The 141,977-nt window shown below is 43.0% G+C and overlaps 7 protein-coding genes, 1 long non-coding RNA gene and 1 pseudogene across 13 annotated transcripts; 2 read left to right on the forward strand and 7 right to left on the reverse strand.

Moving 5' to 3' along the window:
- Window positions 1-1,014: 1,014 nt before the first annotated feature.
- LOC308663577 (E3 ubiquitin-protein ligase TRIM7-like) lies at window positions 1,015-19,106 on the reverse strand (the record flags this gene model as incomplete). Its single annotated transcript, XM_081320123.1, has 7 exons — window positions 1,015-3,269; window positions 4,406-4,441; window positions 6,136-6,251; window positions 7,556-7,578; window positions 9,490-9,720; window positions 11,540-11,635; window positions 18,561-19,106. 7 exons carry the CDS (start codon window positions 19,104-19,106, stop codon window positions 2,755-2,757), a joined length of 1,563 nt encoding a protein of 520 aa, XP_081176249.1. The 3' UTR covers window positions 1,015-2,754.
- Window positions 19,107-22,580: 3,474 nt separating this feature from the next.
- LOC308663563 (E3 ubiquitin-protein ligase TRIM15-like) lies at window positions 22,581-35,538 on the reverse strand. 4 transcript variants are annotated; one of them, XM_081320087.1, is made up of 9 exons: window positions 34,472-35,538; window positions 30,445-30,558; window positions 29,728-29,958; window positions 29,056-29,172; window positions 28,110-28,142; window positions 27,854-27,876; window positions 27,067-27,182; window positions 25,137-25,193; window positions 22,581-24,015 (listed from the first exon to the last, which is right to left on the reverse strand). In XM_081320087.1, the coding sequence occupies exons 1-9, from the start codon at window positions 35,387-35,389 to the stop codon at window positions 23,432-23,434; spliced, it is 2,193 nt and encodes a 730-aa protein (XP_081176213.1). In that variant the 5' UTR covers window positions 35,390-35,538; the 3' UTR covers window positions 22,581-23,431. The 4 variants fall into 4 exon arrangements, with proteins under 4 accessions (XP_081176213.1, XP_081176214.1, XP_081176215.1 ...); XM_081320088.1 differs by having other exon boundaries at window positions 30,445-30,540; window positions 34,472-35,537; XM_081320089.1 differs by lacking the exon at window positions 29,056-29,172 and having other exon boundaries at window positions 34,472-35,537.
- An 8,015-nt stretch (window positions 35,539-43,553) lies between these two features.
- Window positions 43,554-48,031, reverse strand: LOC308662952 (tripartite motif-containing protein 26-like; annotated as a pseudogene). The gene is made up of 3 exons: window positions 47,318-48,031; window positions 46,328-46,415; window positions 43,554-43,739 (listed from the first exon to the last, which is right to left on the reverse strand). The product of its transcript is annotated as a tripartite motif-containing protein 26-like (transcript).
- Window positions 48,032-48,805: 774 nt separating this feature from the next.
- LOC308663616 (zinc finger protein RFP-like) lies at window positions 48,806-67,369 on the reverse strand. The gene is made up of 7 exons (XM_081320201.1): window positions 66,869-67,369; window positions 65,762-65,857; window positions 63,329-63,559; window positions 61,794-61,816; window positions 52,798-52,913; window positions 50,479-50,511; window positions 48,806-50,136 (listed from the first exon to the last, which is right to left on the reverse strand). The coding sequence occupies exons 1-7, from the start codon at window positions 67,295-67,297 to the stop codon at window positions 49,625-49,627; spliced, it is 1,440 nt and encodes a 479-aa protein (XP_081176327.1). The 5' UTR covers window positions 67,298-67,369; the 3' UTR covers window positions 48,806-49,624.
- A 17,874-nt stretch (window positions 67,370-85,243) lies between these two features.
- Window positions 85,244-89,652, reverse strand: LOC308663619. The gene is made up of 4 exons (XR_014025455.1): window positions 89,636-89,652; window positions 86,704-86,782; window positions 85,962-86,102; window positions 85,244-85,468 (listed from the first exon to the last, which is right to left on the reverse strand). It is a non-coding gene; the product is annotated as an uncharacterized lncRNA (long non-coding RNA).
- Window positions 89,161-112,098, forward strand: LOC308663588 (zinc finger protein RFP-like). Of its 2 annotated transcripts, XR_014025449.1 has the most exons (9): window positions 89,161-90,213; window positions 92,930-93,025; window positions 94,604-94,822; window positions 95,257-95,279; window positions 95,544-95,659; window positions 96,936-97,064; window positions 99,085-101,386; window positions 110,720-110,780; window positions 111,886-112,098. XR_014025449.1 is itself a non-coding variant. In XM_081320148.1 (7 exons), the coding sequence occupies exons 1-7, from the start codon at window positions 89,956-89,958 to the stop codon at window positions 99,609-99,611; spliced, it is 1,368 nt and encodes a 455-aa protein (XP_081176274.1). In that variant the 5' UTR covers window positions 89,161-89,955; the 3' UTR covers window positions 99,612-102,039. The 2 variants fall into 2 exon arrangements, 1 of the variants encoding a protein (XP_081176274.1); XM_081320148.1 differs by lacking the exons at window positions 110,720-110,780; window positions 111,886-112,098 and having other exon boundaries at window positions 99,085-102,039.
- Window positions 102,219-106,592, reverse strand: LOC308663595 (uncharacterized protein). Its single transcript, XM_081320173.1, has 2 exons — window positions 106,435-106,592; window positions 102,219-103,621 (listed from the first exon to the last, which is right to left on the reverse strand). Exons 1-2 carry the CDS (start codon window positions 106,442-106,444, stop codon window positions 102,489-102,491), a joined length of 1,143 nt encoding a protein of 380 aa, XP_081176299.1. The 5' UTR covers window positions 106,445-106,592; the 3' UTR covers window positions 102,219-102,488.
- Window positions 112,099-114,790: 2,692 nt separating the features above from the next.
- Window positions 114,791-126,798, forward strand: TRIM41 (tripartite motif containing 41). The gene is made up of 6 exons (XM_081320107.1): window positions 114,791-116,079; window positions 116,620-116,715; window positions 118,365-118,595; window positions 121,219-121,241; window positions 122,545-122,672; window positions 123,049-126,798. Exons 1-6 carry the CDS (start codon window positions 115,201-115,203, stop codon window positions 123,567-123,569), a joined length of 1,878 nt encoding a protein of 625 aa, XP_081176233.1. The 5' UTR covers window positions 114,791-115,200; the 3' UTR covers window positions 123,570-126,798.
- Window positions 126,799-130,985: 4,187 nt separating this feature from the next.
- On the reverse strand, window positions 130,986-139,185 carry RACK1 (receptor for activated C kinase 1). Its single transcript, XM_081320178.1, has 8 exons — window positions 138,933-139,185; window positions 136,068-136,239; window positions 135,467-135,614; window positions 134,561-134,656; window positions 133,889-133,999; window positions 132,863-133,003; window positions 132,133-132,243; window positions 130,986-131,121 (listed from the first exon to the last, which is right to left on the reverse strand). Exons 1-8 carry the CDS (start codon window positions 139,039-139,041, stop codon window positions 131,056-131,058), a joined length of 954 nt encoding a protein of 317 aa, XP_081176304.1. The 5' UTR covers window positions 139,042-139,185; the 3' UTR covers window positions 130,986-131,055.
- Window positions 139,186-141,977: the final 2,792 nt, after the last annotated feature.

A 141,977-nucleotide genomic window follows, 5' to 3' on the forward strand; every position in this document is an offset into this window, starting at 1 on the left:
CCTTCCTTCTTGAAGGACTCAGAGAAACCAACATATATAGCTGAGAACCAGCTCATCTTTCCCTTACCCAGAAGCTGAAGAGCCCGGCAATTAAATCTGACTTCTGAACAAATATATACCCCTGCCACACTCCTTAACTGGGTGTGGGGCAGGTCCTGGGCTGCCAATCCAGTTCTGCTACCCCAAGCACACCCCATTGCTGTTTTCAGCCCTACACCCAGTGGTGGAATTCAGCCAGTTCGCACCAGTTTGGCAGAACCGGTAGCTAATTTTTTGTTGCCCAGGCCCAGAACAGACTTCCGGAAGCGACATCCACACAGAGAACCGGTTGTTCACCTATCTGAATCCCACCACTGCCTCTGCTGCCCAAGGCCAAGGCCTCTTCTGAATAATGTCCAAGAGCAGGAAAAGTTGGAGCTTTTCATTTCATTTCATTTCATTTCATTTATTAAATTTGTATACCGCCCTTCTCCCAAAGGACTCAGGGCGGTGAACAGGGCATATATAAATAGAAAATACAAAAATTAAAAGAGAATTAAATAATTGCCCAGATAAAACAGTAACAATATAAAAACCCATTAAAAACCCTAACATCCCCCATCAGGCCAGGCCAGCTTGTTCAAATAAATGGGTCTTCAGACCGCGCCGGAAGGAGCGAAGGTCTGGTGCCGTCCGGAGCTCAACCGGCAGTTGGTTCCATAAAGCCGGAGCGCCCACAGAGAAGGCCCTCCCCCTGGGGGCCACCAGCCGACATTCTCTGACCGGAGGCACCCTGAGGAGGCCCTCTCTGTGGGAACGCACAGGGCAATGGTGATAATTTGGAAATGATACAGGACTGAGTTTATGCCTAATCTGTGTAACAATTGTTTAAAATAACACTCCTTAATTCCATCCTCCCACCCTTTGCTAACCATGAGAACATCAAGATAGGTTTCCTAAGGCCATTTTACTCCAAAGGAAAAAAAGAAAAGAAAAGAACACAACATGGTCCAAGCATCTTGATAAGAACCAGTTTATTTACATGTGGACATGTCGAGTCAGCATGATTTCAGGGTTGTAGGAGTTTACAGGAGAGCATGTTCAATCCACACCTAGATTATCAATATTGTATTTCCCAAATGTGCTTCTTCCAAGCCACACCAAAGATCAGTCAATCCCAGGTCCCATTTCAGGAGAGCACGTCCACAGGAGAGCACGTCCACAGCATCGCATCCGATGGATGGGACATTCCAAGCTATTTGGGATGGGCAAGCAAAGCCCTCTAAATCCCCACACTTGGCAATTCTAAGACTTGTGGACTTCAACTCCCAGAATTCTGGGAGTTGAAGTCCATAAGTCTTAAAGTTGCCAAGTTTGAAGACCACTGAGCTAGACAAAGAGAATGGCTTGCTGTTCTCTGGGTGCACATATACAAGGGCTGAGGGTGGGGGGGATGTCTTCAGGGATCCAACCGCATCTTCCAGATTTATTTGCAAAAGCCTCTTTACCAGGAGCAATCAATTCTGTGCCGCAGGGAATAGCAAGTGCAGAAAATCCTCAAGGCCACACCAAAGAGAATCTTCCCTGCGTTCAAGAGCCAGTCACACATCATTCGCATTGAGATATCCCAAAGTCCCAAGAACTAAAGCTGAGAATAAATAAACTTAACAAAAGTAATTATGTTTTAATAGTAAATAGAAGAATTAGCTCTAATTTTGTCTGACTCTGTAGGATGAAATCTTTCTTCAACTGCCCCTGGGAACTGCACAGTATGTGGGCATCTCATATTTTGATACCCCGAGCGTTCTCCTTCCTCCACAAAGATACCCCGAGAGCAGATATTTTACCCTCTCCTGAAGTCTCTTGACCAGCTGTCTTTCCTACACCACGGTTTAAGAACCATGTTTATGTGAGGTTCTTGATGCTCCCAGAGCTTGGCTGTTTTCTTGATTGTTTACAAGCAGTTTACAAGCAGTAAATGATACCCCAATCGAGGAGCTACCAAATGAGACAAACAATCAAAAAGAAAAGAACAGCCTAATCAAGAAGCTACCAAAAACACTCCCATCAACAGTTGTATATAAACAGAGTAAACCCCACTCCCTTCTAGCACTGATGATGTTACATAGTTGGATAATGAAACGTCTACAAGAAAACATCCATGCTCAGAGAGCACTAAGGACCCCACAGTTCAACCCCGAGCTACAAATATTCTCTTCTGTTAGTATCAGTGTTTGTATTAACGTTGAATCAGAGACCGTGCTGGAGAGAACGTACTGGGCAAGGGAAAGTCTTCCATCCACCACTTCCGTTACAAATCATCACCTTTTAAACTCTTTTGGAAAGACATAGTAGCTGGGGGGGGGGAAGACAGTCCTTCTGTATGCAATTTTGGCACACTCAACCCTCTGTCTGTCATACTTACTCCCTACAGCTATTTCCAAAGGAAGAAAAAAATAATTACGCCTCTTCTCAATATTCAAGGCAGGCGAGATGCAATCCTACCTAATTGTGTGACAGGATTGGGTTAGAAGCAGAAGCTCAAACATCAAGCCTACTAACAGGGCTGCATGCCTGGATAAATTGGTGGCATCTACTGCAGCTTTCCCAAGATTTAGTTTTCAGCCCCACTGCCAGCTTGTCCCATCGGAAAGTGGCCAGGTTTTTTTCTCACCTATTTTTCCCACAAACCCTTGTGTCTCCCTTGGAGGTCAGCCTCATATCAAAACAAGTAGCATGGCTTCTTCCTGCTTCTATCAAGGCATCCTTTCAATCTCAGCAGCAAAGTTTGATGTAGGTTATAGTGGAGCACACTGAGAAGAGTGGGAACATCTTCTCTGTGAAGGCGATGTTAAAGGTGAAGAGGTGTTGCATGGTGTCAGCGTTGTAGAAGGACACTTCTTCTCCTTCGTAGTCTAAGTAGACTCTAACTTTAATCAGCTTCTCGTTCAGGAAAAGCGGGGTGCGTTGAGGGGTGGTGACTGCCCAATATTGCCCCCCATTTTGCTGCAGGGCCCAAATGCCCTCTTCGGGGCAAAACTGAGTCAGCCCTTTCCTTCTCACCGACTCCTTGGCCACGCCAAAGGCCCAGCCATCGGCAGACCCCACCTCCACCTCCCAGTAATGCCGCCCAGACTTGAACCCTTCTGTTGCCAGCACTCGAGAATTGGTGTCAAAGCGTTTGGGGTTGTCAGAGAGGTCTTGCTTGCGGCAGCCCATCCGCACCGTCTTGAGGTCCGGCGAGATGAGTAGGAGGTGGTTGGCCGTCTCCGGATCCAGAAGCAAGTCCTCTAAGTTGAAGCATATAGCACTACTAGGTCAGTGATCACAACCAGAGTCATAGCAAGGAAAAGCAGCAGCCAACAGCGGGTGCAAAGGTCTGTGTGTGAACATTAGAGGGTTCCCCTTTCTTTTATTGAGTATTTTGCTTTGTTTTCATTTTTTCCTTTTAAATAAAAAGCTACGCCTACATAGAGTCAGCAAGTAAAAAAGAATTTTACCAGGGGTGGGGAACTATAGCCCTTTTTTGATCTGTGAACATGACTACAGCTCAGGAATTCTGGGAGTTGTTCACAGATCACAGATCACTGCTTAGATCAAGTCAGCCATTGTAACAATACTGAGCAATATGTTTATTTTTCACTGAAATCTCTTTGCTTACTGGGAAACCCCGAATATTTCCATCTGAACCTATCTGAACACTCCCATCTATTAAATGGACACAATTCGCCTTGTTTATTATACCAGCACCAAAAATTGAATTCTTTTACAGAGAGTCCTCACCTTAGGCCCATAATGGAACCTGTCCATTACGGGTGTAAGTTGTAAAGGTCATAAAGCGATAATCCACGTGACCGACCCAATTTTACAAACTATTTGTGGTGGTCATTAAGCAAACACCACAATTGTCAAGCGAACCCGTGTTCGCTGTGGGCTGGTTTTGCCAAAAATCGGCGGTAAATGCTAGTTTTCTGCAAAGCTGTCATAAAACACAGTTGTATGACCACTGGACTCTGCAAACAGCTGTAAATCCAACCACGTGTAGCATGGTTATGTGAATACAGGGATGGAGAGCAGCTGTTGGAACTTCAGAACAGAGATATAAGTACCTCTGGGAGGACTGTCATTATTTTAGTCATTAAGTGATCAGTTGTAAGTCAAGGACTACTTGTAGCAAGTAATCCATTATAGAAACATCACTTTTTCTATCTACCTTATTTACTTTTCCATCAAGTCCAGAATAGCAGCCATGAACTATTATGAATACTGCTAAACTAATGGAAAAACATGTCAGAGAAAAAGGTAACATTTAACACAGCCTTGAAAAATTGCCCTCTTGGGGTAACATGAAGCATTGCAAGCCTACGCCTACGCATTGCACGCATGATTTTGTCTCTGAGAATTTTGTTTGGCTTATAACATTTACCTTTCTCACCTTTCCCCAGTTCATCCCGGAGATGATCTGAAAGAAGAGAACACACCTGTCAAGGAGTCGGATCTAAAAGGCAACAGAAAGCAGTTTTGTCCAAACACCTTGATCTCAGCAGTCCTCAATCTTATATGCTCTCTATGTCTTACTCATAAGAATATAGGAACAGCTCTTCTGATTCAGACCCAGGACCATGCCTGCTATAGCATTTGGTTTCTCACAATGGCTAATCAGATACCTCTAGGGCAGAGATCTGATCCTTTCTCTGTAATGTAGACCTCGATTTACAAGCACAATCGAGTGCAAAATTTCCATTGCTAAGCAAAACGGTTAAGTGAATTTTGCCCCATTTTACGAATGTTCTTGGCACAGTTGTTAACTGTACCACTGCAGTTTTAAGTTAGTAACACAGTTGTTAAATGCATCTGGCTTTCCCATTGACTTTGCTTGTCAGAAGTTCACAAAAGGGGATCACATGATCCCAGGACACCGCAGCCGTCATAAATACATGCCAGTTGGAAGAGTCCAAATTTTGATCACACAACCACGGCAATGCTGTCATGATTGTAAGTGTGAAAAACAGTCTTAAGTCACTTGTTCAGTGCCAGTATAACTTCAAACAGTCACTAAACATTCATTCATTCATTCATTTATTGGATTTTTATACCGCCCTTCTCCCGGAGGACTCAGGGCGGTGAGTATGGTTGTAAGTCAAGGACTACCTGTACTTTCTGGGTATTAGCAGATAAACTGCCTTCAGCTCAGAGATATGGTAGACCCATCCTCTATAAATTAGCCAACTCTTCTAAAAGTAGCCATTACCATGTTTTGCGGGAATGAATTCCACAGACTGATGAGATCCCCCAGCATCCTGGCAACAGAATATCATTTTCAGTCTGGCCATACTACAGTCCCATCTAACTATCAAAGCTTCTTCTTGAGCATCACTCTCAAAAGCAGACTACTACATGCTTGAGGAGAATGGTGTGTGGTAAAACTAGATAAGAGGTCTATCTTGTTGTAAAACCTATTAGTAAAGGCATACAGTTGGATGTCAAGTTAGAAGTATAGAATGTTATTACTATTTACTTTACTAATATAATTTATTTAAAAGTACTTTACTACTAAGCTGTATAAAAGGATAGCCTTATCCACTTTTATATCATGCAAAATCTCTAACATAAATATAACATGATTTTTTTTTCATTCTTGTGTAATTTTCACTCTAGCTTAAGTGTTAAACTTAACTGCAGTTGAGCAAATTAGTTAATTTCCTTTTTCCCAAGCATAGCTATATATGATCAAGTAACTCTTGTTATTCTTTGCCAGCATCAGGGCTTCCATGCCCCGAGTTTCTTTAAGTAAAGAGAAAGGTTCCCCCGCACATGCATGCTAGTCGTTTCCAACTCTAGGGGCCGGTGGTCATCTCAGTTTCAAAGCCGAAGAGCCAGCACTTGTCCGAGGACATCTCTGTGGTCATGTGGCCGGCATGACTAGACGCCAAAGGCGCACGGAACGCTGTTACCTTCCCACCGTAGTGGTCCTTATTTTTCTACTTGCATTTTTATGTGCTTTCGAACTGCTAGGTTGGCAGAAGCTGGGACGCGTAACAGGCACTTACTCTGTTACGCGGCACTCGGGATTTGACCTGCCAAACTGTGTCCCTATCGAGTTTCTTTACATGCTAAAATAATTAGATTTTCTTGGCAAGTCTTCCTTTTCTCTACCTTTGAACTTCTTAAGTGCTCCTTTGAGTGCCACCGTCTTCAGAGAGAAGTTTGAGACATGGCCCTTCATGTCGGAGGAAACTGGAATAGGCTTCTGACATTTAACTTTGTCACTTCTAACAAAGAAGAAGAAGAAGGATATCAGGACTGTATTATCTCAAACTTTCCCTTATCATTCAGGACAATTGGCAAGTTTGAGGCTTCAACAGCCTGCTATTTCTCACCTGTGCTTTTGATCTGAGTGAAAATCTAATGGCAAAAGAACAGAGGAAACATTTGTAATGCACCCAAGCTCTTTGGCTCCAAGCAAATTTCAGATTTTGCATTTCAAAGTAGACAAAAAGACCTTCAGGTAGATTCTTCAAGGACACATTACTGGTTATTTCACACTTCTGGGAAAGAAAGGTTGAAATCATCTCAATTTTAAGCTACCCTTCCCTCAGCTTGGTGTTAGTTTGATTGGCTGATTAAATAACATCAACTTGAAACTATATTCCTAGGAATTACATGGACAGATTCTCTCCAGGATGACCCAACCTGGGGCTCTCCAGGTACATGAAGGCAATTTCCAGAATTTCTTTCCGGTAAAGCCACTTCTGGAAGTTCTAAAACAGTCAGAGAATGCTTGCTTGGGAAGACTCACATGTTGAAAGACAATAGTGCAGCCATATTCCAAAAAGTGGGTGAGTCAGGAAAAACCTTCCTATAACTTAACTTCATGTGAATTTACTTATACTCACATGTTTAAACAATTTTCCCAATTTACAGCCTGATGTCAACTTTCATTGGTGTTCTGGAAGCCACATGCTCGGATTTGCATATTTATTTTTATATGAGCAGTGGTGGCGCAGTGGTTAGAATGCAGTATTGCAGGCTAATTCTGTTGACTGCCAGCTGTTCAATTCTGACCAGCTCAAGGTTGATTCAGCCTTCCATCCTTCTGAGGTTGGTAAAATCAGGACCCAGATTGTTGGTGGGAATTAGGCTGACTCTGTAAACCGCTTAAAAAGGTAAAGCAGTAAAGCTTTGTGAAGCAGTATATAAGTCTAAGTAAGTGCTATTGCTATCGCTTGTGGAGCTAAGACAAGTTGGGCAACCTTGGTCAAAGAAAAAGTTGTAAACTGGAGCAAAGTCAAACTCTCTGAATACATAGAAGTCACTCTTCACATCCCCATATTTCAATCTGGCTCCTGCTAGCTCCACTGCATATATAGATGAAGGAAACTTAAGACTTGCAGAGCAGAAGAGTATCTTATTTCCATACAAATAAGACATCAACAGTTTAGGATTATTAACCCTGATTCAAGGGGAATGGGCCACAGCATGTCTTTGAGATCCATATTTTTCTAAACAGCTGTCACTGACTTTTTCATTTGTTCATACACAAAGGGAAAGAGATGGTGGAAATGCAGCTTCCTACCTGGCAATAGTAATTGTCACATCCTACAAGAGAAAGAGAGGAAAAAGAACAGAGGGTTAGGGAAAGATATGTCATTACTTATTGTACTACTACCTGGGAATTCCACTTACTTACTTACTTACTTACTTACTTACTTACTTACTTATTAGATTTATATACTAAGAGTCTTTTTATGGGGCCACCAAGAAAGGAAACAACTGCAATTAACTGAGATCTCAGCCTTCTTTGAATTGGCCCCACATGCTGTGGAATTTCATCCTCACTGAAGTATAAGTAGTCCTCATTTAGTGACTACAATTGGAACCCAAAACTCAGTCGTTAAGCAAAGCAATCGCTAAGTGAAACTGCAACAGTGCTTATGATCTTACTTCAGCTTTCCTTTGCTTTACAGAACTGTGAAGATCATAAATTTACTTTTTCATCAGCCCTAAGTGTGAACGGCTGTTAAACAAGGCCTACCTCTATGATTTTAGCAGTCATTACTTTTAAATGTAGTCTGAAAATTATTATACAAATTGTATTTTTATAAGCTGGCATTTCCTCAAGTACTTTTTACATTATGTAGCAATCTATTTTTAATATTCTGATAGCCAGCCTTTATTATTACTGACTTCTAGACCTAATTCATTTTCACTAAAAGGTTGATTTTATTTAGTTCTGTAAACTGCTGCAGGCAATTTGAAAAATAAATAAATGATAAATTTGCCTTATTTCTCCCTTCTCTTCTACTCATCTTGTTGCTTTTTGGTATGTGCTTTGAGGAGGACATGTGGCTTAGACAACTAATCATGAAAAGCTTCCTATAACATTCCTGATAAAGTAGAACCAATTCAGCTTTCTCTGAGTTGTCACAAAATCAGATGGACATTGAATCTTTCCAAGGGAAAAGCTGCAGAATATTCAATATACCTCCCACTGCACTTTCCACCACCATCCTTAAGTACAGTAAGCTATTAATAGATACCATGCACACTTAAGGGGACCTTAACCTTAATTTCTCCAGAGCAACCATCTCCAGAAAAGAATGTGGCAGTCTTTAAATAGTCATAAGAAACTCTATAGTATGGAAACATCAGGTGTAACATGAGAGTAGTGCTCGTGGCAAAAACCTAAGGCCAGGGAGAACTACTTTTTTTTCCCAAATTTCAAGCGGCAAAGATAGAAGTGTTTAATCAGTATAAATACAAACAACCCCTGACCTATATTTGAGAAAGCTGTTGAATTAAAGTCTCCAGCCCAGAACTGTTAAAACATTGGGGGGAAAACTGCCCCTAGTTCATGGACAAATAAAACACTTAATTCATTTAGATCAGTGTTTTTCAATCCTGACAACTTTAAGATGAGTGGACATGCTGGCTGGGAATTCTGGGAGTTGAAGTCCACTCATCTTAAAGTTGCCAAGGTTGAAAAACACTGGCTTAAATAAATTAGCAAATACAAGCAATTTTCCCTCTTCCTAAAACATTACCCAAGTAAGTAAGCAGACAGTTTCTCTTTTATATAATATTTGATCCCTGTTTACTGATGCATGCAAGTACATAAATGCCGTTTCCTTGATCAGTAGGATTCTATCATACTCTCCTAGAATTGTGTAATTTTTAACCTGTTCAGCTCTATTATGCTGCTGATGTAATTTCTGTAAAATTTAAAATATTTAGGTAGAAAGCAACATGCATATAATTTGCCCCATACATGTCCAGTTGAAAAGACTTCAGATAACATATTAGTAAATCCAACTAGTAATCTCCTTCGTTATTGAAACTAAGCCCTATTAGATTCAGCCACAGACTATCTAGCTAGTCACTAAATTGCCGCATTGTTAATGTGGTTGAGTAAACCATAGCTAAGTTTGCTCAACACCTAGTGATATGTGCTAAAACAAAAAGACCTGATGTTACACAAAATTTCTACGCTTATCTGTTGTTGAGTTTTACCTTGAGGAAATCAAGCAATGGTTCTTGGATTTTGTCCTCCAGATCAGCAATGAATTTGTTGAGGAGGGAAATTTCCTTGGACAGCTCTGTGATGTTTTCATTCTGTCTTTTCACGATGCCCTTCTCCATCTTGTCCAGCTGTCCAAGGAGAACCTGTTCTTGTTCATGAAGAAACTGGCGTAGCCCTTCAAATTCAGAGAGGACCTTCTGCCTCTCAGTTTCTATGGTTTGCTTTTTAAAAAGCCAAAGAGAGAAGGTGAGGAAGAAGAAGACAATTATCCTTCAGGAATTATCACTGGAATAAACTTCCCAATTTAATCACCCACCATGCTTTGCGAATTAATAACAATAGCACTTATATACCGCTTCACAGTGCTTTACAGCCCTCTCTAAGCAGTTTACAGAATCAGCATATTGTCCCCAATCTAGGTCCTAATTTTACTGACCTAGGAAGGATGGAAGGCTGAGTCAACCTTGAGCTGGTCAGGATCGAACTGCTGGCAGTCGGTAGAATTAGCCTGCGATGCTGCATTCTGACTACTGCACCACCTCAGCTCTATCTATCAATACAGCTGATGAACATCAGTTTCAGTGAAACTAGCCTAAAACCAGAATATATCAGTCCTCAACTTAGGACCACAATTGAGCCGAAAATTTCTATTGATAAGAGACATTTGTTAAGTGACTTTTGCCCCATTTTACGATGCTTCTTTCCACCGTTGTTAAGTAGATCCCTGCAGTTGTTAAGTTAGTAACATAGTTGTTAAGTGAAATCTGGCTTCCCCATTGATTTTGCTTGTCAGAAGTTCGTAAAAGATGATCATATGACCCCAGGACACTGCAAGCATCATAAATATGAGTCAGTTACCAAATGTCTGAATTTTGATCACATGACCATGGGTATGCTGCAATGGTCATAAGTGTGAAAAACGGTCATAAATCACTTTTTCCAGTGTGGTTGTAACTTTGAACGGTCACCAAATGAACTATTGTAAGTCGAGGACTATCTGTATTTCCCACTGATGCTAGACTGTGAGATAGACGACAAGGAAAAACTTCTTGATTAAGGAGGGGAAGAAAATAGGGCTGGTATAAGTTCATCCTTGGGATACCAATGGGGTGACAAAAATTGGCCCCATGCAAATTTCCTCTTTTGCTCATCTTAATGTAAGAGATTTGCCTTCTAGCTAGACTCACAATGCCCAGGTTGCAGAGCTATGTAATCAGGATATACTATAGCTGTGCCCCTGTGAAGGATTCTTTTGAAAAATTATGAGTTGTGTGCTGAGCTGTAGAACTTATCTTTAGAAATTCAGACATCAGCTCTAGACTTCAGTATTTTATTTCTTTTATAATCAACCTCTTTATTACTTAATAATAAAGTCAGTCATAAATCAAGGACTACCTGTAATCAGTGCTTTTTTTGTAAAAGAAAAAGGTGCCGGAACTCACACATGTCATATAACCCGCCTTGCCTACCCTACAAGGTTCTATCCAAAAAAGGTGCCGGAACTCCGTTCTGAGGGTTCTATGAGGAAAAAAGCCCTGCCTGTAATACAGTATATGAATGCCCTATAGGTAGAAAACCAAGATATAAATTGAATTCTGTAAATAAATGTTTCTCAGAGAAGTCTCCAGTCTGATCCTGAGGGGAAGCTCTCCTACAAGATGTTGATATATTATCCTACTTACATCCTGCTTTTCAAAGAACTGCTAGGAGCAGATAACATACAGTGGCATGTTTTATTATTCCACCTCCGTATAGGGAAATAGAGACACAGTGCTTCTGAGCATGGCAGTCTCACGCCTGATTTGTGGTTGTGACATTAATAAACTCAAAAGCGTTTTAGCCCTTTAAATTCAGAGAGGACCTTTTGATTCTCCGTTTCTATGGTTTTCTTTTTTTTAAAAAAGTCAGAGATGACTGAGAATCTCCATAGACATTAATAAACATAATATCCTTCTTGAAGATTTTCTTCAAAAATCTTATTGAGTCACATATCTGCATCTGATTGAACAATGCTGCACAAGCTTGCCAATAAGTACCTACCAGCAATTCTTGGCTCTTCTTGTCATCCTGAGTTTTGAATTCCAGGAGTTCTTGTCTCTCTTTCTTCAAGAAATCCAAGCGAGTCTGTATTTGTTCCTAAGGTCCAAAGTATACAGTTAGGTTTTTAAAAATGCTTTAACAATTTTGAGGTAATCAAAATTTGTTCTGCTGAGAAGATTGCATGCATCCACAGGGAAAAATATGAGTCTGTGAACAATGAATGTTATGAAGCCCCTAGCTATAATTATTTATGCCATTACATCAACTATTAAATAGCATATTCTGGCATACTCTTATTTGTTGTGTAATATTTTACTATTATTTCAGTGTATTGTGGAAAGCTGCTATGAGTGGAAGGAAGGAAGGAAGGAAGGAAGGAAGGAAGGAAGGAAGGAAGGCAGGCGTCTTTGCTGTATGGAAATATAAATATAATTTCTATAGAATTCATATTCTAAATGACTTGTAGTGAAACAATTCACAGTGGTCATGAAGTCAAATCTTCTTGGATATTGTAATACAGGGATCCCCAACTCCTGGGCTGAGGCCCACTATCAGGCCGTGGCCTGTCCAGAACTAGGCCCTACAAGTAGCTGGCCATCACACAGGCGTACATGCAATTTGACTTGCATGAGCAGTGGGCCAGCATGCATGCATGCGCAACTCAACTTGCATGAGCAGAGGGCCAGCATGGCCCAACATTTGTATGGCCGATCCCCTATTCCTCTCCTGCCACCAGGCCGCCAAGCTGTAAAGGTTGGGGACCACTGCTTTAATATATAAATAGAGCTATTGTTTTACCTATAGAAGAGCTCAAGTGCAATCTTAGTGATTTCCAAGGAAAATATTTGTGCAGGCAAAACACAAGAGCCACAATAGGAAGTATAATGAATAGGTTTGTATAAGATGGGCCTCTAGTCTGACTTGGCATAAGACAGTTGCACACAAACTTTGGTAGAGTTGACTTGCTATAGGACACTTTACAGTGAAAAAGACCTGAACTGGGTTTGGACCCAGACATCAAAAATAATATAGGTTGTGTGTGCCCAGTATGCTTAAATAAATTCCTAGTGAAAATTCTGCATCACACAAGCTTCAAAACCTAGTCTGTTTGATCACAATCCCCATCAAACCCAACACCATCAAACCCAAGGGAAAGGTTTATTATAGCTTGGTGATCTGGAAGGCACCCAAATGGGGAAGGCTGATTTAAACCATAAGTCTGCCTAATCTTCTCTATGCTAGAAAGACTAAGGTTGGATATCTGTACCTGGAGGCAAATGTAAACATTTGAAATTCATTTTCTAAGATGGCTGCCTTAAAGTAAAAGTAAAAATAGGAGGTGATCCAGTTGGCTGATCTTTCTTACTGTGGTGATTCAATTGGTGCTTTCTCGCTAGAGAGAGGAATGGGGAAGGGATTCCCTGGGTTTTGAAATGGAAGAAGACAGAGGAGGTACACAAGTTTGCTCCCAGAGGAATAACTATTCCTGAAAGGGTGATGTAGGTAGCCAGCTGCAAGAGTCTCTATTAGAGTGAAAAGATCCTCCTCCTTGCCATATCCCAGGAAGACTCTTAGAAACAAAATTAAGGACTCCCCACGTATAGATAGATTCTAAGTGAGAAATAATTGAGCTGCCCAAATTATGGAAACCATCTCTTTCTTCTCAATGAATCTTGCTAAACAGACTTTCTGCAAAGTGCAAATAGTCCTCAACTTACAACAGTTTGTTTAATGACCATTGAAAGTTACAACATCACTGAAGCACGTGGCTTATGGCTATTTTTCACACTTACAACCGTTGCAGTATCCCCATGATCATGTGATCAAAATTCAGATGCTAGGCAACTGGCATGTACTTACGACAGTTGCAGTATCCCAGGGTCATGTGATCACCTTTTGCCACCTGCGTCTCGAGAGGTTACACGAGGCTGGATCCTAGCAGTTATCAATACCTCACTGAGTGAAGGGTACTTCCCTGCCGCCCTGAAAGAGGCGGTAGTAAGGCCCCTCCTTAAGAAACCTGCATTGGATCCAGCTATTTTAAACAACTTTCGTCCTGTCTCCAACCTTCGCTTTCTTGCAAAAGTCGTTGAGAGCGTGGTGGCACGGCAACTCCCTTTGGTCCTGGAGGAAACTGAGTATCTGGATCCGTACCAATCGGGTTTCAGGCCCGGATATAGCACGGAGACGGCATTGGTCGCGCTGGTAAATGATCTCTGGCGGGCCCGAGATAGGGGTTACTCCTCTATCCTGGTCTTATTAGATCTCTCAGCGGCTTTTGATACCATCGACCATGGTATCTTGCTGCGTCGTGTCGAGGGGTTGGGAGTGGGAGGCACCGTTCTACGATGGTTCTCCTCCTACCTCTCGGGCCGTTCGCAGATGGTGTTGGCAGGAGGGCAGAGGTCAACCCCAAGGCCCCTTAGTTGTGGAGTGCCTCAGGGATCGGTGCTCTCGCCCCTCCTGTTCAACATCTATATGAAGCCGCTGGGTGAAATCATTTGTGGTCTTGGGGTGAGGTATCACCAATATGCGGATGATACCCAGTTGTTCATCTCCACCCCAAACCAACCCAGTGATGCCCTCGATGTGATGTCCCGTTGCCTTGAAGCGGTACAGATTTGGATGGGAAAGAACAGGCTCCAGCTCAACCCGGCCAAAACTGAGTGGCTTTACGTACCAACATCTCGTTTAGTTCAAGAGGTTCCATCTTTGATTATAGGAGGAGAGATATTACCTCCCGTTGATAGAGCACGCAACCTGGGCATCCTCCTGGATTCACGACTCAGTTTTGAAGATCATATTGGAGTCGTGGCTAGGGGGGCATTTGCCCAGATTCGCCTGGTACACCAGTTGCGCCCCTTTCTAGACCGAGATGCCCTACGTACAGTCACCCACACACTCGTTACCTCCCGTATAGACTACTGTAATGCTCTCTACATGGGGCTGCCCTTGAAGACCACCCGGAGGCTTCAACTGGTGCAGAGTGCAGCTGCACAGGTAGTGATGGGAGCACCCCGATACTCCCATATTACACCCCTCCTGCGTGAGCTGCATTGGCTACCGGTTGCCCTCCAGGTGAGATTTAAGGTGCTGGTTCTTACCTTTAAAGCCCTACATGGCTTAGGCCCAGGATACTTGCAGGACCATCTGCTGCCGGGAACGAACTCCCATCGCCAGTACGCTCACACAGAGAAGGCCTCCTCAGGGTACCGTCGGCTAGACAATGTCGGCTTGCGACCCCCAGGGGAAGAGCCTTCTCTGTGGGAGCGCCAGCCCTGTGGAACCAGCTCCCCCCTGAGCTTCGGATGGCCCAAGATCTCCAGTCCTTTCGCCGCGGCCTCAAAACACTCCTTTTCCACCTGGCTGACCTAGACTGACAGGGATTTTAATTATATTTACAATTCTAACTTTATTCTTTAATTTATTTTAATTTATTTCAATTTTTATTTTTAATTTACTGTACAGAGACCTTTAAGTTTTGATGTTGTTAGCCGCCCTGAGTCCCTCAGGAGATAGGGCGGGATATAAATCCCATTAATAAATAAATAAATAAATAAATAAATAAATAAATAAATAAATAAATAAATAAATAAATAAATAAATAAAGTCAATGGGCGAGCCAGATTCACTTAACAACCATGTTACTAACTTAACAACTGCAGTCATTCACTTAACAACTGTGGCAAGAAAAGTCATAAAGTGGGCAAAACTCACTTAACTACTGTCTCGGCTCAGTTGTGGCCACAAGTCCAGGACTATCTATACATTTCTTCATACGACATTTGTAGAAAAAGAAAGATTGCAGAATGTAATGTGAAGGCCCTCAAGCTTATGTATGAAATTAGTTTCTCAATTCTTCTGAGGAGTGCCTCAGCTCATCTGCTCTTGTCATCTCATCAGCTGCAGTTTCTATTTTTAACTGGATATTTGGACCAGGGCCACAAAGAACATGCCTGGCTCCTGCCCTCCAGAGAATCAGCGTCAGTCTGAGATCCTGTGCCCACTTTGGGAAGGTTTCCTTCCAGAAATAGATCAGGAATTTGGTTCTTCCCTTAACCATTTCTTGCCTGGCATGGACTGTCCCAATGACTACAGGTACGCAATCAGCGCATCTGGCAATTCCTATTTTGTTATTCCAAAACCATTTACTCCAAATGGAGATTAGAACTCATCTGTAGGCAGCTTTAGAAGTTTATATATTAAAATTGCAGGCTTCATCTTTTGTTACTAACTTACTTTCTCTACACTATTTAAAAATGTATTACTTTCAATAACTATTAAAGAATTGGGGGACGAGAAAGGCAGAACCATGGCACAGCTTTATTTATCCTGGTGGCCTTCCTTCCTTCCTTCCTTCCTTCCTTCCTTCCTTCCTTCCTTCCTTCCTTCCTTCCTTCCTTCCTTCCTTCCTTCCTTCCTTCCTTCCTTCCTTCCTTCCTGTGATTATAGCCATTGGGTCAAAACAGGACGTTTTTCTGACTTTAACTCTTACAAGCCAATTTGAGTGTTTTCAGGTGATTTTAGTAATGCTGCTAAATGGAGTAAGGCAGTAGTTCTCAATTTTTTCATTACCATGGACCCCTTTAAATACCATTTGTGGCCACGGACCACCAACATTTAAATTATAAGATTCCTTCATTCAAGCTTTTGCAGATCCCTGTGATGACATCATGCCCCAGCCAGGCGTCCATGGACCACAGGTTGAGAACCACTGAAGTAAGGAATGAGTATATTGACAATACAAGGTAGTCATTGCTACTGTAGGGAAGAACCTTGTTATATTTTTGAGATGAACAAATGTACTACTGTGCAAGATTTCATGGACCACAGTCCATATGGAATAATATATGTGTGAAACTTTGAGACTGTATAAGTATCTACCCTGATTTTAATGCAAGGGAGTAAAAGGGTTATCTCTCTAGGAGCAAATGTTCACAAAGTGTTATTTTTGTTATTATTTTGTTTACCATTGGAGAGCACAAAAAATGGAAATGGAAAACTGTGGAAAATGAAAAATGGAAAACTGGGTTTGGTCTTCAACCGTAAATAAAATTTTGAATGGAAAACATACCTAATCTTTGTGCTTTAAGGTGCAATCAGCTCCTCTCTTTGTCCCCTAACTAAAAAGGGTTGAGGAAAAATCCTGTCCATTCAGTATGGGGATACCCAGTGAGCTAAACCTGCTCTTCCCCCTGAAAATCCCAACTCACAATATCCAGGACCTGGTGTCCTGCAAGGTTTTCCTGTCCAACCAGACGACAGAACCTCTGCTCGATCCAGCTAGCAGACTAAGTAGCCTCAGCTCTTCTGAACTTCAGGGGTTTTGGTGGGCTTTGCTGACCTCTTCTCTCCACCACCCTCTGCAACCTTTAACCCTATAAAGGGAAATATATGGGCAGGAACCAGCCACACACCTCCTGTGAGGTTCAGTCCTTGGAAGAGAATGATCCAGGGGCCATCGTTTTGCCCAGTGCTGAAGACTAAAACAATTCCATTACTTTTCAATAGACGTGATTGAACCTGGCTTAATTTGGAACGAAACCTAAGGACAGCTATGGAACTTAATTCCAGGTGGGAATCATATTGTATAACCCCTGCCCACCCACAAAGGCCTCATGTATAGAGTTTTACACGGGATCCAAGTGAATCTATCCTCCATTTGAAATCTTCTTGGTTTTCCCATCATAGGAGTACAGTGGTTGAACTTTAGGAAAGGAACTGCCAAGATGATGATCTAAATCCCAACTGCAACCACAGTAACTTTTCCAGCCATTATTGTATTTCAGGCCACCATTCTAGGTTGCTGCTTTCAAGTCAAATCCCCATATATCTGTTGTGATTCAGTATCAGCCTGTGCTCCCAGCAGCTGAGTCCGATGAATCTGAGGAGGAGGAGGGTTTTGGAGAGCCTTTGGTGTCAGAGGGAGGCTCTGATGCACTGCAGGACTCTCAGCCTGCCCCCTCCAGTCATGTTCCTCATGAGGCTCAGCTGTGTGAGTATGAAGTGTTGGACTCAAAAGAGTCACAGCTGAATCTGTTCAGAGATGCTAGAAGCAGAAGGCAATCCAGCAGAGCAGAACAGAGAAAATCAATGAGGCAACTCAGTGAGAGGAGGAGAAGGCAGTGAGAAGCCACGCCTTGGGACTGATAATAAAAGGGGAAGGTGTGGGCGGGGCTGGTTGCTGAAGGCAACCATTTGGAGACATTCTGAGAGAATCCTGGTCTGTTCTTGCTACTTCTGTTTAACTCTTGTTTGTTAACTCTTGTTTGATATTTTGATTTATTTATTGAAGGAAATATTCTGTTGCTTTTTTGGTTTGAACTGTAAATAAATTTTTCCTGTAAAAAGGAAAAAGGGGTTGTCCCTGACACACAAACAGGGCCGGTCGTAGGCTGGAACAGAACAATATCCTCCCTTAAGCTTTTAGAGGAAAGGAGGGATATTAATGGAAGAAATCAAAAGGAAATATAGAAAGGTTAGCAATGATTTTTATAGGTAATAATTGGATGGTTTTTGCATAACATTATTTTTTTTCTCAAGATTGCTTCCCTTCTACTGGATTGCTTTTTTCTGGAAAAGTTAAGGAACATAGACTGTTGACGTTTGCATAACATAGACTAAAATAGGACTTTCTGGTTCACTCAGATGTAAGAAGCTAGCCATTGGCTTGGCTACATGTTGGATCAAACAGGCCATCCATCCCATTAAACCAGAACATGTACTGGGAATATAGCAGGTTTAGGGGTTTAGCATGATGTCTGAACCTACGGTAGCTGCTGAGTCAACTCTCAGCATGCTATTGTTGACTCAGACATTCAATAGCTCCTCAAGGTTATAGCGATGGGCTTGGAGATCCCTGGAACTGAATAAGGACCTTCTCCATGGAAGCTCATGCCCAGCCCCTTGGTAGTTTTCAGCAAAGAACAGGTACAATGTGGAAAGGCTTTCGAGACAGGTAGACTTGAGACATTTGTAAAACTGAGAAGAATATCTGTACAACACACAGGTAGGTGCATACCTTGTATTCCTGGGCTGCCTCTTCTACAGGCACCACTGCATGAGGTCGGTGGTCCCGAGACCGGTCACACACCACACAAATGGTCTTCTGGTCATCTTTGCAGTAGAGCTTCAGGGCTTCCTTATGCTTCTCACAGATCTTGTCCTCCTCAAGGCCTCTCCCACCATGCAGGATGAACTGGCTGATGATCTCAGACATGTTGGCCAGTTGTCGGTTGGGCCTGAGGCTTTTCTCCTTGAATACTTCCCTGCACTGGGGGCAAGGGAAGTCCACCTCCAGGCTCTTCCAGCTCTTGGTGATACAAACCCGGCAGAAGTTGTGCCCGCATTGGATGGACACAGGGTCTTTGAAATATTCCAGGCAAACCGAGCAAGTGGCTTCATCTTGAAGGTTCCCTGGGAGGAGGACGGCAGCCATGGCTCCACCGATATCCCCTTCTCCTTCTTCTCTTCCTGCTTTCGCTGCAGCATACAGAGCACGAATGCTGGGCACAAAACCCAGGGCAGGGGTTTCTGTGCCAGAAGCCAGCTGGTGTTGCAAGGTCATCTCTGAAGCTTCTGGTTTCTTACTTGGCAATGAGTCAGCTCCTGGACAAGATGGGCAACGCTAAGGGATCTTCAGAGTTTAAAGGAGAAGGAAAACCAGAGCAGGAGTTTTCATTTGGCTTCATTAGGTTTGGAGAGACAGAAGGGATGTTTCCAGATTCCTCGTGACTCATATTGTTTTTCAGTCCAGGATGAGAGCAGAGGTTAATTTTTAACATTAGTGCTGAGAAGCTTCAGTTGGCTAGTAAAGTCATTCCTTTTGACCTAGAAACTGATCCTGCTAACCCACTTGAATAGACTTCATTTTAAATAACCAGCAGTTGGGGAAGATCCAGAAAAAAAAATCACCATAGCCACCAAACAACCTGATTTTGCACTGATTTTAAATTTATGACATTTTAAGATAATTGCAATACAAGTCTAGGCAAAGCAGTAGGAAAAACTCTGAACATGGATGTCCTCGTTCATGCAACAATGTTCACTGTCCCCTATTAATAGGGAAGCTTGCGCATGGCTATGACAATGTTCTAAAGTGTCAAAAAACATTCTGCACATCCTCAGATGCACCAGTTTCTAATTCTTTAAATTCAAGAACTGGGTCTAACAATTGTGTAAACTGGAAGTATGACAATTAGTAGAAAATCAATTAGATTCTGATACATTGACTAGACTGCTTATACCAATGTTTCTCAACCTCAGCAGTTTTAAGCTATGGGGTTTTCAATTCCCAGAATCTCCCAGCCAGCAGGCGGCTCAGATTTCCTTTGTAACAAAAGTGCCCACTATTCATGTCCATCTTTTGCATGTGTTTTAACCGTGTTTGAAAATGAAATGGTGTTCACCACTGTCACAATTTTTCTGATTGTGAACATTTAAAACTCACTGTGATCAAATCCCTGTGCTTCCTGTGGAAATGTTAGAACCAAGTGCCTTTTGTTCTGTACAGAATAAAGCAATTAAAAAGGTTTTTCCAACTTGTGTGCTTGGTTGGTTTTACATGCCAGGCATAAATGAAAACACTGTCTCCTGGGACAACATTTCTTTTGAACCTACAAATGTTCTCTTTCTTCTCTTTTGCTGAGTGGTGCCCTTTCCCTGCTGCCATTTTCCCCCCCAATTACTATTTGCCCAAATAGTTTGGTGTAGTGGGTAAGGCGCCAGGGAGAAACTGGGAGATGTAGGCACACAGCCAGCTGCATAGCCTTGGGCTGGTCACCCTCCCTCAGCCCTAGGAAGAAGATAAGGGCAAACCACTTGTGAAAACTTGCCAAGAAAATTGCAGAGACTTACTCAGGCAGTTGCCAGGAGCCAAGGCTGCCTCAAAAGCACAAAATATGTTACTGTTCATTATTGATATTTAGAATGCAGGAAAGGGACCTTGGAGCTCTTCTAGTCCAACCCCCTGCTCAGGCAGGAAACCTTATACCATTTCAGTCAAATGGCTGTCCAAACTCTTCTTGAAAGCCTCCAGTGATGGAGCACCCACCACTTCTGAAGGCCAGTAATTCCACTGATTGTTCTCACTGACAGGAAATTTCTCCTAAGTTCTAGGTTGGATCTTTCCCTGACAAGTATCCGTTGCTTCTTGTTCTACCTTCAGGTGCTTTGGAGAATATATTGACTCCCTCTTCTTTATGGCAGCCCCTGAGATATTGGAACACGGCTATCATGTCCTCCCTCATCCTTCTCTTCATTAGACTAGACATACCCAATTCCTGCAACCATTCATGTTTTAGCCTCCAGTCCCCTGATCATCTTTGTCACTCTTCTCTGCACTTTCTAGTATCTCAACATCTTATATAATTTTTCAGTTTTATTGACATTTTGTTTTCATATCTTGTTATGCACATTTCCCTTTTTTAAGATAATTATTTTTTATTTGCAGAGTGTATTTGGTAAATCAACTCATCTCCCAATTTTTTTTACGAATCTATAGGCCAATATTCCCAATACAACCAGCAGGGGGCACTGGAACTCCAGGATCTTGGACTTACAGTACTTCGCAGTAGCGAGTTTTAATAGGCATCAGAGTTTGGGTTCACCCTGCAAACCAATAATTAGCTCATCTCCATCTGATGTCTATCTACTTTTCTATCTTAGTTGGAGAGAAAGAGAGAAAAGGTCTCTGTAAATAAAATTCACAGAGAAAGTCTTTAGGTGTCAAAAACAACTCGATGGTACATAATCAAGAAAATTTCCTGGAAATGAGAAATTCAGCAGCACATCCAATAGTAGACTGATTAAATTTTTAAGATCACAAAGATTCCAGCAATGATGTTTCTAACCTCAGAAATATTCAAAATGTCTTCATCGCTCTCAGCATGGATGGGTTTGTGTTGGTTTATTGTGGTGGTATGTTTTTTTGATCCCCCTTAATGAAATATGTTGAGACTATAGCTAACAGAATAACAGAATGGGAAGGAATGATAACTACAGTTAAATGGCAATATCTCTGAAACACCCATTAATATTGCCATCGGTATTTTTTTACTTTGGCTCCCCTGGTAGAAACAGCACTAGCCAGACTGAGCTCAGCAAGCAGAAAGCAAGTCATTTGTTGACATTTTTCTTCCACTCCCAAGCAAAAATCTGATTCCTGGTCCATTCCATAATATGTATCTGAGATGGCATCAGCGTATTTCAGTCTCATGACTGCATGAGCAAGAAATAAAACAAACGACTCGCAGGCCTGAAGTGAGAAAAGCCGTATCTCATAAATATCAGCCAAAAGGCCCATGGCTTAATGCAGTTTGCCAACTAATGCTTTACAGGTAACCTGGACTCCAATTCCCATCCTCCACTACCATGGAAGAATGGAGTCCATTCTAACACATCCAGATGTACAAGGCTGGGGAAGCCTGCTTCAACTGACAGACTACAGCTAAGTTTCATGCCTTGTTTAGATTCCCCTGTTTTCTTCACAATTAAAAGGGAGACTGACTCTCGTCTCAAATTCAACTCAGCTTTTTATCTAATACTCTAATTTCCTTGGCAAACATATCGAGATAGCTTGCCACTGAACGTTTGAATTTTCTTTTCACTTCCCAGTTTAGCCAGATCACTTCCTGGTGATTCTTCCACCCCAAATCATGCTTGGCTTTTTCTGAGATCGACTAGGTCAGCTGGGAGTTGTAATCCACTCTCAAAAGTGAGGAAATATAGTTGATATGCACCAGGGTCTTTTCAACTTTTAAAGTTCCATTTCACTGAAGCAGAAGCCACTGCAGTCAACCCAAATCATTGCCTGGTGTTAGGCGGAACTAAGCTAAGCATAGGATTGAAAGAGAGTGTTATTAAAATTGGGCCTTTATTTTCTCAAAATTATGATTTTTAAAACCCACAGCTTTATTTTGGGTACTTGCTCCTTCTTACAGAAACATGCTGCGCTCAACGAGCAGACATGGCAAAATTTTACAAAAAATGTGGATACAGAAAAGGAGAGGCTACAAAAAACAGAATATGAAATATACCAAAGAACATACTAACAGTCTTTATTATGATTTGTATATTCGGTAGGCATCAACCCTAACCCCAGGGTTCCTTTTACATATCTTTCAGACATTACATTTCATCTTTAAAATCAGAGCATCCAGATTATCATTAGGACACAAACATCTGTCCATCGCATCTCCAGGATCAGACTGAAGACAGGGAAGATTATTATCAAGTTTCAGAGAATGGCAGCAATGGAGAAGACAAGGACCTATAGTGTAGAGGAAGGACGGTCCAGTCAAAACTGCCATAGATGCCAAGACTCAGTGCTTTAATTTAGGATCTCTGACCCAGGGATGGCCAAATTTATGTAGGGCACTCAAAAACATTTTTCATCACAAAGGACAAGAGTTAAAGCCTTTTCTTTCAAAGGAAAACATGCTGCTAGATATTGCAGCCGAAACACATGCACTCATTTTTAAAGTAAAATCATGAAAATGCAAAATGTGAACTGACTGAAGAGGAGCTAAAAAAAAATGCAAAATTTAATAGCTAATTTTTATTTTTCAAAATGAAAAAGTTCGAGCCTAGTGCTAGAAAGGGATCATCTTGATCCCTTGGTAAAAGAGGATGTCCTAAAAGGGATATTATGCCAGAAAGGCCAAGCCAGTCTACTTTTTTTCAATTCTTCCATCATTCCCCAGGGCAACAGTCTTAAGGCCTTGGTGCGCAAGGAGAGCCGTTCTGCTTCCGTATCGCATTCTGCAGTACACAAGGCAGAGATAAAACAAACAATCTTTCCAATTTCATTAAATCAAAATGGCTCAACGCCCTGCTCTGATCTGGCAGGTTTAGAGATCTGTAATTTTTCTCCGGATATATGGATACTAACCATTATGGACTCATTATATCCATTTCGTGGACTCCAACTGGGTATTTTACACCCATACGCCTCAGAAACACAGTCTGGGCTGGAAAACCTACTACCCACAGCAAAGGATGGGCACGTGTCCCATTAAAAGAAGCTGGCGGGAACGTGAAGATGGGGTCCTCGGTGTCTGCATCAGTAAAAGTCACACATTCCCCCACGTAGTCCAAGGACACTCGGATTCTTTGGGGGTGTTTGCTCAGGGACAAGGCCGTAACAGGGGACGTGAGGGCCCAATGTTGGCCCTTCCACAGCCCCACAGCCCAGATCCCTTCCTCTGGGCTGAAGTCCATCATCCCCTTCTTCTTGGAAGGATCTCGGGTGACTCCCACTGCCCAGAATTCCCCATCGCCCACTTCCAATTCCCAAAAGTATCTCCCAGAGGTGAACCCATCACAGCCCAGAACCAGAGCCCTGGAATCCAATCTTTGGGGAGTGTCAGGGACATAATGTAAGGCAGGTAGCCTGTGCTGAGATTCTCCGTCTCCTGCATTTCTTTGGTCCAGGGGCAGAAGAGCACTTGAGAAATCCGGGTCAAAAGTTGAAATTCCTGTGAGCAGAAAGAAGCAACCTTTGTCAGCGCCTTGCTTTCCTTCCAGTACTGATGCTTGCTTCTGGCTCAGTTATCACTACATCTCTCTTGTTATCATTTGTAGCTATTCCTGGCAACTTCCCCAAAATTCACGTAGACTGCAACTCTACCTTAGACTGGGATTCCCCAGAAATCACATCAGCATGTAATCAGCAGGTTACCTGCATAAATCCCCCCAGGTGGTTCAAAAATATGAATAAATAAATAAAAACAAGTAAAACTATTATCTACTGAGCCACAGAACCCTTGCATCTCGAGTTAAGATGGTTTGAGGGTTGTGAGAGCTCTCTGCCAAGATCGTAAGAGAGCCATCAGATGCAATTAGATGGATCAATAGGTTAAAGCAGGGGTCTTCAAACTTGGCCCTTTTATGACTTGTGGACTTCAACTCCCAGAATTCCTCAGCCAGGCATGCTGGCTGAGGAATTCTGGGAGTTGAAGTCCACAAGTCATAAAAGGGCCAAGTTTGAAGACCCCTGGGTTAAAGCAAAGGACAAGGACCTTCAAGTCCAGTTCAAAGGGTTTGTTATGCCCAAGAGCCATACAATTAAAGAACAGCTACCTCACAGATCAAGGAAATAAAATCTCCAAAAAGTACTTTTCATTCACATATCTGCCTTATGTCTCAGATATGCAATCTTGCAGTTTTTTTTTAATTGTCTCATTCACACAGTTAAGAGAAAGAGGGGGGGAATCAAGGGGCCAATCTGCTGATGACTAAAAAGTAAAAAAAAAAGTTCTACACAATACTTTAAAAGAATTCAGAGTTTGTTTTTTTTATAATCTCCAGCTTCGGACTGTTTCTAATCCTTGGATTTACAGTTTTGATTTTCTTTCCTTAATAAAGTTGCAATCATTAGCCCTTTTTGGCAAAATACTCTACAAAATAATTGTGAATGCAAAATGAATAACTTGCTAAGAGTTTGCATTAGGTTATACACAGTACTGGAATAAAAGCAAGCCATGCTCCCACTCTGCGTTAGCAATATATCCTCAGTAGCTGAAGCAGCTTTCAGTGGAAACAAAGTAAAAACACAGAAAACACTTACAAATCCAACAGATGTTTCCCCAAAACTCACCTTTATCATTCAGTGATCTCACAGTTTCTGTTCTCTCGATGGCATATGTCACATTATCTAGAGAAAGCAGGTATTTATTGAAATTTAGCTCCTCAAATGTAGAGAAAAATGAGTTTACTGATTAACCAGTAAAACCAGAGGGACATGGTGGTGTAGTGGCTTAATGGTGCTGGAACTGCCAGATAGAAATGGTCCCCCCCCCTTTCTCTTAACGGTTCAAGCCCACCTCTGTGAGACAGACTGAGCTCCCCTCACTCAATCCCTAGTTCCTGCCCACCTAGCAGGTCGAAAGCATGCAATACTGCAAGTAGATAAATAGGACTTCAATGGGAAAAACCTAGCCACCTCACTGGGAAAAACCTAACTGCGTTCATGTATCCTGAAAGTGGAAGCCAGCTGCCAGCCCTGTCCCAGTTTGGGCATTTAGAAAGAAACAGCCTTGACTCCATTCGTAGCACAGCGTAAGTAAAGCCAGATCTGAATATTACCGCATAAACCCAGTGATTTTCCCTTCTCCCAGGCCCCCTTGGTCATTTTGTAAAATGTCCAACGATATTCAAAAGTAGGTGTTTGGCACCTTTTTGACAGGCGTTTGCATTCCGTTCTCATGCCTGTGTCCTTGGATCTTTCACCTGCTGTCACATTCTGGATCCTGTCATTCCCCCTTCCCTACATATCCCCATTCACCATTCCCCCTTTTTATGGCAGGATGCCATCAAAGTGAAGCAAGGCTGAGGAGGTACGACGGCAGATCTGACACTGACATGGGACCAGGCTTCCTGGCGGAGCCCATGAGAGCCAGCAACCCGAGTGCAACTAGTTAATTAGTATAAAGCCAAGTTTCCCTCTCCCTCACCCATAATGCACCAAGAATAGATGTGCAAGCACCAAACAGAATGAACTAGCAATCTAGGCTGTCAGGACTGCATTGTGTACCTAGCGTGTGTAGATTTGCCTGACACTATATGCCATACACTAAATAAATATTTGGTTTGCCTCCATCAATGTATGGTCAATCTGTTTAGTACGGCATTATTTTATCTTCCAAAGAAAGTATACTTGACACAGCTTGCTTTTAGCAGAGTAGATCTGATAACTTGATTCCCTCACTCCAGCTGTCCATTGAATGGCTTCTAATAACTGAATTTTATATTCCCTCCATATTTATTTTCTCAGCACTTTCAGCGCAGAGAACCATTTGATGTTATTCTTTTCCTACAGCAGCTTCTGCCTGCAACATATTCTGACTTAATCCTTCAACTCAATGCTTCCATTGGCCATGTCATTTTAATATATTGTATGTATATATTAGCCTACTTATATATTATCCTATTTTCCCTTGCCCTCATTGCTTATCACATAATTTTAGAAGTAAAACAGGGTCTCCTCCCATCTAAGCTGCCACTCAACACATTAAGTCAAGATTTTTAAAGACCAGCCTATTTATAAATAAATAGCACACAAAATGTCTTAGGGTGAGTATAGTCTTTAAAAATTAGCCAGACCCAAAGTATCCTGGGTTAGCAATTAGAGATTAAAAGGTAAAGGTTCCCCCGCACATGCATGCTAGTCGTTTCCGACTCTAGGGGCCGGTGCTCATCTCTGTTTCAAAGCCGAAGAGCCAGCGCTTGTCCGAGGATATCTCCGTGTTCATGTGGCCAGCATGACTAGACACCAAAGGCGCACGGAACGCTGTTACCTTCCCACCGTAGTGGTCCCTATTTTTCTACTTGCATTTTTACGTGCTTTCGAACTGCTAGGTTGGCAGAAGCTGGGACGAGTAACAGGCGCTCACTCTGTTAACGTGGCATTCAGGATTCGACCCGCCAAACTGCCGACCATCTGATCGACAAGCTCAGCGTCCTAACCCACTCAGCCACCACGTCCCTTCTAATTAGAGACTACTGATCATTTAATCACTTTTGCATACCTTGAAATCTATTCATAGTTTTCTTCAGAACCACCCCTTTTCGTGACAACAGCTCCAGTCGCTCTCCCAGCTTGAATGTCGCCTCCTCAGCTGACGGGAACTGTTCTGCGGTGCATCTGAATTTTTTAAAAGAGCACATTTATACAACTTATGAAAAAGTTCAATTTGTCACGTTCTGCATTTTTTCTTTGTGTATTTCTTAAGAACTACACTGAGAAGAACATACTAGCCTAATATCCTAATCCAAGGAATGAAGCATTAATGCGTACCCGATTCTAGCATCTCACGTTTTATATATTTGGCCTTTCTTGCTCCAGAAATGCTAACTCCTACTTCAAGCATGCAAGCTGACATAATTGCTTCGGATGGCAGATTTTTGAGTGTTGGCAAATGACACCAGTAATAGAAACTACTGGGCATTTTCTGCAAAACTCCAACATCTGTTTTGACAATATGCACCCTGGAGAATTAATAATACATTACGCTCCGTAAATTAGCATTTAGCGTGGCAGCTCCACTATTCTAAAAATAATTCTTCTGGCTTTGTCAGTTACCATTTTTCTCTTCTTATGGCAGCTAAGCACTTGTACCCGCTTTCCCTGCAAGATTACAGCTAGTCCCACTAATGTGACCACCCCACCCCCGCTCTGAAAGCACCTCGATCGCCCCAATTTTGGCAGAGAATATAAGAGCCCCGAGCGTGTCCTTCCTTTGTCTACAAACCCAAGGATGGCGCTTTAGAATGGAAAACCCCGTGGAAAAAGGAAAGGAGGAGAATCGTACGTACCTGGCCATGTTTTTTTTAATGTCCTAGAAGACAAAAAGAGAAAAAAGAGAAAAAAAAGGCACTAAGCATCGCAATGCTCTACCCCTGCAGTCTATCGCTGGCTAATGGGGAGCATGCCTCAGCACCCTTGTCTCGGGCTGCAGAGGACTCCGTGAGCGCTGTCCAAGCCATGACAGGTGGAAGCTTTGTTCTAGCCTCTGGTGCTTACAAGGCAGGGGGAAGTAGCCTGCCCCCCCAGTCACCCTCAGGCTCTTACCTGTGATCCCTGAGGTGGAACATCGGATGTTTGCTTCAAGACAAGAGGTGGGGGATGCTCCGGTTACACACGGGAGCCTTCGGGCCACGTTGCTCTCCCTGGTGCTGTAACTGGTTCTCTGAGGAGAAGGGCTGCCCTAATTCTTTCAGCAGCCTTCTCCTCCCCGAACTGTCCGCCCGCCCTTTCTGCCAGTGAGCAGGCTGGCTTTGCGCCCCCTCCGAGGCCTGCCCACCAGCTACACCTTGCTTTACCACCCACATGACCTCTAAGTGGGCTGTCTGGTAGGCACACCTAATGGAAGAGGAGGGCACGGCTTGTTTCAGCCCAACCGAGGCAACTGTGCCTTGCTTTGACAAGGCCAGGCCCAGAAGGAAGGACCCCAAAGGGCCCCCGCCCCGCAATGCCCCATCCCAGGATCACGGTGCCTCTTCACCATCACCCGTTGTGCCTCAGAGAGATTCTCTGCACGTCACAGGTTACCTAAAAATCTTGTCCTTGTTGCTTGTGATCAGAAAGCTGGTTGCAAAAATAATTAAAAAACAAAACAAAACGAAAAAAAAGGATTCTGTGCCAAGAGATCAAGTGCGCAGGAGGTGCTGCTCGATTTTTAAAATAAACCAGCCTCACATCCTTGGAATAGCTACATATGATGTTCGCCACGGAGTGGACCACAGGAAGACCCTAAGGAGATCCCAGAAAATGCAGGCTTTTTTGCAGGCACACATACGGCACAACACCCTCTTGTTCTTCTCCACACAAGAAACCCCACTTGTTCTCTCTACACCCAAAGTTACTTCCCCCCGCCCCTTGTCTCTTTGAAGGCATGCACTCATCCATCGGCCAAATGGTTAGGAGCAACATCGAATCCCATCCCGTCACTGCAGTGGCTGCAGCCCGAGAACCCAAACACCCTTGAGAGAACCCATATTAACAGGACAGTACGTACTAGAGGTCTGCATGGCAGCCATACCCGATGGGTCCCGACATGAACCTGAAGGAATGGGGTCATCCAGGCCAGCTTCTCAACAGCCTTCAGGTCAGGCTGAGGGACCTGGAAGTACATCTGCCAACAGCAGAATGCTATGATGTCATAGCATTCTGCAATGGGAGGAGCTCCAGAGCTCCAACTCTTCCTTGTAAAAGTCCAAGGGCACCATTCCACGAGAGCACAGACCAGACTAGCAAGGTCCCCCTTCGTCTTCCCATGAAAGGTCAACACTCTGCAAGGGTGGAAAATACTCCCACCCACAGCACTGAATTCATCTGGCTTCATCACAGCCACATCAACCAGAAAGGCCAATGCCAGCACCTGTGCAGAGTAGGAAAGGAAGGGGGTACACTTTCCAGAGAAGCCCCCATTACCTGTCTATGGCCTGTCCCCCACTGTCGCCAATATGTAGATTTTTTTTCCCCCATGAGGAATAAACAGTTGAATCCTTGTGCTGGTTCCAACAGGGATCACATCCAAGTTCATGTTTGACCAACTGTATCTAAAGGGCCAGGAATTCACAAACCTCACATCCAAAACCTTGGGGAGCCCAATGCCAGGGCCTCTGACTCATTGCTAAGCTCACCTCCAAGCCAGAAAGAAGAGACCTTTGAGATCGCAAAGTCTCACCTGCAAAAACTCACTCGCCGGCTGCCTGCACTTCACCTCCATCTCAGTGATGACATCACCAAGACGAGAAAGTTCCTCTGAGATTTGGGTCATCATGCCGTCTTTCTGCTTCTCTATGTCTTTATCTAGCTCTTCCAGCTGGCTCAGCAGGCGTTCCTCTTGCTTTTTCAGGAACTGATGTAGCTGTTCAAATTCAGTGACAATGTCCTTCCTTTCAGTTTGAACCTTTTCCTGTAAAGGGGTAGGATGAGAAAGGAGTGAACCCATCCCAAGGAGGAACATAACCGGAAGATCATTACAGGGGCAGAATGCAAAACTGATGTGTGTTAGGCAGCATTCTGGGAATCGTGGGATCACCATTTGCAGCTTTCCTAGCCAGCTTCCAACAAGGAAGATTAACGGGGGATTAGAGGGATTCACTTAATGACCATGTGCTTCACTTAACAACTGCAGTGATTCATTCAACAACCAGGTCATAAAAATCGGGCACAACTCACTTAACAACAGCTTGCTTAGCAAGGAAATTCTGGTCCCAACTGAGGACTTCTTGTAGGTGTTGCATAAGAGACAGTGCAGACACAGAAGAAATGGCCATAGAACACTTTGAAAAAAGGGAGAGTCAAAACAGACAAGGAGAATTTTTTGAGAAGTGAGGGGGAGAGGAATTCAGAAAAATCAAGCCCTGCTTCTCTGCTTGTGATGTGTAATGGCACCTACCGTGTATTCTTGGATTTTCTTTTCGCCTATCAGCTTCTGACTCCACAGATCATTCTTTTCCTGCTTCAGGGATTCTAATTGTGCCTGAACCCGCTCCTGAATAAATAAAAATGGCTTGAGATAGGGGGGAGAAAATTAGAGGCAGTAGGATCTTGGAAATTACAGCAAAGGCAGCCTGCGTTCACCTAATATGCTAATCTTTGGCTAAGTACATTACCTTGCTTGGCTAGTTCACACAACAAACTAACCCGTAAATGAACCAAACTGCACTGCATACAAACTAGATTAACCTTTCTCAACTGGGCTCCCTGAGAAGTTGCTAGGGGTTCAACAAGAGGTTGCAACTGACTTTTGCAAGCCACACAATGCTAGCTGTAGATATTTATTGTATTTATATGTCAAATTTAAAAACTGCCCATCTCCCTCATTGAGTGACTCTGGGTAACATGTATATAATAATTTGTATTCAGGGAAACCTGAGACCTAAACGTTATTTCAAGGGTCCTTCAGAATAAAAAGGTTGAGGAATACTATAGTGGATAATTGCAATATAGGTTAGAATGTTGTTGGGCCAATATTTCTGATTCACGACAAACAGTGTCATAATGCCTGTTCAAAAGAGATATGTATACAAAGTAGAATTATGATGTCTTCCCAATGCTACTGGCAATCCAGTTTGAATGTTCTTGGGGTTTTTTTTTAGGCTTCATAACTGGTGACAGCCATAAAGCTAAGTCCTGCTTCTTAAACAAAATTCAAGAGTCTTGGGCACTGATTCTATCTGTACCTAACCCCACAGTCCCACAGATTACCAAAGTCATAAAGGTAAAGGTAAAGGTTCCCCCGCACATGCGTGCTAGTCATTTCCAACTCTAGGGGCCGGTGCTCATCTCCGTTTCAAACCGAAGAGCCAGCGCTTGTCCAAGGACGTCTCCGTGGTCATGTGGCCGGCATGACTAGACGCCAAAGGCGCACGGAACGCTGTTACCTTCCCACCGTAGTGGTCCCTATTTTTCTACTTGCATTTTTACGTGCTTTCGAACTGCTAGGTTGGCAGAAGCTGGGATGAGTAACAGGCGCTCACTCTGTTACGGGGCACTCGGGATTCAACCCGCCAAACTGCCGACCTTCTGATCGACAAGCTCAGTGTCCTAACCCACTGAGCCACCGCATCATAGCTTAAGTGTTAAACTTAACTGCAGTTGAGCAAATTAGTTAATTTCCTTTTTCCCAAGCATAGCTATATATGAATGATCAAGTAACTCTTGTTATTCTTTGCCAGCATCAGGGCTTCCATGCCCAGAGTTTCTTTAGGTAAAGGTAAAGGTTCCCCCGCACATGCGTGCTAGTCATTTCCAACTCTAGGGGCTGGTGCTCATCTCCGTTTCAAAGCCGAAAAGCCAGCGCTTGTCCAAGGACGTCTCCGTGGTCGTGGCCGGCATGACTAGACGCCAAAGGCGCACGGAACGCTGTTACCTTCCCACCGTAGTGGTCCCTATTTTTCTACTTGCATTTTTACGTGCTTTCGAACTGCTAGGTTGGCAGAAGCTGGGACGAGTAACAGGCGCTCACTGTTACGCGGCACTCGGGATTCGACCCGCCAAACTGCCGACCTTCTGATCGACAAGCTCAGTGTCCTAACCCACTGAGCCACCGCATCATACAATAAACAAAATCTTGATATTGGACACCAGAGATCACAATGCTTCATTCAGCTGCTGATTTTATTTCATTACAGCTAAAAATAGAGAAGGCCCTAGTGCAAATAATCTTTTAGAGCAGGGGGGTGTCAAACTGCCGGCCCGCGGGCCAGATGGGTCATGCCGAAACTGTGCCCAGCCCAGCTCCAGCAATGGGGAAAAAGTCACGATATGCCGCGACATGTCATGTGGCGAGTTTGACACCCCTGTTTTAGAGCCTAATGTTGGTGACAGTTGAATTTTCAAATGCTTGAATGGATTTGTGAAGCAAAAATAGTTTTTTGAGGGGTTTTTTTTAACCTTTCAAAACCTAGTGTACAGTTCTGGGTTCCTCTGACAGTCTTTCAGCTAGGTACTAGGCTCTAATGCTACTTAGCCTTTTCATGATCAGATAGTCAATCAGATGCTAACCTGTAAGAACACATAGTGCAGCAAGCATAAATAAATAAAATAAAGCAAGAATTTCTCTTCTGAACCTGGTCTTGTCAAAGAAACATAGGATAAATAATAATAATAATAATAATAATAATAATAATCATAATCATAATCATAATCATAATCATAATCATAATCATAAAAAATAATAATAATCTGAAATGTTTACTTGGCCCAAAAGGTAGATCCTTTGATGAACATAATAAACAAGCAGGTCAAAAAAAAGATAAATAGCAATACAAGTAGTCATCAACTTACAACCATTCATTCAGTGACTGTTTAAAGTTATAATGGCACTGAAAAATGTGACTCATGACCATTTTCCAGACTTACTGTTGCAGCACCTCCATGGTCATGTGATCAACATTCAGATGTTGGCAACAAGCTCATATTTAGGATGGTTGCAGTGTCCCAGTCACCTTTTGCAACCTTTTGACAAACAAAGTCAATGGGAAAGCCAGATTCGTTTAACAACCATACTAAATTAACAACTGCAGTGATTCATTTAACAACTGTGCTAAGAAAGGTTATAAAATGGGGCAAAACTCACTTAACTACCGTCTTACTTAGCAACAGAAACTTTGGGCTCAATTGTGGTTATAATTTGAGGACTACTTATAGTGTCATGTCTCCCAGATCATTTCACAAACATGTGTTTGGCACTTCTGAGATTGCTGGGTACCCTTACTAATAACCCTGTTGTCAACACAGCAGATAGCTCAGTCAAGTTAACACTTAAATGACCATATTATCAATTTACAATTCATTCAAACCCTGGTCACTTCATATTTGGATTACTGCAATGTGCTTTAGATGTGAATGCCCTTAAAGAGCATCCAGAAACTTCAGCTGGTTCAAAACACAGTGGTCTGAACAGTAATGGGGCGTTCTTGTCAGTACTGCTAGTGAGCTGCATTACCTGGCAGTTGGCTTTTGAACACTATTCAAGGTGCTGGTTCTCACTTGTGTGGCATAGGACCAAGTTTCCTGAGGGATCATTCTTCTCCTATTGTTTCTGGCTGGCTGGTAACTTTGAGTTGTGCATTACCTGGTACCTTCTATTAAATGTTGTCATTTTATGGCACCTAGGAAAGGTGAATTTACTATCATGGTCAATAACTATTTTAGATAGCTTCTCCTAAAGATACAAATGGAACAGCCTGGGATTCTAAAAAGCCCTTAAAACCTGGCTTTGGTCCTAGGCTTGGGGTTGATATATAGGGGTAATGCTGTTTTCATAGTTGTTTTTAGTCTAGGTCAGGGGTGTCAAACTCAATTTCATTGAGGGCCGCATCAGCATTGCGGTTGCCCTCAAGGGGCTGGGTGGGTGTGGCCTGGGTGGGCATGGCCTAATGGGTGGGCGTGGCTAAAGTTCATATGGCCTACTGGGTGGGCATGGCCAGCTCTATATCGTTCGCATCAAGGGTGCCTATGGGGGCCTGGGCAGGAGTGGGACAGATCTGAGGGTCTCTGGCAGGAGGAGGGTCTCTGGGCCAGGGCCGAGGCAGTGGGGGCCGTTCCCTCACTCTTTCCAGGATGGCTTCGCGGGCCACATGAAACCACTTCGCGGGCTGGATCTGGCCCCCAGGCCTTTGTGTTTGACATGTCTGGTCTAGGTTGTCTCGTTTCATTTTATTTTTAACCGTTTTTAATTTATCATTAGGTTTGTAAGCTGCCGAGTCCACTCGAATGGTGGCTCTATTTTAAATCATCCTCATCTTCTTTTGGGAAAACATATTGTAAACTGGAAACCACCATTCCAACAGACACTGCTGCTTCTATTTGGCATGCTCGATATGTAATTTTTCACAGCACCCAAAAAGAACAAATTATTTTTTTTAAAAAACGAAGAGAGGGTGGTTTAGACGGAGGGCCCCCTGGCTCGCCCTTACCCTGTAATCCCGGGCTGCCCTCTCGACGTGGAAGATGGTGTGAGCGCGGTGCTCCTGGGATCGGTCGCAGCGCGCGCAGATCGGCGTTTGGTCTTCCTCGCAGAAGAACTGCAGCACGTCCTGGTGGATCTCGCACAGCCTCTCTCCGCTCCCATCTCCCGCCCCTCCGAGGGCGACGGGCGCCCTTTTCCCTGTTGGAGAGGCAACGGGGAGAGGGGCCGGGGGCGGCGTGGACGGGGCGGCCGGGGACGTCGGGGTCGGCGAGGGAGCAGGGAGCAGCGGGGGGGTCGGCGGCGTTGGGGCCCGAGGTGGCGGGGTGGCGGGCGTTGCAACGACGGGCGCCGGCGGTACGATGGTCGGGGGAGTCACCACCGGCGACGGCGCTGCGGGTGCTACTCCTGCGCTCGGCGGGGCGACTACCGTGGCTACGGCCGCCGCCGCCGCCGCGGCTCCGGGCAAAGAGTCGAGCCTCTGCCGCTTGGGCCTCTCCACCACCAGGTTGGCCAGCAGCGGCGGCGGCTTGATGGGCCGGAGGTTCCTCTTGCGGGCGCTGGCGCCGCACTCCAGGCAGGAGATGTTGATCTTCGGCTCGCCCAGGCGCTGCCCGATGCAGCCGGTGCAGAAGTTGTGCCCGCAAGGCAGGCACACCGGATCCGGGCAGTAGACGCGGCACAAGGAGCACCAGGTCTCGCTGGGGTAGCGCGGGCCGGCGGGGATCTCGGCGGGCGTCGTGCCGGGCGGGGGCGAGTCGGGCGGCGAAGGAGGAGAGAGCAGACAAGGCGGGCCGGGCTGCAGCAGCGGCGGGGGGAGCGGGCCGCCGACCGACAAACCCGGGTGCTGCGCGCCTCGCAGGCGGCTCCGCAGGAGCCTCTGCTGCAAGAGCTGCTCCGCCGTCATCCCGCCCAGGCCTCCGCTCATGGTGCCGGCCGACCAGCGCACGATGCGCTCCGCTGGCGAAGACGGCGCGAGGCCCTTCCGGCGGGAGCCCCCGATTGGCCGCTCTGCCTCGCGGAAGAGGCGCGGCTGACGCGACGTCGAGGTCGACGACGGGAGACGTTAGGGCGGTAACGCTTCGCGCGCCGGAAAGGGAGAGCAAGAGGACAGGAAGTTCCCTCTTGCTGGAATTTCATTTCCTGTTACTTTCAAGTCGCGCCGGCTGGAGCTACCGGAAATTGCGTTTCCACCCCCCCCCAAACTAACGAGGCGATTGTCCGCTTATTTGAATCGCAAACGAATTAGTTTCAATAAAGGGGAACATTTGGAGCTCAGAGTTGTTTTTTATTAAAGAGTTTTACAGTACATTTTATTTTTACCACAACAAAACAAAACCCCTCCCAACCCCCTCCCCTCTTCCCAACCCTTCCCAACACCTCCCTCCCTCCCCCTCCTCCCTCCCCGACTTCCCAGAGCTAAATACAAGGTATAAAAAGAAACAATCATAATCTACCGTATGCAAACAATAGACTATTAAATCTATCGCACTTTAACTCTTATAAAATAACTACAAACAATATAAATATCACATCAGCACTTATTCAAATGCTAAATGAAACTTTTTAGTCCCATATTTATTCTGGATGTAGTCAATCCATTTTTTCCACTCCACAATATATCTCTGTTGCGAATGGTCTTTCAAATACGCTGAAATCTTTGCCATTTCCACCAGGTTGGAAACTTAAAGTCCATTCTTCTATAGTCGGCAGTTCTTATAAAAGAGAACTTTTATAAAATGTTTTATAGGTGGCATTTAGATCCTAAAAAACTAGCAAGTATGTATCCGAACTGCCAGTCTAAATGTTGGAGGTGTGGTGGTGAAGATGCAATGTATTTTCATATATGGTGGACCTGTAAAAAGGTTAAAGCATTTTGGATTAAAATTTGGTGGAATATGCAGAAGATATTTAAGAAAAGGTTAAAGTTTTGTCCGCAATTGTTTTTACTGGGCATTACTACTGACACTACTGTTGTGGACACTAAGTTGATGTTGAATTTAATTACGGCAGCAAGACTTTTAGTAGGGCAATATTGAGCTCAGAGTTGAAATGAGGGATTCTTGGTGTTTTCTCGGCTTGCAAACGTTTCATTATCCAAACTTGGGTAACGTCATTGCTGCTAGTAGGGAGTGGTGGTTGTTCTCACTTTGTAACCCAGTGGCTTGCCCTGTCATAGTTTACTTTAGTGTTGTAGGAAGTCAGCACACACCCCCACGCCTGCCCCCAGAGAAGGAAGTATTTTGGGGGATATTTAAAAAAAAGGCAGTGAAGGGATTTTATTATGCTTAAGGTTGATGTTAGTAATATTGATATTAGTAGCGATACTTTGTAATCATCTTTATGTGCAAGCAGTTTTGTAGGTGCTTTATATTGGGAAATTAGTTATATAAAAGCAAATGTTTCGTGGTTTAGGTACAGGTGATTGCTTATATATGAAGAGAACGTGGGTTGTTGTGTATGAGTCATCATCTAGGACAGGGGTGTCAAACTCAATTTCATTGAGGGCCGCATCAGCATTGCGGTTGTCCTCAGGGGGCCGGGTGGGTATGGCCAGGGTGGGCGTGGCCTACTGGGTGGGCATGGCTAGAGTGCGTATGGCCTACTGGGTGGGCGTGGCCAGCTCTACATCGTTGGCATCAAGGGTGCCTATGGGGGCCTGGGCAGGAGTGGGACAGATCTGAGGGTCTCTGGCAGAAGGAGGGTCTCTGGGCCAGGGCCAAGGCAGTGGGGGCCGTTCCCTCACTCTTTCCAGGATGGCTTCGCGGGCCACGTGAAACCACTTCGTGGGCCGGATCTGGCCCCTGGGCCTTGTGTTTGACATGTCTGATCTAGGAATTATTTTTCTGTACCTTTTGGTTCCTAGTACCAAGACCAGATGTCTTTGTTCTGAAAGGGTATAAAAGGTGGAAGACATCTTTCCTGGTTGTTGCCTTCATATCTCTACCAGCCACGAAGAGAGATCTGGCCACCCAACTCTATTTGGATCAAAATAAAAGTTGTTTGCTTGCTGAAACCTCGGCTAGGGAGTTTCTTTTGGCTTTTTTAAATTCCTGAGTAATGCTGGGGCAATTGTGAGGCTAAGTGTAAAACCTTACATGAGAATACTATATTTCCCAATGGAATAATAGAAAATCTTAGGCAGAAACAGCCTGGAGGTCTTCCCCAAGCAGAAACTCAGCAGGCCAGCTCTGTAGAAATGCAAATTTAATAATTCTGTTCAGAAAGGGGCCAGGAAAGTTTGAGCTGATGTTAGAAAAACAGACTCCCAAGGACATAATAGAATTAACCCACCACCATTAGAACACCTGACAGTTAGAACAATTAACCAGTGGAACAACCTGCCTCCAGAAGTGGTGAATGCTCCAACACTGGAAGTTTTTAAGAAGAGACTGGAGAGCCATTTGTCTGAAATGGTATAGGGCAAAGGTCTGCAAACCGCGGCTCTGGAGCCACATGCGGCTCTTTCAGCCATCTCCTGCGGCTCCCAGTCCTCTGCCATGTGCAGTCAAAAAAAAAGTGGGACTAAAAAAGTTCAACCAATCAATTCAAATATGCAGGGTAAGTGCATATCTCGCCTTGGCTCCACTCTTCAGTCAAACCCTGTTCTGCACATGTGCGCATGTACGCACATGTGCACACATTTTTTGCGGCTCCCAGTTTTTCCTTTTGTGAGGGAACCAGTTCCGAGTAGCTCTTTCACTGTTTCAGGTTGCTGACCCCTGGTATAGGGTTTCCTGCTTGAGCAGGGGGTTGGACTAGATGACCTCCAAGGTCCCTTCCAACTTATTACTATTATTTATTATTATTATTATTATTATTATTATTATTATTATTATTATTATTATTATTATTATTATTATTATTATTATTATTATTGAATACCAAAAGCTCAGGTCAAAGTTCATTGTACAGGAACAGAAAGAACCTCAAATACAAAGCCACAGGAACAGGTACAATGCCAAACACAAAAGCCCAAGAAGGTATAAAAACCCACCATTTCCAGCTTCATTTTGTCAGCTTTCTAAGAATTGCATGATGTTGCTGCTGTTCTTCAATAAACTGAACCTTCTTTCCTAAGCAGCCTCCATTTTATTTATTCCCAGCTTGGACTGGACCTGAATATTTTTCTTTCAAAGTGCATTGTGCAGCATTAGAGTGCTGGCTACTTATGGTTATGTTGTATCACTAAACTTGTACATTCTAAACTTCTAGCAACCCAAAATCGAGATTTACTACCCTTGACATTTATGGTCTGTTTCACATATCCTGCTGTAAGGGTCAACAGCTACCCGAAAAACTTGAGGTTCCAAGAGGGCAAATCAGGAGACTCATGCAGATGCCTCCAAGAGAAACAGAACTTTATTTGGCCAAGTGAAGTTGCTGGGTGGAAAACTCTGAAACACTGGCAGCTGCATTCAGAAGTGCCACACACTGGTCAGTTAGGCATTTCTTTATATAGGCAGGCAATAACCAATCATAAGGACACACGTCAGTACGCATAATATCAGCCAATCACATTTCATTCCTTTCCCATTCTTCCTTATCTCTGGGTCTGTGTATGTATTCTTCCTGCCTTCACAAAATGGTGTCCCTAATGCAAGCACAGTTTACAGAAGCAAAATGGCAGTAATTAGGCCAACAAGAATACCCTTTTGTACAATCCCTATACTGCTAAGCAAAAATATGGTCTAATTTGTGATTTGTGTCCTAATATTTGTAAACTTAGGGTTATAGGTTAAAATACAAACACAATTCTCTGTTATTTTATAAACCATGAAGCAAATGAAAGAACAGCATTACTGTGATGGAACATAAATGTAATTAAGCTAGATATGTAGTATTGAACTTAGCTCAACTTTTATTCATAAAGGAATGATCTCGTTTCCTTGATGTCTTTTCTGCAGAGCCAACAAGAAAATGCATATATTTTGGATGTTCTTTTCAGAGCAAAATCCTGAAATAGAAAGCTGGGTGGAACTTATGAATCTACTATCAGATGTATCAATTCAAGGGCAGTGCCTGATATTGTTCCCATAACACCTAAACCATATTGTACTGTTATATTGTAATTTCTAGAGATATATGTGAACCCAGGAAGTCAATTGTGACTTAAAACCAGGGCTTTTTTTCTCATAGAACGCTCAGAACGGAGTTCCGGCACCTTTTTTGGATGGAACCTTGTAGGGTAGGCAAGGCGGGTTGTATGACATGTGTGAGTTCCAGCACCTTTTTCTTTTACAAAAAAAGCACTGCTTAAAACCTTCCTTATGCAACCATACTATAATGGAAGTATTTAATACAGGGACCAGCAAATTTCATGTGATCTGAAATCTCCATAGACCACAAAGACATCTGCAGAATCCTAATTAAGAACACCTGCCCTTGATTCTTGATCTACTGAATTCTAATCTTAGTTCCAAATCATTTAAGACATACTTAATATTATTAATCAATAAATGTACAAGAATGTTCATTTAAATAGATTTTAATGCAAGGACACAACTTTTTCTGAATTGAATGTACAAATCTGTTAACTCTTAATAAAGGAACAGCAACTTACAAAATGTCAAATTAAGTCAATATAGATGCAATCTAGAAATTATTTACAATGCTGCCAAATATAATTTTACCTATCAGTCCAAAAATATTTTAAGTCATCCCCATGTATTTGCCAATATAGCAAACTTAGTTACAACTGCAATTTAATTCAACAAACTATACCTTATATTTTGTCCACTTCTAGCCAATGGATCTAAACTGCAATGCCTTTCTCATAGGTAGTAATAAAATTATATCAAATTATGCTTGAGGCAAGAGCTACTTGAATAGGTTGATGAAGATTCTCAATCATCCAGGTAAAGTTGTCTAGAAGTTGAGTTATGGCAACTGGACCTTTCCTTGCTGGTTCAAAATGTTTTACTGCTTATCCAAGTAACTCATTCAATCTGAGCAAGTTGGTTATGGGGACCCCATATATGTCATCTAGGAGGTTTCGTTCCTCACCTAATCTGGATGGGGAGAGAGTCATTAGGATGTCAATATTCCTAAATCCTTTACCCTAGATGGGTTATTAAATGTGGCCTTCCTAGTGAACCTGGTAGTGGTTTTAATCTTGGGGATTAATGAGAACAACATAAAAAATGGGGGAACAGGTTGTGTCTTATACCGCTGCTGAGGAAAGAATTTTCCACTTTGGCATAAATGGATTCATTCACTCCTCTTTCATCTTCCTTGTCCAAAATGTCAACAATTGTCCTCAAAACAGTGTCTTTTTTTCTTTTTGATGAAGATATACTGCTGATTCTGGCCCTGTGGTATTGCTTCTCCTGTTGGGCCATCCTCTTGTGTAAAGGTTGCTTGTTTGTAGAGCTCTGAACACTCTTCACTGCACTGGATTGCATACAATAAATTACTCTTCTTATGCTTTGGTGTCCATTCTTTAGGATGGACAAGCCTTTGTCTCTGTGTGTGGTAGGTTTGAAGAATACAGGTATGTGGTGTTTTCCAAATATCCATTTTAGCTACCGGTCATGTAAATAAAATCAAGGATGACTTAAAAGAGCCTGGTTTCAAGATATGGGTTTTTTAAAAAAAACAGCTAACATGTTGCTATCTTAAATATTCTGAAGCAAAACAAAGACAAATCAAAATACTGAGGACCTATTTCTAAATAAACGTTAACGGGAAAGATGATTAGCATAAGTAATGCAAAATTGGATACTTGAGAAATATATATTTTAAAATGTATATTTTTCACTTATCACTAGGGCTTATATGCTAGTGCAATCAGTATGATTCCGAATGGCATATATGCCACAGTTCAGTAAACATTAAAACAAGGCTCAGAATATCCAACATTGCAAACCCCCCACAATATATAGTATTAATATTTCATCTGCAGTAAAAAAAATAATAAAAGTGCAGAATAGTCTTTCAAATTATACATGTAGTCCTTGAGTTACAACTGTAATGGAGCCTGCCCATTAGAGTTGAAGTCAGGACGTTAAATGAACTGCCTCAAATAACGACTGGCCCTCTGTGCTCTCCTCAGTGCATTCATTAAATTTATTAAATGAATGCACAGGTTGTTATGTGGAGCTCATGGGTGGGGGAGATCCTGGGAGGCCTCTCAAGGCCTCCCCCACTCCAAGATATCCATGCTCTTCTTCCCACCCCTTTGGTGCCTCCCATGCTGGCCTGCTGCACAACTGACTGTCTTGCTAGCAAGAAACATGGGGAAGGAAAGCACTGGGCATGCCAGCCTTTCCTAATTCTGCCCCCCCCTTCCTCCTGCAAAGGTACCCTGCCTTTCTGGGTCAAAAGAAGGACCAGTTCCCTAGCCTTTCAGTACTTTCTGGACCAATCAGCTGCTCCCCCCCCCACACACACACCATTAGCTGGCCACTGGGAGGCTGCATAACATTCCTGCCTTTCCCTAGGGCCTAGGCCAGGGGTCGGCAACCTTGGCTCTTTTATGACTCGTGGACTTCAACTCCCAGAATTCCTGAGCCAGCTATGCTATGCTGGCTCAGGAATTCTGGGAGTTGAAGTCCGCGAGTCATAAAAGAGCCAAGGTTGCCTACCCCTGGCCTAGGCCATGGGTAGGCAACCTCAGCTATTTTATGACTCATGGACTTCAACTCCCAGAATTCCTGAGTCAGCTGACTCAGGAATTCTGGGAATTGAAGTCCATGAGTCATAAAAGAGCCAAGGTTGCCTACCCCTGCCCTAGGCTTTGGGGACCCAGGCCCTACATAAAAGGCAGCAGCTTCAGGACAAACTTCCCCAAACCTTCCCCTTGTTATTGTCCTCCCTCCCTCCTAAAGCCACATTTTCAACAGGAAAAGCTGGGAGGGAGGGACTTGTTGATCTCCCCCCTCCAATCAAGTGCTAAAATTAAAATCTTCACCTCTGCTCTCCAATCTCTCATCCCTTTTAAAAACTTTACCTTCACTCCAGGCTGAAGAATAGAGGAAAGAAGCAAGAAGGAAAGAAAATCTTCCTGCAACTTTTTCTCTTGACCTGGGGGGCAGGGGGAACCCCACTTCATCTCCAAAAGTTAGCCAATTACTGTAGAGACTTGTGCAATAAAATAAATGCTGGGGTCGTTGCAAGCTTTAGCTATCCAACTGACAGACTGTAGAGCCTAGTTAAGACTTAAAGGCTAGTCTGTAGACTGTCCTCTACACTACAGGCAATCAGATGGACAACTAAAGCTTGCACACAGCATTCTCGATTTTGTTGCACAAAATTTGGAGATTAATGTTTTTTCTCTAACTGTCGGAGTGGGATGCGGGTGAAGAGATGTGGAGTGCTGCAGCATCCTCCTAAGGGCGAATGACCACAGGGGGACTGCATCTGTCATAAGTTTGAAACAGGGCTGTATGTAGTTTTTTTTGGGGGGACGGTCGTAACTTTGAACCATCATCAAGGAGTGTGTGTGTATAGAAAGTTTTTTTTAAAAAAAAACTAAGAGAAGGTATTTGCTTCTTTACTTATTTTCAAAGCTGAAATCTTTGGCTTGGCTCTTAATTTTTATCTCTGTGAAACTTTCACTCACAAGAAGAACCAAAATCATAGAAAACCTTTTCTATACACACAACTTTCTTTGTTCAAACAGAAGTTAATTCTAAAAGCAAAGCAAAAAGATCAGATCCTAGCCTGATCATGCTTCTCTGAAAATTGAAATTCTGCTTCATTTCAAAACTAACGTCCAAAAGGACGTATGAATGGTATTGCATATGCTAACCATATTGCGGGCAGCATTTCACTAACACATTTTCAGTTCTGTATTTAGATCGCACAATATAAAGGACAGGTTTTCTTCCCACAGAAATTAGCTAACAGAAAATAAAAATGAGGTACATATAATCAGCATAAAAAAAATGCTACCCAACCCTTTTCGTAATGCAGAAATACTTGGATTTTCTCTGGAGCCTTGTTTAATCTTAGGTGAATCTTGGAAGTAAAAGCCTTGTACTCATTTCTAGAGCCCCAAAATCCATATCCCTTAATTAGGGCAATGAAGCACAGGTCCCTTCTATTTTACAGACTCCTTGGCAATGCCAAGAGCCCAATTTTGCCCATCCTCAACTTCCACCTCCCAAGGTAAATTTCTCACAGCCGAACAGAATAAAAGTGGCATCAAATTTCTCCAGATTGTTGACCAGTGGCTGAGTTGTCTGAATTGTTGGCACGTCTCCACGTTTCACAATTTTTTTTTTATCCTTGCTTATCACAAAGAGAGGGTTAATTGCCCTGGGGTCCAGAGTAAGCTTGATGAAGGGACAGAAAAACATGTATTAAAAGTACTATTGTGAGAAATGTACATGTTGTAATTTTCCAATTCTGTTAAAGGAATAGGCATATAGAGGCACTTACCTAAGATACATTTAGGAAAGGACATATAATAAGATGAAGAAATAGAGAAATATACATACTGACTTAAAGGATACTTTTAGAATAGTGCACACTATTGTAGAATAACATATAGCTTATGAATTCATTTTATATAAGGCTTATTCTTTATAAAAACTGCTTAGAGTTAGTATTTTAAAGTATAATTAAGAACCAAAGTGCAGCCATGTTTAACCGAAGCATGAACTCTGTTACACACATAGCTTCTAGAGACAAAGCAGACATTCTTATAGAAAAACAAGGGAAGACATAAATCTTTTATAATTGCAATTATCCAGCTTGGGTAACAGTTCACCTTGTAGATAAAGCTATACCCCAAGTTAGCAGGATGTTACAGAAAAGGGAGTGAAGATAAGATAGAAGCAAAAGGGCATTTGATCTAATAATTGGAGGGTTTGGTAATTGTAATAAATAATAATAATAATAATAATAATAATAATAATAATAATAATAATAATAATAATAATAATAATAAACCTTTATTGTCAAAGTGCAACATGAGCTAGGCAGTCAGAAAGCATGTGACCAGGTGGCCTATCAACTGGACTCACTTTGGAAGGATGTGGCGTGATGTATGGGACAGGGTATAAAAACCTATACAAAAATTGCTTCAGGTGTGGACTCTGGGATTTGCCATTACAAGAGTTCCACTGCTTTTGCAAAAGCTTTAATAAAACTTGTTTTGTTTTCCAACATCCTTGGAGTTGAATTTCTTTATTCCTCACACTATCACAACCAAGTGCCAACACATCAGGAAAATTCAAATGGAGACTGGAATAGGCCTAGCACAAATTTTAAAAAAATACAGTAAGAGAAAATACTATTAGGCCTGTTTTAATCTTGACTGGCCAGTATACAAAGTACATAAAGAATGGGTTCATACATTTAAACCATGGTTTGCTTGAACATGATTTACTGAATTAATTGGCTGGATTTACCTATATAATAGAACTAATAGAAATCTACCCAGTAAGTAGCAAATGTAGATGATCCTTGTTTAGTGATTAATTAGTTCTGACAACTTGGTTAAGCAAAATGGTTGCTAAGTGAACATATATGACTGAGAGGCTGCAAAGATTGCTGGCTGCCACCCTCTCGTTCAGGTAAAGTTCTCTTTTCTAGTGTCCTATGCCTTATACGATTTTCTCTTTTTTGCCCCTTGCAGGCAGATTGCTTAAACAAGCTCTTTTTTCCAGAGCTGCTTTTCTCTGCAGCACAACAGGTCAACAAGCTCAACCCTGTGACCTTAATTAGTTTATTACAACCCTCCCACTAGCTGCCCTTGCTGCTGGAAACTGACTAGCCTTAATCAAGACTAATGGTCATTTAATCCAGTACTGCCTAGGAGTTCTTGGGAAAATTACTTTTTTCATGGCCACCAGTTACCAGCGGAATTGTTCTGCAGGCAACAGGAAGAGAAAGTTGCTTCTTTCAACAGAAATCTAAGCACAGGTTGTGGCAGGACTGATGCCTGAGCAGATTAAAAGTCCTTATATGCTCCCTCCCCTCCCTTCTTGACCTCCTCCCTTGTCAGGATGACCCAGCTGCCAATTAAACAGCATCACTGAGCAGCAGGCAAGGAGAAGGGAAGATAAAATGGCTGCCTGGGAGCTCTGCCACCACAAGAGGCTGAATAAAGGTCCTGGGGCTATAACAGCAACTGAGACCGCCAGGATTGCTGTCCCTAAGTGATGTGGTGACATGACATTGCACTTTACGACTGCATAGCTCATGGGTGTCAAACTCGACTGCATCACAATATGTATCATGACTCATCACAGTGTTTTTTGCCTTTATGGAGCTGGGATGGGCGTGGCCTGCACATGACACATCTGGCCCACGGGCCGCCAGTTTGACACCCCTGGCATAGCTTATCAACAGCAATTGCATAAATACAAACTGTCTAGATCAGGGGTCTTCAAACTTGGCCCTTTTATGACTTGTGGACTTCAACTCCCAGAATTCCTCAGACAGGCACGCTGGCTGAGGAATTCTGGGAGTTGAAGTCCACAAGTCATAAAAGGGCCAAGTCTGAAGAGCCCTGGTCTAGATGCTGCAGAATGTTTAGCTGATTATATGACATTCTACAAAGTTTTTATTTAAAAGATTTATATGTTCAGCCATCTTATGAAACACAGTGCTGGGCAACTCACAACAAATGCTGCTTCTTGCCAAGTACCATAAAATAAATAATGGAATACTGCTCTCTGACTCCTTTCTAATTAGAAGTCCCAATAACTTACCATTTAATCAGTTTTGTTTTGGCTTAGCATGTTGTGTGAACTCATCCACCTACAGCAACAACCTCATTTTCTTCCCTTCTTCCTTATCATCATCATCATGATTAAGCAAGCACAATTTAGTGCAGTGTGTATCCAAAACAAACGTCCTTAAAAGTTTTAGCTGCCAAGAACTGAGTAGTAAAAGTAACTATCTCCAACCTCACCTGGCCCTTGCTCTCCAAATCTTCTTTGGATTCTTTTAGTTTTTCTCTTCTTTTCCTTCTGAGCTTTCATGTGGATGGCAAGCTTTTTCTGAACAGAGAGAAAATATATGTTTAGGATGCTCTTAGATGTTTTTGCAAAGGCAGCTTGCAATTTCTATATGATGTCTCAGTCTAGAACACCACACATTACTGAACACACTGAGTTCAGCAATATTGACATTCATAAAAGGGTGCCTTGATCAGAGCTGAAAAATTTCAACAGAATAACATAAGGTTTTTATTACCTCTTATTTGGGAAATTGTACTGATAACAGTATCTTCATTATAAAAGTAATGTATCAGTTTGTGGTGTCAACCATTAGCCAACTGACATGCGACTTACTAAGTGCTGTCCTTCTGGGGGTGGGGGGGTTGTGCTGTTTATATGCTCTTAGGTGGAATGTTTATAAATGTGGGGGGGGGGTGAGGGAAGTAAGCAAATGAAGTAAAACAGCACACTAGAAATTAAAGTAACCAAAAGTAATCAAAATTCAAAAGAACTGTCAAAAAGAAAAAGCAGAGTCAAAAGCAAGAATGGAATCTGAGAAAATATCTGAGACTTTACTCTCCCTTGTTCTCTTAAAGGTGAAGGCAAAGACTGGAGAGGCACATTCAGACTAGTAAGACTGTGTGATTAGCATGATTAGCATTTACAACTTTAGCTTTCTGTCTGGGTTACCTCAAAGGGCGGACATTTTGAAGGAGATCCCCACCAATCTTACAATAGGTCCCTATGCGAATTCAGTCTCACTTCCCTTCTACATACAGAAAAGGGCCAAGTCTGTTAACCACTAGACCAGTGCTAGGACTGAGGGACTTCAAGTTCACCCATTAAGTTGCCACAGTTGCCAAACAACGCTCTGAGTCTTGGACCCCCTTTCGAGATGAAGCTGGGAAAGACCATCTGCTTGGATGAAGAGTGGGGCTCCCCCAGCCGACACATCCCTTTAGCTTGCAATCTTGGGCCGCCTCTTCGATGGGGAGCATGGGGTCAATTTTATGCACTCGGGACTCCCTGCAGATGACACGGACGGGCATCTCGTCCTCCTCGCAGAAGATTTTCAGCGGCTCCTGGTGTTTCTTGCAAAACCAGCCAGCGAGGCAATGGCCTTCTCCAGTCGGAGCCGCTTGGGTCACTTCCATGATGTTGCCCAGCTCCCAGTTGGGCTTGAAGCTCCTCTTGCGAGACCACCAGCAGCACAGGGGTCAGGAGGGGTTCTTGCTTTTCGAGCGACCCCAGCACTGGATGATGCCCGACTGGTAGAAATTATGCCCGCAATTGATGGAAAATGGCTCCTTGAGAGTAGTCAGGCAGATGGAGCAACTGATAGCCCTCTGCAGAGTTTCCAGGGGACTCTCGGTAGCCGTGGCTGGAAAGGGAAGAGAGGTAGGGATGCTGGTTGCACTGGCCTCCTTCACCGCGTTTTCTTGCCTGAGCTTGGTTGGCTCTGAGGCTGTAGTGCGTGCGGCTCCGTTCCTGCGCAAAATGCTCCCAGTGCCAGGGTGGACTTCTCCCCTGGGCTTTGGGGATACTTGATCTGCACGCCAGAAAGCCTCTGTCTGGGTGAAGACTCGTGGGGTTCCTTCCCCATTAGAAAAGACCAGATTCCCGAGGAGGAAGAGAGAGGTGCCGGTCGGTCTGTTGCAACGCTGAGAAGAAAGCATTATTTTTTACACGAGTGGACAGTACTATAGAAGAAATGTGTTCCATTTATAAGATTTTTCATACACCATCACCATCAATCCAACTCTGCAGAAACAAGGGAGAATATTTAGAGAACTGCAGCACGCATCCAGAATAGTTTGGACAAAGGGGAAGCACATTTACTTTCATTTTTCCCCACTGTCATAATATAATCGCCACACAAATTCTGGTGTGCTGCCTCATTGTGGCTGGAATAGGAAGCGTTCCTGGGAGTGATGAGTGAAGAACTTCAATACATGCTAAGAGTCTTTCTCCTCAGCAGGGTCACTCAAGGTGTGAAGCTTATCCAAGCTACCCAGCTTGAAGCAAGCAGGGTGGCTATAACTGGGCAGCAGCGCACAGGCGACCACACGCGGTGACAGTGACAAAGTCATCAATTCATGAAGTGTGAAAGGTGATGCTAAACCATTCCTGTATTTTTACCAAGAAAACCATATAGATAGAAAATATTGTCATGGAGAAATCGATGTGGTTATTAGCATATGAAAATGACCAGATGGCACATAAACAATATAAAATAGGCCACCATACACACAGTATTAACTGCCATTTTATGTAAAAACCTTCTTTTCCAAATGGTCCTTTAAAACAAGGTTTCATTTTTTATTGCCTATATAACGTGTTTATTTAGGCACATGTTTGTAAATATGTTCCCTGCTCCAATAGTGGATAATGCGAGTAATGTATATGATTTTGTATTAGTGAAAGTCAAGGGAAAAAAAGTCAGTGAAAAATTCACAAAGGAAGTCTTGCTTTGCCACAGAAAAGACATTTGTAGTTTATTCCTCCAAATTTTTCACAAGACACCAAATCTAATACAGGATTACGAGTATTGAAGCACCTGCTTTTTTAATGTTTATTTTATTTTAACATTTATGTAAAAAAAAACAATCAGAAAACAAAAGAAATGGAATAAAAAAGATTTAAAAGCCATGTGAAACTGAACAAGAATTTTCAAATTAGATTAGTACTAACATGTAAAAATAATTTTACATTGATATTAATAAAATAAAATCAGTAATTAGCAGAGGCAATTTATAAAACGTCATCCATCAGAATAAACAATGTGAGTTTCTATCATTAGAATCAGACAAAGTCAAGTACGTTGAAGCCTTGTGTAGAGCACTTATTCTTCTGTCATTTGATTTGACTCCATTTATTATTTTCACCTTGTTTTTCAGTCCATAGGGTCGAAAGGCATTAGATAATGTTTATGCCATCTTCTTTGACAAAATGATAAAGACCTATTACAACAAGGAACTGATGAAGGGACAAGACTACACAACTTTACAGGCTACCATATAATTAAAATCAGTTATTCTAATCCACTTCCTACATTACAGTGCAGACATCATCCACGTTCAGTGTCATATACACAATAAGTCATCTCACTGATCTACACTAACTACATCTGGAGAACCACTTCCACTTTTTAGTACTTGCAACTATTAATGCAGACCAGAACTCCATTCAACATGCATAATTCTTCTTTTAAACTCCTCTTAAATTCAGATTTGATATAATACGGGTGCATCTTCCTCAAAGGAAACTCTTCAGCCATCCAGAGTCAGCTGGGCAAGCAACACCTTAAAAAAGGGGAAAATCCTCTCGCCAGCAAATGATGCTGAGGAGAAAAGGAAGATGGAATCTTTTGTGTCAGCATTGAAGAATTCTACTTGTCCCCTTTCATAGTCCAGAAATACTCTGATTCTCCTGGGAGTACAAAGGAGTGGCAGAGCAGTAACAGGTGAGGTGAGAGCCTGGTATTGGCCAAAATCTCCTTGCAAGGCCCAAATTCCTTCCTCTGGGGTGAGTTTAAGTTCTATCTTCCTCCTCACAGACCCCCTGGCTACTCCTATTGCCCAGATGCCTCCATCTTCCACATTGACTTCCCAATAGTGTCTCCCAGATGTGAATCCTTCACAACCCAGCACACAACAAGAGGACTTGAATCGCTTAGGGTTATGTGGCACATCAGTCCGAGTCACATCCCATCTTGCACTTTTCCGATCCTCAGAAATTATGACTTGGGGGTTTGCCGTGTCTTTGTCAAGGGTTATGTTAACTGCAGGGAGAAAGAGGGAAAGGATGAATGAAACCATTGAAATGAAAGCACTTGTTTTATCAAAACAATAATAATGTAAATAATCCTGTTAGGTAACAGCAGATAAACACCTGTGACTGATCTTGGATTCCCTGTATTGAAGGTAAACCTACAGCACATCCAAGTTCATCCAATATTCACCTGGACAGAATGTTGAGAATTTAAAATCAAAAGTAAAAGCATCAAGCTTAATCTGCTGCATTAAAGTAGCTAACATGTCAAATCTTTCTGTAACCAATAGCCATCATTTCCTTGCAGAGCCAAAGAAACATGAACAAACTTTATTTCAAATTTCATACTTACCCCATTCGGTTCCTAGTTCTGAGGGCAGAGTGTCTAAAAAAAAAAGATAAAAAGGGCATTTCATTTTGAAGAAGCTGTTAATTTTAAAAATGAATAAACTGTTAGAATGTGATGTGCTTGCAATGAATGACTGAAGACGTTCCATTTTGGTTGTGTTGAAGAGCAAATTTTTCCAGGAAAAAAGCCTATACTGTTTTATTGTATTAAAACTTAGTTGATTTTGGCTGATCTTTAAACAGGGGCAGTATGTCAACATAAGACTATCAGAAATGCCAGATTATAGACTATGCCAGGAAGTTGAAAAAGATATTCTAGAGAAAAAGGCAGTGCTAAACCACTTCCATATTTCTACCAAGAAAACAAACAAATCTATCACTCTGTGATGAGCTTGATTTGAGGAAAACTATATATTCCAAAAAATACTGTTCAGAGATTTGGGTAATTTGTGATAATAGTGGTATTTTAAAAAAATATTAAAAAATTTTTTAGTTGATTTATCCAATACATCTAGTTTGCAAGTGGCAATATTGATTTAACATTAAACACATTTATAATATTTATTCAAGGGACGCGGTGGCTCAGTGGGTTAGGACGCTGAGCTTGTCGATCAGAAGGTCGGCAGTTTGGCGGGTCGAATCCCGAGTGCCGCGTAACAGAGTGAGCGCCTGTTACTCGTCCCAGCTTCTGCCAACCTAGCAGTTCGAAAGCACGTAAAAATGCAAGTAGAAAAATAGGGACCACTACGGTGGGAAGGCAACAGCGTTCCGTGTGCCTTTGGCGTCTAGTCATGCCGGCCACATGACCACGGAGACGTCCTCGGAGAAGCGCTGACTCTTCAGCTTTGAAACGGAGATGAGCACCGGCCCCTAGAGTTGGAAACGACTAGCACGCATGTGCGGGGGAACCTTTACCTTTACCTAATATTTATTCAAATTAAAATCACGGATTTTTAGAGTGCTTCTAGAAGACTAATTTCCAGGATAATAAGTCAAAAGAAAAAAAAATATAAATCACTGTAGAAACCTAAAAGGTTTATAAATAGAAATTACACATACAAGGTCATTTCTAACCAGAAAGAAATTAGCAGTAATACCAGGAAATTGCATGGAAAGAAATGAATAAAATCCAAATATGTCATAGATTCTTATTATCATTCACCAGGAAGCTCTAGAGAAAAATATACTGTTCTGTTTGAGCATTTTGTAATACTTTTAAAAGAAGTTTTAAGCTCGATTATTTTCCCCCTGTTGTTCTGTCCAATAAGGTAAAGGTAAAGGTTCCCCCGCACATGCGTGCTAGTCGTTTCCGACTCTAGGGGCTGGTGCTCATCTCTGTTTCAAAGCCGAAGAGCCAGCGCTTGTCCGAGGACGTCTCTGTGGTCATGTGGCCGGCATGACTAGATGCCAAAGGCGCACGGAACGCTGTTACCTTCCCACCGTAGTGGTCCCTTTTTTCTACTTGCATTTTTACGTGCTTTCGAACTGCTAGGTGGGCAGAAGCTGGGACGAGTAACAGGCGCTCACTCTGCTACGCGGCACTCAGGATTTGACCCGCCAAACTGCCGACCTTCTGATCGACAAGCTCAGCGTCCTAACCCACTGAGCCACCGCGTCCCTTTCTGTCCAATAGAAACTACAAAATACAGCTAGTGAGCGCTAACTAGATTGTAGTCAGGATATGACTGCAAAAAAGGGACCTCCAAGGTTTCAAGAAATATACTATGGTATTAGAGCAACCCAGTGAAGTCAGCGTTTGACGAGAGAACTCTGAATGCCTACTTACATGAAGTCCTTGACTTATGACCACAATTGAGCCCAACATTTCTGTTCCAAAGGGAGACAGTTGTTAAGTCAGATTTGCCCCATTTTATGACCTTTCTTGTCACAGTTGTTAAGTTAGTAACATGGTTGCTAAATGAATCTGGCTTCCCCATTGACTTTGCTTGTCAGAAGGTCACAAAAGGGGATCATATGATCCCAGGACACACTGCAACCGTCGTAACTATGAATCAGTTGCCAAGCATCCAGATTTTGATCATGTGACCATGGGGATGCTGCAACGGTTGTTAAGTGTGAAAAATCAGTCATAAGTCACTTTTTTCAATGCTGTTGTAACTTTGAACAGTCACTAAACAAATGGTTGTGAGCCAAGCACTAACTATAGCTATCTGAAGGTAGCAGAGGAAAAGGCAGAAAAACTGGAGGAAACGTCATAGAAAATCCTAAAAAAAGTAAAGCCAGCTGGTTGGGGGAATCCTACGTATGTAACGTTGTTTTGCTGCTGAGTATAATCGTAATTCATATAGCAGATTTTTGGTACCTTTGAGATTCTTCAGCATTTCTGCAAGCACCGTATTTTTCTCTGAAAACTCTTCTAGTCTCTTTTCCATTTTGAGTGGCATCCCCTCAGGGACCTGGAAGGGCTCCTTATCAAACCTAGAAAGAGAAGGATCAGATCATTTTTCCCTCATGGTGCTGATGTCTGTGGAGATTAAGTTGGTTAATATTGTCAGTAAAGGTGGCATGACTCTTGTTTAGAAAAAGAGAAATTTTTCTGAAGTGAGTCGAGCTGCTTTACTAGCAGTATTAATATTCTAATATTCTAATGACAGCCTTTTCTTTTGCAACCCTACAAGATCTGCAAACCTGTGAACCAAGTTATAATAAATGAACTGCCCCACCTTATTAACAGATCCTGTACATCAATTAACATCATCGATACTTTTTTGGGGGATGACCAGCAGTCTAGATCCAAGGAATTGGATTGACTATAAATTAAATTGATGCCCATATCAATGTACTGTTTGCGCTCTCTCTCTCTCTCTCTCTTTTTTACTATCCTATCACTGGCTTGGATCCAGAGTATTTAAAGATTTATATGCTACCTTTTTCAAGCAGTTTCCCTTCTACCCCAGATTTTTGACACATTGACTTGGTATGGAGGGTTAATCATGGTTAATGGGAGTCCCAGTAGTAAAGGCAGTGCATCTATCTATCATCTATCTATCTATCTATCTATCTATCTATCTATCTATCTATCTATCTATCTATCTATCTATCTATCTATTTAATTTGTTAAAGCACTACTACAGGTAGTCCTCAAGTTACAACCATAATTAAGCCTTGAATTATAGTCATAAGTTGTTGCGATAGTAAGTTGAGGCATAATGTGACTGGGTCTGATTTTGGGGTGGGTGGGGTCATTAAGCAACTCTATTTTACCTAATGGGCATTATTTCCCAGAAACCAGAAATAAACACCAGAAATTGGCAAAACCAGTCAAAAACCAGTCACATGACTATAGGAAGCTGCAAACAGCCATAAAGATGAACCAGTAGCCTAACACCCAATGCAATCACATGACTGCAGGGGATGGGGTATGTAGCCATTATAACTCCAAAATCGGGTCATAAATAGCTTTAGGGGGGTCCATCGTATCTTCCTACAGTTTCTAAGCAACTGGTTGTAAATAGAGGACTTATAAATCTAGATTCAATGCATTACTGAAGCTGGTTTTACAATAGTAGAATTTTGAGGCACTATATAGATCCGGGGAAACTGTTGTTGGATTTGGCTATTATTTATAGTTTTTACCAATTAGTTAGACTCTGTTTTTTCATTTCTTGTTGCACAAGGGCAAAATATATCCATTACTGTTTTTTGATTTGATTTGATTTTTTAAAAACCCAAAATCAGGAGTCTGGCAGCATCTTTTCAGACTAGTATGATTTATTAAAAGGCATAAGCTTTCATGAATGTAACTCACTTCATCAATTGGATGGAGTGGCTAAACCAGTGTTTCTCACCCTTAACAACTTTAAGATGTGTGAGGAATTCTGGGAATTGCAGTCCATACATCTTAAAGTTGCCAAGGCTGAGAAACACTTTACTAAATTAATATGGATTTAAATTAGGGAGAGGGAAGAAAGAAGTGTTGTTATGCAAATGCAGGTTTGTTGTTGTTAGCTGCGAAGTCGTGTCCGACCCATCGCGACCCTATGGACAATATTCCTCCAGGCCTTCCTGTCCTCTACCATCTTCTGGAGTCCATTTAAGCTCACGCCTACTGCTTCAGTGACTCCATCCAGCCACCTCATTCTCTGTCGTCCCCTTCTTCTATTGCCCTCGATCTTTCCCAGCATTAGGCTCTTCTCCAGTGAGTCCTTCCTTCTCATTAGGTGGCCAAAGTACTTGAGTTTTAGCTTCAGGATCTGGCCTTCTAAAGAGCAGTCAGGGTTGATCTCCTCTAGGACTGACCGGTTTGATCGCCTTGCAGTCCAAGGGACTCGCAGGAGTCTTCTCCAGCACCACAGTTCAAAGGCCTCAATTCTTTGGCGCTCAGCCTTTCTTATGGTCCAACTTTCACTGCCATACATTGCAACTGGGAAGACCATAGCCTTGACTATACGCACTTTTGTTGACAGGGTGATGTCTCTGCTTTTTAGTGTGCTGTCTAGATTTGCCATGGCTTTCCTCCCCAGGAGCAAGCGTCTTTTAATTTCTTGGCTACAGTCCCCATCTGCAGTGATCTTGGAGCCCAGGAAAATAAAATTTGTCACTACCTCCATTTCTTCCCCATCTATTTGCCAGGAATTGAGAGGGCCAGATGCCATGATCTTGGTTTTCTTAATGTTAAGTTTCAACCCAAGTTTTGCACTCTCCTTCTTCACCCGCAACAAGAGGCTCTTTAGTTCTTCTTCACTTTCTGCCATTAGAGTGGTATCATCTGCGTATCTTAGGTTGTTGATATTTCTTCCGGCAATCTTAATTCCAACTTTTGATTCATCTAGCCCTGCCTTTCTCATGATGTGCTCTGCATATAAGTTAAATAGGCAGGGCGACAGTATACAGCCTTGCCGGACTCCTTTCCCAATTTTGAACCAATCAGTGGTTCCGTGTCCAGTTCTCACTGTTGCTTCTTGATCCGCATATAGGTTTCTCAAGAGACAAATAAGATGGTCTGGTACTCCCATCTCTTTAAGAACTTGCCACAGTTTGTTATGATCCACACAATCAAAGGCTTTAGCATAGTCAATGAAGCAGAAGTAGATGTTTTTCTGGAACTCCCTAGCTTTCTCCATGATCCAGCGTATGTTGGCAATTTGATCTCTAGTTCCTCTGCCTCTTCGAAATCCTGCCTGCACTTCTGGTAGTTCTCGATCCACATACTGCTGAAGTCTAGCTTGTAGGATTTTAAGCATGACTTTACTAGCATGAGAAATGAGTGCAATGGTGCGATAGTTTGAACATTCTTTGGCACTGGCTTTTGTTTGGAATTGGAATGTAAACTGATCTTTTCCAATCCTGTGGCCACTGTTGAGTTTTCCAAATTTGCTGGCAAATTGAGTGTAGCACTTTTACTGCACTGTCTTTTAAGATTTTGAATAGCTCAGCTGGAATACTGTCACCTCCACTAGCTTTGTTGTTGCTCAGCTTTTCTAAGGCCCACTTCACCTCACATTCTAGGATGTCTGGCTCGAGGTCAGTGACCACATCATTGTGATTATCTGGGACGTTAAGCTCATTCTTGTATAGTTCTTCTGTGTAATTTTGCCACCTCTTCTTAATCTCTTCTGCCTCTGTTAGGTCCCTGCCATTTTGGTCCTTTATCATGCCCATTTTTGCATTAAACGTTCCCTTCATTTCTCCAATTTTCTTGAAAAGATCTCTGGTCCTCCCTATTCTATTATTTTCTTCTATTTCTTTGCACTGTTCATTTAAGAAGGCATTCTTATCTCTTCTAGCTATTCTCTGGAATTCTGCATTCAATTGGGTGTATCTTTCTTTTTCTCCCTTGCCTTTCGCTTCCCTCCTTTCCTCAGCTATTTGCAAAGCTTCCTCAGACAGCCATTTTGCTTTCTTGCATTTCTTTTTCTTTGGGATGGTTTTGGTTGCTACCTGTTGTACAATGTCGCGAACCTCTGTCCATAGTTCTTCAGGCACTCTGTCTATCAGATCTAATTCCTTAAATCTATTTGTCACCTCTACTGTATATTCAACAGGGATATGATTTAATTCATACCTGAGTGGCCTAGTGCTTTTCCCTACTTTCTTCAGTTTAAGCCTAAACTTTGCAAGGAGAAGCTCATGGTCTGAGCCACAGTCAGCTCCTGGTCTTGTTTTTACTGACTGTATAGAGCTTCTCCATCTTTGGCTGCAGAGCATATAGTCAATCTGATTTCTGTGTTGACCATCTGGTGATGTCCATGTGTAGAGCCGTCTCTTGGGTTGTTGGAAAAGAGTGTTTGCTATGACCATCGTATTCTCTTGACAGAATTCTATCAGCCTGTGCCCTGCTTCATTTTGCACTCCAAGGCCAAACTTGCCTGTTATTCCAGTTATCTTTTGGCTTCCTACTTTAGCATTCCAATCCCCCATGATGATAAGGACATCATTTTTTGGTGTTAGTTCTATAAGGTGCTGTAGTGCTTCATAGAACTGGTCAATTTCATCCTCTTCAGCACTGGTGGTTGGGGCATAGACCTGGACTACTGTGATATTGAATGGTTTGCCTTGGATTCGAACTGAGATCATTCTGTCATTTTGAGGATTGTATCCCAGTATTGCTTTTCCTACTCTTTTATTGACTATGAAGGCTACTCCATTTCTTCTTAAGGATTCTTGCCCACAGTAGTATACCTGATGGTCATCTGAATTAAATTCACCCATTCCTGTCCATTTTAGTTCGCTGATACCTAAGATGTCAATGTTCAGTCTTGTCATCTCTTGTTTGACCACGTCCAGTTTTCCTTGATTCATGGATCTTACATTCCAGGTTCCTATGGAGAAAAAATCTTTACAGCATCGGACTTTCCTTTCACCACCAGACATATCCACAGCTGAGCGTCCTTTCGGCTTTGGCCCAGTCGCTTCATTCTTTCTGGCGCTACTAGTACTAGCCCTCTGCTCTTCCCCAGTAGCATATTGGACGCCTTCCGACCTGAGGGGCTCATCTTCCAGCGTCATATCGTTTTGCCTTTTGGTACTGTCCATAGGGTTTTCATGGCAAAGATACTGGAGTGGTTTGCCATTTCCTTCTCCAGTGGATCACGTTTTGTCAGAACTCTCTGCTATGACCTTTCCGTCTTGGGTGGCCCTGCACGGCATAGCTCATAGCTTCATTGAATTACGCAAGCCCCTTCGCCACGACAAGGCAGTAATCCATGAAGGGGAAATGCAGGTTACAAGTGCCTTATTGACTATTGAAATGGGTTACAAATAGATTGTATATGTTAAGATCTGAGATTGCTTGAAAGCTTTTGATATATGTGACCCATAATCTCCTACTCAATTATGCTGATAGAGTTTGTTTCAGAACAGTTCTGGGAGGTTAAAATGCACTGCTATAGTTTTGCACTGGTTTGTACACCAGAGTCAAACATGCATTTTATTCATTATTTTGCACAATCTGACCTGTTTATTCTACATAGATGTTGATACTTATCAAATAGAAAGAGCATGTGACAGTACTCCTAATCCTGTCTTTAAAGTTATTTGGGGCTAGTGATGGTGCTATTGATATAAATATGGGTGCAAAAATAGATGTTTGGATCCAGTCCCCAAGTTGATGCCATTTTCCTGCTGTTTCTATTTGCCTGTGAAAAAAATGCTTCAGCCACAATAGTAGTTTGTTTGCAAGTATGAGCTGTCACCCAAGGCCTAAGAAAGTGCCATATCTTTGCCCAGTGTGGGCTGTAGCTTATTTATTTGTTTGTTTACTTACTTTACTCATTTACTTGATTTTTACCCCATCTTTATTACTTTATAAGTAACTCAAGGCAATGAACATGCCCAGTACTTTTTTTCCTTATTTTCCCCCACAAAAAAAATCCCTATGAGGAGGATTGAGCTGAGAAAGAAAGACTGGTCCAAAGTCACCCAGCTGACTTTCATGCCTACGGTGGGACTAGAACTCTCAGTCTCCTGCTTTCTAGACTGGCATTTTAACCATTGCACCATAAAGAGGAGCAGTAAATTATTTCTATGTCTTTCAACTAGTAACTTCCTATCTCATGCTATACTGTTCTTCTATATTTTGGCACAAAGTAGAATGACAGTACTATGTTTTCAAAGAGGCCGACTTTGTCTCTGTATTGCTAGCACTTAAAGGGAAAAAAAAATATTCCAAACAATAGAGACTCTTCTTTCTGATTATCCATCGTAATGACGTTTATAGTTGCTGTGGGTAGAATTGGTGTTTTTCTTAGTTAATCTACATAACATATTCGTTATGTATATATAGGGGTGTGGGTCTATATACATATGTTGTGTATAGTATGTTTAGGTATGTGTCGTGTATGTGTTTCACTTTGAGAGCGGGCAACTAAATTTCATTTTTGATCTGTGCCATTGTGCCCACAGTAAAAAAATGACAATAAAGATTATCTTATCTATCTTATCTTATCTATAACGTGCCCTTTTTCATGTCTCTTTCATCTGTGGCATTGTATCATTTCTTCATGGCTCAATGCATCATTTTGTACCTAGAAAATTTATTCGTGAATATGTGGACAACACGCGGTCCTTCCTTGTTTCCTGCGTGTCCTACTTTTCACCTATTTTTACTTTCCGTCCAAATGGCGGCATATACACTGCTATTAGTATGAAGTAGAATTGTAGTCTTAATTAGGATTGTTAGGACATTGATTAGAACTGTGTGGACATGCTCTCAAAATGACCAGCAAATCTTTCCTCTCTCCAAAATTTGCCCAGCTATGCCTGAGTACTGTATAGCAACTAGAAATGTTTGACAAGAATTCTCTGAAATGCCATCCTGGTTATCTACCTCCCAGTTTCTGATTATGTTTTTCCCCATATTACTGTAAGAAAAGCTTCCTTCAATGGAGTTAGCAGACCTGGGTGAACCCCGGAAAAGAAGCAAAATAGCAAATTCTAAAGTGGCAACTCCAGAGACAGAAGTCGTGCTTTGAAAGCTCAAACCCCCAGGTTATTCTAGACTAGGGGTAGGCAACCTTGGCTCTTTTATGACTCGTGGACTTCAACTCCCAGAATTCCTGAACCAGCCATGCTGGCTCAGGAATTCTGGGAGTTGAAGTCCACGAGTCATAAAAGAGCCAAGGTTGCCTACCCCTGCTCTAGACTCTGCTCTTAAAACACTTATGGCTGATCAACAGAATCTCTACCTAGTTACAGTAGTCAGAACTGACAAGAAGGACCCATCTTCGTGTCTCTGCAGCAAGATGCTTTGCTAACCCGTTTTCCAGAACATATCCTAACAATGCTGCCTTCCATCTCATCTCAGTCCACCGTGAAGGCAGCTGATATCCTATCTAACAGTTCCCATTTTAGTTTTCCTCTTTCCAATATAAGACTTGCTATAGCAACAGCGTCCAACGTTGGTGATGGTAGACTCATGAACTGGGATCTGCCTAGCTCCTCTTGGCCATTCTAGTCTGCTGCAGAGATACCTTCTCACCTCTCATCACTGCTCTTCATGGACCTTTGGGCCACAGTGTAGAAGATGGCAGAAGCCACAGAGGTATCTGCTCCCTTACTGCCTGACTGGGCTTTACAGAGACTTCTTACATTATAATACTGTGTTTCCCTGGAAGAGTTCTAGACAGTTTTAAAGACTACTGATTTTTGCAAGAGTACTAAAGTTGTGTTTAAAAAAATGGACTAGCCCAGTGATGGCGAACCTTTTAGAGACCCAGTGCCCAAACTGCAACCCAAAACCCACTTACGTATTGTCGGGTGCCGGGTGGGCATGGCCCAGTGGGTGGTTGTGGCCAATTGGGTGGGCGTGGCAATTGGGTGGGCGTGGCCCATTGGGTGGGTATGGCTGCAGTGGTAATGGTAGACTGGGTGGGACTAAAAAGTTCAATCAATCAATTCCAACTTTACGAGATCTTTTTTTCCCCCCGAGAAGTTGAAATTGATTGATTGAACCTGTTTTTTTTCCACATGATGGCGCAGCCCTAAAGCGAAAAGGTTTTTAAAACCCAGCTGAAGGCCTAGGACTGGGGTGATGATGCCCATGCACACAGAGAGGGCTCTGCATGCCACCTGTGGCACGCGTGCCATAGGTTCGCCACCACAGGACTAGCCTATTGGTTAATTTAAAGGGAAAGGGTTTCTACCAGCTGTTTGTCGCTGGTTTTGTTCCAAATGAACGTGTTATAGGTTTTCTGCTACTTCTGCTGATAAGGGATTGCACGCAGGTTTTGTTCTATGTGTGGCAGGGAGAGTTCCATGGCCTACTTCAGAGGGCTGATGGTACACAGTCTCTTGCTGCACTTTGTGGCACTTATTAACTTGGGACACTGGTGGGGTGAAATTGTCAAAGACTTCTGCCTTCAGCTTGAGCGACAGGTCACAGACACAGGGGCTGCTGGCCACAATCCGGTACCAACCTCCCTTCCCTGTGCACTTCTTACTGCTTTGCCTGACAGACAGACAGGCTGCATGCACAGCACACGGCATAGATCAAAGCGAGAGGCTGCTCTCTTGATGTTCCCCACATCCCTTTGTTTGCCCTGTGACCTGTTAGGGGGTTACTTTTGAATATGGATCTAGAGCTCTTCTAGAAGACAGCTAAGCCATTATCCAAGCAATAGCCTGGGTATAAGGTCATGTAGGAAGGGGAGGAGTTTACGGCAAAATGGAAATTCACTCCCCTGCAGTGCATGTGCAACCTATCAGAAAGACCATTTTGGAGGCACTGGTTTAGTGCCCTACCAGAAATAGCTGAAAGTGATAGGATACATAGGCAGAGAAAATCTACTGCAATGGCCTATATCACTCAGGAAGCTTGAAAAGCAGCTAAAACTTCTATCCCAGGAATCTGTCCAAGCCCACGCATCACATATTAAGAATATGGTGGCTGATTTTCCTGCTGGCTAAGGATGCTCCATGGGAGGGGAAATAAAACCAGGACAATTCACCAACTACTTTCCCACATGAAAACTCTTTAAAGGCAGAAACAGCCACCAACCACATCACTGAGGCAGAATATATATATATATATTGGCCAGGCTAGATTTCTGCTGGTCAAGGACCATGCCTACGATCATGCTTGTAAAGAAAAGCCTTTGTATAGGTCAGGGCTCTTCAAACTTGGCTTTTATGACTTGTGGACTTCAACTCCCAGAATTCATCAGCCAGCGTGCCTGGCTGATGAATTCTGGGAGTTGAAGTCCACAAGTCATAAAAGGGCCAAGTTTGAAGAGCCCTGGCATAGGTCAACGTCTAATGCAGAAGCCAAAAGCTTTCAAAGGCAAACTATCTGCCCCCCCCAAAAAGCAAGGGCACCTTTGAGGAAAATGTGCCTCTAGTTGTGTGTGTGAAGCCACATACCTGCACAATGTGCTTCTGATATCCTAGAGAAAGAAAAGTGTGGGAGGGGAGAGAAAGACAGGAACTCTGCATGACAATGAATATAACAGTTGATTCTCATTAGAGCCACTATATCTGAAGAACAGAGAAAGTATATTTGAGAAACTGATGCGACTGCTTTTAGGTTGTCCTCTAATCATTATAAGGAAAAGGACCCCCGTGGAAAAATGAATGAATCGGAATGAAAGCATAGGATAATACACAGTTCTAAGGTTGGTGATCATGGGGGGGGGGACTTGTAGAGCAAATTTTAGCAAAAAATACATCTAACAATATTGTTCACTATTTCTATAGTATGTTCTCAGATGGCATGAAATGTTAAATGCATACAACAACACATCAATACAAAACATTATATTGCTTTGCGGGTCAGGAAGGATGAGGTGAAACATCAAATGTTAGTCTCAACAACAGTCACGTTCTAACTTTTTTCATTCGACATTATTGATGTTACACATTTAAACGTCCAAGCAGCGTGCATGCAAACCACTGCAGCACAAAAACAGATTTCGCCAGAGAGTATCTGCAATGGACTGACATTGATTGTTAAGTAAAGATAGGGGAATTTTTGAAATCAAAACAATCCCCAGTTCCATTTTTGATCTGAAATACTAGCAATGAATTCTCTCCAAGAATACAGATATACTAATAATAAACAAAGAATTAAAAGCTTTTGGTTTCAGGTTATTAGCAGATTATTTTTTTTGTAAAAATTGCTTTATGAGGATTTGGGGTAAAAAACAATGCATACAAAATGGTAATCAAGATAGAAAGAGATTCTACTTCTGTTGCTTAGGGATTTGGGTGGGTTAGGCAGGAGACGGGATAGTCACGCAGGTGCCTATTTCTGTCTGTGCTTTTAGAATATAGATTTTTTTTTATTTCCAAAAGTATTCCTCTTTGTGGACTTTTCTGTAGGAACTGAGAAATAACCTCTTCAAATCGAATCATAACCTATATCCAAAACCATTCCTTCAAGTGGAATTCTCTATTTACTCCTTTATATAACAGAATCACAGAATATATAGATTGAAAGGGAGCTTGAGATCCTCTAGTCCAGGGGTTGGCAACCTTGGCTCTTTTATGACTTGTGGACTTCAACTCCCAGAACCAGGGCTGGCTCAGGAATTCTGGGAGTTGAAGTCCATGAGTCATAAAAGAGCCAAGGTTGCCTACCCCTGATCTAGTCAAACCCCAATCCCAGTGCAGGAATCTGCAATTACAGTGTCTCTGACAGATGGCCATCCTGCCTGTTTTAACACCTCCAGTGAAGAGGGTCCATCCCAGGGGTAGGCAACCTTGGCTCTTTTATGACTCATGGACTTCAACTCCCAGAATTCCTGAGTCAGCAGGGAGTTGAAGTCCATGAGTCATAAAAGAGCCGTGGTTGCCTACCCCGGTCCATCCCATCACACAGGGCAGCTATGTAAGGCTTCCTCACAATGTATCTGGCACACCTTCTTTTCAAGGTTCCCCTCTGAAGCCACCCCTCTCACCTGAAGGAATTCACTGTCTGGCTGCTCCAGCTTCTCTTCTATCTCATCAATCAGGATAGTAAGAGCAACAATTTCATCAGAAACCTTCGTGTCATATATTTTCTGATGCTTGACAATCTCCCTTTCCATCTCCTTCAGCTGGGCCAGCAGAAGCTTCTCTTGTTCATCCAAAAAGTGGTGCATTTGCTCAAATTCCATCACCACCTTTTGCCTCTCGGTGTCTGTTTGATTCTGTAGTATGATAGAGAGATGCATATGAGAAAAGGGCAGGGAAAGGTTTTCAGAAGATAAGCAGTCACTGGATGCCCGGATGCAATTTCCTAAAATAAGAGGCAAGGATCTGAGTTATTGGGCCTTGAACCCGGCTTGTCAAGATGGGCAAAGCAGCTGGTCAGGCCAGGTCACAGTCAGGATGAGAGACAGCCCAAAACTCCAAGAATTGTACTCAGTTCTTTTTTTGTAAAAGAAAAAGGTGCCGGAACTCACACGTCATACAACCCGCCTTGCCTAACATACAAGGTTCCATCCAAAAAAGGTGCCGGAACTCCATTCTGAGCATTCTATGACAAAAAAAGCCCTGATTGTACTGTTTTCTTTTAAAATGTTTTCTTAAGTTTCATTGTAAGCTAAAAATATAGAAGAAAGAAAAGTTAAAAAAACGGAGGGAAAGGGAAAAAGTGCAGAGAGAAGCAAATGACAATGACTTCCAATTTCCTTTGGTGCAGGAGATTACAAAAATATGTAACTTCAAACTTTTGCTTTATATTTCACGGTATTTCAAGCCATTTCTTTAATTACAAAATCATTCTAATCATCAAAACCTAAAATCAAACTTTTACTTTTTTACAGTTTCAAGCAAAAAGTCCAAAAGTGGTTTCTGAGTAGAAACAAAACTAGATAAATTATTTCCTTTAATTAAAAAGTCAATTTTATCATATTTGCTAACTCTGCCACCTTTTCCATCCGCTCTTTCGATCCACTCAGAAGTTCTGGGTACTCCAACGCTGGAGGTTTTTAATAATAATAATAATAATAATAATTTTATTTATATACCGCCCTTCTCCCGAGGGACTCAGGGCGGTGAACAGGGCAAACATATAAAAATACAAAGATACAAAAGTTAAAAAGAATTAAACACAATGCCCAGCTAAAACAATAAATAGATATATTAAAAACAACAATAAAATCCCAACCCATCCCCCATCAGGCCAGGCCGGCTTGTTCAAATAAGTGAGTCTTCAGATCGCGTCGGAAGGAGCGAAGGTCGGGCACCATCCGGAGCTCGACCGGCAACCGATTCCATAAATCCGGGGCACCCACAGAGAAGGACCTCCCCCTGGGGGCCACCAGACGACATTCTCTGACCGGTGGCACCCTGAGGAGACCCTCTCTGTGGGAACGCACAGGGCGGAGGGAAGTTGATGCCGGCAGCAGGTGATCCCTGAGGTACTCCGGACCCATGCCATGTAGAAGAGATTGGACAACCATTTGTCTAAAATAGTAGAGTTTCCTGCTTGAGCAGGGGGTTGGACTAGAAGGCCTCCAAGGTCCCTTCCAACTCTGTTATTGTTATTCTTCCATTGTGGGAATTAGTGTGCTTCCATCAAACTGCACTGTTTCCAAAATATAAAGAATTCAAGGGAAAGGAAACCTGGTGTTACATTTATTTTATTTATTTATTTATTTTATTTATATACCGCCCTTCTCCTGAAGGACTCAGGGCGGTGTACAGGGCAATAAAAATAAGAATACATTAGTTAAAATAATATTAAAACCCAAATCCATCAGGCCAGGCCGGCTTGTTCGAATAGATAGGTTTTTAGATCACGCCGGAAGGAGCGAAGGTCGGGGGCCATCCGGAGTTCAGCTGGTAAGCGGTTCCAAAGGACTAGAGCACCCACCGAGAATGCTCTCCCCCTGGGGGTCACCAGCCGACATTCTCTGACCGGTGGTACCCTGAGGAGGCCCTCTCTGTGGGAACGTATAGGACGGAGGGACGATGACACCGGCAGTAGGTGCTCCCGTAGGTAATCCGGACCCATGCCATGTAGGGCTTTGTATGTCATCACTAGCACCTTGAATTTCACCCGGAAGGCAACTGGAAGCCAGTGCAGCTCACGGAGCAGAGGTGTAATATGGGAGTATCGGGAGACCCCCAAAAGAACTCGTGCAGCTGCACTCTGTACCAGCTGAAGCTTCCGAGTGGTTCTCAAGGGCAGCCCCATGTAAAGAGCGTTGCAGTAGTCTAGACGAGAGGTCACAAGTGCATGGGTGACTGTACGTAAGGCATCCAGGTCTAGATACATAAACAGAACAGCAAACTTCTGGGGTGGGAGAAGCAGAGTAGAGAAAGAGCATTTGGGGAGGGGGGAGGGGAGAATTTAAGCATCCAGCAAGCCCCTGAAATCTTGACAACAAAGTCTATATACTAACCAGAGATTCCTGATGTCTAACCTCTCCAGCCATTTTTAGTCGAAGAAGTTTCTCTAGTTCTTCCTTCAGTTTCTGCAGACGGCATTCAATTTCTTTCTAAAGAAAGAGAAGCTGAGTTTTAAATTATTTAGTTATAATCAATTGTCCCCTTTCCTCCTCAGATTTGTACCTAGCAATACCTGGCTGAAAATGTTATGCAAAGGAGAACTTGGTTAATGGGTGGCTCAGAGACCGCCAGATAATCACTCGTGATGGGGTTGTGATTGTGTATCACATCAGGAATCAGGTGGTTGAGCATGGGAAAGATTTCTACAACTTCGAGAAGCAGCTTGAAAGAAATGGCAAGGGCAAAAAGGTGGGGTTATCTGAAAAAGCAACATTGGACAATACCTGAACCTTGCACTGAATGAAGTGGGGGGTTATGACACATCTTTCTTTGCATGGGAAATCTAAAATGCTGACCTGCTCATGGATGCCCAGAGCCTTTGGAGTGCTGGGCAACTGTCCTGAGCCATACCTAGAGGGGCGTTTTATTTAAAATATATGGGTAGTCCTTGACTTACAGTCACAATTGAGCCCAAAATCACATCACCCCACGACATTGCAACCATCGTAAATGCATGCCAGATGCCGAGCATCCAGATTTTGATATGTGACCACGGGCATGCTGCAACGGTAGTAAGTGTGAAAACAAGTCACTTTTATCAGTGCACTGTAACTTTGAACGGTCACTAAACAGTTGTAGGTCAAGGACTACCTGTAATTTTTTTTATCTGTAATTACCAAAGGGATCCGGTCACTAAACAGTTGTAGGTCAAAGACTACCTGTAATTTTTTTTATCTGTAATTACCAAAGGGATCTGTATTTTTCACTGGAGGTGGCAAACCTAGCTGTTAAAATATTACAAGAGTTGTTTCCAGGCTTCCACACCTGCTAAAAAGATCGAGGCAGGATGCAGGCAGGAGAAATAGGGACAGGGTTCAGAGGAAGATTTTGCTCTCCCCCAGCCTCCAGGGACTTTCAACCTGACCTGGAGATGCCCGGAAGGAGACCAAGCGCGCGCAAACCTTGTGCGGGGCAGAGGGCGCGCGCGCGCCTCCTGGTACCTTGTAGTCCTGGGCGGCTTCTTCGATGGGGAAGACCGTGTGGCTCCGGTGGGCTCGCGCCTCTCTGCAGATACAACAAATGAGGCTTTCTTCCTCGCTGCAAAAGAGCTTCAGCGCCTCCTGATGCTTTTCGCACAGCGGCCTCCCCTCCTCTCCTTCTTGCCCGGCGGCCCCTTGCAAGGCGTGCAAGCTCAGCCGCCTGGTGATTTCCACCACGTTTCCCAGCTCCCGGTTGGGTCTCAAATTCCTATGCAGGGCAATTTCCCGGCATTGCGGGCAGGAGAAGTTGGTGCTCTGGTCCTTCCAGCACTGGGTGATGCAGGCGCGGCAAAAACTGTGGCCGCAAGGGATGGAAACCGGGTCTCGGAAATACTCCAGGCACACGGAGCAAGTGGCTTCCTTGTGCAGGCTTTCCACCGGGTTCTCCATGGCCACCGAGTGGTTTCCCCCTCCTTGTCCCCGGATCAACTGTACCGGTAGAGTCTAGCTAGCAGATGAACAGAACTATGGAAAGAATGGCTCTGATCTGCGCGCTCCGCCCGCCGGAGAAACGTCACCTTCTCTGTGCTGTCGCCGAAGGAGGGGGGGCTTGGTCAGTCCGTCTATTTACCCTGATTTCCAAAATCGGGGTGGATTTGGGACGGGAGGGACACCAGGTGGCAGAAGGCGCAAGCTGCTGCAGTTGCCCCCCACCCCTTGAGTTCAGTCAGGCGCGTCTGGAACAAGGCCCGAAGCCTGCAAAGCATCTCTTTGCGGAAACTGTCGCTGCACCCGCCTCAGTTCCGCACGGCCGATGCGAGGGGTTCGCAGCGCCAATGAAGCAGCCGCGCTGCAGAGGTCTGGGGTGGGCTGACCCCTCTGTTCGAGCCCCCGGAGGAAGAGCTTGGTCGACGTCAAGCCGCTACTCAGTTAGGCGGCTGCGCGTTCCCGTCCTCCATCCCGGCTGCCTGCTGGAAAATGGGGATGGGGTGGTGGTGGTGAAGAGACTGGCAAATTGCATTCAGAACAGAACAGAATAATAAGAGTTGGAAGGGACCTTGGAGGTCTTCTAGTCCACCCCCCCTGCACAAGCAGGAAACCCTATGCCATTCCGGACAATTGGCTGTCCAGTCTGTTCCTAGAAGCCTCCAGTGATGGAGCACCTACACATGAAGGCAAGCCGTTCCACTGATTAATTATTCTATTAGGAATTTTTTCCCTTTAATTCTAGGTTCCTTCATTCCTTCCTCAGAGGTGGGAGGGGCAACTGGGGGAAACTGCTCTCAGCTTTGCCAATTGGGGGACACAATGAGGTCTATAGTTGGAGAAAAATCTGTGGTGGTGGTGGGGGGAGATTTCTCTTCCATCCCATTTGCAACTTACAGGTTTTCTCTCCCTTCCCATGTTGGGGTTCAGTTCTGTCACTGCACTCTACTTTACCTTAACAAGTTCTACAGTTCTTCAGTCTTCCAACACTTGAATAGTGGTTAACATGCTGGCCTAGAATCAGGAGACTGAGTTCTACTCCAGCCCTAGGCTTGACAATAGATTGGGTGATTTTGAGCCAGTAAGTGACTCTCTTCCTCTCAGGCCAGTCTACCTCACAGTGTTGTGGGGAAAATAGGAGGAAAGAGTGATAGGTATGTTTGCTGCCTTGAGTTATTTATTGTTGTTGTTAGTTGCGAAGTCGTGTCCGACCCATCGCGACCCTATGGACAATGTTCCTCCAGGCCTTCCTGTCCTCTACCATCTTCTGGAGTCCAGTTAAGCTCACGCCTACTGCTTCAGTGACTCCATCCAGCCACCTCATTCTCTGTCGTCCCCTTCTTCTATTGCCCTCAATCTTTCCCAGCATTAGGCTCTTCTCCAGTGAGTCCTTCCTCCTCATTAGGTGGCCAAAGTATTTGAGTTTTAGCTTCAGGATCTGGCCTTCTAAAGAGCAGTCAGGGTTGATCTCCTCTAGGACTGACCGGTTTGATCGCCTTGCAGTCCAAGGGACTCGCAGGAGTCTTCTCCAGCACCAGAGTTCAAAGGCCTCAATTCTTTTGCGCTCAGCCTTTCTTATGGTCCAACTTTCACTGCCATACATTGCAACTGGGAAGACCATAGCCTTGACTATACGCACTTTTGTTGACAGGGTGATGTCTCTGCTTTTTAGTGTGCTGTCTAGATTTGCCATGGCTTTCCTTCCTAGGAGCAAGCGTCTTTTAATTTCTTGACTACAGTCCCCATCTGCAGTGATCTTGGAGCCCAGGAAAATAAAATCTGTCACTACCTCCATTTCTTCCCCATCTATTTGCCAGGAATTAAGAGGGCCGGATGCCATGATCTTAGTTTTCTTAATGTTTAGTTTCAACCCAACTTTTGCACTCTCCTTCTTCACTCGCAACAAGAGACTCTTCAGTTCCTCTTCACTTTCTGCCATTAGAGTGGTATCATCTGCATATCTTAGGTTGTTGATATTTCTTCCAGCAATCTTAATTCCAACTTTTGATTCATCTAGCCCTGCCTTTCTCATGATGTGCTCTGCATATAAGTTAAATAGGCAAGGCGACAGTATACAGCCTTGCCGGACTCCTTTCCCAATTTTGAACCAATCAGTGGTTCCGTGTCCAGTTCTCACTGTTGCTTCTTGGCCCGCATATAGGTTTCTCAAGAGACAAATAAGATGTTCTGGTACTCCCATCTCTTTAAGAACTTGCCACAGTTTGTTATGATCCACACAATCAAAGGCTTTAGCATAGTCAATGAAGCAGAAGTAGATGTTTTTCTGGAACTCTCTAGCTTTTTCCATGATCCAGCGTATGTTGGCAATTTGATCTCTAGTTCCTCTGCCTCTTCGAAATCCTGCCTGTACTTCTGGTAGTTCTCGATCCACATACTGCTGGAGTCTAGCTTGTAGGATTTTAAGCATAACTTTACTAGCATGAGAAATGAGTGCAATGGTGCGATAGTTTGAACATTCTTTGGCACTGCCTTTCTTTGGAATTGGAATGTAAACTGATCTTTTCCAATCCTGTGGCCACTGTTGAGTTTTCCAAATTTGCTGGCAAATTGAGTGTAGCACTTTTACTGCATCGTCTTTTAAGATTTTGAATAGCTCAGCTGGAATACTGTCACCTCCACTAGCTTTGTTGTTGCTCAGCTTTTCTAAGGCCCACTTCACTTCACATTCTAGGATGTCTGGCTCGAGGTCAGTGACCACCTCATTGTGATTATCAGGGACGTTAAGCTCATTCTTGTATAGTTCTTCTGTGTAATTTTGCCATCTCTTCTTAATCTCTTCTGCCTCTGTTAGGTCCCTGCCATTTTGGTCCTTTATCATGCCCATTTTTGCATTGAACGTTCCCTTCATCTCTCCAATTTTCTTGAAAAGATCTCTGGTCCTCCCTATTCTATTGTTTTCTTCTATTTCTTTGCACTGTTCATTTAAGAAGTCATTCTTATCTCTTCTAGCTATTCTCTGGAATTCTGCATTCAATTGGGCGTATCTTTCTTTTTCTCCCTTGCCTTTCGCTTCCCTCCTTTCCTCAGCTATTTGCAAAGCTTCCTCAGACAGCCATTTTGCTTTCTTGCATTTCTTTTTCTTTGGGATGGTTTTGGTTGCTACCTCTTGTACAATGTTGCGAACCTCTGTCCATAGTTCTTCAGGCACCCTGTCTATCAGATCTAATTCCTTAAATCTATTTGTCACCTCTACTGTATATTCAACAGGGATATGATTTAATTCATACCTGACTGGCCTAGTGCTTTTCCCTACTTTCTTCAGTTTAAGCTTAAACTTTGCAACAAGAAGCTCATGGTCTGAGCCACAGTCAGCTCCTGGTCTTGTTTTTATTGACTGTATAGAGCTTCTCCATCTTTGGCTGCAGAGTACATAGTCAATCTGATTTCTGTGTTGACCGTCTGGTGATGTCCATGTGTAAAGCCGTCTCTTGGGTTGTTGGAAAAGGGTGTTTGCTATGACCATCGTATTCTCTTGACAAAATTCTATCAGCCTGTGCCCTGTTTCATTTTGTACTCCAAGGCCAAACTTGCCTGTTATTCCGGTTATCTTTTGGCTTCCTACTTTAGCATTCCAATCCCCCATGATGATAAGGACATCATTTTTTGGTGTTAGTTCTATAAGGTGCTGTAGGGCTTCATAGAACCGGTCAATTTCATCCTCTTCAGCACCGGTGGTTGGGGCATAGACTTGGACTACTGTGATATTGAATGGTTTGCCTTGGATTCGAACTGAGATCATTCTGTCATTTTGAGGATTGTATCCCAGTATTGCTTTTCCTACTCTTTTATTGACTATGAAGGCTACTCCATTTCTTCTGAGGGATTCTTGCCCGCAGTAGTATACCTGATGGTCATCTGAATTAAATTCACCCATTCCTGTCCATTTTAGTTCGCTGATACCTAAGATGTCAATGTTCAGTCTTGTCATCTCTTGTTTGACCACGTCCAGCTTTCCTTGATTCATGGATCTTACATTCCAGGTTCCTATGGAGAAAAAATCTTTACAGCATCGGACTTTCCTTTCACTACCAGACATATCCACAGCTGAGCGTCCTTTCGGCTTTGGCCCAGTCGCTTCATTCTTTCTGGCGCTACTAGTACTAGCCCTCTGCTCTTCCCCAGTAGCATATTGGACGCCTTCCGACCTGAGGGGCTCATCTTCCAGCGTCATATCATTTTGCCTTTTGGTACTGTCCATAGGGTTTTCATGGCAAAGATACTGGAGTGGGTTGCCATTTCCTTCTCCAGTGGATCACGTTTTGTCAGAACTCTCTGCTATGACCTGTCCGTCTTGGGTGGCCCTGCACGGCATAGCTCATAGCTTCATTGAATTATGCAAGCCCCTTCGCCACGACAAGGCAGTAATCCATGAAGGGGTGAGTTATTTATAAAAATATATAAATAAATAAAGGCTTTGCAAAGCCAGATCAAGCACATCAATATATTCAAGCAAATACTCCATTGGCAAAATACACACAAAGCAGTGTATTTATAGTCAAGCCTCAAGAATATACAAAATTATTAATGTGATTAGTTAGAAATTAATTATAAAAAGACTGTGTTTTAAAATAGACCCAAGTTGCTGTGCTGTACCCACTAAATGTTGAAGCACAGCTTTAGCAAGCTCTGCCCAACTTTATCTTGAAGCATAACCATAAACAGAATATTGAAAGTATTCTGATGTGTCTATTTGCTTCTAGTTTTGCTAAATATTTACTTAAAGGAGTTATTACTAGAGGAGTGGCTTAAATCCCTTCACATTTCCTCTTTAGCCAGGAATCTGGAGTTCTGCCAATCAGCCCCAACAAAACCTCTTATAGAATAGGGAGGACCCACCCTGATTTCTGATACATGAATCACCTTTTCCAGCACTTCCTGCTATTTCTGTTCAATTATTTCTTTTTGGGTTGTTGTTTGAGCCCATAATACATGGCTTGCACTGTCCATGGCAGATTTTAACTTTTTTAACTACTTTTCTCTCTCTCTTTTTTCCCCATGTGAAGTTCTGATGTCTTCTGCAGTCAGGTTAATTCAGAAGTTTTGTTAATGTTGTTCTTGTTTGTGGAAATCTTGAGGACAAAAGAATCTTTTATTTTTTTAGTGAAAGCAGTGAGAACATAGCACTGTTTCCCCAGAGGGATATCTAGCAACAGCAGCAGACAGAAACAGTGTTTAGCACAGACAGTCATCATGTCCACAGAGGAATTGATAAGAAGACTTAAAGAAGAACTGATCTGCTCCATTTGCTTGGACAGTTTCCATGATCCAGTCACCATACACTGTGGGCACACCTTCTGCCAAGCTTGCATTACTGAATATTGGGTTTCCATTAACAGAAAGTATTTCCACTGTTCTCAGTGTGGAGCAATCAGCCGGAAAAGAATCCTAAAGCCCAACCAAGAGCTGGGAAACATTGCCAGAATTGTCCCAAAGCTGAACGAAAAAACCAAAGAAAAAGAAAAGAGAAAAGAGAGGATATGCCAGAGGCACCAGGAACCACTGAAACTTTTCTGTAAAAATTATCAAATGGCAATCTGCGTGGTGTGTGACAAATCAAAAGAGCACAAGGACCATGCAATGTTTCCTGTGGAGGTAAGATCACACAATGTTAGGTGGCATATTACTTGCTGTGAGAGCTAAAATGTAGGCCACTTTTTCATGCATTCTTCATTTCTTGTCTGACATGTTTGGTATACTAGCTTCATGGCTTTCTGCAGATTGGGGGAAAAAATAGAAGTTGTTTGGTTGGCAATTAGTAATGGTTATGTAAGGGACGCGGTGGCTCAGTGGGTTAGGACGCTGAGCTTGTCGATCAGATGGTCAGCAGTTTGGTGGGTCGAATCCCGAGTGCCGCGTAGCAGAGAGCCCCTATTACTCGTCCCAGCTTCTGCCAACCTAGCAGTTGGAAAGCACATAAAAAAGCAAGTAGAAAAATAGGGACCACTACGGTGGGAAGGTAACAGCATTCCGTGCGCCTTTGGCGTCTAGTCATGCCGGCCACATGACCACGGAGACGTCCTCGGACAAGCGCTGGCTCTTCGGCTTTGAAACAGAGATGAGCACTGGCCCCTAGAGTCGGAAACGACTAGCACGCATGTGCAGGGGAACCTTTACCTTTACCTATGTGATCATACTTCGGGTGCTTGGCAGTCCACCTGCACTTATGACCACAGTGATGCACCAATTCCCTCCCCCCACCCACTTATCTTTCCTTGCACTTTTGGTCACCCTGCACAGTGGTACTTCTTGAAGGCGGCAGCAGAACTGGGACTGAAGTAAAGGCCCAGGCTCTTCAGCAATCTCGGCCAGCTTCCACATCTGTCACCCAGGGCATCTACTTTAGCTCCAGATGCTGTGAGCTCCTTGGGACTCAATGATGAAGACATTGTGCTGTGTTTTTTTCACACATGGGACACTTAAAAAATTAGCGGGGGGGGTCTGTTTAATGCTATGTGAAAACAATCTTCAAAAAAACCAAAGCAAGCAAATAAAGCCTGTGCTTGTGATCTACAGCAGGCCCTTTTTTTGGTTTATTATCATTTTTGCTGCCAAAAGTTTCTTCAAATGATCTTGGGGATTCTATAATGTAGACCAAATTTTCCCATAGTTGCTTTTGGTCTTCAATAATCTCCCAGGTATTGGGTAATCCAAACTGATGGATTTCAAGAGCTGAACTTCAGGCTTGACTATTCATAGTTAAAGGTCATGATATATGTCTTAACGAGTTTATAGTTTCCATATTATTTTTGAAAGTTGAACATTGAGGGTGATTAAGTCTGGAGTGCAGATATAGTGCATGAGTGACTGGGTTAATCTTAAAGGTGCTGAATGGAAGACTTGGCTCAAGAATAATTAGCTGGATTAAGATGCTCCACATAGGGAGGGTAAGGGGCTTGTTAAAAGATTCCTTTTGTAGGCATCTGAGGCCACAAGGTATACTAAGTCAAAATACTGTTCTTTATTTAGCAAGAAAAAGGGACGCAGTGGCTCAGTGGGTTAGGACGCTGAGCTTGTCGATCAGAAGGTCGGCAGTTTGGCAGGTCGAATCCCGAGTGCCGCGTAACAGAGTGAGCGCCTGTTACTTGTCCCAGCTTCTGCCAACCTAGCAGTTCGAAAGCACGTAAAAATGCAAGTAGAAAAATAGGGACCACTACGGTGGGAAGGTAACAGCGTTCCGTGCGCCTTTGGCGTCTAGTCATGCCGGCCACATGACCACGGAGACGTCCTTGGACAAGCGCTGGCTCTTCGGCTTTGACTAGCACGCATGTGCGGGGGAACCTTTACCTTTACCTTCCTTTACCTTTTATTTAGCAAGAATTCCAGGACCAACTAATATCTTTGAAGAAAAAAAGAGAAAAACTTCTTCAATTTCATGCAATGAATGCAGCGAGGAACAAAGAAGCCCTGGTAGGTTCTTCAATTTATCTACTAGCAGAGGGGAATTTGTCCTCAATCTGTCTTTCAGAGCAGTAACCCATGTTCCCCTGCTGGAATGTATTGCAGAATACAATCAGTGCTGAGATGCAGAAAATGTCGCTGGCCTTTCAGCGGATTTATCAATTTGTTGAGGAACAGAAGCAACTACTGCTGGACCGTTGGAAGTCACTCCAGACAGCAGTTAAGGAACGGGAAGTTCGTACTGCCACAATTTCAGAGGAAATTTCTTGCCTGGATAACCTGATCACTGTGGCAGAAGAAAGATGGCCAACACCAGAGCTTGAGTTTTTACAGGTTAGAAAGTTGACATTATTTTCTTCTGGGGTAAATGACCAAAGATGTGGTGGGAGAATAGCTCTAGGATAGTTCTTGAAATGTAGAGAACCAAGAAACAGACAATCCTTGTTTTATGGTAGATCTCTCTTTCCCAAACTGGTCCCACTAGATTTATTGGGTTTTGCATATTCCTAGCAGCATGACCAGGAGGGTGACTTGGGGGAGCCTAAGTTAGATAAAAATAGTTTAACAAAGTCATTGTTTCCCATGTGGGATACCTGTGAGAGAGGCTTATAAAGTGATATATGTCCGGAACAACTCAAAGAAGTAGTACAAGATCTGAAGAAGTGGAGAGACCTGGCCCGTAGAATCGCCAAGAGTCAGACGTGACTAAATAGATAACATCATCATCATCAACATATGATAGAAAAAAGTCAGTTTCCTCTCCCATATTTCTAAGGCAAGGCTGGATTCACACATTGTTTTGACTTATGGTTGTGGTTTTAAAATTATGACTGACACTGTTACGACTTATTCTAAAACCAGACAGTTAATGTGCTGTGTGCTAATGAAAATAGACACTGGTCTTTGAAATGGCATCATTCACATAATAGAAAAAGTATCAGAAAAGCTAGTGGCAGTGTTTCTCAGCCTTGGCAATTTTAAGGTGGGTGGGCTTCAACTTTTATAATCCCCGAGCAAGCATTGAAGAGTTGAGGTCCATCCATCTGTCAAATTTGAAAACACTGGCTTAGGGGAAGGTGAGAAAAAAAAACTCAAAGGAGACTTTGCAGGCTCAGTAACCCACAGTGTGCTGAAGGTCTGTTAAAAGAGAAATAACCCAAGTCCTGCGGGAAAATGGAATGTCTTGGAAGAGAACTAGAGGCTCCAAATCACATGGCGAGATTTTGTTGTAGACTCTGTATTACATAATGCTAAAATACTTCTTATCTTCCTTTCCCAGGAGATGCAGGCTGCATCAGTGAGGTATGTGACTTTTTAAATCTTCTGATTTGTGCTGGATTATCTAAGACATGCATAAAATAGTAACTAAAATGAAACGTGATGAGGAAAACAGTGGTGCCATCAGCTCATTTAAAAGCTCCATTCCTTCTTAAGTATAATAAGATAGAAGCTGCTCTCCTGTTGTTGAAACTAATCAAGGAGAGAAGCAACCTAGAACTAAGGAGAAATTTCCTGACAATTAGAACAATTAATCAGTGGAGCAGTGGGCTAATGCCTCCTTAAGCAACACCAGCTGCCTGCAATTAGTGCAGGTTCGAGTCCCACCAGGCTCAAGGTTGACTCAGCCTTCCATCCTTCCAAGGTAGGTAAAATGAGGACCCAGATTGTTGGGGGCAATAAGCTGACTTTGTGATAATGCCGCTTGGGTGTGTGTGTGAAAGCCTTAATAAGCAGGCATATACATAGAATGAAGGCTATTGCTAAGCACATTGATTTGTGCTTTAGATTGTAAGCCACCCTGAGTCTTCGGAGAAGGGCGGGATATAAATGGGATTGTTTTTTTAAAAAAAACCTGCCTCCAGAACCGGTGAATGCTCTAACACTGGAAATTTTTAAGAAGAGACTGGTCAATCATTTGTCTGAAATGTTATAGGGTTTCCTGCCTGAGCAGGAGGTTGGACTAGAAGATCTCCAAGGTCCCTTCCAACTCTGATATTCTCTTATTCTGTTGTGAGATGGTTAACACAAGCAGCTGAACGATTGCAGTCTACAACTCTCCTTTTCACAGTTCACAAAGGCCCCTGTGATCAAGCATGCACAACATTGATGGCTACCATTTTGAGATGGGGAAATTAAATGAAAACTAGAGCGTAAATCCATGGGCAAAAATTGTGTAGCCTGCTAAACTTTCCCTAAAACCCAGCTCCTCATCTGTACTTTGGCCTGACTTAGCATTCAGCTCTCTCCAAATATTCCATAATATCTTTGACCAAGCAGCAAGTTGACCCCTTGATACTTTATGACTTCCTGATATATTTTAGGGCAAAAATGATAGAAATGGTCTATATAGGCCTCTTTCAGCTTAAAATCATCAACCTGATCTGGATATAAATGTTTCCTTCCTATTTTAGGCAAAAGAAATGTCAAGAGTTAGATGGTCTTCCTGAAGTGGAAAAATGGCTTGCTTATCAAACAAGACAAAACGAAGTTGTCACACGTACTTTGTGGGAATTCAAAGGTACGAGCTTAGCTGATAATGTTTAAATATACATTTAGGAACAAGTTTTTAAATTGAGAGATACCTTCCATGCAGTTGGAACAGAAAGGAAGCTTACGTTCATGCTTCTAAAAGTATTGATTTGTTTTGCTATATTCTAGTTCCTGTTTCTGAAGATAGCATTTATTTTTGGAAAGATGTGAGTCCTGCCTTCCTCTCATGAGAACTTTCAAAGCAGCCTGAAGCACTACATTAAAACAGCAGCTAGGGCAAGACAGAAAATGGGAAACAGAGAAGGTGAATAACAGCAATTCAAGCAATACAATTAGAGAAATACAATACAAATACAATTCAACTGGAGCAGAAAATGTTGTCTGGGTTTATGCATTGTTTTAAGCCACAATGTAGTTTAACGCATGAAAACCCAGCCAATAATGACTATTAAGGTCCAGTAGTTAGGGCACCAGGCTAGAAACCAGGAAACTGAGTTCTAGTCCCGCCTTAGGTATGAAAGCTGACTGGTTGACTTTGGGCCAGTATGCCTCCTGCACTGGGTTGTGGAGAAAATATGAGTTAGAGTATTAGGTATGTTAGCCACCTTGAATTATTTATAAAAATAATAAAGGTAGAATATAAATTCAGTAATGTTGTTGTGTACTGGGTTCTTTGCTTGAGTGAAGAGACAAGGGAAGTGAGTTCAGGCAGGAACATGCTTTCATTGAGAACAGGAACTGAACTGAGAAACAGGGCTGTAAATGCAGCTATTTATACCCTGGCCTCTAGGTGGTGGCCAATAGATTTAAAGCAACCTATTGCCGCCCTATAGGCAGCCAATGGGAGCTCCAGAGACGGGTTGTCTGAGGAGCTGGCAGCCATTAGCCAGCTCCTTGCTTAAGCAACCTTCCAGCATTCAAACCCACATGGTACACTTGGTAAAACAAGGCCCAATACATTACAAATGTTTTAATGTTTCTCACTAGTCCATCTTTTCTCAGGATTGCACAGGATTGGAATTGACTTTCTGTAGCTGGTGTATAACCTGGGAAAGAAATGTGTGCAAAGTGGTGTTGCAGGTGTGACCCTTACGTGCTCCAAAGCATATTTTTGCCTTCAGATGAGGAGCACTGCATTGCCCGTCTCCTAGCTAATATTGTTGTGATGTCAGAACTTTTTTTTGCAAAATCATAACTGATTATTTTTTTCTGTAGCTACTCTATCTTCTGAACTACAGAGAGATCCTTGTAAGTTTCCAGCAAATTATGGAAAAGAAACTAAGAGTGGTGGTAAGTTTTTCCCTCTACTACAGTTCTATACTGGGGAGGAACTAATAACAACCTCCCAAGTGAACAATAGATTTGCTTAATGACCACAGTGGTCACTTAATGACTGTGGCAGTTTCCTTATGACCATTTGCTTAATAACACCATAAAGATATTAAAAATGAGTCTGGTCATGTAGTGACCTGGTTTACAACCATCATGACTTACAACTACAGTGGGCAGGCTTCACTACAGCTGTAAGTCAAGGACTACCTGTATATCAGAAGGACAGGCTGGCTTGGTTTTTGTGAGTAGCTTAATAAAAACCATGAATGCCAGTAAAAATGTATGTTTGCATGTACTATAGCGTAGACACAGAGGTACCCTAGCAAGCAAACCAAATTTACATATCAAAACAAAGAATAGCATTCTCTATCAGATGCATGAAGAGCAGCAATGTGTGGGAAAGGATATAACCAGAATTAAAGGAAGTCATGCTTATATAGTTAGATTTGTAACTGGATTAATGGAAGGGGGAGAAGGTAAGGAACTGCATTGGACAGAGATGGAAGAGAGTGTAGAGAAAGAATGCAAACTCCACATGGCATCAGGAAGGGCATCCGACCAATAAATGCTCAGCTCCATTCAGTCGCCCTGACTCTACCCTGAATTAAGGGATTACTGTAGACATGTCAAACACAAGGCCCGGGGGCCGGATCCGGCCCGTGGTTTCATGTGGCCCGCGAAGCCATCCTGGAAACAGTGAGGGAACGGCCCCCACTGCCTTGACCCTGGCCCAGAGACCCTCAGATCTGTCCCACTCCTGCCCAGGCCCCCATAGGCACCCTTGATGCGAACAATGTAGAGCTGGCCACGCCCACCCAGTAGGCCATACGCACTCTAGCCACGCCCACCCAGTAGGCCACGCCCACCCTGGCCATACCCACCCGGCCCCCTGAGGGCAACCGCAATGCTGATGCGACCCTCAATGAAATTGAGTTTGACACCCCTGGATTACTGGGTTGTAAAAAGGGAGATAGATAGATAGATAGATAGATAGATAGATAGATAGATAGATAGATAGATAGATAGATAGATAGATAGATAGATAGGACAGACAGACACAGACAGATAGACAGACAGACAGACATAGACAAACATTTCATACATACATATACAAATATATATAGATCTAGATATATTACATTGCTAGAAGGGAATAGAGATTACTGTCTACTTATATACTAGGTTCTTACCTTGTCAGTGTTAGTGGAAAGAGTAGTTCCTTGATTAGGCTGATGTTTACTGTTAGCTTGCTTGTCTGACTTGGTACTTTCTTCATTGGGCTATTTACTTCCTGTTTGTTGGTAGAGTGTTAATCTTGGTCAGCTGAGTGTTCATTGCTCGCAGGGTGGTGTTTTGCTCTTTTTGTTTCCTTTTTGGTTTTTTGACTGTCTCTTTTGAATGGTATGTGGATGTTGTGTGTCTCTATGTGCCTATTGATTGCGGATTTGTCTGAGTGCCAGGATTCTAGGAATTCTCTAGCCCAGGGGTGTCAAACTGCCGGCCCGCAGACCAGACGCGTCATGACGAAACCACACCCACCCCATTGCCGGCAATGGAGAAAAAGCTCCAATACGTCGCACGACATTACGTGACGTCGCGAGTTTGACATGTCTGTTCTAGCCTTTTGAGACCTTTTGGCTTGGTACATTACAGTATATATCTTATATAGATATATATCTATATAAGTATACAGTATATATCTTATATAGATATATATAGAGCCTTGGTGGAGAAGTGGGCTAATGCCTCCTTAAGTAACACCAGCTGCCTGCAATTAGTGCAGGTTCGAGTCCCACCAGGCTCAAGGTTGACTCAGCCTTCCATCCTTCCGAGGTAGGTAAAATGAGGACCCAGATTGTTGGGGGCAATTAAGCTGACTTTGTAATAATGCCGCTTGGGGGTGTGTGTGAAAGCCCTAATAAGCAGGCATATACATAGAATGAAGGCTACTGCTAAGCTTGTAAGCCGCCCTGAGTCTTCGGAGAAGGGCCGGATATAAATGTAATAAAAATAAAAATAAAAAAAAATATATTGATCCCATGCCCCTGTGTACTCTTGGATTTTGTTTTTGTTTCCACGAGACATTCTACCATTTGGCAGGAAGAAGGAAGATTCCAGCTCTCTTAATACAATTTATCTTCCAGCAAAAAAGAGGAAATTGGAAGACCGAACAGCCGATGATGCTTCTGAGTGTAGCCCAGAGAGCAAAATGTGTTTCTCATCATCTCAGCAGCCTGATAAAAGGGCACTAGTAGGAGACAGTAAGTCCATCTCAAGGGTTTCCACCTGTATTTTGCCTGGCTTTCTCAGCTTTCATTAAAAAAAACACCACACAAACAAATGTACCTCTGATATAAACAATGGATACAAAGGCTAAGTTCTCCATTTTTGTTATGCCCTCTCCCATTATCATTTTAGTGTGATTGCATATGGTAATTACATCTGCAGACATTAGTAACTGATACTATTATTGAAAGCTGGTATAAAGGAAATATTTTTATCTCCTTAAATATTGGTACCAGAGTCTGCAGGAAAAAAAGTCACAATAATCAGCTTCAGCAGGGTCTCGGGTGCTGTGAAATAAATCCTCAAGATTCTACCCACTTTCTAATGCTCTTTTTTTCCTCTTCTTGTCTAGCTAAGAAGAAAAAATCATTTCAGTGTCTACTCTTCTAGATGGAATTATGTACAAATTATTGTAGCAATACCCCAGCAGAAGCAACACATCCACTGTATTAGCTTCTATATAAAAAATGCTTCACATCTGTGTCAGATTGGCTGTTTTCTCCTTCCAAACAACTTTGCTATCAAACATCAATAAGAGAGTGAAAAGAAGATCACTATATAGGGGACTTCCGGTTTGCCATGCAGCAGCCATGGACAGCTGGGAGACTTGCTCTCTCTCCCCCGTCCAGTTTCGCATCGCTGGGGGCCCCTGAAAAGCACCGAAAGTCACCCCGAAAAGGCGACCAGCAAGGAGGGGCGCTCACTGGATCACGGGAGAACTGCAACTGTCCCGTTAGACCTGGCGATCCCTCCAAACCAGTGGACGAAAGGACCGGCCATTACTGCTCGGCCCTAGGCTGCGAACAGCCGAAGTCACATTTTCCACCAGGTAACTTTTAAAGCAGCACAGAAGAGACTGGGTGAGATCTACCTCTTTTACACCCTAATTATTTTCTGTACCTCCTTAAGCTGCTAAGCATTTTCCCCCCTGTGGTGAGGGAAGGGGGATTTCAGCTCTCCCTCCAGAAAGAGCAGCAACCAACAACATTGAAAAAGTAACTGAATCCCAATTGGAATTTTATTTCTCAAAGCTTGTGGACTGAAAGACTTTTTAATTTTTAATTTTTCATTATCTACTTCTGTTGAAAAATTTGGGTTTTTCCTTATAAAAAAAAGAAGAAAAACTGAAGAGATTAAAATAACTTTGGGATTCAAAGGGAAACTTTAAAAGGTAGAGGAAACACCATGTGGTCAAATTTGGTATTTTAATCTGTTATTCTCTAGGGCAGGGGTAGGCAACCTCAGCTCTTTTATGACTCATGGACTTCAACTCCCAGAATTCCTGAGTCAGCATGGCTTTGTGTTCCTTACCCAGGAAAAAAAACCTTTTTCTTTCTTTTGGATTTTCTAATTGTAAAGACTTTAGTCTAAAATACTAATATGGAAGAAGACCAGGAACAAAATTTCCTTATGGATGAAGATCAACAAATTCTATGTTGAAAACAATAATTCAAACTCTTATCACAGTCAATGAAAAACTTAAGAGGCTATGGAAAGGAACAAGAAAACAGCCCAGATATGAAAGCCCAAACTTTGACCACAACTAAAGAATCATCTATACAAAATACAATAGAAAAAATGAAACATTTAAATACCATGACAGAAGAATCAACTATTCAACAAATACTGACATTTGAAAGATACCAACAACTTGGAAAAAGGAAAAGGTTTCCTATACAAATCAGAAGGAAGTAGAGGATCTAGAAGAAGAACAGTTGGATGAGAAGATAAACAATTCTGAACAACTACGTTGATATGGAAGAATAAAGAGACGACCCACTAGATCTACAAGTCCTCTCAAAAAAATGGTGACCGGATGGTTTTGCCAACATCAATTAATATATATGATGTTACAAGGAGATTGGTTTGATGAACCAAAAACAAGGACATGGAAGACGATTTGGCAAAGGAAAAAAGCTAGAATAAGACTGAAGAATGGAGTTTCGATCATCTTATCAAAATCTAAAACAGAATATATTTAAAATAGATAAGATGTGCATGTTGAACAGAAGACATTGTTATGAACTGAGATAAAGAAAGTTTTTTTGGTCATTAATAGCTAAATTTGAATATTGAGTTGTGCATAAAGGTCATGTAAAGATGAATAGGATGCAGATAAGCTAAAAACTTATTGATGAAAGTAATAAACAGGTCTATATGGAACATTGAAAACAAAAGTTGTTAGTTTAAGCAAGAGAGCAGATACAAAGAGGAGAGAGGAAGTATTAAATACTGAAATAAAAAGAAATTTTGATTACTTAAAAATTAAAAAAACTAGCAAAAAGGAAGGATATTGTATTCTTAATTTGTTGACATAGAGGATGAGAAGTTAAATAGACAAGATGTGTATTTTGAATATTAGATTTTGTGAGGAATGGTGATAGATGAATTGGGAGTATATTAAAAATCTTGGGAATATAAATATCAAACATTAAATCTAAATGTTAGAGGAAATTAAAACTGAAAAATCTATTAGGTCATTGATTGACTAAAAGATTGCATGTTAAATCAACTAGAATATATGTAAACTAAAAACTATTGATATATATATAATAAAGTTATTTTCCATGTGATTGATAGGATAAAACTTGTTTTTAAATTTACAATATCTTGGGGGAGAGAAAAAAGTATGTTGTGCTACTGTGACTGTCCTCAATTGACTTTTGGACAGCCGTCCCTCCTCCACAAGGCTGATGGGGTGCAGCATATTTTATGCCTGGTGAACATTTATAAGTCAGCACTGAGGAACAGTCATCAGTCTAATTCAGCCTTAATCCAATATACAGATAATTCTCTACTTACAATCCCAATTGGGACTAGAATTTCAATTAAAAAGCAGGTGTTGATGCCCAATTTTATGACTTTCCCCCCATGATTGTTAAACAAATCACTGCAGTTGTTAGGTTAATCGTGCAGTCATTAAACAAATCTAGTTTCTTCCGTTGACTTTGCTTGTCAGACACTGGTTGGAAAGGTCACAAACGGTGACCACAGGATCCTGTGACACTTCAGCCATTGTAAATACATGCCAAGCGCCAGAATTATAATTGATTATGGGGATGTTGTGACAGTTGTAAATGGGAGGAGCAGTCATAAGTCGCTTGCTTCAGTGCTGCTGTAATTTTGAACTAAGCAAATGGTTATAAATTGAGGACTACCTGTACTTAACCAATTCTATTTTATTTTATATATACATTTACCATGCCACATGGCATATAAATAAAGCAGGGAGATTCTAGGTGTGTCAAATCCGGTGTACCAAATCAGGTGTCCACCCTATAGATTTGCGTCAAGAACTTTGTTAGGAAAGAAAGCAAGGAAGAGATTGGGGATAGATATGGGGCCTGCAGAATATTTTATTTGATAGTGTTTCAGATGTAAAAGAAAATAGGGTCTTTCCGCCTTTGAAACTTGCACCACAAGCTGGACTTCCTGAAATTTCCTTGGTCTACACAACTGTTGTTCAGTGAATGGTGGCACTTAGCTAACCTCAGAAAAGCTAAACTGTACTGGACCAGTATATAATCATCTGGTCCATTATATAGATAGCTTAGGAATTAAGAACTGTGTTACAGTATTTAGCATTTCCTTAACAGAACTGTATGTAAGAACATTTAGCATTTAAAGGGTTAAACATTGTTTCCTTAAGAGATGGCTTCTGGGAAATGTGGTCTAGTTGTTAGTCCTATATCTTATCTAGTCAGTGGGAGGAACTTCAAAGTTTATTGCAGGACATCCCAGTTTCGTGCCAGAGTTTTATTGTCTCTCTGCATGAATCCTAGCCACGAGCTCTGTATCAGCATGTAATATTTACACAGAATAGGGAAATCCATTATTCTTTTACCTACAAGATGGGTCCAGATTACAACCTGCATTCCAGAAGAACCTCTGCTGTAACTGTGAGTTATTGACTTGAGGATACCTGTGAATAAAAGTAATTTGCATGATCTCATCCATTGAGTTTATTCTGCCTGTTTCACATAGTGTCCAGAGAGCATGGGACAGCACATAGACTGGGTTGAACATGAATAAGAGACTAAAAGGAAATTCCTAGGCTGGATAATTGAAAAATTGTGATAAAAGGCATTACAGTTTTGTGAAGAAAACAGTCAACAGAAATCCAATCCAACGCTACCTTGTTGCGCAACTGATAAAAATACCCAAGTCACTTCTGCTTTTGCATGTGATCCCTTAATCCATCTGCTCTGATATTTTTTTCTTCTCTTACAATGAACATCCATATTCCTGTTTTTTCTTCTTCTACCACCACCTTTTCATATTACTTTGTACAATAAAAGTATTGGCGAAAAAGCAAAAATACACAATATTCTATATCAGGATCACTGCCCCAAAGCAAAGGACCCACCGATGATTTAAATAAATAAAAAGTCAGGAAGTCGGTTTATTATTCTGCTTTCAGCAAAGTTAGCCCTTCTGCAGCACCTTGACAACAAGCCAGCTGGGCTGCATTTCTGGGCCTAATTCAGATTACAAGCTTGAATTCCTTCTTGCCAGAAAATGTGTAAGCTTGGAATCAGTTCAACTGCCTTCTCACAGTCTGCGGGGAGTTGTTTCAAGCATTCTCTGGAGACACCTTTCCAACAAACCCTAGAGAATGGAAGAAATACTGTAGTGGCACATGCAGGCAGAAAGAGAAATTGTGGCTTCTCCCACAGAGAAAAACACGAAAACAAGTTTTCTGAGACACTTGAGTGAGCAGGTTTCATCTTCCTTGCCAGGAAAGTTTCAAAAACCTTATTTATTAAATTCATATGCTGCCCATCTTGCTATCAGAATGACTAATCAATCCACTATGGGGACATTTTCTGCCAAACTTGCATCGTCCAGTACAGGTAGTCCTTGTTTAGTGACTGCCTCACTTAGCAACCGTTGAAGTTATAATGATGAAAAATTACTTTTACAACCAATCCTTCATTTATGACTTCCGCAGATCTGTCTGAAGATCATAAACATAGTTGTGGCTTCACTTAGCAACTGCTTCACATAATGACCAAGTTGCCAATCCCAATTGTGGTTGCTAAATAACTTTGCTGGGAGTAATTGGTGACCAATATGGCTTGCTCCAGTATGGAGAACTCACCCAGGAGACGAGCGATTCAAAGAAGACTTGTGGAATTAGTGATGGATCTGAGCCTCAAAGCAGCCCAAGAAGTAGATCAGGAGTGTGAGTCACTTGGAATTCCTGAAAGTCTTCTGTAAGGAAGATCAAATCTCCATCTACCTGTTGTGCAACATAATCAAGGAACATTGGTATCGTTTCGTCCTTCCCATACAGGAAGCTGCTCAAGATTACAAGGTAAATTTATTATTCTTCACTGACAATTCCTGAGGATGATCAAGGAATGCCTAAAAGAGGGGACGCTTTCAGAAAGTCCAGCCAGTTTGGTACTAATTTTATTAGTTCTTTAGAGTATACCACCAAATCCTTTGTAATGATTTATTATTATTTCATGAACATCACTACTAACAGTGGTGCTTAAATGTGGACCTTTTGAATTTTCAATATTTCTGTCTAGGGAGAGTCTCATTCATCCAAAACATGGTTGTCCCAAAGATGTTTTTCCCAAAAGTCAACTGGACTTTCTTGGTTTTTCTTTTGAAAAACATTTCGTTTCTCATCCAAGGAGCTTCTTCAGGTTCTAACCGACTGGTGGGGAATAGAAGGATTTGTATTCATTGCAATCATCGGGTCATTAGCACTCTGAGGGATGGTCTTTAGCTCTCTGAGCTATCCATTCCCCATCATTCAGTTAGAACTGAAGAAGCTTCTTGGAGGAGAAAGAAAAATAATTTCAAAGGAAAAACCAAGGAAGTCCACTTACCTTTTGGAAAAAGCACCCTTAGGATTTCAATACTTCGGCATAAAATATTATCTAAAATGCGCTGTTTTCCACATCCGTCCTAAAATAAGGAAAACCCAATTAAACAAATGAGTCAAAAACATTATATTTTATGCATCACTTTGTAATGCAATATTTATTGAGGAAGAAGATCCAGAGCATGGCAAAAGTATACCTTTGCTTTCAATAACTGGCGTGCCTGCCTAGCTCAGGCAGCAGATACTGCAATTAAGCGTTTCTTTTAACTGTTAACCAGTCCTCTACATTGACCTGGAGGAGGAATTTTATACCAATCCTCTTTCAACTTGGGGGTGTTGGCGCACTTCTTCACATGAACTGTGCAAAGGCAGCAATGGTGATAGTCACCAGGCAGTGCCTATATCAGTGATGGCAAACCTTTTAGAGACCGAGTGCCCGAACTGCAACCTAAAACCAACTTATGTATTGTCAGGTGCCGGGAGGACGTGGCCCATTGGGTGGGTGGAGCTGCAGTGGTAACGGCAGACTGGGTGGGACTAAAAAATTCAATCAATTCCAACTTTGCAAAATCTTTTTTTCCCGTGAGAAGATGAAATTGATTGATTGATTGAACTTTTTTTTTTGCACATGGCGGCAGAGGCCTAAAGCAAAAAGGTTTTATAAAAGCCAGCTAGAAGGCCTAGGACTGGGGCGATGGCGCGCATGCCCACAGAGAGGGCTCTGCATGACACCTGTGGCACGCGTGCCATAGGTTCTCCACCATGGCCACTGTTGCAGTGATCAACTCTGTTCCCCAGACAGGAGCCAATTGTTCTGTACCAGCCTGCTACCGGCCCTGCAGAAAAGGCAGGGTCAACCCCTTTACAAACGGCAAGAGGCTGGAATTACGCCTGCCAAATTAATAGCTACAAAAACAAACAAGACACGAACCAAGAAACAGGAGCTTTAAGAAACATGAACCATCGGAGCGGTTGCCTTCAGCAAACCAGCCCACCCAGACATTCCCCTTATATAGAGTTCAGGGCGTGGCTTCTCTCTGCCTCCTTCCGAGAAGCCCAATTGCCTTCCTCTGTTTACTCCTAATTGACTGCCTCCTGCGTCGGGCGTCCTTGAACAGGGCCAGCTGTGGGTCATCTTCATCCACACTGTCAGGCTCACACAGCTGGGTCTCCGTGGTGACCAAGTGGGAGGGGCCTGGCTGAGGGCTATCATCAAGATCTTCAACCCCCTCAGCAAGGTCTTCAACACCCCCCTCCTCCTCTGAGTCATCCGACCCAACTGCCGAACCCACAGGCTGACCCTGAATCACAACACCAATCTCTCATTTTGTCCTGGTTCTTCAGGTCTTCCAACAGTGCACAGGTCACCTCTGTAACTTAAGTGCATCCACATCACTGCCGGCCACCCTCATCTTTTCTTCCACTTTTCCTGCAGCCGTCATAAATATGAGTCAGTTGCCAAATGGCTTAATTTTGATCATATGACCATGGGGATGCTGCAATAGTCATAAGAGTGAAAATGGTCATGTCACTTTTTTCAGTGCTGTTATTAACTTCGGTCACTAACAAGTCCAAATAGGATGTTGTCACTCGCACAACCCTAATCAGGCACCTAACTAACAATACTATCTTAAAATGTCTAGTGCAAATCCTACAACTAGTGGATTTTCAGAAGAGAAGGAAAGACAGCTCAGATGAGACCATCAGGAAATCCCAGGACTGTACTTTAGGGAAAATTATACAATCCCAGGATTGTATTTTACGGAAACTGGGGACGGGGGGAATTCGGGGAAAAACAGTGGCAAAGTACTCCTATATTGTCACCAAGAAAATTACTTGAGCATTTCCATAAAGTTATCCAAAGTTGTCCTTGATTTAAAGAGGGTTTTTACAATAAAACGGAGATTTGTGCCAGCTTAAAGACTACTGTGCATCACAACAAAACAGGATTTAAGCATAGTTTATTGAACATAATTGGATGGATTCACCATATTGGAAGTCATAAACTATGGTACCTAAGGACATAGTAGCCAAGCACACCAGACAGCAGGCATCTAGCACCTCTGTGGCCTAGAAAAGATTTCAACAGGTGCAGTTTGCCGCATCAACTAAGCCAGCAGAAATCTTATCTTCTACAGCTGTTGTAAAGTCACAGATGCCCTGTTCTTGCATGCCTTGAGTCCCTAGGCTCGAGAATAAACTCCTGAAAATGAAAATCAGTTGTCCTTTATAAGCCTGTAGCGCTATTGTAGGAGGAGCTGCTACACGTTAAATAGAATAGATAATGTTTCGTGCAGAACTCAAAACGGCCTTTAGCAGCGGACTCCGAGAAGCGTGTTACCCGGGGGGGGGGGGGTTTCTTCAAACGTGGCCCTTTTATGACTTGTGGACTTCAACTCCCAGAATTCTTCAGCCAGGCTCGCTGGCTGAGGAATTCGGGAAGTTTTATTTTATTTTATTTATTTTATTTTATTTCCATTTATATCCCGCCCTTCTCCGAAGACTCAGGGCGGCTTACAAGCTTAGCAGTAGCCTTCATTCTATGTATATGCCTGCTTATTAGGGCTTTCACACACACCCCAAGCGGCATTATTACAAAATCAGCTTATTGCCCCCAACAATCTGGGTCCTCATTTTACCTACCTCGGAAGGATGGAAGGCTGAGTCAACCTTGAGCCTGGTGGGACGCGAACCTGCACTACTTGCAGGCAGCTGGTGTTACTTAAGGAGGCATTAGCCCACTGCTCCACCAAGTTGAAGTCCACAAGTCATAAAAGGGCCAAGTTTGAAGACCGCTGGTGTTACCCATCTGCAGAACGCAAGGCTGGAGAGAGTTGAGTTCCCAAGGCGCCGATAGGAAAGTCGTCGGTGAGAGTGCACTGCCATTTTAGTCACCCTTCACAACCGCATTCAACGTAGACATCCCCACCGCCTACCGTCTCTAGCAGCGTTCAAACGGAGACCGGGGCTAATATTTGGCACGCTTTCCGAGGGGTTCACACAACTAAGAGGATCCCATCCACCAATCAGACGCGAGAGACTTGGAAAACAACTCCTCCCCTCGCCCAGGTTGGTTGGTTGGAGGAAAGCGAAAGTTATCTAGGAAATTTGGGGCGTTTTGAATGCGAAACAGCTCTCTCCGCCCCCCCCTCCACCATTTTCGCACTCCGGGGTGTTGGGGAGGGATTGGGTTGCCCCACAGCCGGAGGTGGAGGTGGAGGTGGTCGCCCCTGCCCAGCTGTTGCTCGCCCAGACCATGGGGGATCTGGGGAGACCCGCCTCTCCTGTTCAGAACGACCCTGAAAAACGAATCTCCGAGTCGAGGACGTCGGAAGGGCTGCATCTGCAAGCCATGGAAGGGTTGGCGGGAGAGGCCCTCTGTGAAAAGCATCGCGAGCCCCTCAAGGTTTTCTGCTGGGAGGACTGTGCCTTCATCTGCTTGGTATGCGACAAATCCAAGAAGCACCGGGCCCACTTGGTACTTCCGGTCGAGGAGGCAGCTCAAGATTACAGGGTAACGAAATCATTTTTGCTGGCGTAGGCGAGACCGACCTACTACTCTTCGCTCTTGGAAGTGGTGGAGTTCTGCCCTGCTTGCACAAGCTTGAGAGCCCTCTCCCTCAACCTGTGCATTGATTGGATACTTCTCAAAACCTGGCGGCTTTGCACAATATGCTTAAGTCCAAAACGGGTTGAACAGCGCTAGTACGGTGGCCATATAAATTTATGCTGTACAGCCCAACCACCTTCTTGTGACTTCATGTGATGGTGAAGGCAGCAGCTGGATTTCCCAGGACTGTGTGCACTGTATACTGTGCAAACCCAGCCTAATTATCCTAGCTTTTCCCCTGAGAAACCTAGACCCATACCCTAGAATCTGTTCCTTCAGTCAGCCCCCCAATAAAGTCAGTTGCCCAAATCCTGTGGGATCAAATGTGTATGTTCTGTATGTGCCTTCCCCCACAAGATGATCTCCAGTAATGTAAGAATCAGTTTCTATCATTTCCCCCATCCCTGTAGTAAATAGAAGTTGCAGTTTGACACATCCACAAGGCTTCCTTGAATAGAGTCTTTCACGTGAAAAGAATTCATTGGATCTTAGCTTTGGGGCCGATGCTCAAATCAGTCTTGACTCATGGTAGTTTCCTGGACACATCCATGTAGTTTTCTTGACAACAGTATGGAAGTGGTGTGCCATTGGCGGGGATTCTGGTAATCTTCCATTCAGTGCTAAAGAAATCTGCTTAACTTTTGAATCCAGACGAGATTCAAAATGTTTTTATAACAGACAAAGCACACCATTTGTAAGAGTCGTGATTTATTCTCTTAGATCTAATCTTTCCTCTGAGGGCTGTAAGATTTATCTTTGATTTTATTGTCCTAACGACAGCTCAGTTAGGTAGGCTGAAGTGTCAGACTGTGGCATGGGTGACTGAGGAAAAAAAAGGAAAGAAGGTCTTCCCAAGATCAGTGCAGACGTGTTACTCTCTGCAGCCGAAAATCAGGAGTCCTGTAGCACTTTTTCAAATGAACACATTTTATTAAATGGTATAATTTAATGAGCTACAGTTCACTTCAGCAGATGCACGGGATGTCTCAAGTTTAATGCATCTGCATAACCACTTCCCCTCTCGTTCCTCCCATTCCAGTCAAAATCCTACATCAGTCTAGCACAGTGTTTCTCATCTTCAACAACTTTAAGATGCGTGGACTTCATACTGACTGGGAAGTGCTGGGAGTTGAGGTCCACACATCTTAAAAGTTGCTGAGGTTGAGAAGCACTGGTCTAGCATAAATAACCCTGTTAGGGTGCATGGAATTCCATGTTTATTTTATTTATTTATTTATTTTATTCGATTTATATACCACCCTTTTCCCGAAGGACTCAGGGCGGTGTACAGGGCAAATTTAAAAATACAATATACAGATTAAAATACGATTAAATTAATAGCCCCAACACATTAAAATTGGATTTAAAACCTTAAAAACCCCTCAGTCCAGGCCGGCCAGCTCGAATAGCCAGGTTTTTAGGCCCGGCGAAACGAACGAAGGTCGGGGACGATCCGGAGTTCCACCGGCAGCTGATTCCATAGGGCAGGCACGCCTACCGAGAATGCTCTCCTCCTGGGAATCACCCGCCGGCACTCCTTGACCGGCGGGACCCTGAGGAGGCCTTCCCTGTGGGAGCACACGGGACGATGGGAAGTTGACACTGGCAGCAGGTGCTCCCTAAGATAATCCAGACCCATGCCATTTAGGGCTTTATAGGTCATCACCAGCACCTTGAATCTCACCCAGAGGGCAACTGGATGCCAATGCAGCTCGTGGAGAAGAGGCGTTACATGGGAGTATCAAGAAACCCCCATCACAACTCGGGCGGCCGCATTCTGCACCAGCTGAAGCCTCCGAGTGGTCCTCAAGGGCAGCCCCATGTAGAGAGCATTGAAGTAGTCTATCCGGGAGGTCACAAGCGCATGAGTGACTGTACGTAGGGCATCTCGGTCCAGATCGGGCCGCAACTGGCGCACCAGGGCAAAAGCCCTACTGAATATATGTTGAATATATTCAGCATATAGTTGCATATGATTTACTTGACATTATTTGTTTGTTTATTTCATTGCACTTTTTAACTTGCTCTTTTATATTGTGTGCCAAGCAAAGTCAGTTTAGTGTTTGGTGGTGCCCAAATCAAATCAATAAAATAGCCTAAACGAGAATGCGGAGCTGTGCCAACAGTCTGTGTATTTTTCCAAAAAGCTAAGCAGGATCAGACTTGGTTAATATTTGGATAGGAGAATATGATGACATTTCAGACTTGAAGCTAAATTGGAAAGTTGGAAAAAAATGTCTTAGTTGAGGGAATGGCAAGCCACTTACTTCTGTGTTGTTGTTGTAAAGGAAGTAACATTGATGTGCCTGTGAAATCATTCAAAATCAACTCAGTTTGAGGGAGATTTATTTAGTGGTGGTTAATGTTTTCCTATTTATCTTCTCCCTACTTAGAAACCTGCAGAGCGACGCTGACATTTGATTGGCTTACAGTGTTTAGCCTAACATCTGGTTGTCCATCTTAGCCAACAGATTGCCCCATGGAAGCCTTTAAGCAGAACACAGGATGGTCAACCCTTGTCTCTGGTTTTGTTCCCCATCAACTGGTGTCAACAGGCATTTTATGGTTTAGCATTTCAATAAATGTAGGGAAACAATCCTAATAGATTTTGTTTGCTCAGGAAGAGATCCAGATCAAGCTGCAGAATCTGAAGCTGAGGAGAACGACTGTTGAAAGATCAAGACAGACTCTGGAGAAGCAAATGGCTGAGTGTTTGGTAGGCAACTTGTTCACTGAGTACTAAGGAAAACTGTAGCAGTTTCTCTTCACTGAAATACATTTCCCCCTTTGTTGATTTTGTTGCACATTTCGTAAAATAAAATACAGCTTTATTTTGAGTGTCTGAAAAATAATCATGAGCAATTTTTAACCACTAAATCCAGTATGCAAATTTATAGCCTATATTTATTCTGTTCTGTTCTGTTCCGTTCCGTTCCGTTATATATCATATCATATCATATATATCATATCATATCATATATATCATATCGTCATCATTATATTATTTTTAAATTTTATGTTATGCTTTTTTATTTAATTTTATTTATTTATTATGTATTTGGGGCATGATGGCTTAGCAGTTAAAGATACTAAGCTTGTCGGCTGGAAAGCTGACAGCCCGTGTTCAAGACCCAAGCACTGCACAATGGGGTGAGCTCCTGTTCCTTGCCCTAGAGCTCCTGACAGCTAAGCTGTTCAAAAGGATATAAATGGGAGTAGATAAATAGGTACCACTTCAGTGGGAAGACACAGCATTCCATGTGCCTTTGTATATAGCCATGCTGGCCACATGACCATGGAAAATGTCTCCAGACAATGCTGGCTCTCTCAGACAAGAAACGGAGATCAGCACTGCACCCTAGAGTTGCATACTACTGGACAGGGAAACCTTTACTTTTTTAAATTTTATATCATGTCTTTCCGTTAGGAAAGGTGGTATGCTTGATGTTTCATCTTGTGAAGTAGGTGAGGCTCCAGTGATTGATTCACCCAAATGAGTTTTACAAATGTGTAGGAACTTGATCCTGTGTCCTGTAGTCCTGGTATCACAGTCTAACCAAGTGGTGCTTGTCTTTTCACTCCAATGTAATTGTTGTGTGTGTGTGTGTGTGTGTGTGTGTGTGTGTCTCCAGGGGGAGGAGAACAGAGATCTGATTAATCATAACCCCCTCCATGCATTCATTGAGTGTATGGCACAGACAAGTAATTCTTGTTTAACAACCGATCATTTTACAACTGTTCAAAGTTTCAACCACCATGGAACAGGTACTTTAGGGCTCTTAAAGTACCCTGGCCATCATAAGTGGTTACGATAATGCCCCCTCCCCAGCAATCATACGACTGCTTGCTTGGCAGGTCAGCTTTATGGCCTGATGTAGCATTTTGCAGTAACATGATTGTGGCTTGTAATTTTTTTGCTGACTTCTGGCAAACAATACCCATTCAAGTAAATGGGTTCACTTGATAGCCATGGCCATTCACTTAACAACCATTGTGAAAAAGGCCGAAAAATTATTTTCGGTCACGTGGCTGCCTCAACTTACGACCACAAAGTTTTACATTCCAATTCTGGGCTCAATTACAATTGTAAGTCAGGGGCTACTTGTAATGATAGGCATTAGCAATATGTTGACAAATGTAGTATATTATTTAATAATGGCAATATTGTGATATAGTGGCATTGCTCCCTGACATTACACAATATGCTGATGCTAAAATATATGGTTAATTGTACAGAGACAACCTTGGTCTTGTTGACTTTTTATTTTCTTGCCTGTTTCTCTCTCGTCTGCAGGAAGACATCAAAGCAGAGAGAAAAAAGGTTGTGCAGGCATTCCAGCAACTCCGCTTGTTTCTAGAAGAGCAGGAAAATGGCCTCTTGGCTCAGCTGAGTGACCTGGAGGAGCAACAGGATGAAACTAGCTCCAGACTTTCAAACAACATTTCTTTTCTCAATGACCTGATCTGTGACATAGAGAAGCACTGTCGGAGGCCTGCGGGTGAATTTTTGCAGGTGGACACTCTAGGGTTATATTTCTAACATAAATTGTTGTGGCTTTTTCTCACTGAATCAAAGCATCTCTGCAAAGATTCTTAGATGGCAAAACAAAGATGTCCGTCTGCGTTGGGAATTCAGTCGTAATTTCAGCAGGAATGACACTGGGTTTTCCCAGAATCCCCCTGACAGATGTTCTTTCTTTATGAAATAAACCCAGGGAGGTAGATCTTCAAACCAGACCTCTCTCTGCTCAGTGGAATATTTCTAAGCATTTCAAGGGGAATTCTGCTTTTAGGAACGTCCTCCTGCTTCAGACTATCTCCTTTAGATCCCTTAGTTATATTCTAATTTTTTTCTTTCTTAAAATTGTAAAATCCTACTGAACAAAGTTGTTCTCTGATAACTTTTTCCTCTTCACAAAGTAACTCAAATGTCTCTGGTTTCTCTAGGATCTCAAGGAAACTTTAAGCAGGTATGTGATTTTTAATCCTTCAGGGTTAATAATGAATTTGAGTGGTTATGGAAAACTATTTTGTTAAAAAAAATCTTTTATGTTCCTGTGAGCTCTAGCAGAAAGAAAATCCCTGTTCTTTCTTTTAAAGAGGCCAGATGGAAATTAACTTGGAGACAGTCTGCCTGTCCTTCTAATTTTTCTCTTTACCAGATGCTTGGTGGCAGCCAGACATCAGGGAAAGCCACAGAACTAAAATAGTTTGGGACTTCTCTGATCTCCTAGGTGTGAAAAGGCCGAGCTCCTTTGCTTCCAAGAGAAACCTGTTAACCTGGAAAAAGATCTCAGGGCCATGTCTCAGCAAAGTGCTCTATTAATGGAAAACTTCAAGAATTTTAGAGGTACGGAAGCTACATAAGATATACACATTTCTGTAACTGTAGGCTAAACCTTGTTCCTGTGAAACGATCTCCTCCAAATGGGGAAAAAGTAGAGAGGGTGGAAAGAAGGAAGAGATTAATTCTTAGGACTTGCTCTAGATTCGATGGGAATTTCTACTTCCATGAATACTGAAAGAGGTTATGGGGAAATAGCAGAAGTAGTTACATTGAAATGTCCATCCCATGTTGGTCCAAAGTAGTAGTATGGTAATGCTGTGGGCAGTGTTTCTCAACCTTAGCAATTTTAAGATGTGTGTGGCCTTCAGCTCCCAGCCAACCATGATAGTTGGGAAATTCTGAGAGTTAAAGTCTACAGTTCTTGAAGTTCCCAAGGTTGAAAAACATTGGTTGAGGGTATTATGGGAAATTTAAATGGCAACTCCTGATGTTGACTTACCATTACCTAAGATATTTTGCAGAAAGTCCATTTTATGTATGGATCTGCTCTTTTGACTGAAAATGCTGCTTTTAAGCATTTCAGTACCGTTCTTAGCCTACAGAAAAGAGGTTTGACACTTCTTTTGTACTAAGAACATATCCAAGCAGAATATTTTGCTCAGCCTGAAAACCAACCACTTGAAAAAGATGATTGGAGCAGCAGTTACAAGAAAAAGAGACATTCTAACAGAGGAGTGGGTCCAGGGCAAACATTTCTTTGAGGATGATCTATGGAGTCCTGTTACACTTCAGGAAACAGGAGATTGTACACTTCTTACTAATGATCTTGTAGCAAGCATGTGGCAAGAAGTTGTGTAAAGAAATATCAATTTTCCTTTTCTGGAGAAGAGACAGAGAAAGTTAAAGCCATCCACATGTTGCTGAACTAAACTTCCCAGCAGCATTAGCCATCATGGCCAGTAATGGGGAATGCTGGGAGTCACAGGTATCCCACTTCAGCTCTGGAGCATGGTGTGTAGAATTGTGTTACCTTTAAGCAAGAAGTTTAATGATGTGCTCAGAGCTCCTGATGCTACATTTGATTCCTAATTCCATTCCCCAAACAGCTGTGTTCTGAAGAACTGCGGAAAGTTTTTGAGCAGAAATTCTCTGAATCTTTCTAATTTTTAGATTTTTTCAAAGGTTCTAGGCCTCTGTGGGGATAATTTTTTTTAAATTCTTCCCACTGAGAATGATGAATGGATAGATAAACAGATACGTGTATGTTGGGGGGAAAAAGCAAATTCTCCAGTGTGCTTTTGACAGAAGGACCAAATCTTCACCTTTCTCTCTTGTCTAGAATCACTGATGGACGAATTTCAGAAAAGCAAGACCCAAAGGCTTAATGCTGCCTTCCTGAGTCAGACTGATCAGCCCCAGACCTTCTGTCCAGGATTGCATAACGATGCCCTGAGAGCAGACAAGAAAGGTGATGCTGCCTTTGCTTCATTTGGTTTTTTTTTCACTCTTGCATACCTTCGGAGCTGGCAGCTTGGGTAAGATTAAAAGTTTGCTGTCTCTTAAGTCTTGGAAAAACCTCATGTTGTAGAGGTGCTCCTTCGGATGCTGCTTTTCTGTAACATGGCCCCTGCAGCAAGACTCTTACCTGTGAAAAGTCCAGTGGCGTGAAGCCAACTGATTTGGATGGGCTGCTTGCAAAGAGGCACTGATGCAGGCCAGGCACGTTTTGAACATTAACTAAAAGATGCTGTTTCTAGACTGCCTTGCAGAGCTAAATACATTTCTTTGCTTAACAGGTAAATTTAGCACACACTGTGCATGGCCCTAAGATAGGCTTCTTTGGGAACTGCCAGATCAGGAACTTGACCTAGAGAATCTCTGATAGCTTGAGGCCACACTGAATGTTGCTTTCGGAGGAGCAGGAAATGAACTGGCTTGTATCACACTCTGAGTCAGCTTTTCTTTTCAGACAGTTAAGAAACAGAGGGATGAAGTTAATGATTCTTTTGTGTTAAGTTTATTTCTCTGTAATACTTAACACTATGAAGCTGCAGGAGTGGTTTGCATGTACCGTGTTTCCCCCAAAATAAGACCTGGATATATGTCTTACCTGCTTACTTCAAGACTCCCATGCCCCGGCACCTGTCGCTCTGCTGCCTGACTTCTTCTGCGGCCACTCATAGCTGCCAGCAACCAAAAGAAGTGGTCAGTAGCCACGCAGGCTCCTGCTGGATGGGGCTGCTGCTGCTGGTGCCACCATCGTGAGGCAAGACAGGTGTCTGGGCGTGGGAGGCCTGGCTGAGGAGGCCCTGAGGTAAGCAGGTACGGGGCGCTTGGGGCAGCTCCATCCCCCACCTCTGCCCTAGCTTGATTTTTACACGTGCACCTTGTCCCACCTTGTACAACCAGACAGTGGGATAGAGTGGGCGGGGTCTTAACTAGGGCTTATTTTGGGGTAGGGCTTATATTAGGCACAGACGTAAAAATCAAGCTAGGGCTTATTTTCAGGATGGGTCTTATTTTGGGGGAAACGTGATATTTCCTACTTTAAAGGATAAGAAATTTAAAAGGTGAGCCTCTTTAGTCAAGGGCTTAAGGCACCGGGCTAGAAACAGGGAGACTGTGCATTCTAGTCCTGCCTTAGGCACTAAGCCAACTGGATAATCCTGGGTCACTCACTCTCTTAGCCCAACTCCCCTCGCACCGTTGTGGTGGGGAAAATAGGAGGAAGGTGGGTTTGCCACCTTGAATTACAGGTAGTCCTCCACTTACGACCGGTTATTTAGTGACCATTTGAAGTTATGACAGACCCTGAAAAAGGGAGTTATAACCCCAATTTGAAGTTCTGACATCTGCCCCCACAGATCACATCCCCACATTTTGCCACTCAGTAACTGTCCCTTTGCAGTGTCCCGCAGCACATTATTGTGATTTACGACATTTTTTTGCTGGAAATCATTATTTATTTCTAGTTTCCAGCAAAAATGTCCCATAGCGCAAATGGGGGTCGTTTAATGACTGTGGCATTTGCTTTAACCACTGCTGTATTTAATGACCATTGCTCGTTGTAAGATTGGGTGGGTGACCCACTTTACAAATGTCATGCCTTACAGCCAAAATTGCAGGCTCAATTAGGGTTGTAAATCGAGGGCTATCTCTGTTTACAAAAATAATAAAGGTGGGATTAAAAAAAATCTTTAAAAATTGCATGGCTTTTTTTTTCTTACTTGCGTAAGAGTTGCAGGTGTCTCACCTTACTTAAGAAATGGTTAAGAGAAGAATTAGGAGATGCAGATGCTAATAGGCGATTTCCAAAATAATGATTGCACGTTGAGATGGTGCAGTTGATGCTGGGGCTAAGCTGCTGGGCAAATGAACATTCCCATTCATTCCAGCCAGAAGAGCAGTTTGCTTTAATGAGTTAGTTGAGAAGGCAGGTTAGAGTTGAGAAGTCAGCAAGAGCATCACCCTTTTTCTGTTTCTCTCAGTCTCCCCCAGTCTCAGTATGACTCTGGATCCACGTACAGCCAATCCCCACCTCTTCCTCTCCTTGGATCAGAAGACAGTCACCTACCTGGATCACGCACAGCCCCTGCTGGACAATCCTGAGAGATTTGATGCCGAGCTCTTCGTGCTGGGCTGCCAGGGCTTCTGCTCTGGGAAACACTCCTGGGTGGTGAACGTCGAGCAGGGGCAGAACTGGGCCATCGGCATCGCCCAGGAGTCCGTGAGGAGGAAAGGGAGCCTCAGCCTCAGCCCACAGCAAGGCATTTGGGCAGTACAGCAGTGCTGGGGCCAGTTGCAAGGCCTGACCTCTTCCTGGACTAGCCTGTTTCTGCTCAGGAAGCCCAAGAGGATCAGAGTAGATCTGGATTATGAGGGAGGGTGGGTGGCCTTTTTCGATGCCGAGCTGGATGCTCCCATTTTTACTTTCCCACCTACCTCCTTCAAGCAAGAAAGGATCCACCCTTGGTTCTGGGTGCCATCTGGATCTCAGCTCACCTTATGCCCCTGAGATTATTCCAGCCATTTTTGGATTTCAGCAGTTTGAGAGGTCTTGTATAATATTGGACTTAACGCGGCAACGTGACCGTTGTTTGGAACTATTTTGGTTAATCGTGTCAGCAGAGAAATGACTACTTTCTGTTTTGAGTTTCTAGTGAAGCACTAAATGTTACTGAAAGCACCAGTCAGGGATATCCCATATTTTAATGGAAGGAATTGCAATTGTACAAACTGGCTTTTGACTAGCAGAAAGCTCTGATGGAAGAAGAAAAAAAGAACTATTTGGAAATGCTTACATACGGTAGTTGGACACACTCATCTCCCAGGAGAATTGTTCTCCCATACCATTCTGTAGCAGAGTGCAAAATAAAATAAATGTGCTGGAGAGCATGCCTAGTCAAAACATAAAACGTGTTTCTAGTCCTCTTGGCTGCGTTTAGGAAAAAGTGCGAGATGGCAGTTTTCATTAAGAGTTTAGAATCAAACGGATGGCCCCCTGTCTTTTTGGCAAATCTGAAGTCAAAGCCTTCAACAGAGAAATTTCTGGGACATTGCAGATAATGTATATTCCCGTCTCCCTCTCCTCACACATTGGGGACAGAAGAGCTTTGAGTCTTGAAACTCCCTCACCCTAACCTCTCCACTCATTTTCTTCTGCTGTAGAGGCTTCCTATATCTCTTCCAGTGACAAGATTCCTGTGTGAAGTAAGTTGCATCTCAGCTGACAGCAGAATTTGCTTTCTTTTTCCACCTATTCTTAGGAGGTTACCTCTACACTGAGTTGGAAATAACATGTAAATTTTAAAAATGAATCATGCAAGCAAATACAATTATATATACATTTCTGTAAGGCTGTTCCACTGCACACTGCTTATGTTGATTTGTACTGGCATACAGTTGATTGGATTTTTCTGGTTGCAAGGTTTAACATTTTTTATAATCAATCTTGCACCCAGACACACTTACTTTAAAACAAAAATCTGTGCCACTACTGCGAATAATACCAAATTGCTTCAAAGCAGCTACTTGTGCTTCATTTTGCACTATTCACTATTATTTGAATAACCATTTTTGTATTACTTTGATCTAAAAATGGAGAAGGAAGAAATATTGTGTACTGCACAGCTTATATTTTGGAACATCTCTCTCTAAAGAGGCATTAGACCAATAAAAATTCAGAGGCATTGTCACTGGCTTCATACATCAAGTAATGAGTAAGAAAGGCTGACCTACCATAAGTGCAAAACACAGTGCAATACCAAAGCTTTGAATTTTGCAACAAATAATTTGTTCCATGAAGTGGAATCATAAACATATTTATTCAGAACAGCATTTTCCTTGTGTGTGTGGTTGTAATCTTATTGCATTGTAAAGGCTCTCCAGTGTTGAGTATTGTCAAGAAAAACACCATTTAACCAGTGGACAATTAGTTGGGCCTAGACAACTCTTGCAGTTTAAAGACTAACGTATTTATTGCAGCATATACTGTTTCAGAGATCTGCTTTGTGAAAAACAGTGTACATAGGGAAACATTTGCTAGCAAAAGGAAGTCAGGATTATGGAACAAAACAGGTCTCAGTTGTCAGAGAGCAAAAATAATTATGGAATCCTAATAAATGAAAGAGATTGAAGTCAGCCAGGACATAGCAAGAACTTTTGAGTAAAAAAAGAATCCTGCAGTAAGACTGCAATTTTAAACTTATTTGGTCTATATTTCCACAAAGGTGGGCAGGCTTACAGGTTTCAAAAGACAAATGGATGACTTCAATCATGGAGGTCTGTGAGGTAACGTACACTTCATATGTGAAAATTCAGATGCCACCATTTTTAACTGCAGCTGTTCCTAAACCATCCAGTCTAGTGCAGCCATCAGGATGATGGGAATTATTAAGTGACCAAATTCTGTAAGTTTTACTAAGACAAGGGGAATGTCATTAATGGAATGGTTATTAAAAGCCAGCTGGAGTTCTATTTCTTTGAAAGGAGATAGCTGATACCACATTCGCATGTGATCTATAGAAAATAAGTAGATGTCAGTTTAAGTTATTTCTCTGTACCTTTGGTAGCAAAAAAAACCACGCTTTTTCATCACTTCAGTGAAAGTGTGTTGTCTTTAAACTCTAGCTTCACTAGTAGATCTTAACCACTGAAGTTCTTCATATCTAAAAACACTGAGAAAATCCAATTTGGGGAAAAATCCCAGAAACACTATTCTGTCTGTTGTCTTAAACAATATCAGCATTCTGCATTCTCATAAAAAGACAAATGCTGCTGGCCATATATAATAGCAGCTCAAGAATATAATCTGAGTGAACAGCAAAAACATCACAAATTTATAAACTCTCACTTGTGCAATCATAAGCTAAAAGCATGCTTCATAAGACAACGGAAGTCAGAGAAGTGCTAAACAATGTTTCTCAATAGCCAGATAATAGTATCTTGGTCGTGCAGCTCTTCTCTTTGCTCTTTCCTACAGAAGTGGCTCCAATTACATCAACTAGCATATACTTTAGCTTCCATAAGATATCCTGGCCATGTAACCTATTACCCTTGAATGAATCATTTGAAATTTGTTGGAGCAGAATTTTCTTTAGTTTTCATGTGTAAAAACACACAACTGTCTAACAAGTTTATTATCCGTGAGTAATAAATGAAATCCCACTGGATGGGATAAGATTTTACTCTCCTGTAAGGAGCACAAGATTGCAGTCATCATAATGTAGACCAGGGGTCTCCAAACATGGCAACTTTAAGACTTGTGGACTTCAGTTCTCAGAATTCCCCATGCTGGCGGGGGAATTCTGGGACTTGAAGTGCACCAGTCTTAAAGTTGCCGAGTTTGGAGACCCCTGATGCAGACTACAAAGAAACGCTGCAAAAGAGCTCTTTAGGAAGACTCAATTTCTCGTCCCCTTGGGGCGGTGACATCCGCGCCAGGATTCTTTGCAGTGCTTTTCATGTGGACTCTCCGATGGCTAACCAGATGGGAGCTTTGGTTAAATCGTTTCCCGCACTCTGGACACTCGTAGGGCTTCTCCCCTGTGTGGATCCTCTGGTGTTTGTTCAAGTCTGAATTCCGGACAAAACTCCTCCCGCACTCCAGACAGTTGAATGGCCGGTCCCCAGTGTGCATTCTCTGGTGTGCCAAGAGGGCTGAGCTGTAGCTGAAAGTCTTTCCACACAGGAGGCATTTGTAGCGCCTCTCTTCCTGGTGGGACTTACGATGGACCAGGAGCTGATGAAGCATGCGGAAAGTTGCTGGGCAGTCCGAGCAAGCGTGCAGCTTCTCGGTGTGCGTCTTCTGGTGGGAGATGAGATGCGACTTGTGACCAAACCGTCGATCGCACTCAGGGCAGATGTATGGTTTTTCCCCTGTGTGGGTCCGCTGATGGGCGGAGAGATTTGAGCTGGTGCTGAAGCACTTCCCGCAGTCCTGGCACTCGTAAGGTTTTTCCCCCGTGTGGGTCCGCTCATGGGCCCGCAGCTGGGAGCTCTGCCGGAAGCCCCTTCCACAAATGGCACATTTGTACGGCTTCTCCCCAGTGTGGATCCGCCAGTGCTTGATGAGCACCGAACCTTCACTGAAACACCTCCCGCAGTCTGAGCAAACATAGGACTTCTCTCCAGTGTGGGTCCGGCGGTGCACAATCAGCGCTGAGCTGGTGTTGAAGCTCTTCCCGCAGTCAGTGCATTTATATGGTTTCTCCCCAGTATGCAGCCTTCGATGTGTTAACAGGCTGGAACTGTGGCGGAAGCTTTTCTCGCACACGTCGCACTTAAATGGCCGATCGTTGGGGTAGATCTTCCTAGGACTGTTCTCATAGTCAAAACAAATCTCCTCCGTAAAAGGATTCTGATGCATGTCCAAATCCCTCTTCAGAGTTTTCAGTGGTTCAGACTCCAGGAAAACTTCACTTTTCTCAGATAATTTTTTGGTTGGTTGTTCCACACCAACCAGCAGGGCAACCCTGGGCTGGAGAGATCCTTCGTTGCCTTCTCTCTTGATCCAATCTTCACCTACTAAAAGAGAAGCGAAGCTGCCTGTCAGTCATTTATTCTCCACTGTGAGGCCAAAAGGAATCTGGGATTTTGACCACAGAGGAACAAATAGGGAGCAAGTGTAAAAAAAAAAGAGGGGGGGGGGACTTAAATCTCTCCCTGCACTCAAGGCTTTGTATGGCTTATTCCTGGTTGAGATAGTCTGATATTTGTTAAAATCTTAAATGCCAAAAGAAACATCACTGCACTAAAGGCAGGTGCAAAGTCTGGCTCCAGCATATGTATTCTATTCCTTTTTTGGTTCCTTTAGTACTAAATTGCAAGGTTTAGACAACTCTTGAGCTGCTGGCTCTGTGGGTTCAAAGGGAAAATTAAAGCCATTTACTGTATGTGTATTAAATACCACTCTGGAAGTAGGCAGTGTTTCATATGAACTCTTAGACAGGACGGAAGGGAAAATGCTGGCCGTGCAGTGTATCGCACAGACTAAAAGACATATAGCTCAAAAATGTGTGTGTAAATGCTCATTTTAGCATTTGTCTTACTTGATTTCAGGATCTGCTTGCCCAATTCACATGGCAAAGCCATCAATGCATGATGAGACAAGGGTTTATTCTTTAGCCAGTGTGTTTCAGAACCTGATGCTGTTTAGACCTGAGAGTGACATAGAAACCAAATGGCTTCTAAGCTTGAGGGAGGTTTAAAACCTGGATTTCCCTATTCTTAGCGGGCGTGGTGGCCTAGTGCTTAAGACGTTGGGCTTGTCAACTGGAACTTTGAGACCTGAGCACCGTGTGACAGGGACAGCTCCCATTACTTGCCCCAACTCCTGCCCACCTAGCCGTTCAAAAGCATGCAAATGCAAGTAAATAAATAGGGACCACTTCAGTGGGAAGTTATAACCATTCCACGCACCTTGGCATATAGTCATGCCAGCCATATAACTACAAGAGTGTGTTTAGACAACGCAGCCTCCCTTGAAGCAAAAACAGATAAGTACGGCCCTTTACTTTTTTTTCTCTATTCTTAGTCTAGCATCTTTACCACACCGGGTGTATGTCTACATGATTGGCTCTGTCTATGCATGTATCATTGATTTATTTAGTTATTACTAGGCCTACTTGTTCTTGTTGTATTAGATAACAGAAAGTACCTTATACCTTGTAGGTATGCCCAATGTGTTAAACCAAAACAACCAAATACACAAGCTTTGTGCAATGCAGGAATTTAGTGCAATTATGATTCAGTTATCTGTGAGAAACTACTGTATTGATTTAGAATAAATATTTAGAAGAAATAGTTGATTGGGTTCACATATTATATCACATGATGTGTTTGTTTTCAGCTTAGCATGTTGTATGAACCTCTGTGGTTCTATACTATACTTTAGCCCACTGTTCTATACACCAATAATTATTCATGTTGCCAAAATTCAGTGGCAAAATTGCTGATTCTCAAGAGGGATGAATTTTGGCAGGAAAAAGTCCAAAATAACATTGGAAAATCTGATGAAAAAACATACTTGTTTCTACACTTTAAATCCCCAAACAACTTTGGAAATGATGTTGAAATTTAATTTTTTTTAAAAATGGCACATTGAAACAAGAACTTCATTTCTGGATTGAAAACATTGCAATGTTGATGAAAATGGATTAACCAAATTTCCGGGAGGCAAATCATTCTCATCTCCAAAGTTAATCCCCAACCAGACATATCAAAAATACGGGATCGATTGCCCAACCTGCTTTCTATGGGGATTTCACTGAATCACTGGTCACCTTTGGCAGCTCACTGTTGGAACCATGTGGTGGCTTGACATTTAGGAAATATCTCAAATAGTTCTTTCAACAGGCTGGGAATCCCAGGCAAGTAGGGAGCTCCCAAGGCCGCTATACTGTGTGCAGGCTGTAGGTCCATAATTCTGCGGTCTTATTTATATCTATGTTTTAATTGTTTTACATTTTTTTTAAATTCTTGTGTCATATTGCTTATTTGATTGTTTTATTGTATGACGCCCAGAGCCATGTATGTGAGATGGGTTGCTATATAAATTTAATAAACAAAGGATGATTTCATCCAAATTAAAAATAAAAAGATCAAATATCACGGGAAAAGTCCTTGTATCTTTCAACAGGCTGGGGATCCCAGGCAAGTAGGGAGCTCCCAAGGCCGCTATACTGTGTGCAGGCTGTAGGTCCATAATTCTGCGGTCTTATTTATATCTATGTTTTAATTGTTTTACATTTTTTTAAATTCTTGTGTCATATTGCTTATTTGATTGTTTTATTGTATGACGCCCAGAGCCATGTATGTGAGATGGGTTGCTATATAAATTTAATAAATAAAGGATGATTTCATCCAAATTAAAAATAAAAAGATCAAATATCACGGGAAAGGTCCTTGTATCTTGCGAAGGGAGAGAAACCAACCCCGATTCTATTTTTCCTGAAATGGAAAAGTGAGCAAACGTGCCACAAAGAAAAGGCTCTACCGGGTAGGTTTCACACTCTTTCCGCAGGTTTTACATCTTTTCTGCATTCGTCCACACAGCCTAGAACAGGGGTAGGCAACCTCGGCTCTTTTATGACTCATGGACTTCAACTCCCAGAATTCCTGAGGCAGCCATGCTGGCTCAGGAATTGTGGGAGTTGAAGTCCATGAGTCATAAAAGAGCCGAGGTTGCCTACCCCTGGCCTAGAAGCTACCCCAATCAATAAGGCAACGGCCAGCGCAATGCTCCATAATCATCTCTTTCTGGGCACCCCATTCCTCGGGAGGCACCCTCGAAGTTGTCCAGGCCCCTCCCTTCCTCTAGCCCCATCGCAGGAACTTACCGGACTCCATGCCCAACGAGGCGCGCCGCTTTAGCGGACTTTCAGTCCCGAGGCGGCTCCAAGCCGCAGCGTCGGACAGCTGATGCCCATTTCAGAGTCACTTTCCGTCCAAATTCCTGCGGCCTTTTGTGTTGCCCCACTAAGCATGGTGGGAAATGTAGTCTGAAGAGCGAAGAAGCGGGATGCCCGGAAAGGCACTCTGGGTAGTGTAGTTCTGCGTTGGCAGCTTACTAAGCGAGCACGCACAATACAGTATTGGGCTTGGCAGAGATGGGGTATCCTGTTAGGGATCCTATTGGGGGGTAGATGGTGGTGATAGTAAAGCGAGGGACTTGGGGACAAAGGCCCGGACTCCCCCTTTCAGCAAGCCGGTCCCCTCAAACGCTGCAAGACTGGCTCATCAGGTCTTCAAAAAAAAAAAAAAAAAAAGAAGCCGCTTTTAGAGAGCCTTTCTTGCGGTCATTTAGAAAATTCTTTTTCTAAACTTTTCAGCGTCAGCAAACATCAGTTTGCCTTTTTTTAAATGACGAATGCCAATGACTTTTTTAAAAATGAGGAAAGAATATTGAAATAAAAGCATGTTTAATGATGTTCAAATTTTTTTCTTTAGGTGTACTTTATTATGTTCATAGTGTCTCAAAAATGAAATCCTATAAAGAGTATATAATAGTATATAAAATAGTATAGTATATGAAAAATAGTATATGAAATTCATCACATTTCTGTACTGCTTTCTCACCTAAGTGACTTAGACCAACTTACAATAAAAACATGTCAAAATAGAAAAGCATAAACAAGAACAAAGTTAAAAATAGAATTAAAAGACAGGTTACAATACATGTTCAAATTATTTGGCATTGTCTTCTAAACACTGCCTTACTGGTTGGATGCATGACCTTTAAATATTACTAAGTACAGAATAGTAACATTTTCTCTGAAAAAATTAATAAAACATATTGTGTTTAGCTTATAGGAGACTCTTTTGGTATATACTTCATATGTATTTCTGGTCGCCCTCTCTCCCCCCCACACACAAATACACACACAGTGTGCTATCTGGTTGTTTTTGACTCCTAGCAACCACATACATAGATTTTCTCCATAACAATCTAAACCTTTCAAGTCTCCCAAAGGTACACTCATTATCATGTTTATCCACCTTGTTGCTGATCATCTTCTTCTCTTTCCTTCCACCTTTTCCAGCATCAGAACCTTCTCCAAAAAGTTGGGTCTTGGCATAATAATAATAATAATAATAATAATAATAATAATAATAATAATAATAATAATAATAATAATAATAATAATAATAATAATAATAATAATTTAATCAAGAGGTGAGGGAGGAGCCCTTGCAGGGTCGTGCCGAGGAGTTTAGCCAACATCTGTCGGACAAAATCGCTCATCGCGCATCAGCTCCCTTTGTTCTTGGAGGAAGCTGATTATCTGGACCCGTACCAATCGGGTTTCAGGCCCGGGTACAGCACGGAGATGGCATTGGTTGCGCTGGTGAATGATCTCTGGCGGGCTCGGGACAGGGGTTGTTCCTCTGTCCTAGTCCTGTTAGACCTCTCAGCGGCTTTTGATACTATCGACCATGGTATCTTGCTGCGGCGTCTCAGGGGGTTGGGAGTGGGAGGCACAGTTTTTCAGTGGTTCTCCTCCTACCTTCTGGGACGTTCGCAGTCGGTGTTGGCAGGGGGGCAGAGGTCGACCTTGAGACCTCTCGTTTGTGGAGTTCCTCAGGGATTGGTCCTCTCGCCTCTCCTGTTCAACATCTATATGAAGCCTCTGGGTGAGATCATTCATGGTTTTGGAGTTGGGTATCATCAGTATGCTGATGATACCCAGCTTTTCATTTCGACCCCAAACCACCCCAGTGATGCCCTTGACGTGATGTCCCGTTGCCTGGAGGCGGTCCGGGTCTGGATGGGGAGGAACAGGCTTCGGCTCAACCCTGACAAGACTGAGTGGCTGTGCGTGCCGTCATCTCGGGAAATTCAGATTATTCCATCTCTTACTATGGGGGGGTGAGTTATTACCCCCCGTAGATAGGGCTCGCAACTTGGGGGTCCTCCTAGATTCACAGCTCTCCTTAGAAGATCATATAGGAGCTGTGACTAGGGGGGCCTTCGCCCAGGTTCTCCTGGTGCGCCAGTTGCGGCCCTATCTGGAGCGGGATGCCTTGCATACAGTCACTCATGCGCTTGTGACCTCTCATTTGGACTACTGCAATGCTCTTTACATGGGGCTGCCCTTGAGGACCACTCGGAGGCTTCAACTGGTGCAGAATGCAGCCGCGCGAGTTGTGTTGGGGGTCTCCCAATACTCCCATGTTACACCTCTGCTCCGCGAGCTGCATTGGCTTCCAGTTGCCCTCCGGGTGAGATTCAAGGTGCTGGTGATGACCTATAAAGCCCTACATGGCATGGGTCCGGATTACCTACGGCAACACCTGCTGCCGCTGTCAACCTCCCTCCGTCCAGTGCGCTCCCACAGAGAGGGCCTCCTCAGGGTGCCACCGATCAGAGAATGTTGACTGGTGGCCCCCAGGGGGAGGGCGTTCTCTGTGGGCGCGCCAGACCTGTGGAACCGCTTACCGGTTGAGCTCCGGATGGCCCCCGACCTTTGCTCCTTCCGACGGGATCTAAAAACCTATTTATTTGAACAAGCCGGCCTGGTCTGATGGGTTCGGGGTTTGGGTTTTAACATGGCTTTTAACTATTGTATTATATCGGGCATAATTATTTAATGTTTTTTAACTTTTGTATTTTGTATTTTGATATTTATTGCCCTGTACACCGCCCTGAGTCCTTCGGGAGAAGGGTGGTATAAAAATTTAATAAATATAAATATATATATATAAATATATAAATTTCTATACCACCCTTCTCCCGAAGGACTCAGGGCGGTGTACAGGGCAATAAATACAATAAAAATACAGTATACAAAAGTTAAGATAAAATTAAATATCAAAGCCCAATTACAATAAAAATTAATTAAAATGAATATTAAAATACCCCAAACCCATCAGACCAGGCCGGCTTGTTCAAATAAATAAGTTTTTAGGTCACGGCAGAAGGAGTGAAGGTCAGGAGCTGTCCGGAGCTCAACAGGTAAACGGTTCCAAAGGTCTGGATCAAAGGTCTGATCAAAGTGTGTGTGTGTGTGTGTGTGCGCGCGCAGGAGTATATCAGTGTGGTGTGCTTATACTTGTTGGAAGTAAAACCTGTTCCCGTTCCAAGCCAGGAGAAAGACGCAGGAGGCAATCTGCGGTTGGGAAGGAGGCCTCCATTTATTTAGGAATCAGAAGCAATAGGTTTTGTGATAGCTGACAAAACAGTCTGAGTGGATGGGTTTTTATGTGGTTCCAGGGCTTTATGATTTAGATGCCCAGGTTTGCTGTGAAATGTACTTTAATCTGTGCTTGAGTGTGCCCTTTTAGCATTCTAATTATTATTGCCTAATTCCCATTGTGCCTGGGAGGTCATGCCCTGTCCTTGGAGCTGGGTGGGGAATATAGACTTTAGGAGTCTTTGTCTCTCTGCTTTTTTAATCTAATTAATTCCAGCATTCTGTGGAGACTGTAGCTGAAGGCGTTTTGTTTATGAATGGAATAGTTTGTGAAACTAAATATTCACAGGGGCTACCAACCGCTTGAGTGATTTTACTTCAGGGAAGCCTTTTCTGTTCTGGAGGTGGGGGGAGGCATTTCTTTGCTAATATGGGGGCTTTCTCATATTAAAAGCGAGATGGGGATTCTCCCTACATTTTGTATATATAAATTGGTTGTAATGGGCTGTATGAAGTTGCGTATAGATGGATGGTTTTGCAGTTTCTGCAGGGAATCTTGTGAAAGAAAAAGTTTCAGCACTGAGCTCTAGTATTATGAGGCCTAAAAATTCACTTTCAAAAATAGGACAAAGCATAAAAGAAACAAGGCACGATTTTAAATACCTTCTCCTTTCATCTTCTGTGAATGCTAATGCTAAATGTCCTCTAGTGATTATGTTTGCCATCTTTTGAATGTGACATCCAAGGAAAACTCTACACACATACCTTAATAAAATGATTTATTTGGTCAGCAAAATAGAATAGATCCAAAGCCTGTAGGATCCAGTTTTAAGGAAGATTACTCTAGAGCTGTCTCCTTCAACTTGACAGGGGCCCGTTTATAATAAGATTTGCGTGTCTGCAGTTGGAAAGCAGAAAGTGATGTTGCATGCATGATCTGCTCTTGTCTCATGTGCACATATTTCAAGGTATCTGGGGGGTTATGTTTCAGAGTTGAGGCTTACACAAGAATTGAAAAACTGCTGAAAAACGGTGAAGCAAGATTATTACCGGTAAGTACCTATGCAGAGTGCAATAAAGTGTGCTCAGGGCAGAATGGAAAAGGGAAGAAAAACAAAATATGGTAAAGAAAACGCTCCTATAATAATTTCCTCATTTCCTCATTATTCCCACCGTTATTGTTTGAGCTGCAAATGATCGAACTAGCTAGCACTTTGGAAAAATAAAGAACGCACTCGTTACCTCCCGTATAGACTACTGTAATGCTCTCTACATGGGGCTGCCCTTGAAGACCACCCGGAGGCTTCAGCTGGTGCAGAGTGCAGCTGCACGGGTTGTGATGGGAGCACCCCGATACTCCCATATTACACCCCTCCTGCGTGAGCTGCATTGGCTACCGGTTGCCCTCCGGGTGAGATTTAAGGTGCTGGTACTTACCTTTAAAGCCCTACATGGCTTAGGCCCGGGATACTTGCAGGACCATCTGCTGCCGGGAACAAATTCCCATCGTCCAGTACGCTCACACAGAGAAGGCCTCCTCAGGGTACCGTCAGCTAGGCAATGTCGGCTGGCGACCCCCAGGGGGAGGGCCTTCTCTGTGGGAGCGCCAGCCCTATGGAATCAGCTCCCCCCTGAGCTACGGATGGCCCAAAATCTCCAATCCTTTCGCCGCGGCCTCAAAACACTCCTATTCCACCAGGCTGACCTGGACTGACAGGCATTTTAATTAATTATATTTACAATTTTTAATTTATTTTTAGTTTTTAATTTTAATTTATTGCACAGATGATTTTAATTTTATTTTTATCTTAATTTCTGTACTTATTATACGTTTTGTTGTTAGCCGCCCTGAGTCCTTCGGGAGATAGGGCGGGATATAAATCCCATCAATAAATAAATAAATAAATAAAATGAAAAACAAAAAAAATATACTGCGCCCAACGTGGGGCTCGAACCCACGACCCTGAGATTAAGAGTCTCATGCTCTACCGACTGAGCTAGCCGGGCTATGGGAAAACAGTCTTTCTAAAATGTTACTTAACAGAAAAGGCATTAATTTTATATTTCTATGTTCTGCTATCGTACTGCGCTGTACTAATACTGTATTACTATACTGTATAACTATACTACTACTATACTACTATTATCTCTGTGTAGATGATGTGAACCTTGACTAGAACTGCCTTCTTTGGAAAATTGCTCCAAAGATTAGGATGCGGCGTACCCTAAAATCAGCAAGACTATTGGAGCACTGCACTCTGAATTACCATTAATCATTATGGAAAAGAAGAGTTTGCACTAAAGTATAGACATCTAAAGAATTGTTTTTTAAGGTTATGGAACAGTGAAGGAAAAAGCAAAAAAAAAAATAGCAACTGTTTCTGCCCGGTTTCGAACCGGGGACCTTTCGCGTGTGAGGCGAACGTGATAACCACTACACTACAGAAACCCGTTAGTTCTTGCTTTTCTCCTATAACCTACAACCTTTTAATGGTGGCACTAAGACGTTTGCAAAAAGTTTTGTTGTTCCTTGTAATTATATTCGGCTCCCACAACGAATCGATAGACATTTTTAAAAGTATCCTGCAAGCCGATTCTGGGAAGCAGCCAGCTGAGATGGAATACGGAGGCTATAATCTTCTTAAGTCTCCAATAAAATCCGCAGGTATCCACAAGTACTATATCAAATATAGGGGTTCTTTGCTACTGGTAGCAAAGCTACCTTGCCCCTTCACCTCATCCAGAGGGCTCCGAGATTCGGAATCAGTATATCTAGTTTCCATGCAGCCGTAAAGTCGAGAAACAGCAGTCTATTTTACTCTATCATATCTAAACAACCTATTGCTTTTCTCTGGCAGCATGGCTATTTCTGTAGGATCAAAGTGTTCCGTTCTATTTTATTTTTTATTCTATTTACAAGCTTTATTTGGCACTGATGTATTTCCAATACAATAAATACAGTAGAACAATTAATACTGTAATATTCAAGCCTAAAATACAAGTGGAAAAACTAGGTTAAAATAGGCAGCATTAGTGATTTATAAAGAGCCTTTTCATCAATTGACCGCATGCATTTACTAGGATTTATACCCTCTGGGATTAAGATACATATGCGAGGGGGAAATTAATTAATTAATTAATAATAAAGCTAAAATGCCTTTTTTTTCTTCCTAAATGCCTAAAAATGTGTTAAACTTCTAAACCACATACAAGTAGTTCTCGATTTACAACAATTCATTTAGTGATTGTTCAGTTACAACAGAACTGAAAAAAGTGACTTATGACTGTTTTTCACACTTAACGACTTTTGCAGCATCACCATAGTCATATGATCAAAATTCAGATGCTTGACAACTCATTTATATTAATGATGGTTGCAATATCCCAGGGTCATATAATCCCCTTTTGCGACCTTCTGACAAACTCAATGGGGAAGCCAGATACATTTAACAACCATGTTACTAACTTAACAACTGCAGTGATTCACTTAACAGTGGTGGTAAGAAAAGTTGTAAAATGCAGCAAAACTTGCTTAACAAATGTCTCACTTAGCATCAGAAATTTTGGGCTCATTTGTAGTCATAAGTTGAGGACTAGCTAGATATCATGGTTTTGCCATCTGTATTTATTTATTTGTTTATTTAGAAGGGCTTATATGGCATTTAAGCCTAGAACACTACAACTCCTGTTGCAATATAAGCTTGCAGTAAAACAGACACATCACGATTGTCACAAATCAGTTTCCACACTTCCATAGTATATTCTTAATGTCCCTTGCAACAATATCCAGAGATATTCATACTTTGTCATTTGTACCTGGAGTATTAACTTGAAACAACTTTGACAGGCATCACACCAGGGTTGTTGTTGTTGTTAGTTATGAAGTCGTGTCCGACTCATTGCGACCCTATGGACAACGTTCCTCCAGGCCTTCCTGTCCTCTGCCATCTTCTGGAGTCCATTTAAGCTCACGCTTACTGCTTCAGTGACTCCATCCAGCCACCTCATTCTCTGTTGTCCCCTTCTTCTATTGCCCTCAATTTTTCCCAGCATTAGGGTCTTCTCCAGTGAGTCCTTCCTTCTCATTAGGTGGCCGTTACGTTTGTTGTACGTATCTCTAAAATATACTATGCTTTATTTCCATTTTTATTCATAGTAATGGCCAGATCTGCCTCCGTATGAACACCTATTCATGTGGTCATTAAGAGTCAACATTAACTTCACAGCACACAATCAACCCATCTGCCTCCATATATGTGCTTTGTTCAATAAATGGTGAAGGGAGATGAAATTTTAAAAAGAGATTGTGCCATCTAAATTTCTCTCTTTTTATGCTCACCTTCCATTTTTGCTTTGTTCTACGCTACAACTATAAGGAAATGTAATTGCCTCTATCCGCCAAATGAGTTGTTCTAGAATAAGGGAAAACGCAAGTATTTATATAAAATGTTTACACAAGAAGTTGTCTTTAAAAGTCGAACATAAATCTGTAACCCATAGATTAACCTTTATTCGGAAATTTATCACTGGAAGGAGGAGGACGAGGAGGAGGAATGGAGGAAAAGTGTAGTATGCAATAAAGTTTGAGCAATTGCAAGAACATTTTAGAGGTTCGAAAGTAACAGCGCTCCCGTCCTTCGCGTAGTACTTCCTTTATTTCGAAACTGTAATCCTCCACATACATTGAGGCTAAAATAATAATGTGTGTTGGGGGGAGAGAGCACGGGGGGGGGGAGGCTCAGCTAATCTCAATGTACACATGTTGTACTTTGACAATAAAGGTTTATTATTATTTATTAATCCAGAACGCAGCCAGACTTCCGGTGCGTTTGTCGGAAAACCTATAAAGCCGGATCTTCCGGCGTGTGACCATAGCGACGTTCGACACGGAAACGTCGCGGAGGTCAAAATCGTTCCGGACTTCTAGTGGGCTTGTTTAAAGCGCGCGCCCTTGGCCCTCCGACCAGCTGTTGGACCCCGGAAACTCAACTGCCGGCGGACAGATCTCCTACACACGAAGCTCAGTCCGGCGTATTCGTTAAGGACCCCCCCCCCCCGGCGAGGCCTTGCCGTACCATAGAGAGGAGCCACCGGCGGTCTAGAACGCCTCTCGGGCTTTCACTTCCGGTGTGAGGGGGGGGGTAAGGGGAGGTGACGGTTTCGTAGAGTTGGGTCGGGGGGACTGTCAAGGCCGGCCCCGGCAGTTGCCACCCTTGAGGGCGAGCGAGCGAGCGAGCAGGCGGGCGCGAGCTCTTCGGGGAGCAGGGCGAGGGCGCGCGCGCGGGACCGGCAGAAGAGAAGCGGGCGGGCGCCGTCTTCTCCCGGCAACCTTTGGGGAGGGAACTTTTCGGCGGCCAGCGAGCAGGAAAGGGGACTGGGAGTCCCTGGGAGGGCCGAGGAAGACATTCGGCCTGTCGGCGGCGTGTCTAGTGGGCTAAGGGCGTGAAGAAATTGCGGAGGAGGGGGGGGCTCATGGCAGCAGCGGTAGCTGCGGGGAGCTCTGGGGGCCCGCCGAACCCTGTGGCCACCCTGCACGAGGAAGCCGTCTGTGCCATCTGCCTGGATTACTTCACGGACCCGGTGTCGGTTGGATGCGGCCACAACTTTTGCCGCGTCTGCATCACTCAGCTTTGGGGCTCGGATGAAGAAGAAGGCGACGACGTGGGGGCCTCTGGCTCAGAGGGGGCTGCCGAGGATGGGGGGGTAGATGACCTGGGGCCTGAGGAAGATGGGGACTATGACAACGACCTGGAGGACAACGATTACTTAGGAGATGGAGATATGGGCGATGAGGAGGACGAAGATGACGTATCCAGGGATGAGTACGAGGATGAAGATGACGATGTCTGGGACGATGATGTTAGAGAGTACTGGGATGCTGCTATGGGGAGTGATTTAATTTTTGATAATTATGATGAGGACGAGGAAGTGATGGACGAAGATCTAGGAGAAATGGAAGCATATAGTGTCCCGGCGACTCCACCTACTCCTCCACAACGGCAGTCTTTTACTTGTCCTCAGTGCCGCAAAACTTTTCCTCGTCGCAATTTCCGGCCCAATCTTCAGCTGGCCAATATGGTGCAGATCATCCGTCAGATGCATCCACAACCGCTGAAGCCTAGGATAATATCAGATGACGTAGTGAACATGGCGGCAGCAGGGGATTCATCAGGGGTGCCATCTATTTTAGCTGCAAGTCATGCTCCAAGAGCCCTATGTGAGAAACACCAGGAGCCACTTAAGTTCTTTTGTGAGGCAGATGAAGAGCCCATCTGTGTGGTGTGCAGAGAGTCACGAACCCATAAACACCACAGTGTTATGCCACTAGAGGAAGTTGTGCAAGAATATAAGGTATGGAATACAACAAGATGGTGTAAATGCTAGTATGTAATCTTGTTAAATTGGAGCCTTCTGTTTATAGTACTATAATTTTTGCCAGGTTTTGACAAACATTAGTGGCATGCGAGTATAAATATAGAGTCCCTGCTTTGCCCACAGAAAATCCCCTGGATGATGTGCTTATGCAAATGTATAAATATAAATAGATCAGTAAAAATACTCAGTAAACATTCTCTTTATTTAGCTGCTCTGTAATTTTCTACCAAAAACAGTATATAGTTCATTTTCCCCTTTAACTATAGAAGCTACAAATTTAGGTCATTTAAGAGAGAGGTGGGATTTTGTAGAAGCTGTGTTGTAAAGATAAGAAATTTATTTGCATCAGAGGTATCCAAATACAGTGTGATAACTATGTTACCATGACATGAGGATTTAATACTTATTTCTCTGAACATTGGATTTGAACTTAGTTTCTGCCAGCTGCTGTTTTTATGAATGTAGAACATAAATACAATTAAGTTGTGGCATTCTTGTTATACTGGTTGTTTTTAGACTAAACTCCAGGGTCACTTGGATCCATTGAAAAGGAAACTGGAATCAGTTCTGCAGCAGAAGTCAAGCGAAGAGAAGAAAATAACAGATATCAAGGTAACTTCAATATTTCTTTAATTCTCTTACATTTCCAGTCAGTCTCTTGTTTGAATGATCACCTCATTCTTAGTGTACATTTTTGTTAATAAAACTTGAGTGAAGAGGAAATGTCTTGGTCTTAAGAGTGGACGGTCATCTTTGTTCCTTATCTTGAAGTCAAGGATTTAGAGAAGTAGAAATCCCAGATTCTTAACTGACATGCCTAGGAGTCAGTCTGAATTTTAGAGGCTTGGTTTTAACTATAAGTATATAGATGGCTTTATCTGCCAATAATGAATGAATGAACCTTTATTGTCAAAGTACAACCATGTATACATTGAGATTGGCTGAGCCTCCCTTCGTGCCCCTACCCCCCAGCTTACAGTGACACAAACCCTCCATCTTATTACACCATGTGAACTAATTGCACAACACACTGGCCTCGCAAGTCAATTATGCATAAAGTTTATAAAAATTATTTCCCGTTCAAAAGCCTAACAGCCCATGGATAAAAGCTGTTTTTCAGCCTGTTGGTGCGGCTGGCTATACTCCTATATCTCCTACCCGATGGTAGGAGAGTAAAGAGATACCGACCAGGGTGTGAGTCATCCCTGAGAATCTTCCTCACTCTTCCAAGGCAGCGAGCCCTGGCGATGTCATCCAGTGGTGTCAGGGGACAGCCCACAATGTCTTGCGCTGTGCTCACCACCCTTTGTAATGCCTTCCTATCCGCGGCTGTCAGACCAGCATACCAAACCACAATACCATACAAGACCGGTAAAAGAGGGTCATTAGCTGTTGTTCTACCCTGTTCTTCCGCAAGACCCTGAGAAAGTGAAGTCTCTGTTGGGCCTTTCTGGCCTCCTGGGTTGTATTAACTTTCCAGGTCAGATCTTCACAGAGGTAGACTTCCAGAAATTTAAAGGAGGAAACTCTCTCCACACAGTCCTCCCCGATGTAAAGTGGGGCAGGTTCCTCCTTTTTCATCCGGAAGTCTAGCACCATCTCTTTCGTCTTGCTGATGTTCAGGTGCAAGTATTGTGCAATCCCATTCTTCTAAATATATCTCAGAAGATCTGCTGATTTGCCTCGCAGTCTGAGTATATATGGGTCCGTCAGTATTAGAATTGGTCTCGTCTTCTAACTTCTTTAGTATTCCTCCTGGTCTAAACAGAGGTGACGTTAAATAGTGTTTCAGGTTCTGCCTAGGAAAATGCTTAAAATAGTTGAAATCAGCAGCGCTCTCTTTGCAGAAAGTCATTTTTACTTCTTGTAAACTGCATAATGATTGGAATTGTTTTATTTATTTAAAACATAAATGTGTTTATGTTGTCTCAGAGAAAGGATTGTAATAAATGCAGTGAGAGTTTCTTCCTTGTGATTTTGCCTCAAGCATGATTTTGCCTCAAGCATGAGTTTGGAAGTGGGAAAAGGTTTTCTCTCTTTCCATCATAGACAAGCACAGATATGGCATCTGCCAGCTGTACAGATTGCTATGAGATTGCTGTTGTTTATGAAACCAGGCAGATATTGTCTGGTCCTGCTGCCTGCTAAAGAAGCTGACATCGATTTAATGTGCTCTGCCATAAGGTGGCGTAGTCCCAAATCTTGGCTAGTCTGTAACCCTCTCAGCGTTGCCTTCCTGTTCCTTTCTTCATCTGCCCCAGAACAAGATGAAACTTGATATGGAAGAGTTTGAGTCCGACTTTGAGCGGCTGCATCAGTTCCTGATTGGAGAGCAAGCCATGCTGCTTCACCAGCTGCAAGACCGCTATGAGAAACTACTGGCCAGCCAGAGTAGCAACATCTCTCACCTGGAGGAGCAACGCGCTGCACTAACCCGTCTTATTGCAGAAGCAGAAGACAAGAGCAAGCAAGATGGTCTGCAGCTGCTCAAGGTAAGTTTCTTTCCCTAGTTGCTGACTGGTCCCAAGCCTGCCTGCCTGCCTGTTATAATGATTAAGAGCAAACACAAAGATATAAGCCTCGGATTGCTTGACCTGTTAAAAATATGAGTTCACCCTGTGGAATATGCATCGCATTAAAAGCTATTTTAATAATCCTGGGGGTGGAATAACTAGCATAGCAGTTACCTAAAAGACATGCCTATGTTGAAATTGAGCGTTGGCAGACTCAGAGAGTAGATTTCGAACTTAGAACTCTCAGATTGCATTAATGACATTTGGCAGCTGAGTTTTGGCAGTGTGATTTCAGGCTGCTTTTCAAAGATAGTTAAGGGTAGCAGCGAGAGTAGTTTCTTTTCCAATGATGTCCCACTTCCATTATTGCCAGCCTAACGAAAGGCCCCCAAATATGACCTAATTAGCCTCTATAGAAAATCCGACCTCTCAGTATTTCTCATCTTTATTTCAGGTGTATGTCTGGGCATCTGATCAACATGTCTTACTGTATTTGAACACCCAACTGTATAATAGGTCTATATCACAGGTGTCAAACTTACCGTGTCACGTGATGTGTCGTGACTTTTTCCTGCATTGCCGGAGCTGGGGTGGGCACTGCCTCTGCATGATGCATCCAGCCCGCAGGACAGCAGTTCGTCACCCCTGGTCTATATGAATGCTAAAATGACTGTGGATTTTAAGGAAGGTTTTCCAGTGGTTTAGGACAATTTAGGACAACGCTTGTTGCTCAGTTTGCAGTGCGTTGAATTTAGTGGACATGATACGTTATGTATGAAAACGAGCAATATACAGTATCTGGGGTTTGCAGATATTCAGGTATTCTCTTGGAAGGGGACTAATATTCTGTACAACTGTACGGAATTAGAACTTGGAAACCGGTTTACATCATTACATTGAATTAGATGTCCCACACATTAGTTTGTATTATTTGGACGGTATTACACGCATGTAGAAGTGGGGTTTTTTTTAAGATTTGTATTTGAATTAAAACAGGTTGGTTAGAGGTAAGAGCTATTAAACGTGGCAGACAACAAACAAATCAGTTCCCTGCCGATTTAGATTGCAGGTAAGACTTTTCCAAAGCTGGAGTGGCTCTGGTAGCAGAAGAGGCATGCTTAGAAGTTCCTTTTGCTAAGGAAGGCCGTCTGGCAGGGCCCCAGGAGGACAGCCTTTTCTCTTGTGGCCCCCTCCCCATAGAATATCAGTCCATCGAGATATTTTTTTTGGGGGGATCCTCTTGGCCTTTTATAAGGCCTTAAAAGAATGGGGGGGGTCCGGAGGTGTGACTGAGCCGATGCGCTTTGTTATGCTAATTTGTGATTTGAATTTCTTTTTATCCTGCTTGTTGCTTCTGGGTGTTTTTTCTGCTCTTTTTGTTTCTTACTCTTCCTTTTCATATTGTTAGCTGCCAAATTTGAGATGAGCAGCCACAGAGAGAAAGAAAGAAAAAGAAAGAAAGACGGGCTGGATCAGAGGTCCCCATGATTTATTGATTAACACCTATAAGTCTCATATGAAGATCTTTCAAGTGATGCTCACAGTGTGGAGGCTAGGGCAGGAATGCTGATTGTGCCAACAATCTACTGCCTCTGAGCGCTATCAGAAAGCACTAAGTTAGGGGTGTCCATTAAGCTTAGGAAAGGTGGGGAGAGAAATTCCAGTTTTCAACTGCAGGAGATTTTTTTTTTAAAAAAATAATTTGTAAAAAAACCCCTCACCAAAGATATGCTGGGTAGCAATATAAAGATTTAAAATTTTTAAAAAAACACCCAAATCCAGAGTTTATAAAATCAGTATAGCTTAAAGAGAGTGCTTAAGACACAGCTCTTTCCCGAGTGTTGGGATAGTGTGAAGTTGAAGTGGAAGGTAACGAACTTGTAGGTTGCAGGGAAGTTTGGCAGTAGCAGGTTTTTCTGTTTTTTTGATGATCGGTTTTATACTTTTTTTGTTTCTGTTTCTGTACATGTTGCTTTATGTTTGATTGTAAGCAGCTATACAAATAAACAGCTATACAAATGTTTTAAATAAACAAAACCTATACTGTAGAATACACCTGGGGTAAAAAAAAAACATTCCACTTCAGATCACAATATGCTGTCAAACAATGGGGCTTGCTTAATCTCAGGGTTAATACTGAGGGTAATATCAAATGTTTTAATGCCTTCAGAAAGAGCAACTGGATTGTAGCCATCCAGATCTTGGTGCGGGGGGGGGGGGGGTGGAATGCTGTTATTACAGGAGCAGTAACAAAGATCTATGAGGAGACTGCACTTTCATAGAAAGCAATCGCCTGTATAAAGTGGATCTTCCCGATATGCAATATATCTAGCCATACAGTGTCAAGGATCTGGGCAATGTCTGTCACATTCAAACCAGGAAGCCTGACAAGTAGTATTTCTTCAAAGAAAGCTTTCTGACAACAAACACAAGATTTGGAACCCCAAGAAATCCCTCTCAAAAAAAAAAGCAAGAAAACCCTTTTCAGGCAAAAGTCCACAGAAAATTCTACAGAAAATTGGTTGGTTTCAATGTATTTGTTGTGTTTTATAACAACTAGATATATAAGCATCCTAAGACTTTTTCTTCTTTTTCTTCCTAGGATTTCAAAGGCACTTTAGTCAGGTTGGTTGAATTTCGGTTGGTTATTTCTGATTTACATTCCTGAAATTTTGCTTCACTGTTAACCAGGTTGTATCTGAAAGTTTTTTTAAAAAAAAAATTAATGGCTTTTCACAAATGCCTTTGAGCCAATTCTGCAAATGACAGGTTGAGTACTCAAGAATATTTGGAAATCTCATCATATTGTCTTGGTTTTAGTATTAGCTGAGATACTAATTGCCCATCAAATAAGAAGACACACACCTAAAAAAAATGGTATAAAAATTTGGAATAGATCAACTTGCTTGAAGTTAAGTAGCATTGAGCTCGATTAATGCATGTATGGAAGTTTGCCTGGGACACCTAGATCCATTTATCTATGCTTGACCATGCGGGGAAAAGTGGGTGTGGCAGTATCTTAACAGTTTCAGCTCAAAAGATTGTGAAACTGGCAGCCTGCAGCTATAATTATTTTACCACGTGTCTAGCTACTGTGGCTATTAGACTACATTTGAATGTCACTAGCAAAGTTAATTTAAGAAGCTAAAACTGTGGCTTTTCAAAAATGTTGTTAGAATATTTATTGGAAACCTGTTCGCTTATATCTTTTATGTATGGATGGACCATCCAGAGAATGCCTAGCTAATTTAGAGCCCAGGGGAATTGCGGTATTTCTGTACTGCTTTCTATTTGTGGCAAAGTAGTTGGTTTTGTGAGTGCGGCACACCTGACCCTAGCCTGTTAATCAACTGATCACAGTCATGTCTGACTCTTATGGGGAACAGAATAAGCAGATCCAGTGAAAAAAATTTTATCTGCATGTTTTGAGAACTGCTTGGTCCTGTAGAGATAGCAATAGCACTTAGACTTATCTACCGCCCCATAGTGCTCTCTGGGAGGTTTACAATGACAGCATATTGCCCCCCCCCCCAAACAATCTGGGTCCTCATTTTACCAACCTCGGAAGGATGGAAGGCTGAATCAACCTTGCGCCCGGTCAGGATTGAACTCCAGCTTGTGGGCAGAGTTTGACTGCAATAATGCAAATAGATTTGATGAGGGAGGGGCCAATAAATCTCCCCCGTGGTCCTTTTTTATTATTCTATCATTTTAATGAGTTATTTGCCTTGCTTCTCTTCCATTTCCGTACGAAAATAATATGGAGAACTTGCACATGGAAGTGCTGCTGTAGCAGCCGAGTTACCCTAGGAACGTATCAGGCCCCCAATATGTTGCATTTCCTGTTCTTCTTACTCGGTGCCTTTCTCGCTGGTTGCCCTTTATCTCGTCTTTAACACGTTTGCTCTCTATATGGTCCCTTTGTCAGGTGTGAGAATATCACATTTCAAGATCCAGAGATGGTGCCAGTGGACACGGGGAAAAAATGCCGCAACTACTTCCTTATAGATGTCTTAATGAGGAAGATGGAGAAGGTCTTTACCAAAGCCCCTCAAGGTAAGGACACCTTTTCTCCTGCAGTGAGAAATACAGAGGTATACAACTGCCCCTAGCCATGTATTCAACCGCTGTGCAATGGAAGCTAAGAATGTATTGTGGTAAATGTCACTGGAAGAAGAGTGGAAGCTGTGCAGAAGTAGAGATACAATTCACGCTGTGAAAGGCTTTTTCTCTTTGGACTTCTACCCTGCTGTTTTGCAGGAGTTTAAATAGATGGGTATTTCTCAAACCTGGGCAGGTCCTGGCTGGGAAATTCGGGGAGTTGAAATCCAGATATCGTCAGGCTTTGAGAAACGCTGATAACAAAGTTTTGCTCTTCACTTAAATTGTTTTTTGCTCTTTCCCCCCCCCCCTCTCTCTCTCTCTCTCGCAGCTGATTTGACTCTGGACCCTGAAACAGCTCATCCACGGCTCATTCTTTCCTCCGACTGCCGCAGCGTCCGACTTGGGGAACGCTGGCGGGATCTGCCAGATAACCCCAAACGCTTTGATTCTGACTACTGTGTTTTGGCCTTGCAGGGCTTTACGTACGGTCGCCACTACTGGGAAGTGGAGGTGGGTGGCCGGCGAGGGTGGGCCGTGGGGGCAGCCCGCGAATCGGCCCGACGGAAAGAGAAATCCTGTGGTGCTTACCACCAGAAACGGGAGATCTGGTGTGTAGGAACCAATGGTAAGAAGTACCAGGCTTTGACTACCACGGAGCAGACGTCCCTCTGCCCGGCTGAGAAATTGCGGCGCTTTTGTGTCTACCTGGACTACGAACGAGGCCAGCTAGGATTCTACAATGCTGAAAACATGGCTCATATTCACACCTTCAATGCTTCGTTTCGTGAGCGCATCTTCCCCTTCTTCCGCATTCTTTCTAAGGGGACCCGCATAAAAATCTGCAATTGATGCCATTGTGGCCGTTGCACGTAGCTGAATTTATCCCTTGAGGCCTCAGCTTCATCCTAGCAGCCCTCCCATCCCCTCGCTTAATTATGCCTGATAAGAGCACAATTCATCATCCTTGGACTTTGGTGGATTCCTTATCTGGCTCTTATTCTGGATTCCTTTTGATGGGGAGTCCTTCCCTTTGATGAATTCAGTTTTGCACAGTACTACTCTGGTGTTTGACCAGGTCATGGATCTGACTTTATTTTGCTTGTGGTGCAGATCCATCTTAGCAAAAAAAAAAAAGTGCTCTCTCTCTCTCTTTCCTTATACTTTTTGGGTATAATCACATGTCAGCTGATTATACTGTTCTCATCTTTAGATAGTTGAGACCCTGATCTTCAGTGTCTCAGAAGAGAAATTAGACCTTATGGAGCATGCAATTATAAGGTTGGTGGGACCTGCCATGACTTTTTAACTTGGGTTTAGCAATCCAAGATTTGTTCTTGACTTTTCTGAAGATTACCTAAAACTTTCTAGCCAGGCTTTGATGACCGAAACAAAATATAGACCTACTGTATGTGTGGTAACTTTTCTCTGTTTTGAATTCCCCTGATCCGACAAGATGACTGTTCCAATATGTTCTTGGGGTTGGATCAAAGTCCATGGTTTAAGCTGGGATGAGGAACATGTGGCCCTCCACATGTTACTGAATGACAGTTGCTAAGAGCCCCAGCAATCATAGCCTATGTTGAAGGATACAGGAGTTGTGGTTCAGTACCATCTGGAACGTGAATAGCCCCAGTGTTAACGCTTGTGTTGCTCTCACCAGAGCGTTGGATTCCTGTAGCCCTCACAGTAGCTTGCATTTTAAAGTAATGATATGGAAATATTTTGGCAGATTCCTAATGCTGTTATTCCTTAATTACTCCGATGCCTGTATTCTGATTTCCTGTTTTGTTTTTTGTGGTTTTTTTTGCAATTTACTAATAACAAATTTTTAAAAAAATAGAATTGCAAGTTCTGTCCCATGTTCTTTACACTGCTTTCATGTGATGTCCCATTTGAAATGTCTCTTAATCTTTGATGCTCTGTTCTATCTCTTCTGCCATTTATCTATTCTAGAACGTCATATGCTGGCCATTTGGAGCAATGACAGTACCAAGTGCTGTTGAGCTGTTGAATGTCAGTCACGATTGTAGTTGTGTGTGCTATCCCATCAGATTGCTAAGATGCCATTATTGTTGTCTTACTCATCCCCTCTTTCTCTGCCTTCCCACCATCTGCTTTAAATAACTTATTTTAGTCCTTCACTAGTTTTAGCCTTCACTGTGGAGTCATGAACCTCTGAAGGCTTTAGCTGTTCCAGCCATATGTGTTTTTTTAAAAAAAAATCCTTTTGGCTTGACAGAGCTGCTTCTGAACTATTTTTTGCTAAAAATATTGAAATCTAGTTTTTTGGAAAAATGTTGAGACATAAATAAAGTAATAAATGATTACATGTTAAGTGCTTTGCTGTTGTGGTTTATTTGAATATTGAAAATGAGCAGATTCTTCGGAATTATTTAATAAAGTGGTTTAGGATTGTTGTTTTTTAATGATATGAAGAATCCTTAGAATATTCTTCTGGAAGGACTGCACAATCCAATGGTTTCAGTAAAACCAAGCCTAAGGTCCAGAGGAGAATGCTGTAAATCTTGTTAATAATCTTACTATGTAGGCCTGCAACAGGTTTGATCATTCACTTGCTGGGCAGATCCCAGACAAGGGCAAGTAAATTTCAATTGCAGTGAGCAAAACATCTGTAAGAAGAATCATAGGTACCTTGGAGGTCTTCTAGTCCAACCCCCTGCCCAAGGTAGGAGTCCTTATTCCATCCTGGACAAAGGGTTGTCCAGTCTTTTCTTGAAAACTTCCAGTGATGGAGCAAGCTGCTCCATTGATTGTTCTGTCAGGAAATTCCTCCTTATCTTCACTCTACATGTAAATTTGATCCACTCACTGAATGTATGAATCTCAAAATGCACACAATTGTTTAAGGTGAAATAATAAGTGTGAGGTTGTCTCAGTAAATCCATCTCTTTAATGAAAGCCATCAAACATTTTATAATAATAATAAAAATAATAAGTTGGAAGGGACCTTGGAGGTCATCTAGTCTAACCCCCTGCTCAGGCAGGAAACCCTATAACATTTCAGACAAATGGCTGGCCAGTCTTCTTAAAAACTTCCAGTGTTGGAGCATTCACCACTTCTGGAGGCAGGTTGTTTCACTCGTTAATTGTTCTGTTAGGAAGTTTCTCCTTAGTTTTAGGTTGCTTCTCTCCTTGACTAGTTTCCATCCGTTGCTTCTTGTCCTGCTTTCAGGTGCTTTGGAGAATAGCTTGACTCCCTCTTCTTTGTGGCAGCCCCTGAGATATTGGAACACTGCTATCATGTCACCCCTTGCCCTTCTCTTTGTTAAACTACACATACCCAATTCCAGCAACCGTTCCCTATATGTTTTAGCCTCCAGTCCCCCAATCATCTTTGTTGCTCTTCTCTCTACTCTTTCTAGAGTCTCAACATCTTTTTTACATCGTGGTGACCAAAACTGTATTCCAGGTGTGGCCTTACCAAGGCATTGTAAAGTGATATTAGTACTTCACATGATCTTGATTCTATCCCTCTGTTAATGCAGCCTAGCACTGTGTTGGCATTTTTGGCAGCTGCAGCACACTACTGGCTCATATTTAAGTGATTGTCCACTAGGACTCCAAGATCTCTCTCACAGTTACTACTATTGAGCAAGGTACCACCTATACTATACCTGTGCATTTGATTTTTCTGCCTAAATGTAGAACCTTACTTTTTTCACCATTGAATTTCATTTTGTTATATAGCGTCCAGTGTTCGAGTTTATCCAGATCCTCCTGTATCTTAAGCCTATCTTCTGGAGTATTGGCTATTCCTGCCAGCTTGGTGTCGTCTGCAAATTTGATGAGTTCCCCATCTATCCCCTCATCCAAATTGTTGATGAAGATGTTGAAGAGCACTGGGCCCAGAAGAGAGCCCTGGGGCACCCCACTACACACTTCCTTCCATGTAGATGCGGTTCCATTGAGGACCACATGCTGAGTACGGCCTGTCAGCCAGCTACGAATCCATCTGGTGGTGATGCTATCTAACCCACATTTTTCTATCTTATCAAGTAGGTTGCGATCTACTTTGTCAAATGCTTTACTGAAGTCCAAGTAAATTATATCTACAGCATTCCTCTGGTCCACTAATTTTGTCACTTGGTCAAAGAATGCAATAAGATTTGTCTGTATTGAGGTCAGGCTGATAGGTCTGTGGTTTCCTGGATCTATTTTTTTCCCTTTTTTGAAGATTGGAACTACATCAGCTCTCTTCCAGTCCTCTGGTAGTTCCCCAGTGCTCCAGGATCTTTGAAAAATATAGTTCAGTGGTTCTGAGATCACGTCTGCCAGTTCCTTGAGAACCTTGGGGTGTAATCCATCTGGTTCTGGTGATTTGAACTCGTCTAGGCTGGACAGGTGCTCACTTACCATTTTCTTGCCTATCTTAACTTGCGTTTCTATTCTGTTTTTTATGGCACTGTTTTTGGTAAGTTGGACTGTTTTTTCCCTTTGTGTAAAGACAGATGCAAAAAATGAGTTAAATAGGTCTGCTTTCTCCCTGTTGCTTGTCACCTTCTTGCTACTTTCCCCCACTAATGGACCAATCATTTCCTTAACTTTTTTCTTGTTTCTTATATGTTGAAAGAAGCTTTTTTTTGTTATTTTTGACTTTGATCGCAAGCCTTAGTTCATTTTGAGCCTTAGCTTCCCTCACTTCATCTTTGCAGGCACGGGCTATTTGCTGTTATTCTGACTTAGTTATGTGCCCCTCTTTCCACTTCTTATACTTGTCCTTTTTATCTTTCAGTTTATCAGAGAGGTCTTTATGCAGCCATGCTGGTTTCTTTTGAGAGCTGTTATTTTTCTTCTTTGTTGGTATTATACTAGACTGGGCCTTTATTATCTTTATTATTTTGCCTCAGCAAATTTTGAGAGGGAGTGTTTTTGTTCACAAGTTTACAAAAGGCCCCTTGGAATTCCTTAATTCAGGGGTAGGCAACCTTGGCTCTTTTATGACTCGTGGACTTCAACTCCCAGAATTCCTGAGCCAGCATGGCTCAGCTTGGAAACCTCTCCCTTTCCCCTCAGCATGGCTGGCTCAGGAATTCTGGGAGTTGAAGTCCACGAGTCATAAAAGAGCCAAGGTTGCCTACCCGCCTTAATTCATGATAGTACATGCCCTCTTGAAGAACCAGGACCTGACTCTCTCCCTCATAACAGATGTGAGCTGCTACTAGTTTTATTAGTCTTGCCCATACTCGTCTGGGACTGGTAGACTTGGCACACTTCTTGTGGGAGTCCTTAAGAGAAACTGCCCACTTGGGAGGAACTGGAGAGTTCTTGGGCATTTGAGGGAACTCTACAAGCCTGACTGCGGGGTAGCCAGAGTTGCTTGGTTCAATTAGGCTCCATCCCATGGTTGCAGACAGCATCCGTTTGCAGCTCTAGAAAATGATGGGGAAAAGAAGGAATCCCATACCAAATTATGCATCTTCTCCAGCCACGACTCCCTCAAATCAACTCCGATTCCTTTATAGTCCGTCACAAGAATTTCCTTAATATACAAGATTTGCTACTGCCGTCTTCTGCAATGTTTTTTTTTCCAACTTTCCATTCTAGCTTACCACCTCGGTAACATCCTGGTACTTAACCAGTACCAACTCGAATTAGCTTTTGGGGATTGCCCAAGGTTAACTAGATTTCATCTACTAATAGGAGAGAACATTTGTAGTTCAGGTTTGAACTGTGGAATTCTTGGTGTTCTCCGATATTGGTTTTCTAGGCGCAGGGCTTTTTTTCTCATAGAACACTCAGAATGGAGTTCCGGCACCTTTTTTGGATGGAACCTTGTAGGGTAGGCAAGGCAGGCTGTATGACGTGTGAGTTCCGGCACCTTTTTCTTTTACAAAAAAAGCACTGTCTAGGCGACATCACCAGTTTCATTTAATTGGCCCCAACTGTGGGGAAAAGTGAGAGCAGAGGAACTCTGAACAATAACTGCTATCAAAGCAACCTCCTCGTCAGCAGGAATATTCTCTTTAGCAGGGTAAGTAGGAGTAGCAGTTATTGTAGGAGGCCCTCTGCTCCATGAAAGAAAACACCCTGGAAGAAAAGTGCATCTAAGCCAGGGGTGTCAAACTCAATTTCATTGAAGGCCGCATCAGCATTGTGGTTGCCCTCAGGGGGCCGGGTGGGTATGGCCAGGGTGGGCGTGGCCTACTAGGTGGGCGTGGCTAGAGTGCATATGGCCTACTGGGTGGGCATGGCCAGCTCTACATCGTTCGCATCAAGGGTGCCTATGGGGGCCTGGGCAGGAGTGGGACAGATCTGAGGGTCTGTGGCAGGAGGTTCTCTGGGCCAAGGTCAAGGCAGTGGGGGCTGTTCCATGTTTCTAGGATGGCTTCGCGGGCCGGATCTGGCCCCCGGGCCTTGTGTTTGACATGTCTGATCTAAGCCAAGACAATGATGGTGAACCTTTTAGAGACTGAGTGCCCAAACTGCAACCCAAACCCCACTTATGTATCATCGGGTGCCGGGTAGGTGTGGCCCATTGGGTGGGTGTGACTGCCGTGGTAACGGCAGACTGGGTGGGACTAAAAAGTTCAAGCCATCAATTCCAACTTTGTGAGATCTTTTTTTTTCCCCCTGCAAGTTGAAATTGATTGAACCTTTTTTTTTTGCACACGGCAGGCGAGGCCTAAAGCAAAAAGGTTTTCTAAAACCCAGCTGAAGGCCTAGGACTGGGGTGATGGCGTGCGTGCCCACAGAGGGCTCTGCGTGCCACCTGCAGCACACCTGCCGTAGGTTCGCCACCACAGCCTTAGTATGTATCTTCTCAGACTGCAGTTGCTCTTAGAAGCACTGAAAATGTGGGACCGTGACAGGTCTAGAAAAGTCAAAGCTACTTGTCCACTTATCCTCTATAATAGATATTTTTTCGTAATATTACATAGAATGTAATCTCTCTACATGGGGCTGCCCTTGAGATCCACTCGGAAGCTTCAACTGGTGCAAAGTGCAGCGGCACGGACACTCTTGGGAGCCTCCCGATACTCCCATATCACACCTCTCCTCCGTGCGCTGCACTGGCTTCCAGTTGCCTTCCGTGTGAAGTTCAAGGTGCTAACAATGACATACAAAGCCCTACATGGCATGGGTCCGGACTACCTACGGGAGCACCTTCTGCCAATGTCAGCACCCCACCGTCCTGTGCGCTCCCACAGAGAGGGCCTCCTCAGGGTGCCACCGCTCAAGGAATGTCGGCTGGTGGCCCCCAGGGGGAGGGCATTCTCAGTGGGTGCGCCAGCCCTCTGGAACAGCTTACCAACCGAAATCCGGATGGCCCCCGACCTCCGCACCTTCCGGCGCGAATTAAAAACTTACCTGTTCCAGCAGTCCGGCCTGGCCTGATAGCTCTAATTGGGGTCCCAGTTTGTATTTTACTATTGTTTTGTTCACTATTGTTCATTCTGTATGCCTACCTTATTCTGTACACCGCCCCGAGTCCCTCGGGAGAAGGGCGGTTTATAAAAACAAATAAATAAATAAATAAATAAATAAATAAATAGAATGACATGGTGGCCTAGAGGTGAAGACACTCACCTTACTTGGAAGGTTTGAGTGTTCAATCCTATGCAGTGGCAGATGTTTTTCTCTCAGGGCGCAAAGAGAAAATATCTGCTGTGAACTCCACATAGGCATCAGGAAGGACATCCAGCCAGTAAAGGCTCAGTTCCATTCAGTCGCCACAACTCCACCCCAAGAGAGATTAAAGGATTGTAAAAAAAAAAAATCCTAATTATATGTAAACAGGGTCCTTGCCCTTTTAAAACTTCTGCTACTCCTATTCACTTGTTTTGCTGAACTTTTCATATTAGCTTGGACACTCTTGAGGGCTGTCTCTCCAACTGACCGGATAACAACAGTGAACAGAGATGTCTGTAGAATCCAACGCTTTCATAAAACGGCAAAATGATTTATCTTGAAATAAGTGTCACCCTTTTTGTATGTGTGTGAGAAACCACAATGCATATACGAGTTGGGCAGATCTTTGTTTTGCAGAGCTAGTTTTTCCATTCACACCCTTTAGGACAACCTTACTAGTAAATACAAAGCCTTATTCAATGAAACATTAATACAGTGATTGTGCCATCAGGTCAGTATCAAAATTGGGGGGAAGACATAAATTTCCTCCATGATCTGTCCCTGCTGGTCCTTCACATCTTCCAAAGTACAGTAAGTGTCAGCCAAAAAAACTACCTCTGCAGGGAAAAAGAAAATGTATGTTGGATGTAAAGTTCCCTATAAAAAGCACGTCACTTCCAGCTCACAAATCCTTGTTTCTTTTTAATTGAATTATTTGTACATAATTAATAGTTTGTGCGCTCTCTCATCTGGTCCCAATAGTAACCTGCCAGACACGAACCAAGTTATCTGTGTAGCCAGCAAACAGTGTCTGAAAGGAAAGAGGGAGAAAAAACAATGTTAACAGAAGGATCAGGGGGCGGAAGGCTAAAGGATGAAATGAAGGGCTGATTTAGCATCCCTAATGGTACCCAGTAAAAAAAATTAAATCCCTTTTCATGCATCCCAAATGCAGATGTTGCACGTCAACTGCTTGGGCTAAGCCCCCAGCAGAATGAGCCAGAGAATACATCAGGACACATTATATAAACCTGAGAAGAGTGACTTGTTTCAATCTGAAGGGAGGACTAGGGGGAAATGAAGTGCAACTCTTCCTCTTTCTTAAGTGGAGTTGAAAGGGAGAATAAAAACTAACAATCTGTATGTAATCTGCATCCTGTGTGCTAAATTCCTTCCTTCTGTGGGTTGACAGCCTACAATATCCTGGCTGCTTCTTGAAATTCTATCCCCCCCTTTCAGCCCTTGAAACTTAACATATCCAAAAACTAAGGGAATACTAAAACTGCCCAACGTCTACCAGGGGTAGGCAACCTTGGCTCTTTTACCACTCGTGGACTTTCAACTCCCAGAATTCCTGAGCCAGCATGGCTGGCTCAGGAATTCTGGGAGTTGGAAGTCCACGAGTGGTAAAAGAGCCAAGGTTGCCTACCCCTGGCCCAATTATTCCTGCCATTCGTAACTTCCCACACTAAGACAAGACAAGACATTATAACTAATGGCTCCTCTCTCGTCTCCCTGGGTATTTGCATTTTTTGCATACTCTTATGATTTCAATCCTTGCTCAATTAACTGAATGGGTTTTATTTATTGAATGTAGCATGCAAAAATTAATCACAAAAAGCATACCCGAGATTTAGGAACGCGGAGACCAAGCGTACGGGATTTCATCCCCAATAACACGTGGTCCCTTAAATTATTCCCTTTCAAAGTGAACCGCGCTGCAAGATCCCAAAACTCAAAGGTTCCAGCTGTCGGTCAAGCCTCTCCCAGTAGAGAAGGCAACTGCGATTCTCGAGAGGCTGCTGGGATTCTCCTATCTTACCTGCCCATCAGCAGACCAGGCCAATGAGGTGCACTGAGGGGGTTCTGCCTTGCTGCTGGTGGTGATCACTTCCTGTTTGAGCTCATCCACAATGATTTTGCCTTCCAGATCCTGTGAGAAAATAAGATTGGAAACTGAGGTCAAAGGGAGGCAGCAACCCTGGCTCTCCTCAATTTCCAGCTATACTGAGAGTAATAGGCTCAGAAACAGCCTCTGGTTTTCCACATGGGAAGTAATGTCAGACGGCATTGTGTGTTTCATCACCGCAAAGACAACCCCTTAAGCTACTAAAAAAAAAAAAAATAGCACAGCTCCACCTAGGTCAGAAGCATAATGCTAACTCAAGAGATGGCTCTCCCCGTCATCGGCAAAAATTAAATATCTATTCTGATATGCCTGTGTCCTCTGATAATCCTTCCTTCCCATTCTTCTCTAGCTGTTGTCACTAAATATCCAGTCTGTAAGCCCGAGACAAAATATGCACCATTCTCGGAACTGGTGTGACAAATAACAAAAGTCAACAGACATCAGAGAAAAGCATAGATCTCTCTGAATATGTCACTAAGTGTCCCAGAAGGAAAATTCTGTTGATGTAAAATCAAAGCTCCAAAGGAAGGTGTTGTTTTTTTTAAAAAAAAAGACTGTCATATTTATTACTTTGAACTCTCAGCCGGGGTTGTCGTAACTGTTCCTTTGCACAGCACATTGTGCATTGGCTGTTTCAACATACCCATATCTTGATGCTGGGACCAGTGGCAGCACACAGCCAGTAGCGGTTTGGGCTGAAGCATAAAGCATTGATGATGTCCCCACCATCCAGTGTGTAAAGGTGCTTGCCTTCGTTCAGGTCCCACAGCATTGCCTGCCCATCCTAGAATGGAGAAACAAATGAATAGATGGAGCCCATTTTATCAGACCGTTCTTTTTTTCCTTCCATTATAAAACTGCAAACTTTCAAATGCTTCTCCTAAAAGGTAACAATCGCATTCTCCATTTAAAGAATCAAAACGCAAGCTCAGAAACTAAAGCTATGTATATCACATAATCCCCTTTCACAATACAACACACCTTGAGAAATTCCCTCCGACGCTAAGAGGAAACTTGGGCAGCTCAGAAACAAGAGTGTGGGTTATCTGCATGGGAGTCAGATGGCGCTCGTGTGTTTCATCACAGCTGAGCCAGATTTCCTGTAACCCTCCACCACCAGGAAAATAGCTAGGATGAAAACTGTCACAGTTTGCAAGCCACTAATTTCCAGCCTTCCCCCAGAAGACAAGATACCATATATCCCTTTCCAGTTTTTTCTAGGAAAATCGTCACCAAAGAACCACCTAAGCAACTGGTTTTGATCCCTCATTCTTCTTAGCTAAGAAGTGGTTCTCGCTGCTCATTCAAAGAACACTATCGCACTAAAAACAATTATTCAACAAAAATTAAAATATGCTGACAAACCGAGCTACATCAATGAGGATTCCTCTTTCTTTGCCAAGAGAAGGGAAAGAAATGAATCGGCCCAACTGAAGACCTAAATCTCTCTCTTTCGGGATTCAGCTTCCGAGTCAATCATATTCTGAGGGTGCAATTAAAAATACTGGGAGTACTTTCTCCTTACATTTCCTGAGTCCTGTTAGTTCTAGTCAGATTCGTCTTCTCTGCAGAAGGGTCTAACCAATTTTCATCAGAATCCCCATTTTTAATAATTGTGAAAACAGAAAAAGAAAACAAGGCAGTCTTTTAAATCACCACACTGACTTACCTTGCCACCGGATGCACACAATGACCCATCAGGAGAGACAGTCACGGTGTTCAGGTAGCCGGTGTGCCCAATGTGGTTAGTCTTCAGTTTGCAGTTGGCCAAGTTCCAGACCTACCACCCACAAAAGTAAAGTTTATTTCAAGGCATGAAGTGTGAATGCTGGATGGCCGAACATGCAGTACATATTTAACCTTTATTAATTTTAATCATTCTGCATTGTCTTTTAAATATTTTGTAAGCCATCCAGAATTGCTGCAACAGTGCAATGGGTGGCATATGCATTTAAAAAATAAAATATTAACATTTGCCAGTAGGTAAACTATTTTAGAGATGCGCTAGTCTGTGTCTTCATGAAAAAAAATGCAGCATCTTTCAAGATAACTTTCAAGTGAAGTAAATCCCTCCACAAAAATAGATTCAAATCTATTTAATGTAACAAAAAAGGAGAGTCTGTAAACATTTACTGCTGGAGGACAAAGGAACAAGCTATTATTTTCAAAATTTTGCTTTTTTCAAGAGTACCTCACACACACACACACAGATCCCAGGCAAAGGAGAGTCTGTAAACATTTACTGCTGGAGGATAGTGGAACAAGCTATTATTTTCAAAATTTTGCTTTTTTCAAGAGTACCCGCCTCCCCACAAACACACATCAGGCAGTTTCCCCTCACCTTGACCAGCTTGTCCCAGCCACAGGAAACAATGATGGGGTTGCTGCTGTTGGGGGAGAAGCGTACACAAGACACCCACTCAGAGTGGCTTTCATCCTATGGGAGAGAGAAAAAGATCAGGAAAGAAAAGCATTTCTTTACCCAATCCTTTGGTGCTAGTTGACTAGCAACACAACAAAGCTATCTTTAAAAAAAAACCCCAAAAAACAAACCTCAACCTGTTTCATTATTTTAAACTATGTCTCATCAAGTAATTGTATTTCCACATTCTCTTCCCATTACTTTTGCCCCTGCAATTTCTGCCTTCTCTTCTCCGTGATAGGAATTTGTAACAAATACATTCCTTGAGCAGTAACACACCATTACCTATGAAGTCCTAGTAAAGTGTCTAATATAGTACTACAAAAATATTAACCGAAAGCATCATACTTCCCCTCCAAAAACAACCCACTTAAATGCCAAGGAATCCTCTCCTTCCTATATCCCACAGAACCAGAGCTGCCTTTGAGAAAATGTTATGACTTCATCCCGCATTCAATAGATCTGTTTCTATTAACATCTAAATTTCCTGGTGCTTTACAGTAGCGGCTCCCAAACTTTTGGGCACCAGGGACTGATTCCGTGGGGAGAGGTTTTTCTGCAGACCGGAGAGGGTGTGGTTGTGTGTGCTGCCTGCATCCCATGGATTGGGCTTTCGCTTCTCTGCGCAGCTCGGTTTCTGGCACGCTGCGGCCCAGGGCCATCCACAGACTGGGACTTGGGGACCCCTGCTTTACAAGTCAGACATGGTTGCGTGCTAATAGTAAACGTATCTAAGACCAACCTTCAGTGTCACCCAATATAAAGACTGTCATGTTAAGTGAACGTTAACAGCATCCGATCCAAGATCTGGAAGAAGAGGCTTACTTGCACGGTGTACTTGCAGACACCCAAGGTGTTCCAGAGTTTGATGGTTTTGTCCCTGGAACCTGAGACGATCTGACGGTTGTCGGAAGAGAAGGCCACACTCAGTACATCCTTGGTATGGCCCACAAAACGACGAGTGGTTGTGCCTCTGAAAGGAAGCCGATTTGACACTTTTATTTCCCTGTACTGGAATGTGGTAGAGGAGCCCTTGAAACACAACATTTCTTTCTGTTCTTCACCATTTGACTGTTATAGCAAATCCTAGCACTGTCCTAATTCTAAGTAAAGGCCAAGATCATCCCTAGGGGCTTTAATTTAATTGATTTATTAACAATATATTGGCACAGTATTGTTTTTCAGGGTTAGGACTTGAATTATGCAATGTATACAATCTTCAAAAGAAACAAAAATTATTTTTTCCCATTACTACAATGGCAAAATATTATCAGTGAAGCTGAATGGGGTCCTGATGTGTCCTATCAGATTTAATCACTGGGAGTGTAGCTAAGCAATCAGAAAATAGAAAACAAGAAAGTTCACAGGAAATAAATTCTCCCCTCCTGAAACACAGAAGCAATTTTTATTTACAACTTGCACTCACGTAGTAAGATCCCAGAGACGCAGTGTGCCATCCCAAGAGCCGGAGAGGGCAAACTGCCCATCTGAAGAGATGACCACATCACTGACAAAGTGAGAGTGGCCTCGTAAGGCTCGCTGGGGAATCCCATAGTTAGTTTCGTCTCTTGTTAACTTCCACATGATGATGGTCTTATCTGTAACAGGACACAAAAAGATTATTCCTTGCATTAAATCTCAAACCAGGAAAATGCCTACAAAAGCAAAACAATTGATTCTCACCCCGCAACCTTTTGCATCTACGGTCCTGAATTTCATCCTGTTCCCAAGCTTAATGCTCAGGGTGGTGACAAAGCCCATGTGAACGCCACAGTTCAAGCTGCAAGTTACAGCAGTTTTAGTTGATTAAAAATTCTCCCTTGATTAGCAAAGGTTCTCCCTGCACGCACACACACGTTGCTGGTGGAAGGTTAAAAGCAATGCTGTCTTTTAGCTGAAATGACAGTGATGAGTGCCATGATCCACCAGCCCAGGGGTAGGCAACCTTGGCTCTTTTATGACTCGTGGACTTCAATTCCCAGAATTCCTGAGCCAGCCTGGCTCAGGAATTCTGGGAGTTGAAGTCCACGAGTCATAAAAGAGCCAAGGTTGCCTACCCCTGCACTAGCCCCTGCTTCAGAGAAGTGCCAATTTTCAACTCACTGAAAGTAAAGCCTTTGATGTAGAAGTATATTCTGTGTAAATAAAAGGCATCACCAACATAATTTAGACCAGTTTTTCTCAACCTTGGTGTGGAATTGGTTTGGGGCATGGTTGGCTGGGGAATTCTGGGAGTTGAAATCCACACATCTTTAAAAAGCCAAGGTTGAGAAAGTGATCTACACCTATTAAGAATGTATCAGCCCAAGAACAAGACATCTGCCAAAATTTTCCTTCTAAAAGTAAGCTTCAACTAAAAATGGGTTGCTTTAGGAATGTTGCTAGAGCTGTTTTGACCTCATTTCCAACATCAATTAATCAAGGACTTTCACATCCCTACTATTCAATCGGCAAATTTAACATCCTGGACAGAAGAAACTCTCTCATTCCTTACACTCCAGTGTAAATGTGTCCCCTTTTTCATCATCTACTTGTGCATTAAAAAGCATAAGAAAAAACACCCTCAATAGCAATTTTTTGGACTTCCATCTTTGCAGCTTTCTAAAGTCTTGTTACTATATTTTTATCCTGCCTTTTTTTAAATACATAACTTAAGTTGGCAACCCATCTAATACTCATGCAACCTATTTTTTCCACAACAAAAAACCTGTGGGGTACATTGGCCTGAGTGACTGGCCCAAAGTCACTGAGCCAGCTTTGATGTTTAAGCTGGTTATGAATAATCATCATCTCTGCTTCTTGGGCACTATAGCCCAGTGTTTCTCAACCACGTCAACTTCCAACAATGTGTGGACAAATTCCCATAATTCTCCAGCCTGGAGAATTTTGGGAGTTGAAGTCCACACATCTTTTAAGCCACTGAGGTTGAGAAACACTGCTATAATCTGTAAAGAAGCTAGAATCCTTTTGGAGAAAGAGAGGCATAAACATTGTAATAACATAAATGCTCCAAAAATGTAACTTCATTTGTCTTGAAGCAAGAAATGAGTTACTCTAAAACAGAATTGCCTAATAAGAAATACTCATTGGACTTTTCCTGTAATCCAGGAAGGGGCACTAGGTAGACAGGGTAGATGATCAGTAATCATTTTGTGGCCCCAGTTGTTTGATAAATGCTAGAACTGGAAAATAAAGCTGTCTTATAGCAAGCCACTAACAAAGTTACTATATTAAAAAAAATGGGGGGGAGACCCCCTGGAACCGATTTGTCCATGTAAGTCCTTGTTGCCACAGTTCTGCACTTGATCACAAATTACCAGGGCTAAGCACATGCTCAGGTGTTTTTTTTGAGTGTAGAGTTTACCTGGCTCACCATTTCATATCCGGATTTAAGCTGTTTCAACTTGGAATTCCAACTAAAAAAATAAAACGACGGGTAAGCCTGCAATCTTTCCTCCCTGCACTAATGCAAACGCCTAAGATTTTTTAACAGCCACACCTTCCTGACTTGTGGGCCACGGCAACAGTTGAAGCATTCTCCTTCTGCCTTGAATTTTGAGCGAACAAAACCCTAAGGAAAGCTTCCATTTTCTTTCGTGATCCCTCTCCCGTCCCATCATAATTGCAGGACGTGTCTTCAGATCTCATTGAACAGATCAGTAGACAATGTCAGATGTAATCATTGGGACGGATGTTTCCCCCCACCCCTTTCCTAAGACTTGCAAGAGTCTGAATTCTGGAGCAGTGGGCTAATGCCTCCTTAAGTAACACCAGCTGCCTGCAATTAGTGCAGGTTCGAGTCCCACCAGGCTCAAGGTTGACTCAGCCTTCCATCCTTCCGAGGTAGGTAAAATGAGGACCCAGATTGTTGGGGGCAATAAGCTGACTTTGTAATAATACCGCTTGGGGGGTGTATGAAAGCCCTAATAAGCAGGCATATACATAGAATGAAGGCTACTGCTAAGCTTGTAAGCCGCCCTGAGTCTTCGGAGAAGGGCGGGATATAAATGGAATTAAAATAAAATAAATAAAAATTATTCGACTTGCAATCCTCTTCCTATCCTCCCATTCTTAAGGCACCATGGTTTCTTCCCCAAATTGCCTCTATCCGACCCCGGGCAGTTTTCTCCAAAAAGAAAACTTGATTCACCAATCCACGCTACCCTCGCTGATCGCCCATGCGAAATTGGTTCTCTTTCATGGTTTCTTCCCCGTCATGGATTCTCCCAGTCTATGCTTTAGGCCACCCCTCTGCCTCCCGAGTGGACTGGTCCGTCTTGCTCCTCCTTACCGCGTGAGGCGGAGAGGATCATGTCTGGAAATTGCGGGGTGGTGGCGATCTGGGTCACCCAGCCGTTGTGGCCCTTTAGGGTACCACGCAGGGTCATCTGCTCCGTCATGGCGGCGGCTGAGAGAGCTCGAGCTGCCGCGGCGGACGGAGGATGGCGTCGGATTCAGCGGAGGCCCCTTCGCCCGGACCTGCCAACTCGCCCAGGCCTAGAGAGAGAAAGGAAGAAGCAGCGACTTCCGGAAGCGGAAATGGTTTCTTTTCACGCGCTCCGGCTGCCGGGACCGTACAATATGGCTGCCTCCAGAGATCGCCTGCGCGTTTAAGCTTGGAAAATTTATAAAAACAATCTCTAAGAGTTGTTTCGTGATTAGTAAAAAAAAAACCCCTAATATTTAATTATTAGTAAAAAAAAAGAATGTGTATGTCTGCATACTTGATTTATCAACCGGTAGCGGTTGATTTCTTACAAAGACTACAGAAGTACTCGGACAATTAGCGCGCTAAGAATCTCACGTATCGCGATGTTTGCGGCAGGATTTCTCCGCCTGTGGCGAGATTTTGATCGCTTCTTAGGAACTCTAGATTAGAAGCCTTGTATAAAATACTGTAATTTATTTATTTATTTATTTAATTAAATTTCTATACCGCCCTATTCCCGAAGGACTCAGGGCGGTGTACAGGGCGGTGTACCTGATGGGCAGAAGTTCGGTAAATTTCCTGCTACAGAAAATGTTACTGTTTGATTCTCCCAACCCTCGTTCAGGGACAGAAATTTAGGAGGGCTAATTTTGAAGTTTTCCATTGGGGAAAAGAGAGAAGCTTCTCAAAAAGTTCATCTCTTCAAATATTATTGTATAGATCAGGAGTAGGCAACCTTGGCTCTTTTATGACTCGTGGACTTCAACTCCCAGAATTATATATGAACTGTCTGGTGTGACTACAGCCTGTTCGATGGCCTTTGAGATAAGGCTGAAAACAGGAAATAAAGATTTGCCCCGTGTTTGGGGCCTAGCAAGGTAATCTAAATAGTTAACATTTGACTCATATCTCCCCTTTCAGAAAGCTAACAGAGAGCAAGAGAGATCCTGTGGCTCAAGAGGTAAATATACTGCCTAATATGCAATCAGCCCAGGTTCGAATCTCAGAAGGGTATGACTGACTGATGAAGACTAAAGAGTCAGAAATGCATCTTAGTCTCCCTTAATTCTTTGTTAGTAATTTTTACACACACACACACACACACACACACACACATGGCATGGGTCCGGATTACCTATGGGAGCACCTACTGCCAGCGTCAACACCCCTCCGTCCTGTGCGCTCCCACAGAGAAGGCCTCCTCAGGGTGCCACCGGTCAGAGAATGCCGGCTGGTGGCCCCCAGGGGGAGAGCATTCTCAGTGGGTGCACCAACCCTCTGGAACTGCTTGCCTACCGAAATCCGGATGGCCCCCGACCTTCGCACCTTCCGGCGCGACTTAAAAACCTACCTGTTCCAGCAGTCCGGCCTGGCCTGATAGCTCTTGGGGTTTCATTTGTTTTTTACTATTGTTTAACTGTATACCTACCAGATGGATTTGTAGTTGGTTGACAAACCGTACTCAACAAGTAGTCCTCAATGGTACTACATCCACATGGAGAGAAGTAAGCAGTGGGATACTACAAGGTTCTGTCTTAGGCCCAGTACTCTTCAATATCTTCATCAGTGACTTAGATGAGGGAATAGAAGGGGAAATCATCAAATTTGCAGATGACATTAAACTGGCAGGAATAGCCAACACCCCAGAAGAGCATGCGGACCTGGCTTGCATTACGGAGACCTGGTTGGGCCCAGAGGGCGGGGTCCCCCTGGTTGATCTTTGCCCATCAGGCTTCCGGGTGCTGCACCAGCCTCGGGCTCAGGGCAGGGTCGGTGGAGTGGCAGTAGTTGCGAGGGAGACCTTATGTCCGCGGGAGGCCACCATAGTCCAGATAGTCGGGTGTGAGTCCCTCCTCCTGAGATGTGGCCCTAGAGCTCAGTTGGGCTTGCTGCTGGTGTACTTTTCGCCTAGTCGCGTAGCAGCAGCCCTGCCTGAGCTTCTCAATATCCTTTCAGGGTTCGTGGTTGAGTTCCTCAAACATAGTTTTGGGTGACTTCAACCTACCATCCCTGGGAGGATCGTCTGAGTTAGCTCGGGAGTTCATGGCTTCCATGACGGCCATGGACCTGATGCAGGTTATTCAGGGCCCAACTCATGGGGGGGGGTCACACGCTCGATTTGGTTTTTCTATCCGGACGGTGGTTAGATGATCTTGGGGGTTCCCCAATTATTACACCCCTGTCATGGACCGATCATCATCTCCTGCGGTTGGTCTTCCGTTTTGCCACTCCCCGTCGTGGGGTTGCTGAGCCAATGAGATGGTTCCGTCCTAGGCGCCTGATGGACCCTGAGTGGTTCCAGGCGGCGCTTGGGCCCCCACCTGCCTCCTTTGCCCACAGCTCGGTCGATGCCCTAGTGGAAGCCTGGGAAAGGGCGGCCACAGAGGCACTCGATCAAGTTGTACCCATGCGGCCCTTGACCCGGCGCAGATCCCAATGGGCTCCATGGTTCTCCATGGAGCTCCGGGAGATGAAGCGTCGGAGACGGGGCCTAGAGAGCTGTTGGAGATCCAGCCGATCCGAATCCGATCGGTTACGACTAAGGTCGTTCACGAGAACTTATCTCACGGTGATGAGGGTGGCAAGGTCTAACCACTTTGCCACCGTCATCGCGTCCGCAGATAATCGCCCGGCCGCCCTGTTTAGAGTAACTCGCTCTCTCCTTAATCAGGAGGTGAGGGAGGAACCCTTGCAGGGTCGAGCCGAGGAGTTTAGTCGATTTCTGTCGGACAAAATCGCTCGGATCCGGACCGGTCTGGACTCCGACTGGGCAGAGTCTGACGATGAGGATACGGGCAGCCTTGTCGATGTTATCTGGGAGGAGTTCGATCCTGTGACTCCTGAAGAAGTGGACAAGATCATGGGGAAGCTGAGCTCCACCACGTGTTTGTTGGACCCGTGTCCCTC

This window comes from Vipera berus (genome assembly GCF_964194415.1).
Source record: "Vipera berus genome assembly, chromosome: 2".
Lineage (NCBI taxonomy): Eukaryota > Metazoa > Chordata > Lepidosauria > Squamata > Viperidae > Vipera > Vipera berus.

Bases quoted from the DNA above. Each gene is read 5' to 3' on its own strand.
- LOC308663588 (XM_081320148.1), top strand. From the start codon at position 89,956: ATGGGGGATCTGGGGAGACCCGCCTCTCCTGTTCAGAACGACCCTGAA. The intron at 95,280-95,543 runs GTATGTGATTTT...CTGATCTCCTAG, and splicing joins CTCAAGGAAACTTTAAGCAG to GTGTGAAAAGGCCGAGCTCC. The intron at 97,065-99,084 runs GTGATGCTGCCT...TGTTTCTCTCAG, and splicing joins CCTGAGAGCAGACAAGAAAG to TCTCCCCCAGTCTCAGTATG.
- RACK1 (XM_081320178.1), bottom strand. From the start codon at position 139,041: ATGACGGAGCAGATGACCCTGCGTGGTACCCTAAAGGGCCACAACGGC. The intron at 136,240-138,932 runs GTAAGGAGGAGC...GTCCTGTTACAG, and splicing joins GATCCTCTCCGCCTCACGCG to ATAAGACCATCATCATGTGG. The intron at 135,615-136,067 runs GTGAGTGCAAGT...GCTTCCTTTCAG, and splicing joins CGTCTCTGGGATCTTACTAC to AGGCACAACCACTCGTCGTT.
- LOC308663563 (XM_081320087.1), bottom strand. From the start codon at position 35,389: ATGAGCGGAGGCCTGGGCGGGATGACGGCGGAGCAGCTCTTGCAGCAG. The intron at 29,173-29,727 runs GTGAGACTTTGC...TGCTGTTGGCAG, and splicing joins CGGCGAGTGAGTTTTTGCAG to ATGTACTTCCAGGTCCCTCA. The intron at 25,194-27,066 runs GTATGCAAAAGT...TGCTTTCTCTAG, and splicing joins AACTATGAATAGATTTCAAG to ATAATGTGACATATGCCATC.
- LOC308663616 (XM_081320201.1), bottom strand. From the start codon at position 67,297: ATGGAGAACCCGGTGGAAAGCCTGCACAAGGAAGCCACTTGCTCCGTG. The intron at 52,914-61,793 runs GTATGTGGCTTC...TTCTCTTTCTAG, and splicing joins ATCAGAAGCACATTGTGCAG to GTTTGATAAGGAGCCCTTCC. The intron at 50,512-52,797 runs GTACCAAAAATC...TTTTTTTTTTAG, and splicing joins AATGCTGAAGAATCTCAAAG to ACACTCTGCCCTCAGAACTA.
- TRIM41 (XM_081320107.1), top strand. From the start codon at position 115,201: ATGGCAGCAGCGGTAGCTGCGGGGAGCTCTGGGGGCCCGCCGAACCCT. The intron at 121,242-122,544 runs GTTGGTTGAATT...TCCCTTTGTCAG, and splicing joins TTCAAAGGCACTTTAGTCAG to GTGTGAGAATATCACATTTC. The intron at 122,673-123,048 runs GTAAGGACACCT...TCTCTCTCGCAG, and splicing joins CTTTACCAAAGCCCCTCAAG to CTGATTTGACTCTGGACCCT.